Source organism: Natrix helvetica (genome assembly GCF_964273705.1).
Source record: "Natrix helvetica genome assembly, chromosome: 12".
Lineage (NCBI taxonomy): Eukaryota > Metazoa > Chordata > Lepidosauria > Squamata > Natricidae > Natrix > Natrix helvetica.
In genome coordinates, this window is record NC_138556.1 from 11,481,440 (window position 1) to 11,601,751 (window position 120,312).

The 120,312-nt window shown below is 44.2% G+C and overlaps 4 protein-coding genes across 4 annotated transcripts; 2 read left to right on the forward strand and 2 right to left on the reverse strand.

The window, feature by feature from the left end:
- Positions 1–2,622: 2,622 nt before the first annotated feature.
- RHCG (Rh family C glycoprotein) lies at positions 2,623–26,862 on the reverse strand (the record flags this gene model as incomplete). The annotated part of the gene is made up of 10 exons (XM_081965260.1): positions 2,623–2,694; positions 5,700–5,773; positions 8,756–8,880; positions 9,298–9,434; positions 9,605–9,742; positions 10,972–11,138; positions 13,336–13,483; positions 17,642–17,792; positions 19,112–19,298; positions 26,658–26,862. 10 exons carry the CDS (start codon positions 26,860–26,862, stop codon positions 2,623–2,625), a joined length of 1,404 nt encoding a protein of 467 aa, XP_081821386.1.
- A 19,768-nt stretch (positions 26,863–46,630) lies between these two features.
- On the forward strand, positions 46,631–73,935 carry TICRR (TOPBP1 interacting checkpoint and replication regulator). Its single transcript, XM_081964716.1, has 22 exons — positions 46,631–47,823; positions 49,678–49,966; positions 51,284–51,525; positions 52,478–52,727; positions 54,077–54,206; positions 54,987–55,129; positions 56,792–57,001; positions 57,977–58,110; positions 60,115–60,215; positions 60,947–61,040; positions 61,175–61,254; positions 61,913–62,152; positions 62,933–63,029; positions 63,296–63,359; positions 64,858–65,004; positions 65,677–65,767; positions 65,900–65,961; positions 67,188–67,316; positions 67,691–67,833; positions 68,579–70,733; positions 71,889–72,008; positions 73,798–73,935. The coding sequence occupies exons 1-22, from the start codon at positions 47,164–47,166 to the stop codon at positions 73,911–73,913; spliced, it is 5,697 nt and encodes a 1,898-aa protein (XP_081820842.1). The 5' UTR covers positions 46,631–47,163; the 3' UTR covers positions 73,914–73,935.
- A 37-nt stretch (positions 73,936–73,972) lies between these two features.
- On the reverse strand, positions 73,973–99,334 carry KIF7 (kinesin family member 7). The gene is made up of 20 exons (XM_081964720.1): positions 99,059–99,334; positions 97,795–98,181; positions 95,955–96,155; positions 94,125–94,545; positions 91,814–92,345; positions 90,464–90,601; positions 89,448–89,645; positions 87,939–88,123; positions 86,797–86,906; positions 86,313–86,462; positions 85,190–85,392; positions 83,525–83,722; positions 81,999–82,124; positions 80,880–81,056; positions 80,004–80,219; positions 78,927–79,133; positions 78,115–78,313; positions 77,081–77,221; positions 74,134–75,657; positions 73,973–74,098 (listed from the first exon to the last, which is right to left on the reverse strand). Exons 2-19 carry the CDS (start codon positions 98,120–98,122, stop codon positions 75,287–75,289), a joined length of 4,101 nt encoding a protein of 1,366 aa, XP_081820846.1. The 5' UTR covers positions 98,123–98,181; positions 99,059–99,334; the 3' UTR covers positions 73,973–74,098; positions 74,134–75,286.
- A 4,004-nt stretch (positions 99,335–103,338) lies between these two features.
- On the forward strand, positions 103,339–111,778 carry LOC309397978 (ras-related and estrogen-regulated growth inhibitor-like protein; the record flags this gene model as incomplete). The annotated part of the gene is made up of 4 exons (XM_081964437.1): positions 103,339–103,480; positions 104,836–104,889; positions 108,497–108,573; positions 110,493–111,778. The coding sequence occupies 4 exons, from the start codon at positions 103,339–103,341 to the stop codon at positions 110,913–110,915; spliced, it is 696 nt and encodes a 231-aa protein (XP_081820563.1). The 3' UTR covers positions 110,916–111,778.
- Positions 111,779–120,312: the final 8,534 nt, after the last annotated feature.

Consider the following 120,312-nt stretch of genomic DNA (forward strand, 5'->3'; position numbering starts at 1 on the left):
ATCCTTTTGGAACAACTTTATTCAAATACCCCTCATCTTGATGACCTTATTTTCTGGCATCCCTATTTTGGCAAAACTTGCATTACATGCATTCTCTCTTTCTCAGTCTTACAACATCTATGAAAGGAATGGTCTTCTCCCTTGATTGGCAGGTTGACTTTGGATTCCTTGATGAAGATGTTGGCTAAAGCATCCAGCTAAAAGATCCATCAGGTTGACTCCTTTTAAAAAAAACTCTGAAAAAATTGGGGAGGTGACACTTTGCCTGCCCAGAAAACCATATCCATTCTTCCATATGGCTTGCAGTTTTATCTTTCCTAATACTTTCGACAAATTTGCCTAGAATGGGAGCTGTAATTTTTAGCTTCCTTTGCCTTCTTTCCTTATCATTTTTTTTTTAAAAAGAAGAAAACTAATTTCCAGGCCTTAAAAAAAAAAACCAGCAGCCAATTTTAGGGAAAGTTATATGCTTTTGCTAAAACTTCAGCGACTTCATTTTAAGAGCTTTATGGGGAAGGCCTCGCTCATTTTTTATTTATCAATACGCGCTAAAATTTTATTGCTTATTACTTCAAAGGTTTTTTCCCCCTCATAACTTGTTTTGGTTTTAGCAATGTGCTTATGAATCCAGGAATCCACCCATCTCAAGTTCCTTATTATTTGTTTGGATATTTTTTTTTTTTTTTTTTGCCAGAAGTTCATGTTTAAAAAAAATCTTCATTTGAGTGATAATATTTTTCCCTTCTTCGGTTTCCTTGATTCTGCTGTTTTTTTTTAAAAAAGGAATGCAAAATACAGAGGTTGATCACCCTATAAGAGAAAGCAAGAAATCCCATTAGTTTATCTTATCTTAGCTTAGTTTAGTTTAGTTTAGTCATACAACGAAATTAAATGCTGCCTTCAGTGTACATTATAACTGTAAAAATAAAAACACAAACACACATCCTTCACATTCTATATAATTAAATTTGAAAACCTGATATTACATTAATATTGCACTATACTGTAAAATTCAATATAGTTACTGCCCTGGGATTGAAGCTGTTTTTCAACCTATTTGTCTTTGTTTTTAATTATCCTGTACCGTCTGCCAGATGGTAATAGTTCAAAAAAAAAGGGTGCCCAGGATGAGATGGATCTTCAAGAATGTTTCAAACTTTCTTAAGGCAGCGGGAGCTGTAAAGCTCTTCCAAAAAGGGGAGAGGGCAGCTCATGATCCTCTGGGCAATGACGTTGACCCTCTGGAGCGCTGTCCTATCTGCCACTGTGCAATTGGCAAACCATAGATAGTTGTAGTAAGTTAAAATGCTCTCTATGGTGCAGAGGTAGAAGGTCAACAGCAGTTTTTCATTCAGTTGTTGTTTCCTGAGAAGTCTCAGGCAGTATAACCTCTGCTGGGCCCTTTTGACCAGGGCTGCAATGTGAGTGCCCCAGATCAGGTCTTCTTTTATGATAACACCCAGAAACTTAAAACTGGCCACTTGCTCCACTCGGTCTCCATTGATAAGCAAGAGTTGGATGTCAGATCTATTCCTTCTATAGGCTCTTTGGTCTTATTGGTGTTAAGGACCAAGATATTGTCTCCCCACCACAAAAGCCACCAGTCCATCTCATTACTAACTGTGTCACTTGGAAATATTTCTTATTGTCTACTTATAGGTCCCTTCTCCAGCTTTGGACCTAACAAATATTTTGTATTCTATAACCCAGTGTTTCTCAACCTTAGCATCGTTAAGAGGCGTGGACTTCAACTCCCAGAATCCCACAGCAGCTGTTCTCGCGGCCAAAGGGTGTTGTTCCTGCATTGCTTTAGCAGTAAGGTCAACGAAGAGAGCACGCAAATATCTTTCTTGCTGCAAATTTTCGGACCTCGCAGGCTTCCACCAAATGTTGAAACCAGGCCTTATGAGCAGGTGTCTCTTCTATGGAGATTAACAAGATTGGGAAGTGGGAGCAGCCAGGAAAGTCGCAGAAGGATGGAAAACATTTGAACCCCTCTGAGCATAAGGCAGAAAAACAGAAGCCTTTTTCACAAGGGTGGGGAGAGGAAGGGAGGATAAGATTATGATAGTGCAGGCTGGATGTTGGCATTGGAGTGATGCGGTGGCCTAGAGGTGGAGCTCTCGCCTCACAGCCAGGAGGCTGTGAGTTCGATCCTAGGTAGAGGCAGATATTTCTCTCTCCGGGCACACTGAGAATATATCTGCTGAACAAAACTCTGCATTGGCGACAGGAAGGGCATCCGGCCAGTAAACACTCTGCTCGCTCCATTCAGTTGCCCAGACTCCATCCCGCAAGGAATTATGGGGTCGTTAAATGATGATGGATGTTGGCATTTTGAAAATCAGCTGGCCACTAAAGAATATCAGGAAGGATACTGGAAGCCTGCCTTATAAATTAAAAAAAAACTCCTTTCCATTGAAAGCATATAAAACTCACACTTTAGGCCCAATTTTTGACGAGTGGTGCAAGATATTTGTGCATTGGTTTCATTTGGGCTTTAATGCCCTGGGAGAACCTGATTGGGCCTGGGCCGTACTGTAATATTTAAAAAAAGGGAAAGAAATGAGGTGGCCTATAAAAGAGTTGGCTGTCTTACCCTCCGTCTGTTGATGTCCCAGGTTAAGGGTTAATCGCAGGCTTAGCATTGGAGTCATGCATGCAGTAAAGGTTGCTCTCTTCATCCCCCGGGACCTTTGGAAGGAGGAGAGAAGGCGGGGTGAGTCCCAATCACCTCTTCTTCTTTTTTTTTAATCCCCCTTCCTTTTGCATCAATTGCTTTTATGCACCTGAAGGCACAGCAGCGTCAAGATATCTGGACTATGGTGTCTGTGGCACACAGCTAGGTGGCTGAGAAGGATGGGAGGTAGAATCCAACACTCCTGGAGGGCATGTACTGTATGTTCAGCAAAGCAGGAGAGCCAGCAGACTGTTATTTGGCAGGCAAGATTGCCACCTAGTGGCAGAACATCTATCCTCATACAGTACATCAGATAGATTAGATAATAGATAGATGGATGGATGGATGGATGATAGGGGTGTGTGTGTGTGTGTGTGTGTGTGTGTGTGTGTGTGTGTGTGTGTATACAGACAGACAGACAGACAGACAGACAGACAAACAGACAGACAGACAGGATAGATGGATGGATGGATGGATGGATGGTAGGTGTGTGTGTGTGTGTGTGTGTGTGTGTGTGTATAGACAGACAGACAAGATAGATAGATAGATAGATAGATGATAGATAGATAGATAGATAGATAGATAGATAGATAGATAGATGATGGATGGATGATAGATGTGTGTGTGTGTGTGTGTATGTGTGTGTGTATGTATGTATAGACAGACAGGCAGACAGGCAGACAGACAGACAGATGGTGGATGGATAGATAGAGATAGATAAATAGATAGATAGATAGATAGATAGATAGATAGATAGATAGATAGATAGATAATAGATAGATAGATAGGTAGGTAGGTAGGTAGGTAGGTAGGTAGGTAGGTAGATAGATAGATAGCCTTACCTTTACCTTTATTTCGATTTTTATACCGCCCCCTCTCCCCAAAGGGACTCGGGGCGGTGTACAGTCAAATGAAATAGATAAAATGGACTACAAACATGCAAACATAAAAACTTAAAAACATAGAAGAGGAGGCAATACAACACTGTACAGGTAAAGCAGATAAAAACAGTATATAAACAATCCTAAAAAATACCCAATTAAAATTACCCAGTTAAAATATATCTGCCAAGAGGTATAATGAGGTTATGAATGGTCCAGGCCGGCTAAACGGAACAGGTGAGTCTTCAGTTTTCGTCGAAAGGAGAGAAAGTCGGTGGTGGTTCTGATATCGGGGGGGAGGTCATTCCAGAGGGTTGGGCCCATCACAGAGAAGGCTCTACTCCTAGGTGTCGCCCATTGGCACTGCCTAGTGGACGGCACCCGGAGGAGCCCCTCCCTGTGAGAGCGAATCGGTCGCAGGGAAGTGTGTGGTAGGATGCGATCCCGCAAGATAGATAGATAGATAGATAGATAGATAGATGGATAGATAGATAGATAGATAGATAGATAGATAGATAGATAGATAGATAGATAGATAGATAGATAGATAGATATAGAGAGACAGAGAGACAGACAGGTATGGCTCGATGACAGATAGCTAGAGATAGATAGGTAGAAAGTAGATACAGAAAGATAGATAGATGATAGATAGATAGATAGATAGATAGATAGATAGATAGATAGATAGATAGATAGATAGATAGATGATAGATAGATAGAGATATGAGAGAGAGAAAGAGAAAGATTTCTCTTTCTGTTTCTGATCCCATATATCTATCTGACATATATAATATATGCTGCGTTGTTTTATATCCAGAATAATAAAATTCAAGCACTTTGAAACACTTGAATGCGAGTTCTGTTCCAGAAAAATAATAAAATGCACAATTCGAGCGTTAGGTTTGGCCATATTGATCCCAAGACAGAGGCCATCAATAAACAAGACAAGAGAAATGAAATTCCAATATTTTGGCACTAATACAGAAGAGGGAGCATTCTTATGGTATGTTCCTGAGGGGCGGTGAGGATAAACCAGTTTTTAAGTTACCACATCAAAAATAGTCCTCAACCTGAGTTAAGGGTCATGGATGCTGATTGATTGATTGATTGAAATTTGGACTGGATTTTATCTTTCTTCCTGTTCTGAAAGAGAGCCAATGTGATTGCAGAGATCAAGCTCTTGGATTGGGAATGGAGAAACCCAAATTCTATTCCATCCATGGATGCAATCTGGGGGATTTGGGGCCAGTTGTGATCTCTCAACCTAACCTACCTCACAGGGTTGTTGCTTATGGGAAACTAGGTGGAAGGTGTCTGTGTATGCGACACTGAGGTTATGTGTACGTGGTATAACAATCCCGAAAATGTCACGTTCACCTTCTCCATCAGATAAGACCCATGTTTAAAAAACCTGGAAGCAGTTTGCACTTCAGAATTGCTTTATGCTTACTGAAATATGTGTTGTGGTTTGCCAGTGGCCAGTGGAGGTGGCAACAGATTCAGACAGTGAGGACATTGGGGAGGGACATGGGCCAGTTCTGGAGTCTGGGGAAGGCTCTGATGAGGCTCTGTGTCAGAGGCAGAGAGGGGGCCAGAGCCGTCTGACAGTTATCAGCTGCCTTCAGAGGCAGACATCAGTGAGGCAGACGAACAGCTGGATCCTGTTCCCAGTGTGCGCATGGGCAGAGTTGCCAGATAAAGGGAACAGATAAAGAACAGGGGTCGACTTGGGAGTAAGGCCAGAGGTAAAAGAGGAGCGGAAGGGGAGTGGAGTTTGCAGGAGACAATTATTTTGCTTAATTGGTTCGTGACTCTCCGAGACTCCTTGCCAAGTTTTGCAGATATCGGCCTGTCAGCTCTCCAAGCCAGATAAGGTCTGTGACTGTAAATCCTCCCTTGAAAGACTTTGCTGGATGTGAATGAGCGGAATTCACAGTCAATTAATAAAAGGGGTTTTTGTCGGGACAAGGAGTTTGCTTCATGCTCTTGGGAAGCCTCGGTCAGAACAATATATATTCCTTTGCTTTCAGCCAGACTTACTTCCAGGATCATGAAATAAATCATTGGTGCGGATTCCACAGAGGGAGCTTCTCCCACAATCTGGATTAATTTAATCAATCCAAGTCTAATCCACTTACTTCCCAGTAGACATTATCTTCAAAGCAGTTTTCATCCATAGGGTCCCCAAAGAAGGGCAGTTTCAAAATGCCACCTTGGGGAAAGAAAAATCAAATACTAAAATTCACTTACAGTGCATTTAAATTTTAAATTTTCTTTTTTCTTTTCCACTGAGAAAGCACTCTGTACTACGGCACAAATCACAAAAAGGAAAAAAAAATATGTTGGGGAAAACATCCACCAAGATACACGCAACAATTCACGAGAAGTGAAAAAAAGAATGACTCTTAGGTTTGATGAATGAAATTTGAAAGAGCTGCCCAATGGGGAACATGAAAGAAATACTTCCTATCATCCCAAGAAAACTGCAGGAATTTTCATGACAGTCTACAATAGTTGAGCTCAGAGGGAAGATGATTTTACTTTTCTATTTTATTTCTTAACTGAGGCTTAACAAGCCAGAAGATGGCAGCAGGGAGACCTAGACACTGGGTTGAGTCATAGAAAATTAGAGATTCGTGAGTAGGCAGAGATTTCATCTCTGGCACAAGAAAAACAGCTGTTCTGCATGAGGATTTTTCACTTAGAGCATAGAATAATAGGGTTGGGAGGGACCTTGGAGGTCTTCTAGCCCAACCCCTGCTCAAGCAGGAGACCCTACACCAGGAGTCGGCAATCTTAAACACTCAAAGAGCCACAAAGGTTCTAACTGGAAGCCCACCCACCCCACCCCCCTGTTAAGTCCTCCAGGCTACGACGCCATTGACTATCATTGTCGGCCCCTGATTGGTTGAGACGCGAGCAGCCAGCTGGCGGGAGAATGCAGCCATTCTATTAGTTCGGCGTCTGACAGCTTTAGTATATAAAGGGCTGTCAGCTGTCAAATGCTGCTGTTTGCCGGGTCAAGGTTTGCCTTACATTTCGCCGTGTTATACTTGTTAGGAATGTAAGCTAACGGTTGGGTCAGCAATATATAAACCAGGATGGTAGTACTGTAGCTTTAAGTACTGCTGTAATGTGATTGGTTGCTGTTACCTCAAGCAGCCATAAGAGGGAGCCAGAATGACTGTTAGCTCTCTGTTTGTTAAATGCTGATCGGTGGATACTGCTTGTTAGACTTATTGTGAGTTACTGTGAGTTTTGCTACTGTTAGCGACTTTGTGTGCTGAACTGATTATATGATACTGGACTGTGTTCGATGGATCACTCCTTAACTGAGAACATTGGTAACTGACTGACTAAACTGTGTGTAAATTGAACTCTGAATTCCTCTATTTTCCACATAAGTAAAATACTATTACTTTTAACTATTCGGTGTCCCTGTATGCTGGTTTGTGCGTGTACTTCCACACCACTCTCATTACGCTTCTCTGCACACTCGCTCTCCTAACGGGGAGCTTACCTAACAATACTGTTAATAAAGGTTGTGTTAGCTTCAACCTGCCTTGCCTGCCTGCCTCCTTCTCCCTACAGAACACCCGCACGTTCAATCCTGGAGGCAACCGGAACTCAGTTCCCCCACCATAGAGTCTCCTCCTAGCACAGCACCCTTTTTCTTCTGCCGACTGGAACTCCAGTTCCTCCACCATAGAGTCTCCTCCCAGCATGGTGTCCTTTTTCCTCTACCTGTCCTAACTGAAAGCCCTATCAATTGTGGAGCCAACGGGCAACAGGGAGCCACAGCAGAGGGATGAAAGAGCCACATGCGTCTCCAGTTGATGACTCTGTCCTACACCATTCTGGATAAATGACCATCCAATCTTTTCTTGAAGACCTCCAGGGATTGAATATCCACAGCTTCTGGAGGCAAGCCATTCCACTGATTAATTGTTCTCACGGTCAGGAAAATTCTCCTTAGTTCTAGGTTGGATCTCTCCTTGCTTAGTTCTCCTCTCATTTAAATCTTGGCTTTGCCTCAAATTACATGACCCAGAGAAAGACTCTCATCCATTTTTACCTTCAAGCAGGAGAGAAAATACAAAAAGGCTGGCATGGGAATACAGAATATGATTTGGAAGGGACCCTGGAGATCTTTTTGTCCAACCCCCTGCTTGAGCAGGAGATCCTAGACCAGGGGTGTCCAAACTTGGGAACTTTAAGACTTGTGGACTTCAACTCCCAGAATTCCCCAGCCAGCCATGCTGGGAGTTGAAGTCCACAAGTCTTAAAGTTCCCAAGTTTGGACACCCCTGTCCTAGACCATTCCAATCTCTTCTTGAAAACCTCCAGTGTGAGAACATCGCAAGCCGTTCCACTATCTAATTGTTCTCACTGTCAGGGAATTTCTCCTTAGTTCTACATTAGATCTCTCTTTAATGATTAGAATAGAATAAGAATAGAGTAGAACTGGAAGGGACCATGGAGGTCTTCTAGTCCATTCCCCTGCTCAGGCAGGAGAACCTATACCATCTCAGATAAGTGACTGTCCAGTCTCTTCAAGAACATGAAGAAGGACTCACAATTTCTGAAGGCAAGCTGTTCCATTGGTTAACTATCTTCACCGTTAGGAATTTTCTCCTTAATTCCAGGTTGCTTCTCTCTTTGATTAGTTTCCAACCATTATTCCGAGAACTGGATATGTCTAGTCTTATGAAAAGAAGGACTAGGAGTGACATGATAGCAGTGTTCCGATATCTCAGGGGTTGCCACAAAGAAGAGGGAGTCAAAGCTATTCTCCAAGGCACCTGAGGGCAGGACAAGAAGCAATGGGTGGAAACTAATCAAGGAGAGAAGCAACTTAGAACTAAGGAGAAACTTCCTGACAGTTAGAACAATGAATCAGTGGAACAACTTGCCTCCAGAAGTTGTGAATGCCCCAACACTGGAAATTTTTAAGAAGAGGTTGGATACCCATTTGTCTGGAGTGGTGTAGGGTTTCCTGCCTAAGCAGGGGGTTGGACTAGAAGACCTCCAAGGCCCCTTTCAACTCTGTTATTCTGTATAAAGTAGAATGCCAGATGTTTTGATTCTTGTCCTGTCCTCTGGTGCTTTGGGAAACAAGCTGACCCTCTCTTCTTTGTGAACAGCCCCTCCAATACCGAGATTCTGCTGTCGTGTCCCCATTCCTTCCACTTACCTACAATCGCTCCTCCTACGAAAGCCATAGCTAGTGATACTGCAATGCCGGCTGCTTGGAATCCCCCTTGGATGCTGGGAGTTCGATCCTTGTATTCTCCGGTGAAGTCAAACATGTTGATGAGCCTGTGAGAAGGAGGTGAAGTGGAAAAGAGAGGAAGGTGAGGATTTCCCTCAATATCAAGGACAATTTTTCCCCCCGAGTTCTTTTCGGTTGACCAGGGGGCATGGCCAGCTCGACGTCACTTGTCAAGGCTCCATTTTCAGCCGCAACAGCCTCCTGCAGCCCTCTGCCAGTCTCCCTGAGCTCCATTTTCACTGCAGGAGGCCGCCGTGGCTGTAAACGGAGCTCGGGAGGGCTGCACGTGGCCCTCCCAAGCTCCATTTTCACCCAGCAGAGGGACCGCAGGCTGATCCTTTGTTGTTTTCAGGGCGGCCCCATGGGTCAGATCTAAGCACCCTGAGGGCCCAGATCCCGCCCCCAGCCCCTGGGCCTTGAGTTTGACACTCCTGCCCTACATAGGCGGCCCCAAAGCCCCTCACCCTTTCTTTCCATAGACTCCTTCTGTAGCAGCGGCAGCAGTGACAGCTCCCACGATGCCTCCAATTAAACCTGGCATTCCGTGAAGGTTGTGGACGCCACAAGTGTCCTGGATATGTAGCTTAGCATCTAGGAAAGGCTAGAAGGAAAGGAAGGAAGGACAAAACATGAGCACCACAAAGAGGAAAGTGCCACAACGATGTGATGTGATGTAATGTAATGGAAAAATGTAACATTTCCACTTTTTTGGCTGCTTGGTCCTGCAATCAAGGCTCGGGAAAGCTTTGGTGCATTCAGAAATGTTCTTACTGTGAAGTAGACGTATCCAATGGTTGTCACAATGCCACAGATGAAGCCCACAATGAGGGCACCATACGGGGTCAGCATCATTTCAGCCGACGTCCCTACGGCCACACCGCCAGCCAGGGTGGCATTTTGAATATGGACCTGTGAAGACACGGCAGTTTAAATTCCTGATTTTCTAATTTGGTTATTCCTTTTTAGCTCAAGGGTCATTTTCAACTCCTCCTTTGACACAACGCAATAGTCTTTTAAAGTGCAGTCCTACTAATGATTAGCACAATGGCTTTTCTGACCTACAGTGGAGGAGGAAGGAGGAAGGAGAAGGAAGGAAGGAGGAAGGAGGGAGAAAGAAAGAAGCAAAGAAATAAAGGAAGGAAGGGAGGGAGGGAAAGAAAGAGAAAGAAAGAGAAAGAATGAAAGAAAGAGAGAGAGAATGGAAGGAAGGAGAAAAAGAAAAAGAAAGAAAGAAAGAAAGAAAGAAAGAAAGAAAGAAAGAAAGAAAGAAAGAAAAGAGGGAAGAAGGGACAGGAAGGAAGGGAGGGAGAAAGGAAGGGAGGGAGAAAGGAAGAGAGGGAGGGAGGGAAGAAGGAAAAGAAAGAGAGAGAGAGAAAGAAAGAAAAGAAGGAAGGAAGAAAGAAAGAAAGAAAGAAAGAAAGAAAGAAAGAAAGAGGGAAGAAGGGACAGGAAGGAAGGAGGGAGAAAGAAAGAAGTAAAGAAATAAAGGAAGGAAAGGAGGGAGGGAAAGAAAGAGAAAGAAAGAGAATGATAAAGAATGAGAGAGAGAGAATGGAAGGAAGGAGAAAAAGAAATAAATAAAGAAAGAAAGAAAGAAAGAAAGAAAGAAAGAAAGAAAGAAAGAAAGAAAAGAGGGAAGAAGGGACAGGAAGGAAGGGATGGAGAAAGGAAGGAAGGGAGGGAAGGAAGAAGGAAAAGAAAGAAAGAGAGAGAAAGAAAGAAAGAAAGAAAGAAAGAAAGAAAGAAATGAAGAAAGAAAGAAAAAGAAAGAGGGAAGAAGGGACAGGAAGGAAGGGAGGGAGAAAGGAAGAGAGGGAGGGATGGAGGAAGGAAAAGAAAGAAATAGAGAGAGAGAGAAAAAGAAAGAAAGAAAGAAAGAAAGAAAGAAAGAAAGAAAGAAAGAAAGAAAGAAAGAAAGAAAAGTTACACACACACCTGTGATGGGGGTTCCATGAAACTTTGTACAAGATAACAGAAAGCATATACACCATTTTTAATGATTGATGGATTGGCAGGCAAGCAGGGAGGCAGGTAGACACACAAGCATCCCCCCCCACACACACACCTGTAGTAAGAAATTCCATGAAACCTTGTGAAGGAGAAGAGAAAGGCGTGGCATCTTGCCTGACTTGACTCACCATGTTCAGCCTTCCCTTCTTTTGCAAGAGACTCGAGAAGGCCACGGAAGTGAGGACACACGCAGCAAGCGAACAGTAGGTGTTGATGGCCGCTCGATGCTGGGCATCCCCATGGTTGGAAATAGCTGAGTTAAAGCTGGGCCAATACATCCACAGAAACAAGGTTCCTGCAATGGTAGTTGCTTTTTATAAGGACAGACCAGGAATTGCAGGCAGCTCACTCTTCTGGGTAAAGCATGAGGGATGAACGTAAACCCCTGAGAAGCTCTCTAGCCCAGGGGTCACCAACCTTCTGGACCTCAGGGACCACTACATTCATAATTTAAAATCCTGCAGACCACTAATATGATCTGCCTAATGACTGGCTGGGTGGGCGTGGCTAGGTGGTCATGTGACTGGGTGGGCGTGGCCAACTCAACGTCATTCACATTGAGGGGCGCCTTGGCAGCCTCTACTTGCCCCTTCCAGATATTCCTTGCCTGCCGGCCAGGCTCCTTAGGGCCTCAACAGGAAGCAGTTGCTGGAGCTAAGCAGCCACCAAGAGAAAGAGTTGGCAAAACAGTTCAGTTCAAATTGGATCTGACCAAGCAGGAGGCTCAGCAGAAGCACCTCACAGAGGACTACGAGCATAGGCTTTCCAAGCAGAGGGAAGACCAGCAGGAGTGCAAGGCCAGATACTGGCACCTGGAGGCTCAGCAGGCTGAGATGGTCAGCCAGTTCCAGTCCATGATGAAGTCCCACTGGAAAAAGGCCCTCTGGCTCTTCACCACCAGCGGCTCTTCCCTCTAGCATTTGCCCAAAGCCCCCCAACAGGAGACTGAAGCAGACCCCAAGTTGGAATTTCTGCCCCCCCCCTCAGATCCACACAAAAAGACCCCAAAGTGGGAGATTCTCTGCAGCAAGACAAGAGTTCATTGCATGTATCCAGCCAAGGGAGTGTAGTTTGAGGACCCCTCATTTAGTGCAATATAAAAAAGTGCAAATAATTTTTGGTGGACCACCAAAATTTTCTCACCGGTTGGTCACCACTGCTCTAGCCCAGCTAGAGACCGGGCAGGAAAAATAACTTACTAATCAATTAGTAATATTGATCTGTATAACAGCATATTTACTGGTTTCTTGTACAGAAATACTTCTGGGTCTATCAGTATGCATTTGAAACAAACCAATCCAGAATAGGACCTGGAAGTTACAATAGCCAAACTAGAAAACCAAGCTCCCTAATTTAATGAGATGTTTGCAGATCAGTAAAGGGGTAATTTAGAAAGAGCTCATCAAGAAACTTCTACATTCCTGTCAATGTGAACATAAGGATCAAAACAGGTTTCAGGATTTCCAAAACAATGACATGCCAAGCATATCTTTTCCTGCTTTCCGAGATGTGATGGACACGCAGCTTTGTGCATGACGGATTAAAGGCTCAAAGTCCACAGAACCATCACAATATTTTCCGCTTTAAATACCTTCACTTGGGCTACCTTAAACAGAAATAAAGTTAGAGAAAAGGCCAGGGATGGGCTTCAAAAATTTCAGCAATGGGTTCTTTGCCCAGTTGCTGGGTGGGTGTGGCCATGGTGGGCGTGGCCTAATCGGCCTTTTGCACCACGGTGGAGGGGGAGGCATTTTCGCCTTCCCCAGGCAGCTCCGGAGGCTTTCCTTGAGTCTCTGGAAAGGCAGAAACTGCCTCCCCCAGGCTCCGGAGACCCTCCGGAGACTGGAAACGGGTCCATTTCCAGCCTTCTGGAACTTCCAGGAGGCCCATTTTCCCATCTCTGTGAGCCTGGGTGCAGGCTCTGAACTTACCTCTCACCCAAAATGAACCGCGTGGAAACTCCAGGGAGGGGGGGAGGAGTGAGGTGGGCAGGGCCAGCCAAGGGTGAGATTTGGAGGTTCTCAGAACCGGCCATAACATTAGCTACGGGTTCTCCTGAACCTGGGCAAACCCATAGCAGACCACCTCTGGAAAAGGCCTCTTCATCAATACCCTGAGCTCCTTTTTCACTATTCCTATTTGTCTCAGAAAGCGAAGGATCTCCTGTCTAACAGGGAGATGAACCCAGGGGTGGGTTGTGCCGGTTTTACTACCGGTTTGCAACCCACGCGCAACTTGTGCACTGTGCACGCATGAGCTGTCCAATGTAAATTGTTCTTCGCGCATGCGCAGAACAATTTACAGTGAATTGCACACGCACAGTCACTAAAAAACAAAATGGCGGCAGCCCAGCAGCAGCAATGGAACCAATTCGGGGGCGTGGCAGGCCTGGGTCGCTGCCGGTTCTGCAACGCAGGCCTGAATTCCACGACCGGTTCAGTCAAACCGGGCCAAACTGGGAGCAACCCACCCCTGGAGGAACCACAACTCACCAATCATGGCAAAAAGATCTGAATGGTAAACAGATTCCTGCTTGTCTTTGATCTGCTCGAGGTTGGGCCGGTACAAAATGGAGGTCACAGTTAGGCCAAAGTAAGCACCGAACGTATGGATGGTCATGGATCCTCCAGCATCTTTCACCTGCAATAGCCGATATAAAAGAGATTGAAGCCTACCCAGAAGTAATTGGCTTATTCTACAGAGAATCAGTATATAGCACAAATGAAACTCGAACCCAGTTGCTTGACAAGCTAAATAGAACACGTGTGCCTTTGGGCATCTGAAAATTCTACTTCTGGATGTCCCAAAAGTTGCTTTCCAAAGGGCAACTGGACTTTCTTGGGGTTTCCCCCACTCCCCTTGAAAAGGTTTTGCGTCTCATTCAAGAAGCTCCTTCAGTGATGTTCAGAACTGAAGAAGCTTCTTGGATGAGAAGCAAAATGTTTTCAAGGGGGGGGGAAAAAACCCAAGAAAGCCCAGTTATCTTTTGACAAGCACCTGTCGGGCAACCATGACTCACATGTTTGAGTCATGGCCTTCTGGATCTTCAGCCAGACGAAATCTCTATAGCATAGTCTTCATTGTCATTGTACAAAATAAATACAACGAAATTGGTTATATTATATAAATATCTCCAATTTAACTTTCTTCTATCTGTACTCAGGAGATATTCTGCCCTGCTTTCACTGCTACTCCTACGCAAGAAACTGGAGCCTTGACAAAGAACAAGCTGCAGACTTTTCATTTTGCTTAGTTACACAACCCACAGCACGGACTATGCTAGTATCATAGCTTCTGTTGGCCTTCCTCCCTTCCCCCTCCCTTTACTTTGCTAAGAGACCTTTTAAGTTGTAAACCAGCAGACCAAGACTATCTTATCTGAAAGATGTCCCGGGAGTCTTTCTGGCTGAACAATGAGATTAAAAACAAATTGCAAACAAAGACAAAAATGAAACACTGGGGGGGGAAAATACATGCAATTGCAACTCCCAAGAATGGGGTTGTAACTACTTTGCCCTTCAGAGGATACAACTCTTATCTCTGGTTTTACAATGGATGGAAGAATAATTTTGGATGTCGTATTTATTCAGTCTTCTTGTCCCTTCAGCCTGAAGGAGAGTAGAAGATGAACTGTATAAATTTAGCAAACGAGATGCTCCCTTGCTTGCAAAAAAGAGCATGTTGAGCTGAAGTCATGGAGCTCTCCCTGCATTCCACGAGGCTGGTAATATTATTTTAAGTCTGCTTTTCCATTCAGACCCTCAAGCCACAATCTCATTCAATCCCCTTATCTGATGGTTAATCTGTTCTTCTCAGGGGCTTTTATGTACGTTCAATCAAAGTGTGCACTACTTGTGCAGCCACATTCCAAAGCCACAAGAGTTGTGTCCTGCATCTTGTGGATAAGAAGCCAACAATGGGCTCTGCTCCCTCCCTAATTTGACTCTCATCTCACTTACATAGTGGGTATGAGGGGGGTGTGTGTCTATAATATAATGGCCTCCCATAAAGTGCTACCTTGACTAGTAACATGTTATTACCTCTGGGCATTATGCAAGATACAGTAACTTATTATCTGGTGATAATAACATACAAGAATAATACAGTCAAAACAATCCCAAGTCAAAGAACACAACAGCTCCATCTGTTCCCTCAAAAATAGAATGTACACAACATCAAAAAGAACTGGCAGAATGAAATGGGAAGTGTAGCGAATAAAACAACAGCTCTTGATCAGTGGTGGGATTCAAAAAAATTTCCTACCAATTCTTTGGGCGTGGCTTGGTGGGCGTGGCTTGGTGGACACAGCAGGGGAAGGATACTGCAAAATCTCTATTCCCTCCCCACTCCAGAGGAAGGTTACTGCAAAATCCACATTCCCTCCAGATCAGCTAGGACTTGGCAGGCACAGAATAGATGAGGGTGGGACCAGTCAGAGGTGGTATTTACGGGTTCTCCGAGCTACTCAAAATTTCCATTACCGTTTCTCGGGAACGGGCCAGAACCTGCTGAATACAACCTCTGCTCTTAATGTTTTAGAAGCCTTAAAGAGCAGTCTTCATCCAAGGCAATTGATAAAGTAACATGGTGGGAACCAAGCAAGCTTCTCTTAGCAGAGGAGCCATTACCAAGAAAGTCCTGTCTCTTTTTGTCACCCTTCTTAAAGCTGAAGAAAATCTTAGCAAATACTTTTCTGGTGCGTGTATAGTTGTGAGTTTTTCATTCGACACCAAGGAGGTTCAGCAGGAGGATTGAACAAATGTTCCTAAATTAATCTCCCCAATCTGGAGACCTCTGCATGCATTTGGATTGCAAAATTTCAACCTGCTTTCTAAATTGTGCTGGTGGGAGATTCTGGGAATTGTTAAGCAATGAATTCTAGAGAGCACTTATTTGGGGAAAGATGTGTTGCAGCAAGGATATAAAAATGTAGCTACCAATAGTAAGTCACATTGACACTTAGGTTCCATTTTTGCAGTCACTGGGGACCATGAGCAGACAGGCTAATATTTAAATTGGGGTTGGGGGTTATTTAGAAAACAGGGAGCAGTCCTGCAGGAATTGAAGGCACCTATTTCGCCCCTTAGATATTATTAATTTCTTTTTCCCATTAGACCATGTGTCATCTACTTTTGGAACGTATTTCATGGGTGGTGTTAGGATTGTCTTTCTCAATTGTAAGAATATACCTCAAAGGGCACAAAACCTCTGTCAAAGTTTTATCCTTTAGAAAAACTATGTCACGAATCCATTCCAAAAGATTTCAAGTGACTGCATGCATCAAATGCAAAGCATGCCAAAATTCAAATTTCTGAGCCTCTTCCTCCTGTCAGTGTGTTATGATGAGCTAGAAGATGATCTCTATGGGGCAGGATGATTGGCTTCACCCATGTCTTGTTCCAAGAATAGTCTGGTATCAGGATGTTTGCTTAAAGAAATATCTCTTACACCCAGCCTTGCAAAGCTTAGGGCTGAATTGTTCTTCATTATTCCACTAGACCTATAAGTGAGACTCACTAGGGAGGAGCTGTTGTTGTTTTTTTGGAAAAAGTTTTATACAAAGAGATTTTCCCCCTTTTTACACCACCACCCCGACATATAATGTAGATCACATATAAATACTGTACCCCCTCCCCTCCCCCCGTCTTAAAATAAATTTCCCATTCAAATATTGTACCCCCTCACCTCCCAACAATCATAATATAAGTTTCTCTTAAAGTAACGATATCCCATTAACTCCATCTTCTAGATTAATTAAACATGTATATTTCCCCACCCTCCTCCCTAACCCTCCCCCACCTCCCAATCAAACCCACCCCCCTGACTTCCACTATACACCACTCTAACAATTCCAAGCATCCCATATATTATTTACTGTAATCATCTGTCAATCTAAACATTCTTACCTAAAGGCTACATAGTACTTCCTAGTCTGGTATTGATTCTGTATGTAATCAATCCATTTTACCCATTCCTGTGTATAATTCTCCTGTTTCTGACCTTTTAAGAAAGCTGAAATTTTTGCCATTTCCGCAAACCCCGCCACTTTCTGAATCCATTGATCTATTGTCGGTAAAAAATCTTTTTTCCAGTGTTGAGCAATCAACAACCTAGCTGCTGTAACCATATACAAAACCAATTTTGTTTCCCCTTTAGTAAAATCCTTAGTTATACCCAGTAAAAACATTTGCGGAATAAATTGTATCCTTTTCTTAAATACATTTTGCATAACCCACCATATTTTTATCCAAAAGGGAGGAGCTGTTTTAAGCTTCTTCCTTCTGACTAAACCTTCCAAGCTTCATTGCCTCTTTGCTCTCTGGAATGTCGCCCCTCCCTCCTGGGGAATCCAGATTACATTCCACCACAGTAAGACATTACCCTTAAGTTTAAACCAGGGGTCAGCAACCCACAGCTCTGGAGCGGCATGTGGCTCTTTCATCCCTCTGCTGTGGCTCCCTGTCTCCAGTCGGCTCCACAATTGATAGGGCTTTCAGTTAGGACAGGTAGAGGAAAAAGGATGCCGTGCTACGAGGAGACTCTATGGTGGAAGAACCAGACTTCCGTTCAGCTCCAGAATTGAATGGGGAGCTTCCAGTTAGGACCTTTGTGGCTCTTTGAGTGTTTAAAGTTGACGACCCCTGGCTTAAACCATTGTCCTCTTTGTCTTGCGTCTGCACAGAGTTATTCAGGATTGGCAAGTGATGACCAAATACACAAGGCAACTTTGTCACAAAAAACAGAAATTAAGACAGGGAAGCATCTCTGAATGTTTGAAACCAAGGTGAAGAGCCTTACATGGAGCAGGTCAAGCAGGATATATTCATTGACGGAGAAGAGGGTCACTTGAAACAGTGTCATAATGAGCAGCTGGACGGGGCTGACTTTGCCCAAAATGGCACCAAAGGCGATACAAACAGAACCCACGCAGAAATCTGCATTAATCAGGCTGAGAGGAGAAGGAAGAGATGGGGAAGTCAGAAAGAAGGCTACTGAGGCAACACAACAACGAGTGTCTTGGAATTGCAGTTGATCACATGAGTCAGCAGTGAGACCTGGCTACAAAAATGACACCTGGATTTTCATGATGTGCCCTTGAAGTCATGGTTGACCCTTGGGGATGATATAGAGGATGACATTAAGAGCCATGGTGGCACAGTGGGTAGAGTGCAGCACTGCAGGCTGTGGCTACCGGCGCCCCGCTTTAGCCAATGTGTTCCATCTCTGGCCATTGGGGGGGTACAACTGCCCCCGGTGGATAGGGTACGCAATTTGGGCGTCCTCCTAGATTCCCGGCTGTCACTAGATGATCATGTGACGGCCGTGGCTAGGGGGGCGTTCCATCAAGTTCGCCTGATGCGCCAATTGCATCCCTTACTGGAGCGGGACGCCCTTTGCACAGTCACTCATGCCCTACTGACTTCTCGCCTTGATTACTGTAACGTTCTGTACATGGGGCTCCCCTTGAGATGCACCCGAAGGCTCCAGCTGGTCCAGAATGCAGCCGCGCGGGTTATTATGGGGAGTACTAAGTACTCCCATGTAACACCTCTCCTGCGCGAGCTGCACTGGCTACCTGTGGCCTTTCGGGTGCGTTTCAAGGTGTTGATTGTCATCTTCAAAGCGCTCCATGGCTCGGGACCTAGTTATTTGCGGGATCGCATTCTACCCCATACATCCCTGCGACCAATCCGCTCTCACAGAGAGGGCCTCCTCCGGGTACCATCCGCTAAACAGTGCGGGCGGGCGGTGCCTAGGAGTAGGGTCTTCTCTGTGATGGGCCCAACCCTCTGGAACAACCTCCCCCCCCCCCGATATTAGAACCACCTCTGATCTCCGCTCCTTCCGCAAGAAACTCAAGACCCACCTGTTTCGAGTAGCAGGTCTGGCTTAATTACAACCATAATCGTAACTGCATTTAACATCTATTCAAACCTTCCTGGATGGCTTTTTAAATTTTATATTGGGGTTTTAACGGGTTTTAAAATTGTTCTTAATATTTAATTGGTTTTGGGGTTTTATAACAGACCGTGTGTGTGAGTTGTTTATGTTTCATGTCTTATGTCTTATGTCATTTTTATTGTTTTGATTACGAATGGTCTGTACACTGCCCCGAGTCCCTACAGGGAGAGGGGGCGGTCTATAAATTAAATAAACTAAACTAAACTAAACTAACAAATTTAATCTATCTTCGTTATCGTTTCATGCTCGTCTTGTGTTCTGCCACCCAGAAATTCTTTCTTTCCCTGCCCATGCATGCCAACGTACCTTTCTACTCCAATGAGTATCTTTCCATGCTCAAAGGTATGGAGCCAGCCCTGCATCAGAAGAGCCCACTGGATCCCAAAGGCAGCGAGGAGAAAATTGAAGCCAACAGCTCCAAAGCCGTAGCGTTGAAGAAAAGTCATGAGAAAGCCAAACCCCACAAAAATCATCACATGGACATCTTGGAAAGCTGCAATAAAGAAAGAGGCTTCATTACATGGACTTTCACTCCCATTCCACACTTACCTGCAAGCTTAGCAAGCACCTCGCTCAATGCTGACTACCAGTTTACACATGAATGTTCCTCACTTATGCTCTACAACAGTATTTCTCCACCTGGGAATTTTAAGACGTCTGGATTTCAACTCCCAGAATTCTCCAGCCAGTGTGCTAACTGGAGAACTGTGAGAGTTGAAATCCACACACCTTAAAGATGTCGAGGTTGAGAAGCTCTGGTCTACAATGAGCAGCTTGTGCCAGAACATTACACACAATAAGCATCTTCCTTAGGATCCATTCACAGTGTTGTCTACAACGCAGATGTTCTATAAAGAAGACTTCAAGCCTATTGTGGGAGATAAAGTGGTATGGACAAAGTTCCTTAAAAACCTGAAAAACACTGCTTGAGTGCAAAGTGAAGTCTTTTCTCTTATCTCCAAAAACCACAATTCATTCTGAATTAATAGGCAATGCTGGTAGATACGATGACTAGAATAAGTTGCACAGCCAACTTTTGACAAGTGAGGATTCCAGTCAAAGGGTAACATTAGTTGCACGTAGGCGATCTGAGTCCAGTTACTGTTCATTTATTGGTTGATCTTCAAACCATCTTTCATTTTTCTTTCTTTCATTCAATGCACCACACAGGAGTGCTGTGAAGGGCACCTATTATCAGTTGCCCTTGGCAAATAGGTTGCCTTGAATTTAGGAAGATTGATTTATTTAGCATATGGCAAATACATGGGCTTATAGTGATTCAGATGTTAATGTCCACTCCATCCAGTCATTCAAGGACAGGGTGGTCTATACTGAAAAATATCTGACATTAGGCCAGTGTAAGCTTTTGATGGACATTCAGACCCAATGTGGTGGATATTTTATCAAGGAGCAGCACAGTTACAATGAGGGGTAGAGACAAGACCCCACTTAAACAATGAGACCTGGCAGTCACCATGTTGGGTACGGATCCTGTTCAGAGTTGACCAATGCTGGCAAGGATGATCAAAACCTGGCACCTTTTGTGTAGGGACATCTATGTAGCTGCCTGTATCTGGGCATTCAGCAGCCCATTTGGCTTTCCACTGTGTGTTGAGGTCAACGTTGTTAGACAGCTGTTGAGCAAGTGCCAGAGAGGGCTTCCTGGATTTAAGCCTGCCAATTGATAGATGAGGAAGATCAGCATGCACAGGAAGAAGTGGGTTTTTCATAATGTTGTGGTACTCCTTCACTAAGGACCTAGGAGTACTCATCTCAAACGATCTAAGCCCCAGAGCCCACTGTAACAGCATTGCAAAAAAAGGCATTAAGCGTTGCCAACCTACTCTTGCGAAGCTTCTTCTCTGGTAATATTGTACTAGAGTTTAGAAAAACCTTTGCCAGAGCAATTCTCAAATACAGCTCATCTGCCTGGAATCCACATTGTATATCAGACATTAACACAATTGAGAGGGTTCAGAGGTACTTTGTGAGAAGAGTCCTTCACTCCTCTGCTCACAATAGAATTCCGTATGCCACCAGACTTGAAATTTTGGGCTTGGTCAATCTGGAACTGTGCCGCCTATGGTATGATCTAAGAACAGTACACAAAATTGTCTGCTACAATGTCTTATCTGTCAACGACTTCTTCAGCTTCAACCTCAATAATACATAGGCAAACAATCGATACAAACTCAAAGTAAACCGCTCCAAACTTGATTGCAGAAAATACGACTTCAGCAACAGAGTGGTCAACACCTGGAATGCTCTACCTGACTCTGTTGTTACAGCCTCTAACCCCCACAGCTTCAACCTCAAACTGTCTGCTATGGACCTCACCCCATTCCTAAGAGGTCCGTAAAGGGTGCGTGCATAAGTATACCAGCGTGCCTAATGCAATGTGACACAAGAGGGGGAGCCAGCAAGTAGGAGTAGATTTTATGCAACCCCTTATGATCCTCATTGTATCATTTAGTCTAGTCTGTCATTTAGGAAGAAGGTAGGAGTTACGTTCTCACGATAGGTTTAACCAGGCCAAGTATAGTTCTCTAGCAGAATCATTCGCACAAGATAATAAAACCAAGTTAATGTTAAACTTACTTATTATTTTTGTGGCTTAGCAGGTTGTGTGAATTCAGCCCCTTTGGTTAGTTTATGGTTTAATGCATTGTGGCATCCCACAAAAAGTGAGATTTTGGTAACCGGGAGTAAATTTATTGTGTGAATCCAATCAATATTGGCCTAAACTCTAATGAGAAAAAAAAAATGCTGTTGCCAACATTTTTTTGGTCAAGAACTTCAACATTTAATAGTGATCGACTGGAATTTCCTCTATCTGTATGATAAATAGCAACATTCATCCTAGACCCCAGGCAGGGGGTGGAGAGATATTTTGTCTCCAGAACAAACAACTTCGTAGATCTTTCACCAACTTTGCTGCTCATCGTATCCTCAAGATAGGAATCTGCTCTGGTGCTGTAAAATGAAACTTGGCAATTATTGGTGGTCCAGGAGATGCTGAAGGCAAGGCAGTAAATTGAAGATGGGTGTTGTGTTTCTTCCATCACTGGCTTAGGAATCTACCTTTTCCCCCACCTATTCATGCAACCAGAAAAATACACGCATTGCCCCATTCCCCACTGGTAGTTTTGACAAGTGTTTTCACCGCAGGAGGTTAAAAAAAACCACCATTTGCAACAGGTTTCACAAAAATAACAGGATAGATTTAGCTTTGTGTCCTCAGTTTGTTCTGTTCTGGCTTTATTTACTTTTTTTAACTGTTCACAGATATATATTTTTTTCACAATCCGAAAGAACATTTGAGAGAAATTCATAGAAGAACAATGCATTTCTGCAGCTTACCGTACCTTAGTTATGAAATGGCCAAAGAATGAGTGCGGACATTTATTTATTTCATTGTACAATCATCCCCCAAGCACTCTGCAACTTTCCTGGCTCCACTTCCTTCCTTTCGATATTATCAGGAAGGACATTTTTCATTCCTCCCATTGTATTTCTTCAGATTGCGAAGTGTGGACAGCCAGGAAGGTTGCAGGATGAAGACACGTCCCCCCCCCCCCAAAAAAAAAATTAGAGGAGCAGCTGTAGCATGTTTCACCAAGTCAGGAAGTTTGTATCAGCAAGGGAAATTTGAATGAAATTTTCAAGCTTCCTTAGATTCACATAGAAAAATAGAGGAAACTTGAGATAGGTGGATGGGAAGCAATAGAATAGAATAGAATAGAATAGAATAGAATAGAATAGAATAGAATAGAATAGAATAGAATAGAATAGAATAGAATAGAATAGAATAGAATAAGAGAGTTGGAAGGGACCTTGGAGTTCTTCTAGTCCAACCCCTTGCCTAGGCACAAAACCTTACTCTACTTCAGAAAAATGGTTATCCAACATCTTCTTAAAATCTCACTCTCTTTTTCTCATTTGGGGATATCAAAGACATTTGCTTAGATTAAGGATACAGCAAATTTGAGTGAGTCATTGGGTATTTAATCTTCCTTCCTTCCTTCCTTCCTTCCTTCCTTCCTTCCTTCCTTCCTTCCTTCCTACCTACCTACCTACAATCTTACCTTTCTACTTACCACCTACCTACCATAGATAGAAGAGGAAGAATGATTTATTTGGATAAATAGTCCTTCCTTCCTACCTACCTTACCTTCCTACCTACCAGCTACCTATCTACCATAGGTAGAAGAAGAAGATTGAGCTATTTGGGTAGACAGTCCTCCCACCCTCCCTCCCTTCCTGACAGAGCATCCTACTGAACTCAAAAGCTTGCCCAGCGTTCTGTGTCCTCTGATTTGGCACAGTAAATACATCTTCTTAATTCATTTATTCATTTCAGTTGATTTTGATATGTAGATTCACGAAGAAAGAAAAAGATTCAGACTGAAGCCCCATTGCTGCTCTCTGAAAGAAGAGAGATTGGATAACCATTTGTCTGAAGTGGTGTGGGGTTTCCTGCCTAAGCAGGGGGTTGGACTAGAAGACCTCCAAGGTCCCTTCCAACTCTGTTATTCTATTCTATTCTATTCTATTCTATTCTATTCTATTCTATTCTATTCTATTCTATTCTATTCTATTCTATTCTATTCTATTCTATTCCTCCAGATTCTGGGCCTTTTCCCACATGCACAAAAGCCTAGCATAAGCATGACTTGGGAATCTGATTCCCCCCCCTGCCCTGTCCCCATGATGTTATCTTTCATCTTATCCACAGTCCATAAATGTGACACAGCGTAGGCCACGCTCAGCTGAATCGGGAGAATGTTAAGCTTTTTTCTGACACTATCAAGGACATTCTTAAGGTGTTTAAAATTGTTTAAACTTTGTCACCCATTCTTTGCAGGGAAGTCAGAGGTGTGGCACTGGCTCAAAAGAGAGGTGATAAAAGCAGAATAGGGACCTCAAAAAGTGCTTCTCCAAAAGGAAACTGGACTTCCTTGGGGTTTTCCCCCCTGGAAAACATTTTGCTTCTCATCCAAGAAGGTTCTTCAGTTCTTAGAACTGAGAATCTCAAAATAGAGCTGGAAGGGACCTTGGAGGTCTTCTAGTCCAGCCCCCTCTCAAAATAGAGCTGGAAGGGACCTTGGAGGTCTTCTAGTCCAGCCCCCTCTCAAAATAGAGCTGGAAGGGACCTTGGAGGTCTTCTAGTCCAGCCCCCTGCTCAAGCAGGAGAACCTATACCATTTCAGACAGGTGACTGCCCAGTCTCTTCTTAAAAATCTCCAGTGATGGAGCACCCACGATTTTTGGTGGCAAAGCTGTTCCACTGGCGAATTGTCCTCACTGTTAGGAAGTTTCTCCTCAATTCCAGGCTTCTTCTCTCTTTGATTAGTTTCCATCCATTTCCTTGTCCTGCCCTCTGGTGCTTGGGAGAATAATTTGCCCCCTCTTCTTTGTGGCAGCCCCTCAAATACTGGAACACCGCTATCATGTCACACCTATTTCTTCTTTTCTCTAGACTAGCCAAACTGAAATCCTGCAGCCGTTCTTCATATGGTTCAGTCTTGTGACTGATTTTCACACTTATGACCGTTGCGGCATCCCCACGATCACGTTAACAAAATTTGGGCACTTGGGATGCATTTATGATGGTCGCATTGTCCCGGGGTCATGGGATCTCCTTTTGCGACCTTCTGATAAGGAGATTAATGGGAGAGCCAGATTCGCTTAATGACTGGAGTGTTTAACAACTGTGGCAAAGAAAAGCTCATAAAACGGGCCAAAACTCAACTGAGAGACCAGAGTCTCAGTCTCCCAGTTTCCAGATTGGTGGCTTAACCACGACAGAATACTGGCTCTCTCTACCTATTTTGAGACCTCCAAGTTCAGTAGAAGCTTCTTGGGTGAGAAGTGAAATGTTTTCAAGGGGAGGGGAAAAAAAGCCCCCAAGGAATTCCAGTTGCGATTTGAAAAAGCACTTTTGGCACAATCAGGACCTGGATGATGGAGAATCTCCATTGATATGATAGGGAGGGACAATGGGGACAACCTATATAGCTTTGTGTTGGAAGTAGAAAGCAAAGACCACCCCAGCTTAGCAGCAGGAAAAGGGCCAAAGGACCAACTTAAAAAAAAAAATCAAATTGTAATGCTAGAACATGAGACACCCCGGACAAGGTTCATACAAGGGATTGCCTGGAATCTTAATAAAGGCATGTAATTTCCATGTAATTTTGAAGAGTACAGATAGATCAAAAGTTTATCTCTTTAAAAAAGAGGCTTTTTGTGAAGCCTTCCTTTCCCTATTTCAGTGTTTCTCAACCTCAGCAACTTTAACATATGTGGACTTCGTCCAAGAAATAGACAAATGCAGAGATATAAGAGAGGAATTTGGGAGGCAAGTAAAAAAAAGAAAAGCATAGCAATTAAAGTATTAAGTGGGCAAAAGATGATGGGTAGATGATTTTATTATACAATACAATACAATAGCAGAGTTGGAAGGGACCTTGGAGGTCTTCTAGTCCAATCCCCTGCCTAGGCAGGAAACCCTATTGTTTGTTGTTGTTTTGATTCGCATTTCCTTTTTCCTCTCTTTCTTTTAAAATATAGCAATTAAGGTACAAAGTGGTCAAGAGACGGTGTGGATGATTCCTTTTGAGTTTCTTTTTCCCTCTCTATCTCTCTCTATTCTCTCCCCCCCCCCTTTTTTTTTATTTGAGGCAGATGACATGGTTAGAAGTTAGACAGGAAAGAAAGAAAAAGTTTCTTAATAAAGAGTGACATAATTAAAAGCTAGAATAAGTGATAGAAATAAGGGGAATATTTATGTACACATTTTTATTTTATACAATGAAAGCAATAAGGGGGGAAATGGGGAATAAATTGAATAATGACCAACTGCAACCTAATATAAATGTGTACTGTTATTAGAAATACATCCGTTGATTGAATGTCATTGTTACATTTCATTTGAGCAGTTTCATTTGTATTTGAATGTATGGCACCCAGGGGCCACACTGTTCACGCATTGATTTTACATTTTTATTAAAAAACCAAAAAATAAAAAAAAAACTTAAATCATCAATTAAGACTCCCATGTGAAAATCCCTTTGAGAAAAGCTGGATTTCAGTTGTGATATGAATATCGTGATTCACTTTTCCATTATTCTCTCCAGACTTACCCTACCTAAGCACAGAAGGAATTTTTCAGATCAGGACTTTTAAGGGCTGGCAACCAGAATCATCTCACTCAGCAAATGAGGGAGAAACTCAGAGCAAAGGCTTATCTCGTACAGATCATGAAGAAATACATATTGCATGCTTACATAAAACAGGAGGAAGTGGCATTAGATATTTGAAGTAGATGAAACAATCCACATTTTCATTTCTAGTGGAAATGTGGTACTTCTAAGAGTGATAGATTTCTTCTCCCAAACTCTTGGAGGCATCCCCCAAACCTTCAAAACTGTCACTTTTAACAGGGCAGGAAAGAGAAAATTGTTTATTTTAAAGATGAATGGAAAGAAATGTTATTCGTTATATCTGATCTGGCTTCGATGCACAGGCATTCACCAAAGTGAAATCAGATTAAAGCCTTTCTTGTGGTTTGCAGCCACTGCGTTTTGGATCGTGATCCAGGATCCAGGAGAAGTTGTGCAGCCCAAATCAAACAAAGAAAGTCCCTGCAAAAGTCACGAAGTCCACGGCCGATTATATAAAAGCCAATAAGCCTAAACTCAGGCTGACTAGCCTACTACATATTACGGCATTAAATCAGGAGCTCTGGGCAGCCTTGTGGCTTTTCTGCCCTTCAGAACTCTGCAAAGTGCAACACAAAAAGTGTGCCAGAGAAACTCAAGGCTAGCTTGTTGCCTGGCATAATTATACTCACAGGGGTACCTGAAGTAGAATTCATTCTGAATATCAGAGATGTTCTTCTGCTCTTTTTCCTTCTCCCAGCCAGCCACGTTCGCCTCCGGGTTGAAGCGCACGAAAATCCCAAAAAGGACAATCATGGCCACCTCCCAGAAGAGGCAAACCAAAGGTAAGCGCCAGCGCATGTCGGTATTCCTCGCCATCGTGCTCAGGCACACCATGGGTTTGACTCCCTCGCTCCTTTGCCCGGTGAAGGTGGCAGGAAAGAGAAGTTTGGAAAGTAACTTCACCATCCAACCTGTTCATTCATTTTATGTAATCTGGGGAGAAGTGGGTGTGGCTCTGAGGCTGCCGGTCATCACAGCAACCCGGGGAGGGCATCTGTCTCTTCACTCTCTCCTTCTAGTTCAAGCGAGCATCCTGGCTTTTCTTAAGAATGGATTCCACACATCAGTTCGACATCACAGATGAATGGATTCTGTGTCCAGCATGACAAGCCCTCCCTGCCTTGTCACATTCCAAGTGAAGGTGGAGGGAGATAAGCCAAGGAAGTATCTAAGAACGACAAGGCCAAACCATTAGAAAGAATAGAAAGAAGGATTAGGGGAGACATGATAGTAGTGTTCCAATATCTCAGGGGCTGCCCCAAAGAAGAGGGAGTCAAGCTATTCTCCAAGGCACTTGAGGGTAGAACAAGAAGCAATGGGTGGAAGCTAATCAAGGAGAGAAACAACTTAGAACTGAGGATAAATTTCCTGACAGTTAGAACAATTAATCAGTGGAACAGAAATTGCCTCCAGAAGTTGTGAATGCCCCAACACCGGAAGTCTTTAAGAAGCTGTTGGATATCCATTTGTCTGAAACGGTATAGGGTTTCCTGCCTAGGCAGGGGGTTGGAGTAGAAGACCTCCAAGGTCCCTTCCAACTCTGCTATTGTATTGTATTGTATTTGGGGATGATCCTGGGGGGTGGGGTGGGGGCAGATGTATGTGAATCTATGGGGCTGACCTAAAATACCTTTGCAGAGAAAGGATGCCGGTCGAGATCCTGCTCCTTTGACCTCTCTATTTCACCCCTCCGTTCTTTGCACCTGTATAAGCAGGAGCCAAAGCAAGGAAAAGCTCTACCATTCTCTTTAATAGCTGGAATCCAGACAGGCTGCTGTCTGCTACAGCAAATCGCCTTATTTGTAAGATTTCTATGTTTGGGTGTGCATGATTTAGAGACGTGATGGCAAACCTATGGCACATGTGCCACAGGTGGAACGCAGAGCCCTCTCTTCGGGCATGCGAGTTGTCACCGCAACTCAGCTCTGCCGTGTATGCGTGCACCTTCCACCGCCCAGCTGATTTTGGGATCTCTGCCGTGCATACACAGGGGTTGGAACGCTTGTAGGAAATACATGTGCATGCAAGGGGGTAGGGCATGTGGTGTGGGTCATGTGCGCATGCGTGGAGGTTGCACACGCATGCGTGTGAGGAGGGGTGTGTGCGGGGGTCGTGCACTCATGCAGAGGGGGTGGGGTGGGAGGTCGTGCATGCGCTTTCAGCACTCGGTGTTGAAAACCCTAATTTAGAGAAAGGCCGTGTTAAACTTTACCTTCCTGAAACCATCCTGTTCAAAAGTTTCAGCTGCAATCTTGGGCCTGTTTTTTTCGGGGCCCAGTTTGGATTTAATTTGGCAGGACTTCTTTCTGCATCTGACTGCACCTCTTTTGAGGAAATGACACTTGACATTTCATCCAGTTTGTCTAAGATACAGAGTATGTCTTTGGGCCGGCGTGAAAGAGAGGAAAAAGGAGCACGTCTTCACGAGACTCTGCTTCAAAACATCTCAACATCTCAAGTATTTCTCCACATTAAAAGCATGCACCTTCTCTCTATCTTCCCCCTCCCTATTCCTGGTTCTTTTTTCTATTAACTCTTTCCAGGGTCACTCTATCCCCCTGATGGCGAATCTATGGCACAGGTGCCAGAGGTGGCACACAGCACCCTCTCTGTGGGCACGCGTGCTGTGACCAGCTGCTCTTCTAGTTTCTGGTGCGCGCATGAATGCCAGCCAGCTGTTTTTTGGGTTTCTGGTGCTCCGGCATGCACGAAAACCAGCTGTCCAGTGCACGTGCCAGAAACCCACAGACTAGGTGGCCAGCGCACGCATGCGCACCAGCCAGCTTGTCTTTGTGTTTCTGATGCTCCGGTGCGCTCACGGTCTGGTTTGGGCATTCAGTGCTGAAAAGGTTTGCCATCACTTGTCTATCCTATATAGCCATACGGTAACAAACTGTACTATATTTTGGATTCTGCTCTCAGCTGTGCCTGGCAAGTTGAACATTTGTGTCAGTACAAAGCGATTACCAATTTGCAAGTAGCTGTTGATCTTTGCATGCTGGGGACATTAAAAAAAAATGTTTAGTAATCTGCTTCTCTGGCAAGCAGAACCATTAATTAATTTGCCTGCAAGGGGAGGATGTAATTCCCCTGAATTACAACTTTGAACAGTTTTCAGCATTGTCTACAGTGGCAGAAGCTGCTGTCAGGCAAAGTTCAACCACATCTAAAGGTCATAGGTTCTCTATGCCTTTTCTGTATCATTCTTCTGCTGTTACTTATAATGCCAACGAGTCTTCTCCCTCCTTATTCTTCATTTTCTTAATAGTTTCTTCCCCCAGGCCAACATTCTGCTAAACACCTAAATCCCACAGAACTGTCTTATGCCTAAAGATATTTACCCACGTAGCAGGACTATATTGCTATTATCTTTGTCATCTTCTCGTCTTTCTCACCTCTCATCTCTCCTACTATCTTCTCCTATAAATATATTATGATGTATCAATTGTTTGTATCTTATGGTTTATGATCTATGACTTATCATTGCTGTTTGTATGTACACTAAAAGCTTCTGTACCACAGACAACTTCCTTATATTTCTAACCACACTTGACAAAATAAAGGATTCTGTTGTATTCCATTCCATTTTGTTCAGTTCTGGAATCGTGTCCTATTCCATTTTATTCCATTCCATTCATTTTCAAAGAACTCCTACTACTGATCCTGTTACCACAGTATTTATTTAGTCCAGAATCTCTTACATTAAAAAGACAGGATATAATATTTAAATTAATATAGTGGTCCAAATTTAAAAACAACTTTCAATAACTATGTAACAGATACAAAAATTAAAACACATTGTTTGAAACACACCCATGTGACTTTATATGGCATTCTAACACGAGAATGTAGCAGTCTGAATAGCATTAGCATTGGCCAGGAACATATCATCCATTCTACAGGAAATCCTCGACTTATGACCACAACTGAGCCCAACATTTTTGTTGCTAAGCGACACAATTGTTAAGGGAAATTTCCCCCATTTTACGACCTTTTTTTGCCAGTTGTTAAACGAATCATGGCTGGTTACCCCGTTGATTTTGCTCGACGGAAGGGGATCACATGACCTCAGGACACTGCAACCGTCCTAAATATGAGTCAGTTGCCAAGAGTGTGACTTTTGAGCATGTGACCATATGGGGTGCCGCAATAAGTGTGAAAAAAATGGTCATGTCACTTTTTCAGTGCCATTGAAACTTCAAACAGCCACTAAATGAACTGTTGTAAATCGAGACCTACCTGTAGATGGTCCGTCAATACTTTGGCATGCCAATAAATGTGCAATTCCCCACATTCTCAGTTCACATGTGCTTCACAAAATGGTCACTGCAGTGTATTTATAGATTACCAGCCGATAATCCAGCATTGCCTGGGTATTTATTTAGAGAATGTCCGGACCCAACGGACCTAATGTTGGATTTTCCCCCTTACCAGAGGGAGCCCCCTTGTGGAGTACTGTGAAGCCATTATCCTGGCAACTCTGCTGCGCTGTACAGTAGAAGCCATTTTAAGGCACAACATGCTGCATTTTAACAAAATACACACACCGAGGGTTTTAGGGTTGTCTTATCTCCACAATATTTTTGTACATAGAGTAAGTCATCAGTGTACCAAGTTTGGTTGAAATTGCTCAAGGCGTTCCAGAGTTATGTTGGAATATGCGCACACAGCCATATATATGAGAGAGAGAGAAGATGAAGTATTTGCATCTGTAGCTCCCTCTTTCCCTGTGAAACTTAGAGTCATTTTCTATGACTTTATCCTTGTTAAAAGCAACAACAAAATCCTGTTATGCAGCAGTTGAGAGAATGGGAAAAGAGATTGGGAAATGACCTTCTTCAAGGTCATAGCATATAAGCTCCAGGACTGAATGAAACACTGAAACTCTAATCATCCTTGGCTGAAGTCCATCGTTCTCATTAGAGCTATCCTATTCTCCCTCTGACATATCTATTTCCTGATTCACAAACACAACACAAATCGTGGAAAAATTGTAGCCCCGTCAGTGTGTAGTGGAGCAGTAAGGGTGCAGGGGAGGCAGAAGAGATGGATGGGGTGAGACAGCTGGAGCTTGGGAAGAAGATTATCCAGCCCATCAAGCTGTGGCAAGTATGACCCTGGGGTGAGGACTAAGACTCGGAGCATTGAGTGAAAGCAATTTACAAGTTCAGTTCTTAAGATCTTCCTGGCCCTTTACAATTCTATAGGTCAGCAATGAAACCTATTCATTTTTAGGTCACTTTTCCTGGGGGAAAAAACCATGACAGAAACATGGCAATTCTGCATCTTTGTTGTTGTTAGTTGCGAAGTCATGTCCGACCCATCGCAACCCCATGGACAATATTCCTCCAGGCCTTCCTGTCCTCTACCATACTCTGGAGTCCATTTAAGCTCACGTGTACTGCTTCGGTGACTCCATCCAGCCACCTCATTCTCTGTCGTCCCCTTCTTCTTTTGCCCTCAATCTTTCCAGCATGAGGCTCTTCTCCAGTGAGTCCTTCCTTCTCATTAGTTGGCCAAAGGATTTGAGTTTCATCTTCAAGATCTGGCCTTCTAAAGAGCAGTCAGGGTTGATCTCCTCTAGGACTGACCGGTTTGATTGCCTTGCAGTCCAAGGGACTCGCAGGAGTTTTCTCCAGCACCAGAGTTCAAAGGCCTGCATTTACATACAGAGAAAAGAAAGAATATGACCTACCATATTTGCTCATCTTTTTACAACTTTTCCGGCAAACCTCAGCCCTTCTGTTTAACGTCAGGGCATCCTGCTTATTATGTCATCCAGTTAAAATACAGGTTTGCCCACTGAAAATCCGTCAGTTGGCTTTCCGATCAGGAAAATGTTTATTTTGGGAAGTCCTGTAGAATGCTTCTTCCCCTCCAGGGACATTCTAACCTTCTTGCTTAAATGTTCAACATCCACTCTATCTTTTTTAGGGTGTACAATTGTATTTTGAAACCTGTGCTCATCCCCACTGCTGAAATTATGGTCCAATCCGAGAAATGATCTGATTTAGCAAATAATTCCCAGACATTTTTGAAAATATTCTAAAAAGTAATATTTAACGTAGCTAAATCACTCATTTGACTACCTGAATCTAACTGCCTGTTATGCGTCGAATGTTCTACCATCTGTTACGCCCTCAGGCTTTCTCGCCAGAAAAGACCTGGCTATTCTCCAGTTTCAAACACGTTCTAGCCCAAGTCAACATGTACAACAGAAGAGAGAGATGGAGGTGAAAAGCTCTGTTAGACCCGCAGACAGAGTCAATTACTTTACAACAAGAAGAAAGAAGACTGAGATCTGGTAAATTAGATTGCTCACGGTTTTATGGCAGGGGTGTAAAGATCAAGTCAAACCTGATTCCAATTGTCAGTTCAAATCCCTGAATCCATCCAATTCAGTTTTTCGAACTGTCTTTTCAGGTGGATATCATTCTGAGCAACACATGCTTTTGTTTGTAGTTTCGAAAGGTCATTGAATCGTTTGGTTTGACTCTGAGGTTTGATGCAAATTCAGAAAGTCAATTTGATTCAGAGATTCGGTCCAAGTGCCCTTTGTGCTGAATGTGCTAATCAAATCTCTGTGAGTTCATCCTAGGGATTTTGTTCGACGGTGACATATCTCTAGAATAGTTTTTTGTAACCTTTGCATCTCCTTTACCTGTAGACACGGACACAAATAGAATAAGAAACACAATTCAGCTCAACCTAGTAAGGAAAAGGTTGTGAGCAGATCATTCATGCTCCTGATCACCCAGCAGCCATGGTGTTAAATGCAGATGGACAACTTCGGGGTGGTGACTCTTCAGAAGTTGTGGGTGCTACATTATTACAGGTTTTTAAGAAGAGATTGGACAACCATTTATCTGAAATAATATAGGGCACCATACTTGAGCAGGGGTTTAGACTAAAAGACCTCCAAGATCCCTCTGTTATTTTGTCAAGCTTAGTGGCTGAGAAGGGATCTGAGCCCAGTGTCTTATTCCCAGTCAATCATGTTAACCATTATTCTGCTCTTTCAGTTCAAACTAGAATGTTATCATTTTTAAGAATCAAACATTATGGGCAGATCTCCAACTTAAGCACCTGCCTTCCTGGTCCAATGACTTCTCCAAAGCTCTCACCTTCCCCCCCCCCACCTTTGCTGGGTTGTGAGACCTGGGGCTCACTGCTGAAAAGCCTCCTGCTTCTTCTTCTTCTTGAGGTCACCATTTATGAACAGAAGACGCAGCATTGTTGGAAACCGATGAAAATTGAATGTCTGAGCCTTCGGAAGGGATGGAAAGAAACCATAGAATTTACATGTTGTCCTTGACTTGCCACTGTTCATTTAGTGGACATTTGAAGTTAAAGTTAAAAGTTCCCCTTGCACTTATGTGCTAGGCGTTCCTGACTCTAGGGGGTGGTGCTCATCTCCGTTTCAAAGCCGAAGAGCCAGCGCTGTCTGAAGATGTCTCTGTGGTCATGTGGCCGGCATGACTAAACACCGAAGGCACATGGAACACTGTTACCGTCCCACCAAAGCTGGTTCCTATTTTTCTACTTGCATTTTTTACGTGCTTTCGAACCGCAAGGTTGACAGAAGCTGGGACAAGTGAGGGGAGCTCACTCCGTTACACGGTGCTAGGGACTCAAACTGTCGAACTGCCAACCTTTCTCAGTCTTAGCCACTGAGCCACCATGTCCCTAGTTTGAAATTATGGCACTGAAAAAAATGACTTAGGACCGGTTGTTGCACTTATGACTGTTGCAGCTTTCCCATGGTCACATGATCAAAATTGGATGGTGGGCAACTGGCATGTATTTATGACAGTTGTAACGTCCGAGGGATATGTGAGCTCCATTTTAATCTTCCCAGACAGGACGTGAAATCGGGAAAAACTCACATAACAACGGTCTAGCTTAGCCACAATTGACTCAATTGGGGTCGTAAGTTGTGTAATCATAATGGAAGGCTGGACAATGATTTCTTGTGATAAGCCCAAAGTGTTGACATGCAGTTGGAGTTTCTGCTATTAGAATATCTCATTAAAGCCCTCCCCCACCGCCCCCAATAGCCAACAGGCAAACAGATGATGTACATTTTGATCAAGGAACTTTGGAATCAAAGCATATTGCTCCTTGTCAGAAACGATCACTAATAGCCTAAAGCATTCAGTGCTCTGCACACCAAGCACCTATGTTGCTCATCTCAAATGGGCCAATTTTAGGAAATCTATCATATTAGTCGCCTGCTCCTTGGCTTTGCATGGATAATCTGCATGCAGGATTCAACCCTGTAGAAATACGGTGATACCAAATTTGGTGATGCAACCTCAGCTGATAGACAAATTGCATTGGTTGAAAAGGCAGTTATGTTGGGAAAATGTCTTCCGTGTGTCTCTGTATGTAGTGAAAGCCAAGAATGTTCTTCAAATGTTCCTGCTATATTCATCCAAGGTCAGGGATGGCCGGTTTTGTAAGGATGGCAAACTCATTGCATAATTTGTTTCAGTGATGGAAAGGAAAGTCTCAACAGCCTAATGGACTTCTTGTGCTTCAAGTCTGACCTAGAAGATGATGGCCTCGAACAGCATAACAGAATTGGAAGGGATCTTAGAGGTCTTCTAGCCCAACCCCTGTTGAAGCAGAAAACCCTATACCATTTCGGACAAACTGTTATCCAATCTCTTCTTAAAAACCTCCAGTTTCAGAAAAAGATCCTCCTTGCTGTCTAAGGTCAGAGCTCCCTCCACCCATGAGCAGCTCAGGTGGGTTTCCAGCCCACGCCTCCCAAAGCCCAACTCTTCTTAAACTAAACCTTGGCAACAAAAAGTCAAGAGTGGATATTTAACTAAAATATCTCCATTATTAAAGATCTCTCTCAGAAAATAAAATTATTTCTCAGCCAGCAATACCAACTTTCTCTCTCTAAAGTGGCATCCATGCTGGCTGGGGACAATAAGAGTTTTAAGTTTATTTTATTTATTTATTTTATTTATTTATTTGGTTTGTCAAACATGTACAAGATAGCAGGTATAAGTGTAAACATGGACATGAACAAAGGAAATGAATAAAATTAATGGGGACAGTAGGACAGGGACGATAGGCACCAGTGGTGGGTTGCCAATTATTTTACTACTGGTTTGGGCGTGCTCCCACATGCGCAGAAGCATCCAGGTAGGTGGGCGGAGCTTCCCGCCGCTGCTACTACTGGTTCGCCTGAACTGGGCCGAACTGGGAGTAACTGACCTCTGGAAGGCACATTGGTGCGGTTATGCATGCTTCCTTTACAGACCTCTTAGGAATGGGGTGATGTCCAGAGTAGATGGTTTAAGATTGAAGCTGTGGGGTTTTGAGGATGTAACAACCGAGTCAGCTAGAGCATTCCAGGAGTTGGCCATATTAATACATCTGGAATGGATATGTTTAAGAGAAGCTGGTGTATTTATTTATTTAAATATGTAACATACACACATACCAGATATTTAATATTGTGTTAATTTATTTTATTTCCGTATACAGTATGTAGCTGCCCAACTAACAAGCGACCTCGAGAGGTTAACGTCCAATTTAAAAGCACAGAAACTAATCTGCCCCCCCCCCAACAATACAGAAATGTGAGGCTACTGACATATCAACGTAACTAAATTCCTCAGCTAATATCCTGGGCCTAAATAAACAAATAAGCACACACCCACATAATCCGAATTCTGAGTGAGTGCTTTGATGAACTTCCTATTCCTATGAAAGCTCAATTGATGGAGAGCTTATTAATAGAATTCATAGCTGCCACAGAGAGGAGGGGATCAAGTTATTTTCCAAAGCATCTGAAGGCCAGACAAGGAATAATGGATGGAAACTGAAAAAAGGAGAGATTCAACCTGGAAATAAGGGGAAATTTTCTGACAGTGAGAACAATCAACCAATGGAACAGAAGTTGCCTTTGGAAGTTGTGGGAGCTTCATCACTGGAGGCTTTCAAGAAGAGACTGGGCTGTCATCTGTCAGAAATGGTGTAGGGTCTCCTGTTTGGGCGAGGGGTTGGACTAGATGACCTACAGGATCCCTTCCATGTCTGTTAATCTGTATGACTATCTGTCTATCCCATCTCACAAAAAACTGGCAAAACTCTGCATCGGTTCCCTTTGGCTGTAATTCCAGAGGCACGTAACAAAATCGACTTTCCTGGCACGTTACTCCAAATATGTTTAAGATTACCATTCTTCTTCTTCCTGAATCATTCTAATTTTGGTTTTATTTACAGGGCCTATAAAGTGTTGCTTCTGGTGGTCCCTTCCTATGAGATGCTTGCAGTCTTTGCATTTTGTTTGAATGCGCTGCTTAGAAGAAGGCTTTGTATTCTTCCCACTGCATATTGTAATTCTTAGGAACAAAAGCGGGCTCTAATCAAACGGACAAGTCAAGGCCAATGTCACAGATAAGCCATGGAAAGGAGGATTCGGAATACAATGGGGTGTCAGTTCAGGCTGAGTAAATGTTGCCTTTTCCAACAGAGAGCTGGGGTTTCGGAATGGCTCGCTGTATCTTATTTTCAGACTGACGGCCTTTGGCAATGAGAGCCTGGGAGCTACTCTTTCTGCCAGACGTGTTGATATTGTTGCTTGCATTTGACCCAGCTTTTTAGACAATTCCTGTCTCTCAAAGAAGCCTAAGTTAATTCAAAAGGAAGAAGTAGAGGGAGCCCAAATTATAGCTCCATCTTTGGATAAGGCACCCGAGGGGAATCTAGAAGGGAACCAAGCTATCAACTCTTTCATGCCAGAAAAGGAAGGCTGAGAAACATGCTAACATTTATAGGCCATTTAAAATGGAATGGAATAGAATAGGACAATGAATGGAATGGACTAGACGACTAGACTAAACTAGACTAGACTAGACTAGACTAGACTAGAATAGAATAGAACAGAACAGAACAATGAATGAAATGGAATGGAATGGAATAGAATGGAATAGAATGGAATAGAATGGAATAGAATGGAATAGAATGGAATAGAATGGAATAGAATAGAATAGGACAATGAATGGAATGGACTAGACGACTAGACTAAACTAGACTAGACTAGACTAGACTAGACTAGACTAGAATAGACTAGAATAGAATAGAATAGAATAGAACAGAACAATGAATGAAATGGAATGGAATAGAATGGAATAGAATGGAATAGAATGGAATAGAATGGAATAGAATGGAATAGAATGGAATAGAATAGAATAGGACAATGAATGGACTGGACTAGACTAGACTAGATTAGACTAGACTAGGACAATGAATGGAATGGAATGGAATAGAATAGAATAGGACAATGACTGAAATGGAATGGAACAGAATGGAATAGAATAGGACAATGAATGGAATGGACTAGACGACTAGACTAAACTAGACTAGACTAGACTAGAATAGAACAGAACAGAACAGAACAGAACAATGAATGAAATGGAATGGAATGGAATAGAATGGAATAGAATAGAATAGGACAATGAATGGACTGGACTAGACTAGACTAGATTAGACTAGACTAGGACAATGAATGGAATGGAATGGAATAGAATAGAATAGGACAATGACTGAAATGGAATGGAACAGAATGGAATAGAATAGGACAATGAATGGAATGGACTAGACGACTAGACTAAACTAGACTAGACTAGAATAGAACAGAACAGAACAATGAATGAAATGGAATGGAATGGAATGGAATGGAATAGAATGGAATAGAATGGAATAGAATGGAATAGAATAGAATAGGACAATGAATGGAATGGACTAGATGACTAGACTAAACTAGACTAGACTAGACTAGAATAGAACAGAACAGAACAATGAATGAAATGGAATGGAATGGAATAGAATGGAATAGAATAGAATAGGACAATGAATGGACTGGACTAGACTAGACTAGATTAGACTAGACTAGGACAATGAATGGAATGGAATGGAATGGAATAGAATAGGACAATGACTGAAATGGAATGGAACAGAATGGAATAGAATAGGACAATGAATGGACTAGACTAGACTGGACTAGATTAGACTAGACTAGGACAATGAATGGAATGGAATAGAATAGAATAGAATAGAATAGAATAGAATAGAATAGAATAGAATAGAATAGGACAATGAATGGAATGGAATGGAATGGAATAGAATAGGACAATGACTGAAATGGAATGGAACAGAATGGAATAGAATAGGACAATGAATGGACTAGACTAGACTGGACTAGATTAGACTAGACTAGGACAATGAATGGAATGGAATGGAATAGAATAGAATAGGACAATGAATGGAATGGAATGGAATAGAATAGGACAATGACTGAAATGGAATGGAACAGAATGGAATAGAATAGGACAATGAATGGACTAGACTAGACTGGACTAGATTAGACTAGACTAGGACAATGAATGGAATGGAATGGAATGGAATGGAATGGAATGGAATGGAATGGAATAGAATAGAATAGACTAGGACAATGACTGAAATGGAATGGAACAGAATGGAATAGAATAGGACAATGAATGGACTAGACTAGACTGGACTAGATTAGACTAGACTAGGACAATGAATGGAATGGAATAGAATAGAATAGAATAGAATAGGACAATGAATGGAATGGAATACTTTATTGGTCAAGTGTGATTAGATAAGACAAGGAATTTGTGTCTGCTGTAGAAGCTCCAGAGTGACTTTCCCTTCTTGAAGCTTCACCCGGAGGATCAGTACTCAAGCAGTCCTCAGACCTTACAACCATTCATTTATCCACCCTTCAAGTTACAATGGCATTGAACAAAAAAGTAATTTACGACCAGTCCTTGCACTTATGACCGTTGCAGCCTCTCCACTGTCACGTGATCAAAACGTGATTGCTTGGCTTGTGGTTGAAACAGTTTCAGTGTCCCCAGATGTCAACCCTGAAGCCAAGTAATACGCCCATAGCAAACAGAACTCTTGTGCCAAAACGGTATCTCGAAATAGTCTTTGAGGAATCTACCCGCCTCAGAGTCCTGTTTGCTGTGGGTGTATTACTTGGAACACTGACCCCAGGGGTTGTGTGATTGCCATTTGTGACCTTCCGAGCTGGCTTCTGATTAGCAAAGTCATTGGGGGAAGGTATATTCTCTTAACGCCTACACCAGGGGTGTCCAAACTTGGGAACTTTAAGACTTGTGGACTTCAACTCCCAGAGTTGAAGTCCACAAGTCTTAAAGTTCCCAAGTTTGGACACCCCTGGCCTACACTAATCGGCTAAACAACTGTGGCATGACTCTCTGAACAACATTGCTTGGCAATAGTGCTTTGGTCACCGTTGTGCTTTTAAGTCAATGAGTGGCAGATGGGAGCACAGGACATCAATCACAGCATTTATCAGAGAAAGCTGAATGCCCTAAGACAATGGTCACCAACCGGTGGACCGTGGACCACTGGTGGTCCATGAGAAACGTTTGGTGGTCTTTGCATTTTTTCATATTGCACTACATCAAGGATCCTCAAACTACAGCCTCTGGGCCGGATACGGGCCGCTGAAGCAATTACTCCTGCTCGCTGACAGGATGGGGTCCTTCAGGCACTTAACTTGACTGCCTGTTTAGTAGCTCCAGCCCTCCCCTCCCTCCCTCCCTCGGAGTCCAGGCGCTTCAATGAGTGGCACGGGAATCTTTGGCCGGGCTCCTCAAAAGACGGAGTTTTGCAGGGGGCCAATCTAGCGCCCGTTGCTGGCTACAAGACTGGCCCTCGAGGTCACCGAACATTCACGAGCCAAACCTGATGCCCTGTACTAGGTGTGGTAGCCATAAGAGAACAAAGGATTATGTTGCAAGAATGTCAACAAGCTGGAAGTGCTAAAGGTCAGCCACAAAGCTTCATGTACACATTATTGTAAGTTTCACCCAAGAATTGGAAACTAACTGGCTAAAAGAATTTGGATTGTCCAGTGACAAAAAAAAAAAAGAGGAACATTTGGTCTGGTGCAATTTTATTCCGCTATAGCGAAAGAAAGTCTTTCCACCCAGTTTGGAAGAATCCAAGACTACAGACTCACCCAAAAATGACGAAAAGATCTAAATTTCGGCGCTCACAAAATCTTTGTTCTGGAAGAAAGATACTTTTGCAAAGAGGGGAGTGTGTGAGCACCCCACTCAATCATGGAGACCGTGAGTTATGGAGAGCCTGTGGGTTAGTCTCAATCCTCCATATTATTTAAACAGGATTGTTTTTTAGGTTAAAACAGGGATCCCCCAACCCCCACTCTGTGGACCAGCACTTGGCCGCAGCCAAGGGTGGGCTTCAAAAATTTCAGCAACGGCTTCTGCCCGGATGTTGGGTGGACTTGCCATGGTGGGTGTGAACTAGTCAGCTTCCTGAACCATGGAGGAGGGAGTTTATTTTTGCCTTCCCCAGGCTGTGGAGGCTTTCCTCAAGCCTCTAGGAGGGTGAAAACTGGACCCATTTCCAATCTTCCCAAAGTTCCGGGAGGCCCATTTTTCGTCCTCCCAGCGCCTCCACACGGGCCCTGCACTTACCTTGCATCCAAAACAGGCCACATGGAGACTCCTGGGTGGGGAGGGGTGGTTGGGGACAGTCAGGGGTGGGATTTGGAGGTTCTCTGAACCAGCCATAACGTTAGCTATGGGTTCTCCCGAACCCAGGTGAATTGGTAACAGCTAACCAGTGGTGGGATTCAGCCAGTTCGCACGACTTCGGGAAAACTGGTTGTTAACTTTCTGAGCAGTTTGGTGAACTAGTTGTTGGAAGAAATGATTAGGGCAGAGAACCAGTTGTTAAATTATTTGAATCCCACCACTTCCTTCCTTCCTTCCTTCCTTCCTTCCTCCCTCCCTCCCTCCCTCCCTCCCTCCTTCCTTCCTTCCAGTGGTGAGACTCAGGTGAATTTGGCTGCAACTGCAAACTGCAGGAATATTCTGGTAGCTGTAAGAAGCAGTGAAAAGAGAGTGCAAAAAAACAGGGCAGAATCATTTGCTCTTGCCTCTGGCAGGATAACCCGGTTGGATCAGCCTTCAGCCCCTAAAGTGTTTGACCTTAGCCATTCTTAGCGCAACAGTGTTAGCCAACACTTTTTATGCACCATATCTTTCATCAAAAGATAGTTAGTAAACTCCTGGGCTCTCTGGCTGTTTTCTGTTCTCATGCGGTTACCGATAGATAAGGCAGATTATGATTGCCTTTACCTCTGCATCGGTTTCAGGTCACGGGGACAAGAAAGATCTGGTGCGGGCCTTTGGTGTTCCTGGAATGACATCCCAATGACTCATACAGCTGTGTTTATCTAGCTGAGAACTTGTGAGAACTTGTCATTATAGGCAAAAGACCTAAACCTCTGATGGTGAATCTATGGCACACAGAGCCATCTCTCCGGGCATGCCAGCCGTCACCCGTTGCTCTTCCGGGTTCATTTGCACGCCGACCAGCTGGTCTTCGCACGCGCGGGAGTGTCAGAAACTGGAAAAGCAGTTCCCTGGTGTGCATGTATGTGCTGGGAAGCTGAGCTTCCAGTTTCCATTTCATGCTCGCATACTCGCCAGAAACCAGAAGACCAGATGACCGGGGCGCATGGTCACACCGAAAATCAGAAGCTAAACTTTCCAGCATATACATGTGCGCTGGGGAACTGGTCTTCCCATTTCCAGCGTTCCCCCACATGGAAGTGGGCTCTCATTTCAGCATTCGGTGCAGAAAAGGTTCGCCAACATGGACCTAAACCAAAATCTCAAAGTGTACTTTTGCTGCTTTGAATCAATTGGTGTTGCAAAGCCACTGAATTGGATGCTTTGATTTAATTGTTTTATTTAGATTTTTTGATATGAAGGCATAATTTTTTTGTCGTCTCCTCCTCCTCCTCCTCCTCCTCCTCCTCCTCCTCCTCCTCCTCCTCCTCCTCCTCCTCCTCCTCCTCCTCCTCCTCCTCCTCCTCCTCGCCATTGTCTATCCACTGCAGGATGAAGGCTCTTCTGCATGTTTCCAACCAATACAGTCTTCAGCTTTCTTTTGCCAATTGGGCCCATAATACTTGCTGATGCCGTCACTCCATCTTGTTTTAGGTCTCTTTCGTGGATGCTTTTTACAAAGTGGGATCTGTTCTATGGGCACCACGGTCCATCAGCCGTCAGTGCTTGCTATGTAACCAGACCATTTCCATTTCAATTCTTTTACTCTCTTGATGATATCGTAAACTTTCGTTTGTTCTCTAATCTGTGTGCAGGTCTTTTCTAGCTTGTCTTGGGATGCCGAGCTTGTAACTTTCCAGGATTTTTTAAAAATATAATTAGAACATGTATCTCAGGTTTTAAATTACAAGTAAATTAAAAAAAATGAAGTAAAGGCCTCAGCTCCATTCAATGACTCCAATATTATTCTTAATTTTATTCCAGGCTTTACTGTATTCACTGGAGTTTGCAAATGTACTCTTCCCCTGTGTGTTATGCAATGGTTATTCTATTCTTAGTAAAGCTTCTCATAGCTTTATAGTGAGCCAATGGTGACATCTAGTGGACATAAAACAGAAAATACATCAATCCCAGTGGTCCAAGCAGTTTTTGATTATGTACAAAAATTAGGCAAAAGAACCAGGAGTGCACTGGCTTGTGGGAGGAATATCTGTGCAATATTATAAATTCTATTGGTTTTATATGTATTATAAATGTCATTATGCTGGCATTTTGCCACAATCCCAAGGAGAAATTAGCCTTCAAAAATTGGATCTAAGACCCCCCCTCCCTAGAAAACAATAGAAAACTAGAAAACACTCTTTACTTCCACCAACTGGTGGCTGTGGATTTTTGTCTGAGATATAATAACTCAACTAAGCACAGTAGTAACAATCTACCTTCAAGTCCTGGACAAGGAAAGTAGGATGGATGTAAACTAACTGAGTGAAATGTAGTATACACAGAAATAAATACTATTTGACCAATTCCTATGAATGCCTTCTTCACACAGTTTTACTCTATGGTCGTGTTAGCACATTTGTTACGTGTGATATTGTCTTATTTAATAGATTAATTTAGGTATGATATTGTTTTATTTAACACATTAACACTTAAATCTTTCTTCTACTTAAGGGTTATGATTATTACTATATTTTATCCACCTTTTATATGTAGTCCCCGATTTACAATAGTTCATTTAGTGACCATTCAAAATTCTAACGGCATTGGAAAAAGTGACTTATGGCCATTTTTCACGTCCCTGAGGTCATTTGATCAAAATTTGGGACACTTGGCAACTGGTTCATATTTATAGCTGTTCCAATGCCCCAGGGTCATGCAATCACCTTTTGTGAACTTCTAACAAGCAAAGTCAATGGGGGATGCCAGACTCACTTTACAACCATGTTACTTCTTTAACAACGGCAGTGATTCACTTAACGGGGCCAGGAAAGGTTGTAAACTAGGGCAAAATTCACTTAACAGATGTCTCACAACCACAGAAATGTTGGTTGTGAATTGTGGTCATAAGTCAAAGATTACTTGTATATTGTAGGCAACTCAACGAATACTCCCAAAGGTGCTTTTTCAAGAGGACTTTGTAGCTTTTCTTTGAAGATGTTTCGCTTCTCCTCCAAGAAGCTTCTTCAACTTTACAGAGCTGAAGAAGCTTCTTGGATGAGAAGCGAAACATCTTCAAAGAAAAAACCAGAAAGTCCAGTTGCCTCTTGAGGGGAAAAAAAGTATCTTTGGGACAACCATGACTTGGATAATTGCACACTGGCAGATAGGACAGCGCTCCAGAGGGTTAATATCATTGCCCAGAGGATCAAGAGTTGCCCTCTCCCGTCCTTGGAAGAGCTTTATAGCTCTCACAGCCTTAAGAAAGCTCAAAACATTCTTAATGATCCATCTCATCCTGGCCACTTTTTTTTTTGAACTATTACCATCTGGCAGGTGGTACAGGACAATAAAAACAAGGACAAATAGGCTGAAAAACAGCTTCTATCCCAGAGCAGTAACCATATTGAATTCTACTGTACAGGGCAATATTAATGCAATATCAGGGGTTTTCAATTCAATTATATAGAATGTGAAGGATGTGTGTTTTATTTTTACAGTTATAATGTACACTGAAGATGGCATTTCATTTCGTTACATGAGGTGCAATGGCAATAAAGTAAACCAAAGTAAACCTGGATGATTGAGAATCTCTGTAGATATTCAGCTATCACTCCTGCATCACAACAACCCTGTGATGTAGACTGGGCTGAGGGAGGGAGGGAGGGAGGGAGGGAGGGGGAGGGAGGAGGGAGGGAGGGAGGGGGAGGGAGGAGGGAGGGAGGGAGGGAGGGAGAGAGGGAGAGAGAGAGAGAGGGAGGGAGGGAGGGAGGGAGGGAGGGAGGGAGGAGAGAGAGAGAGAGAGAGAGAGAGAGAGAGAGAGAGAGAGAGAGAGAGAGAGAGAGAGAGAGAGAGAGAGAGAGAGAGAGAAGTCCAAAGTCACCCACTGATCTCCCATAGCTGAGAATTGATTTAGATCTCTGTGGAGTCTTTGCCAAAACCCTTAACCTCTTTACCATGCTGGCTCTGTCTCTCTCTTTTAACCCATTTTTATTGTTTGCACAATAGATTGAAATCGGGCAGTTAACAAATGTGCTGGGTTGACACAACATACTAAACCACAAAGCAAAAGTGAGAATTAGTCAAGCATCGCTCGCAATCCTTTAAAGGCGACACACGACCTTTAAAGTTTTAAAAATCAAAGCGAGGCTGCCTGTCATCCAATCAGCGCCTCGCGTTCCAGAGCTCTCGGCCAATGACAGAGAAACGGGAAGTGAATTTAAAGAGAGGAAGAGAACGTAGAGCCAGGAAATGGGTAGAATGACCCCATCATCCCACTTTGCAGATGCACAACGCTCAAAAGGGCCGGCGGCGTTCACAGTGAACGTCAGTCCTTTTCACCCTTAAGATGGTGTGTGTTAGATTGGGTAATGGATAGGCACACACAGGCTTAACGGTAACAACAGCTCTTTATTAAGTACAACAAGTGAGAACAATCCAGCGAAGGTTGAGTCTGACAGCAGCCCTTTTATAGGAAGATGTCAGACCCTTCGACCAATAGGACTAAAACCTCTGTTCCCGCTGGAACAGAGGACCTTGGTGAAAACCACTGTAGTTAGAACAAGTGTCTAACAGTGTGGACGTCTTAGCCTGTGCTTTGCGTTTGTACAACACACTGAATCGGATATGAATGATACATGACATATAATGATATATGATGCATAAAGGCTAAGTCTGCATTACTATTACTATTAGTCTTCTCATCGTTCCTATCACTCCCACTTATGACTTCAGGACTGTAACTTTGTTGCTTGTACCCTTAAGATTTATATTGATATTGTTTCTTAATTGATTATTTGTACCCTATGACTATCATTAAGTGTTGCATCTTATGATTCATGACGAATGTATCTTGTCTTTTTATGTACACTGAGAGTCTATGCACCAAAGACAAATTCCTTGTGTGTCCAATCACACAAATTCTTTATTTCTATTCTATCCTGCATTTCTATTCCATCGTATGCCATTCGATATATAAAGAGGCTGGGTGGACACAACCACCATACTCAGCCATAAACCAACCTCGTCTAAATTTTTGCAAGGCTGGCTGAGCAGTTGAAGTGTCCACACGTCTTAAAATTCGCCAGGCTGAGAAACATCGAAGTCCGTAAAGCTGTGCTCTCAAATCTTTCATTTAAGGTTTTAAATCTTAAAGGAGCCGCGGCTCCTTTAAGAAATAAATAAATAAAACCCCTGATCCTCGAGTTCGTTCTTCCGCCTGCGAAGGCGCCTGCGCCAACGGCAGTAGCCAATCCGAAGAGCAAGAGGGAGGAGTCCACCTGCCGAGCGGAGAGGGGCGGAGTTTGGGCTCAGCCAATGAGGAGCGCGCCAGGCTTCCTCTCCCAAGCCAATGGGAAAGCAGAGCGCGAAAGGCGCCGTCGGTTGGATGGGCCGGGGCCACCGCTGGTGTAATGGCGGCGGTTGGAGCGGCTCCCTCGGCGTAGCTGGCTGCTTCTCTCCCAAGGGACGGCTGCCCGAGAAGGACTAGAGGCCGGGAGAACCCTCTTTTCTCTTGTTAAGCTCTCGAAGGTCTTGGGAAGGGAAACGGGCAAGCAGTGAGGTAACGGAGAGTAGTTAACAAGGCAACCGGACGGGCAGGAGGACAGTTACTAAGGCAATCGAGGGTAGTCCTCAACGTAAAGTGGGGGGGGGGTAGTTACCAGGGCAACGGGGGAACAGGAGAGTAAAGTGGGGGTGCAGGAGAGTGAAGATAAGGGGGGGTAGTTACCAGGGCAACCAAGGGGGTCAGGAGAGTAAAGTTGGGGGGGCAGGAGAGTAAAGTTAAGGGGGGGTTATTACCAGGGCAACGGGGGAGGGTAGAGGAGTAATCAAAGTAACGGTTGTTACCAGGGCAACGTGGGGGGGGGCAGGAGAGTGAAGATAAGGGGGTGTAGTTGCCAGGGCAAGAGAGGAGTCATCAAGGTAGCAGAAGGGGGGGGGGGTACTTACCAGGGCAACCAAGGGGAGCAGGAGAGAAATCATAGGTAAGGGCCAGAGTAGTTACTAGGGCAAGCAAGGGGAGCAGGAAGATAGGCATCAAGGTGGGAGGGAATATTTACCAGGGCAGAGGAGGGGGCAGAAGGGTAGTTATCAAGGTAAGAGAGGGGATAATTTTCAGGATAACTGGGGAGGGGAGGCAGAAGGATAGTCCCCCCCCCCCAGGGCAACTAGGAACAGAGCAGGGGGGGAAGCCACCATGATAGACTTTCCAGGTAGCGCCTCCATTTGCAAAAGAGCCCAGGGGATAGAGTAAAGGGGCTTGCTTGACTTTTTGCAAATGGGGAGAGGGCATTGCTGTTCTTTGAAAAGGGTGAGCTTTGGAGAGGGACGGCGCCGCCACGTGCCTGTGAATGCCAGCAGAAGCTTAAGTTCCTCAGTTCCCAAGCCCTGGTGTGAGCCTGCTTGTTTGGAAAGCCAACCCCAGTGACTGAAGAGCCCAGGGATCTATTAGCCTGCTTGGGATGGGATTAGGATGTTGAAATAAGTGGGGCTCCACCTTCGGATCTCGGTTCAGGCGGATGCCCTCTCCTGGCGCTTGGGATCCTCCAGGATAACCAGCGGCTGAAGCATCATGACCTGCTCCCACAATGTGGTTTTCCTCTTGGACACGGCGGATTCCGCGGAGAAAGATCACCTTCACCTGGGCACCTTGAGGATCTTGAACTTCTTGGGTTGCAAGTTTGGCCTAGCTAAGGTCCGATGGGATTTCAAATTCTTTGACTCCACGGGAATCCGCGGCCGGGCTTCGCGTGTAGGCAGTTTCCGGGAGCTTGGGTCCCGCAGCTGGGAAGACTTTGAGGAAGAGCTGGAGGCCAGGTTCGGGAAGCAGCTCTGCCCTCCGGGCTCACCTGCCCCGACGCCACGATCCGCCGTCACTCAGAACATTCTGAAAGAAACGCTGCTGGACTATCAGTGGGACCGCCCTGAAATAGTCTCTCCTGCCAAACCAGTGCTGAGGAGCCAGAAAAACAAATTAACAGTGATTGTGGACAACGCAACTCCAGCGCAATCCACTCACACTGGCTTTGCTAATGCCATTTTCGTCTTATCTCCCTGCCCTCATTCCCGGAGGGAACTATGGCAATTTATTTCTGGGAACTATGCTCCTTTGCCAGAGAAGCTGCCTGCTCCGCATGACCTGGCAGAAAAATTCCTCCCTAAGGGAATTCGAGACATGATGGTCAGTCATAAGGTCACTCTATACTGGATGGACACCACTGAATGGTCCAAGGTAAAAAAAAATCTCAGATTATTATCTTGTTTGCTATATCGCTGCATTCATTTTAGAACATAGAGTAGCAGAGTAGGAAGGGACCTTGGAGGTCTTCTAGTCCAACCCCCTGCTTAGGCAGGAAACCCTACACCACTTCAGACAAATGGTTATCCAACATCTTCTTAAAAACTTCCAGTGTTGGAGCATTCACAACTTCTGGAGGCAAGTTGTTCCACTGATTAATTGTTCTAACTGTCAGGAAATTTTTCCTTCCTTCAAAAATCATATTTTCCTTGGTTACTGTTTTTTTGTTTTTGTTTTGCACTACTTGAGACACAAAGCTGTAATAGAACAAATGATTCCCTGTTCATCTACTGGGTTTTATGACTGGTTGATCAAATTCAGTTGTAAGTCGAGGACTTCCTGTATAGGTGTTTCTGATCCTAAGGTTTTCAGACATGCCGATCACCACGAATTATGCAAACTGCTGTATGCCTAACAGCTCTTCTTTCTACCAAATGAACAGAAAAGACTAACTGCCTAATCCTTGTATAAATATTTGTGCCTTTCTCAACATTGTTTCCTTGGAGGAATCCTTGAAAGAATGTTTTAGTCTTGGGAAACCCTTGCATTAAAACCCTTGCAGGGCTACCCCGGAAACAGTGAAGGACTGGCCCACGGTGCCTCTGCCAGCAAAAACACGCTCGAGGGCCCCGTTTTCACTGGTAGAGGGTTGCAGGAGGCTGTCGCAGCCAAAAATGTAGCTCGCAAGGCCGTTTTCACTGGCAAAGCGCTCGGGCCACCACAGGCGCCCCTGATACAAGTGACGTTGAGCTGGCCAGGCCTATCCAGCCCCGCCTCACACACACACATCCCAATGTCGAACACAACCTTGCTGCGGCCCTCAGTGAAATCGAGTTGGACCCTAGAGGTGGAGCTCTCGCCTCACAATCCAGAGGTAGAGGCAGATGTAGGGTCTCCTACTTGGGCAGGGGATTGACTAGATGACCTGCAAGGTCCCTTCCAACTCTTGTTAAATCTGTTAACCCCCTGGCTTAGATGCTGTTGTCGAAGCAGCGTGGTACCTTTTGCAAAGCTTCAGCATCCCTGGGGAACACGGAGAAGATCCTCTGTTATTGGAAAGGAGCTTCCAGCAGGCTTAGGTGGGAGATGATCGTTATTGGGGTGCTGAATTCCTTTTTATTGATTGATTACATTTATTTGCTGCCCTTCTCCTATTGAAACGACTTGGCGGTTCATTGCAACATGCGGTGCTCAAGTGAAGAAACCGTATTGCAGCTCAGCATAACGGTGTGGTTCAAATGTCACAGTAAGCGAGTGGATAGGTTCCCACAACCTGCTAAGCCACCAATTGTGCAGCTCAATGTTAACCTACCGTATTTTTCAGAGTATAAGATGCACCAAGATTTTTAAAGAGCTAAATTTAAAAAAAAAAGTTTTTGCACTCTGCAGACCTTCCAAACCCTCTGCACGCCTCATTTTTTTTTATTTTTTGTGAAAAGTGGGGCATGCGGTGGGTTTGAGAGGCCTGCAGAGTGCTCCTGGGGCTTGGGAGGAGGGGAGGACAAAAACGAGCCAAAAATGGCCCATTTTTAGCTCGTTGTTGCCCTCTTCAGCCCCCTACAAGCCTCCTAAAGCCTCTGCACATCCATTTTTGTGAAGGGGGCAGGGTTTCAGGAGGCCAAAAACGCTGTCTTCCATGTATAAGACGCATCCAGATTTTCACCCTCTTTTTTGGGGGGAGGAAAGGTGCATCTTATACTCCGAAAAATACGGTAGTCTTGCATGTTGCGCTGTCCTACCCATTATGATTAGCCTTATTCCGGTCATCTTTGCTTTGTCTCATTTCAGCTTCTTGAACCCCCTGATCACCTTGGCTACCTCACGTTGCTTGAAGTGATGTGCATCCTGGGAGGCACCATTTTGCCCTCTGAGGTCTTAGCGCAGCATTTAGATCATCAGAGAAAAAGGACCATCCCGGATCCCCCGGATGCGGAGCGTTTGTCTTCCGAACCGCTGTTCCCACCTTGGACTAAAATGCTGCCTTTGGATTCCTCTTTGAACTGCTTGTTTTCCTCCCGTTCATCTTTACAAACATCCTTCCCAAATCTGGATGGCGTCCTGCTCCTGAAGGCGGATGGTAATGAAAAAATAACATCTATGGTTTGTGTGGGTTTACCGGTAGTCCTTGACTTACAAGAAGAGTTCGTTTAATAACTATTCAAAGTTGCAACAGGACTGAAAAAAGTGACAGGCCTTTTTATGACCATTTCAGCATCCCCCTCGTCACATGATTTGCATTCGAATGTTTTCAGCGTTCCCCCCATGATCATGTGATCAAAAACTCAGATGCCCGGCAACTGGTCCATGTTTATGACCGTTGTTGTGTCACAAGGTCGTGTGATCTCCTTGGGTGACATCCTCAAAAACAAAGTCTGGCAAAGCCAGATTCACTTATCGACCAGGTTACTAACTTACCAACTGCCTTGATTCATTTTAACCACCGAGGGAAGAAAGGTTGTAAAATGGGGCAAAACTCACTTAATGTCTCACTTAACGACAGAAATGCTGGGCTCAATTGTCATAAATCGAGGACGACCTGTATTCTATTATAGTTGCATTTTAAGCAGATCAAACCAAACCCTTGTTATAAGGCATAGATAGATAGATGATAGATAGATAGATAGATAGATAGATAGATAGATAGATAGATAGATAGATAGATAGATAGATAGATAGATAGATAGATAGATAGATAGATAGATTGATAGATAGATAGATAGATAGATAGATAGATGATAGATGATAGATAGATAGATAGATAGATAGATGATAGATAGATGATGATAGATAGATAGATAGAAGATAGATAGATATAGATAGATAGATAGATAGATGATAGATAGATAGATAGATAGATAGATAGATAGATAGATAAATGATAGATAGATAGATGATAGATAGATAGAGATAGATAGATAGATAGATAGATAGCTGATAGATAGATGATGATAGATAGATAGATAGATAGAAGATAGAGATAGATAGATAGATAGATAGATAGATAGATAGATAGATAGATAGATAGATAGATAAATGATAGATAGATAGATAGATAGATGATAGATAGATAGATAGATAGATAGATAGACAGAGATAGATGATAGATGGATAGATAGATAGATAGATAGATAGATAGATAGATAGATAAATAGATGATAGAGAGAGAGAGAGCGCGAAAAGACAGAAAAAGGGAAGCAGTATGCTCCCTCCCATATTGGCATACCAGGGGTTGTGACACAATATATGATATATACACACACACATACATGTATGTATGTATGTATGTACCCACACGTACACACACACATATAATTCATTACTGCATACAGAAATTAAAGAAACTTTGCTTGCTTGATAAACAAAGTATAACCTTTTTGATCTCTAAAATGGACAGGAAATGAAGAAGCCGGGAGTTGCGCTGTGGTGCTGGAGCCCTTAACTCTGAACCAGAGGCACTTCGAAGGGACAGTCACGATACATCTTAAAGGCACCATGACGGACTGGAAGTCAGCGCACGTTAGAAATCTTCACACAGAGAGCTGGGCACTCCGGAGTAAGCCGACGGGATCTTCAGCTCGAGAGATTTCTTGGTTCCAGCAGTTTGTAAAATATATTCTGTCTCAAGGACTTCATATGGTAAGTCTCTCTTTTCGTTCTGCAAAGTGAATCTCATGATAAGTAATTGATAAGCCTGGTGATGTTGATTAGGTTTCATTGATAAGCAAAAGGAAGGTTGTCCTCGGCTTACAACCATGATTGAGCCCAACATTGATGTTGTTAAGTTTGTTATGTGAGTTTTGCCCCATTTTTACGACTTCTCTTGCCAATTTGTTACGTGAATCGCTGCAGTTCTTAAGTTAATAACTCAGTTGTTAAGTTTATCTGACTTCCCCATTCGACTTTGCTTGTAAGACGGTTGCAAAAGGGGATCACATAACCCCAGGACACTGAAACTGTCATAAATATGAACCAATTGCCAAGCATCCAAATTTTGACCATGGGGATACTGCAGTGGTCGCAAGTGTAAAAAACGGTCATAAGTCACTTTTAATACTCTAAGTAAACTTGCACTGTGCTTTATTTTAACATGGTTCTTCAGAGGTATCCAAAGTGGTTTCGAATCCCTAGTGCCACATAACGGAGTGAGCTCCCCTTACTTGTCCCAGCTTCTGCCAACCTAGCAGTTCGAAAGCACATAAAAATGCAAGTAGGAAAATAGGAACCACCTTTGGTGGGAAGGCAGCAGCGTTCCATGCACCTTCAGTGTTTGTTCCATGCGCCTTCAGTGTTTGGTCATGCCGACCACATGACCACGGAGACGTCCTCGGACAGCGCTAGTGCTTCAGCTTTGAAACGGAGATGAGCACCGCCCCCTAGAGTCAGGAAGGACTAGCACATATGTGCGAGGGGAACCTTTACCTTTATCTTAGACATTAACTGAAGCCATAGAGCAGCTTGTCAATTTCAAAGGATGCTTTGCTGACAGGATAGTCAAAACAAAATCCCTCCTTCAAAGCATCTTTTTGTGTTTCTCAGGAAGGGTTTGTACATCCCCTCATTGTTCTCATGTTTCTCCTCTGTTGGAAAGGTGGCTGAAGTGACATTTTCATCCGGAGCTCATTCTCCTTGTACGGGAGTTTTCTCCCCCATCTCTGGCACCACTGCACTTCTTTTTCTGCTCTTTGCTGAACAAGTGGCAGAAGCTGAAGTGTCCCTCCTTCAGACCCCTGCGGCAGAGAACATTTCCAAGGAGGAGGATTTCTGTCTGCCTGACGTTGTGAGCAGCGTGCTACGTCAAGTTATGGAGGACTCTGACGAAGACCATCAAGCAAGTCCTGGTAAGCGTGATCTTTTTTTACCACTCTTGTTTTTCAAATGTTCCAAAACATTGTCCTGTATTTTGCCTGGAAAAGAGCCTTTTGCAGTGTCTCAGTACAGCCAGATTTTCTTGGCCAATGACCTGTTTGGAATTGTTGTGGCCTGTCGACCACCAGCCCCTCCAGCCGAATCAGATGAGGCGGCATGGGAGTTAGGGTCAGCATCAAGGCAACCTGGGAGCTCTGAGGGGAGAGAGGGAATGGCGCTGGCAGAGGCAGAGCCTGGACCCTCCATCAGCCCCAGGTCTGGAGGTGACGGATAAGGAAGAGGAGGAACAGCTGGGTCCAGTGCCTGATGCACAGAAGGCAGAGGAGAGGAGAGCAGTGGAAATCTATGGGCCGATCCTTGCAATGGAAGAGCCACCGCTGCTAGGAAAGCCCCGCCGTAGCTCCGGGTATAAAAGGCAGGGGGCGAAGATGAATAGATGTGGCAGGCAGCTATTCATCTCCCTGCCAGACAGACTTGTTGGCCTGCTATGAAAGAGAGACATTTTGCCGGGGCTGCTGGCGCTCCTAATAAAGGAATCATTGATTTAACTACAGATCAATTCCTAATAAAGGAATCATTGATTTAACTACAGATCAATTCCTAATAAAGGAATCATTGATTTAACTACAGATCAATTCCTAATAAAGGAATCATTGATTTAACTACAGATCAATTCCTAATAAAGGAATCATTGATTTAACTACAGATCAATTCCTAATAATGGAATCATTGATTTAACTACAGATCAATTCCTAATAAAGGAATCATTGATTTAACTACAGATCAATTCCTAATAAAGGAATCATTGATTTAACTACAGAGGGTTTGTCATATTTGGGATCCGGATCAAAACAGGAATTTTGACCCCATGTGGTGGTTGGCTGCATGGTGTGCGTGGCCAGTGATAAAATACCCCCAATTTAGTAGAAGGCAAACTAGCCCCTAATAGGTCCTTTCAAGCGTTTAAAGTCATAGTCTCGTAAATGCTGATTGTAAATGTCACTGTGCAGAGTAAAGCATAAAAAGCCTCTGTAGTCCAAACAACTCAGAGTTGCTAGGATTTAGCTAGAGCGAGTTCCCCCCCCCCCCAGGACCCTGATTTCCTAACCCATTCAAGGAAGTCTGGATAAAATTAGGTTGGAGAAGGAGATAATCAATTTTATTACAAGCTCATCTATAATATCTAAGTGTTTCTTGCTCAGGTTGCCTAAAATAGGTTCTATCTAGATGTGTGTAAGAGTCAGTGCAATTTCTTTCTAATAAAGTGGTGCTTATTTTTTATTTTTTTAAAAAAAATGTTTCATCTATACATGTTAAACAGAGAGTTTATGTCCAGGATGGGTCCAGCAGGAGCTCACCTGTTCTCAAAACTGGTGTCCTGCAGTCCTTGAAGATTGGTACAGTGTGTCAAACCTTTGCGGGCCAAGCTCATGCTTGATGGAATCATTCAGGTAATTCCTCTTTTTTTCTTTTTTTGGCTTTTATTTTAAGTGCTTTAGTTTAGAGATGTGGTGGCTTAGTGGCTAAGACGCTGAGTTTGTCGATCAGAAAGTTTGGCGGTTCAAATCCCTAGGGCCACGTAATGGAGTGAGTTCCCGTTACTTGTCCCAGCTTCTGCCAACCTAGCAGTTCGAAAGCATATAATGCAAGTAGAAAAATAGGGACCACCTTTGGTGGGAAGGTAACAGCATTCCGTGCGCCTTCGGCATTTAGTCATGCCGGCCACATGACCACGGAGATGTCTTCAGACAGCACTGGCTCTTCAGCTTTGAAACGGAAATGAGCACCGCCCCCTAGAGTCAGGAACGATTAGCACATATGTAAGAGGGGAAACTTTGCCTTTACCTTAGAAAAGAGCAAACCTAGACACCAAATACTTCACAATAACTAGTGCTGCTATAACACAATTAAATTGGAATAAATTTCCTTCCCATACTCTTCCAAAGGGTTAGCATTTGTGCTCAGTAAAGTCATATTGTACGTCTAAATAAAAAGAAATGCATCTGGATAAAACCTCATCTGGGCTTGTTTTGTATGTGCAACCTTTACAGATGTTTTTTGGGGTTTTCAGATTCAATTCTGAGTGAAATAATTCTGGGAAAAAGGAATGTTTAACTGTTAGTCCCACATGCAGAATTTTGCTAATTGTTAAACCTGGTGGAGAATGGCCATTACTTTTTGGCTTTTATCCATTTTCCTTGTCTTTTTTTTCTTTCTTTCTCTCTGTATAGGATGCTGCAAGCAAGTTCTGCTAAAAACGAAGAGGAAACCCCAACATCAGAAGCGGAGCTGAGACAGTCCCTAGCAGAGTTTTACCAGAAAAAAAATTCTGAGCGGACAGTTTCATCTCACCCCCGAGATCAGAAAAAGAGAGGTATGCAGTTTGTGTATATTTTTTACAATCAAGCAGATGAAAGCGCAAGGGAACACATAACCCTTACTTAAATATGGGCAGTTCTTGATTTATTACCACAATTAAGAACAGAATTTCTATTACTAAGCAACACGGTTGTTAAATGAACTTTACACCCAATTTTACGACCTTTTTTTTTTTGCCATGGTTGTTACGTGAACCACTGCAGTTGTTAAGTGACTCGTGGTTATTAAGCAAATCTGCCTTTCCCCGTTGATTTTGTTTGACGGACGCCAGCTGCGAAGGCCATCACATGACCCTGGGAATTTGCAACCCTTGTAAATACTTGCCGGTTGCACATTTTGATCATGTGACTAGGGATGCTGCAACCATCATAAGTGTGAGAACCGGTAGTACGTCACTATTTTTATTGCTGCTATAACCTTGAATAGTCACTAAACAAATACAGATAGTTCTCAACTTATGACCACAATTGAGCCCACAATACATGTTGCTCAGGGGTGGGATCCTCCCAGTTTAACAACCGGTCCGGTGATTGTGCGATTTGCCATCTGATCGTCGGGGCGAACCGGTTCGCCCGGACCGGTCTGAACCTGTAGAATCCCATCCCTAAGGTTGCTAAGTGAGACGTTGAAGTGCGTTTTGCCCCATTTTGCAACTTTTCTTGCCACAGTTGTTAAGTGAATCACTGCAGTCGTTAAATTAGTAACAGTGAATCTGCTTTCCCCACTGACTTTGCTTGTCAGGAGGTCACAAAGGGGGATCACGTGACCCTGGAACGCTACAACCATCAATAAATGTGAGCCAGTTGCCAAGCAGCCAAATGTAAATCACATGACCATGGGGATGCTGCGATGGTTCATAAGTCACTTTTTTCAGTGCTGTTGTAGCTTTGAACTGTCGCTAAGCAAGGGCTGCCTGTAGGTGTAAGACAAGGATTGCCTGTTATTGTGGTCTACCGGCGGCGGCCAGCAGAGTTGGACAGTGAGGAGGTTGGGGAGGAACATGGGCCAGTCCTGGAGTCTGGGGAAGGCTCTGATGGGGGCTCTGCGTCGGAGGCTGAGAGGAGGCCGTATGCCAGTTATCAGCTGTCTTAGACAGCAGTGAGGCAGAGGAACAGCTGGAGCCTGTCCCAGTATGCGCAGAGCTGCCAGAAAACAAGAACAACTAAGAAAGTAGGGTCGACTTAGGAGTAAAGCCACACCTTGGAGGTGATTGGCCCCTCCCATAAGAAACAAAAGAGGAGCGAACGGGGAGTGGGCTTTTGCAGGAAACAATTCGTTCCTTTGGTCGTTTCAAGAGTGGAAATTTTCTGTTTGTGACTATAAGAGACTCTTTGCCAAGTGTTGCCTTGCCCTGCGTTTGGAAACTGGTTATCTGGCAGCTCTCCAATTGAGATAAGGTTCGTGTGGATAAATATTCCTCAGAAAGATTTTCCTAAGCCTGGCTGACTGAATGAAAGGAATTCACAGTTGTGTAAATGGGGTTTTGGCAGGGCCAAGACTCTGCTTCTTGCTTTTTAAGGAAGCCTGGGTCAGAACATGTGTAAAGATCACATTATTCCTGATAAGCAGTTGTGTGTTGTAGGATCTGTGATGCTACTGATCTGTTGGACTCTAATGAATCACGCTCACATTCCGCTTTTGTTTTCCGCTTGAACAGGCGGGGTTCCCCGGACACCCATTAGGCAGAAGATGAAAACCATGCCCCGTTCTCTTCAGATGCTCAACGCTGCCATGTTCAACGTGAAAGCTCAGAAACACCAGCCGGACGGAGAGCTGCCAGCGCATAAAAAGCCACGCCAAGGGCTGCTCTCCAGAAGATTGGACGGCAAAGGGGAACGAAACGGAAGGAAACGGAAAAGCAAGATAGGTGCGTGGAGATCAGCACTCTGTCATGTGTAGTAGCTAAACCAAAAGTCCTGTGTTTCAGAACAAAGAGTAGGATTCAAAACTGGGTGTCTTAGTGCAGATTTAAAGGAGAATTGCAAACATTCTAGAACAGGGGTCTCCAACTCTGTTGGGAACCAGACCACACAAGTTGCAGGTGAGCGTGTGAAGCTTCATTAGTGCAAGCAGTAGGCACATGCATGAAACCATCCCCTCTCCCACTGCTCCCCAACCACCCATCTACAGAGGGAGCAATCTTGTGGACTGCTGTTCTAGAACAGGGGTTGGCCACCTTAAACACTCAAAGCGCTATTTGGACCCGTTTCCCACAGAAAAGAAAACCCTGGGTTTTCCCACAAAACCCTTCCCGTGCCTGACTATTCCCTGAGCAGCCACAAAATTAGCACTCGTAGTTGAATTAAACGTTCTGTTTTCTTCTGAAGCTTTCCTTTTCTTGGATTTATCCATGGTTGGCCTACCGGGAGTCGAAAAGCTCAATAAATCACATGCCAGCAGGTGTCACTCATTGGCGGTTGTGATGCATATTTTGAGCGACGGGGAGCCACAGCAGAGGGATGAAAGAGCCATGTGAGGCTCCAGAGCCGCAGGTGGCTGACCCCTGCTCTAGAAGATTGAAATTCCTCTTCTCAATGAGATAGCTGAATATGGATGCTTGTATTACAAGAGGCTTCTTAGTCAGTGTACTAAGTCAAGGCCGCCTGGAGAGATCTGGCTTGTCAAGGGTGGAATTGTGAAGTTTGTGAGCGAAATTTGTTAATACTGGGGAGGAAAAACTCAACAAATGAGAGAGAGGATCATTTGACCCTGGTCTTCATGCCTCAAAGTTTTCCTGATCCACTTGCTGAAAATTCACCGTTATCACGGAAGCAATTATGTTATATTCAATTGCACTGCCATTATATTCCAGCAAGGTATTTCATTCTGTGTGTTTTTACAGACTTCAGTAACGAAGATGAAATGCTTTCTTACCTCAATGCAAACTACCAGAACGCTATGATGGATGGAGAAAATCTGTTTGCACGTTCCCAAGATATGGTGACAGCTGTTAATGCGTTTCAGAACTCCAGCGAGGTAGAGTCATTGCTTACATACACCTGCCTTTGCTTTCCCAGAGGTTTTTCAAAGGTCTTTCAGAGTTAAAGGCACTGAAAGGGAACCTAAAGAGAACGAGCTTATATTTCTATTATTACAGAAACCTAAATCCCCTGTCTAGGTGGTGAAATGACATTAGCAATCAAGAAAAAAATTATAGTGTATTTTACCAGTCTTTTTAAGTCCAGCTAATTGACTGTCTCAAAGGTGCATTCTCAGGAGGCAATTTGGACTTTGTGGTTTTCTTTGATGACTGAGAATCTCCATAGACATCCAGCTAATTGGATTTCAGGAATTATTTTTGCCTGCCTACACACAAACAATAAGGAACATCCTGCAAGGCACCTGTTGGTCATGGTCCTTTGTAAGATGGACAATTGAGTTGGTTTCTTTCTCTCCCAGATCTTTTCCACATTATATCCCTTTGGTTTAGAGACCACAAGAAAACCGTAGATGCTAGGATAAGAGATTAAATTCTTCAGTTCCAAAAGAGAATCTCCCCCCCCCCAATTTTTTTAATGAAGAAACAATAAACCTGATTGGATTAGAACAAGCCACCCCCGGTGAGACTTGACTTCAAAATAGTCATATCATGTTTTCAGCACAGCACAAATGACATTCAAATATATTGAAATAGAGCAATGCAATTTTGTTCTTGCTTGAGAAGGACATTTTGCTGAGAACATCCTGTGGGTATTTCCTTTTTTCTATTCAAGTATCATCTGCTCCCATTTAAAGGAAGAAAAAATGATTTCATTCTGTCTTAATGTGTTTGCTCCTTAATATAAGACACTAAGATTTAGCAGTGGCGTATAAATCTATTAAATAAGTGTCTCTCTGATACTTTCCCCACTGCTTTGTTGTTTGCATTTAATTACCATATTTTTCGGAGTATAAGACGCTCCGAAGTATAAGACGCACCTAGCTTTTGGCGAGGAAAACAAGAAAAAAAAATCTGCCTCTACCTCCCAGAAATTTGCTTTCTTACAGCGAACAGCCAATTTCAGTTTCAACACAACCCAATTAGCACAAGCAGCTGATTGTCGGGACTCCCAACAATCAGCTGTTTCGGGCTGCAGGGATTGCCATAGCCCATTGCAGCCTGCACGCGCCCCGTTTTTGGCCTCAGCGCGCTGCATTTTTCACCAGTTCCAGGTGGCGGGGATCGGAATGGGCAGAAAATGGGGCACACAGGCCAGAAATGGGGTGCACAGAGGCTGAAAAGGATGTGGAGGTCGAAAATGTGGTGCGTGGAGGCGGCAATGGCAATCCCTGAAGCCTGAAACAGCTGATCATCTGTTTGTGTTAATCAGGCTGTGCTGAAACTTAAATAGGCTGTTTGCTGCAAGGAGGCAAATTGCTGCGAGGCAGAGACCCAAAAGTGGAGGCCAGCGGGTGAGTGGGGCTTCATTTAGTGTATAAGATGCACCCAAATTTTCACCCTCTTTTGGAGGGGGGAAGGTGTCTTATACTCTGAAAAATGCAATAGGTAGCCTCTCTGTTTTTGTGCTGTTATTCCAAAGGGCTATTTTTGTGATTGCCACTTGTTGTCAGGCCTGTAGTTATGTTTCTTTTAGGATCTTTGGCCTGCCACACTTTCTATTAATTTCTTATGCTGTTTCATTAGTGTAGTAGTTGGGAGGGGGGAATAGAAAGGAGTAGAATGGTGGAATGTGTTGTTGTCATTCTTTCTAGAAGCTCAAGGGGTGGAGATGCCAGCGTGGAAGAAGAAGATTGGACCATGTGATGGATTGATGGGTGTGGGGATAAGATCATGTACTTTCAACTGGGTGGAATCCCAGGAAGCAAATCAGATTTGGGATTTCATAGCACACTGCCAACATGTCTATCTTATTAAATTGGAGTTTTAAGGATAAATCTGCCTTGGACTTTGATTTAATTCTGCATGATATTTGGAATGCTGACACTTGTATTTGGTGCATATCTGCAGTAACACCTTTATCTCTGATGTTGTGTTCATAGGCAACTTGTCTAGACACGATCCAAAGACGTCTCCTGAAGCCTCCTAACACGCTTCGTCAACAACTTGCCGCTGATCCTGATAAAGAAACTAGAATCAAAGAGTACGAAGCCTGATGTTTGCTTCTAAAATAATTGATTCAGTTAATTTTAGATGATGGGATTCCTCTGCATATAAGTGGAGGGGTTCAGTTGAATGCTTGATGTGATATTGTCCTTGATTTAAATTCACTCCCATTCTGTTGTTCCGAATATATTTGCATGCCCATTATATAATTAGCCTTGGCAAAATTTATTATCTTGTTTGTATGGTGTAAGGATAAAACTATTATTGGGGCCTCATTACGCAGTGGTTAGAATGTAGTATTGCAGGCTAATTCTGCGATTGCCATCAGTTTGATCTTAACCTGCTCAAGATCGACTCAGCCACCCATCCTTCCGAGGTGGGTAAAATGAGGACCCAGACTGTTGGGGGCAAATATGCTGACTCCATAAACCGCTTAGAGTGGTCTGTAAATCACTATGGAGCGATATATGTCTAAATGATCTTGCTACAATATATATGCATTAGTAGACTGTTTTTTTTCACTAGAATACTTGATAGTAATTGATTGATGAACAATTAAAATACCCTTAGTCCAAACTGGTAATTGGTATTAATTGAGAATGTTTGCAGTTTTGGGTGCTGTGTGGAAAATGCTTTTCAGAGTAACTTCTCTCCCACTCCCTCCCCCACAGTCCATTTTTATTGCTACTTTGAACAGTTGAAGGGGAAAGAGAAACAACGAATATTCCCCCTCAATCTGTCTTTTCCTTTTCCTTTTTTTTTTTAAAGGTGCCGACTTCAAGTGTATTTACGCCTGGAGATGTGCCTGCTACATCCTTCTTTGCAAAATAACACAGACAGAATGGAGCAGCTTGTTCAAGAGGTAAATAAAGTGTGTGTGTGTGTGTGTGTGTGTGTGTGTGTGTTTGTGTTTTAATCATCTCTTAAGTTCTGGAAAGTAAGACTTCGTTCTTTACTTTGAGCGTCATGGATCTGGGGACTTTTACTCTCTTGCAGATGACGGAGTTACTTAGGATGTTGTGTTTGACTAAAGATCCAGGATACCTCAGCAGTTTTTTGGAAGAAGTTGTAGATATGTAAGTGATTGAAAGTCAGAGGCAATTGATTCGTGTTTGTTTGTTAAACATGTACAAGATAACAAGTATAGGTATGAATATAAACATGAACAAAGGAAGTAAATGCAGATAAATGGGGACAGTAGGACAGGGAAGGTAGGCATTCTGGTGTGCTTATGCACGCCCTCTTTACCAGACCTCTTAAGAATGGGGTGAGGTCCATGGGGTGAGACAGTTTAAGGTTGAAGCTGTGAAGGTTTAAGGCTGTAACAACAGAGTCAGGTAGAACATTCCAGGTGTTGACCACTCTGTTGCTGAAGTCGTATTTTCTGCAATTGAGTTTGGAGCGTTTTGCCATGTATTTGTATTGATTGTTTGCCCGTGCATTGTCGCATTATTTGTGACTTGCGGTGTCCCAAGGCCTGGTGATCAACTTTTGCGACCTTCTGAAAAGCAAAGTCAACAGGGAAACCAGATTCACTTAACAACAGGGCTACTAACTTTATCAACCAAGAAAGCAACAAGAAAGGTCGTAAAAGGGGGCAAAACTCACTTAACAAACATCTCACTTAACAACAGAAATGTTGGGCTCACAAGTAGAGGACTACCTGTACATAGATAGCTTGGTATCTAAATTTTGCCAAGATTTAAATCCTGTGGTTTTGCGCTCTCCCTACAGATATCTGGAATCTATGCCCAAGACTCTTGGTGATTTGTACTACAGTCTGGGAACGGAGATTCCCGCTAAGTTAGCTTCCGTCCTCCCAACGGATTTCTTTAGCGATGATTCCATCGCTGAGGAGACACAGATTCCGTCTCTTCCTGCTTCTGCCGCCTCTCTTCCACTTTCTAGAGCAGCTTCTTTAAGCGCCGAAGCCGATGAGCTGGAAGCACTGCGCACCCGATCTGCCAAGAAACGGTAGGTGTATGCCAGAAAAGGGAATTGACAGTGTTGAGTTTACTTCAGGCTAAAACGTAGGAGCAAGTTTGCACGATCCCCGCAAAATGTACCATATTTTTCGGAGTATAAGATGTACCTTTTTCCCTGAAAAAAGAGGGTGAAAATCTGGGTGCATCTTATACACTGAATACAGCATTTTTGGCCTCCTGAAACCTTGCCCCCTTTGCAAAAATGGCCGTGCATAGCCTTTAGGAGGCTTGTAGAGTGCTCCTGGGGGCTGGGGAGGGCAAAAATGATTGAAAAACGGGATGGTTTTTGCTCATCTTTGCCTCCCCAGCCCCCAGGAGCACTCTACAAGCCTCCTAAAGGCTATTTATGCCCTTTTTTTTGACGAAAATGGGCCATTTTGGGGAGGTCTGCAGAGTGCAAAAACTTTTTTTAAAAAAATTTGCCTCTTCAAAATCTTGGTGCGTCTTATACTCTGAAAAATATGATAAATTCTGTCTACTCCCCCCCAGCCCCAGTGTTTCTTCTGCTTCTGTAATTGATTTCTATAGAGCCACAGTATTGGTTGGGTTGTTGAGTGGAAAACAGTGGTTGTCACCCTTATCTGTTGGGCTTACAGTGTGGGAATATTCTGAAGTCACCCGTGTTTGAGAAAATCAGGTCTTCTGCACCTTAAAAACAGGCTTGATTCATGATGGGGAAGGGAAGGAAACATCCTACATCTTATAAAACAATAGCTGGAATCTAAATGTTTTTGCCTCACTTGCTGAAAACATTGTCTTCTGCTTTCAGAAAGCATCCATTAGCCAGACATAGAAGTATCACAGAAATGTCACAGAACTTACGGCAAATAGAAATTCCTCAAGCGTCCTGGAACCGCAGGAGAAAGGTGAAACTTCCATTCGGGAACAAATGGCTTGCAAGTTTAAAGAGAGGGAATCGTACGCAAGGGTTAGAAAGGGCAACTCTGCTTCATAAAGAACTTAGTCCTTTGGAAAGTGTGATCGTTTTTGAGCATAGAAGAAAGAGGCGTACTTTACTTCCTGTAGAACTTGGAATGAAGACGTTTTTATTCACTGCTATTAGTTTTCCACTGACAGCTTGTAAGTGATGTGAATTTTGCAGCCTTTCTAACGCTGTGTTCTAAATTTTCAGGACGCCTCTCATGTGCCCCTGGATGCCAAACAGGCACCCATTCCCAAGAAAATGGGAGTACAAGGTATGTCTTCTATCCTAAGATTGGTTGCAAGGTTGGTTTCTCTCACCATGTACGGATGGCATACATCTAAACTAGAGTGTTGTTTCTCCGTGTCATATAACACACGTGGGTACATGCATAATTTTGTATTTATTTATTTATCTTGTCCTGTTTATGTTTACATTGGAGGGGGAGACCCTTTGGGAGCTGCATGCAATGTAATTTCATTTTAACGTAATGCCGATGAGTGTATATTCAAAGTGACAATAAAGTGCTATATTTTTTTTGATTTTTTTTATTGTTTTAATTAAACAAAAACAAAAAAAAATCATTCTTCATTACATCTTGTAAAAAGCATGTCGATTGGTTACAAATAGATTTTGTGCATTACTACCACAATCATTATACTTCCTTCATATTGAATTGTACATTTTAAATCAAAAATCTTTATGTATTTTACCATCAATGTACCATCATTCTCCTTTGACTAGAATTATTTAAACGTGCTTTTATCTAGAATCATTTGTATTTAAAGACACAGCCACCTACTGGCATTCATTAGCTATTTCAATAAACCTCCAATAATTACCCTTTTATAATATATTTCTTTTTTTTTATTTTCCCCAACTCACTATTTAAGGCTTATATCTGATTGCTTTTACCCATGCCATAAAATGTTCTATTTTAAGCAGGAAGTGAGGTGATATTTCTCTCACATTACAGGTAGCTAAGATATTAGACATTCTCTCAATGAATATGTTTTTTTATCACAGTCACCAACCACCAAACAAGAGAACATTGAAAATAAAACAAAGCAAGATAAAAGATTGCCATTGGTGGGAGTTTCATCAGTGTCATAATTGAAATCTGCCTAATTTTGCAAGCAGCATAACAAAATTTGGCTACATGCAAGGGACTGAATCATACTGATCTGGGAACTGTACATAAAAAAAGATAATTACAAAAGCATCCTCTCCACTCAGTCCAGTTGCTATTTTCACTGCTTCTTTGGCATAACTGAAAGGTTAAAGGAAAGGCTTTAACTTAAAGGCTTAAAGGAAATTCAAGCTAATTGGTAAAGTTAGTCATTGCATAGCTAAAGAGATGATTCCTTCACAGATATTCATTAAAAAAAAGCTAGCATGTCTATGTTACAACTTTCTTTAATATTTATCTTGGGCACCCTTAATTCTGCCTTTACCTCCACGTACTACATCCACATTGTAGCAGTTACCTCAAAACTGACTTGACGAACTGGAGCAGTGAGATGTTTGTCTTAAAGATGTTTTACTGATTTTTTTCCCTTAAATATCTTACTGATGATTGTACATTTTAAATCAAAAATCTTTATATATTTTACCTTCAATGTACCATCATTCTCCTTTGACTAGAATTATTTAAGCGTGCTTTTACCTAGAATCATTTGTATTTAAAGACACAGCCACCTACTGGCATTCATACTGGTTTTGTCCAGGATATGCTTGCCTACCAGAAAACCTCTTGTTTTTGTTGCTTTCAGAAGTGACAAAGGTGAGAAGAAATCTTTTCAATGAAGAAACTCTACCTCTGGGGAAAAGTTCCCTACCAAAGATGGCTCGGAGCCAGTCAGTTTCCATTTTAGAAGATCTAAAACATAAACGCAGCAGATCTAAGGAAGATATTAGAGGTAAGGGAATAATGGATAGAATACTTAAGAGGCTTGAATCAAGGTCAATGGGCATAAATCGCTCCTATTCCATGAATGGCTTTTTATTTACAACTAGATGATAACCCAGTGTTGTCTGGTATTTATTTATAAGGGGAAGATGTCCGGACCAAACGTAATTTCTAATGTTGGATTTTCCCCCTTATCAGAGGGTGTCCCCTTGTGGAGTACTGTGAAGCTGTTACCATGGCAATTCCACTGCGCTGTACAGTTAAAGCCATTTTAAGGCACAACAGGCTGTATCTAAAAGATGATGACTTGCTGTTTATATGTACACTGTGAGCTTATGCACTGGAGATAAATTCCTTGTGTGCCCAATCACCCTTGGCCAATAAAGAATTCCTGTTATTCTATTCTATTCCTATTCTATTCTGATATGGAATTTCTTTTCACAGCAATATATTCCCTGCTTGTGATAAAGTGGAATTGATCCACTATAGCTTATATGGGAACATGTGATTGTGTTCAAGATGCTACAAGTATTTGTCCTGATAGCATGGAGTAGCAGCTGCTTTCAATACAAATTCAGTCCTGAAAAAGGACTTCTGTCCTTGCTTGCTTCCCAAGCAGGAAGCAAACAGATTGCTTGCTTAAGTGTCATCTTATTTCTTTACACAACTTACTCTGTTTCAGCTCATCACAAGCTTTTGACCAAAAGGGTGGCAGAAACCCCTTTGCACAAGCAGATGTCCAAGAGGCTGCTGCAGAGGCAGATTACAGGCCGGTGAGTGAAAGCTTTGGATTCATTTAGTAGCAATTTGCCAATCATACTTTGGAATAAAGTCAAAAATCTTCCTTTTTTTACTTCCACGTGTCTTACTGCTCCTCTAAGTCTCAAACATTCTTTTCTTCAAAGGTGTTCCGATCCTGGGTCTGATGTTGGCATTGTAGAAGAATCTCCTGAAAAAACCATAACCCGTAAGTACCGCTTGGCAGGCTATTTCTTTGCAAATCAAAGTGACTCGAGGATTGAGAGAGGCTGGTTACGTGAGTGCAATTAAAAGTATCTTCGTAGCAGAGCAAGAAGGGGAAGCGTTCCTTATGAATCTCTAACCTCAAGTTCCTCAACAGAAACTTGAGAAATAGCCATAGCGCTTAGACTTATATACCGCTTCACAGTGCTTTACATTCCTCTCTAAGCAGTTTACAGAGTCAGCCCCTGGCTCCCCAACAATTTGGGTCCTCATTTTGCCGACTACAGAAGGATGGAAGAATGAGTCAACCTTGAGCCAGTCAGGATCGAACTGCTGGCAGTTGGCAGAATTAGCCTGCAGTACTACATTTTAACTGCTGCGCCACCACAGCGCTTATGACTCAATTCTGGCTTTGGCCAAGAGCCATGCACCAGATACAGCATTGTTATCTCAGCCATGTCACAGGATGGAAAAGAGACTCAGCCTTTCGACAGTAGTGCGAAGTGGCTCCAATTTCATCTAGATTATTATTGGGTGGCGGTAAGAGAGAGAAAGAGGCAGTTTGAAGGACACGGAACGACGCTAACTGTAGCCCTTTGTCCAGGTTTAGTGTTGTTTCTGTCTCTTAGTGGAGGTGTCTCGAACCCTTAGTTGCTAGAGGCAGAGATCAGCAGTCTTCCCTCTGGCCAATGTAGGCTTCTGAAAATGACAGTATCCAAAGAATTCTTCATGAGCTTTGAAGTGTTCTTTCTTTTGGTAAGCATATTCCCCAGTATTTCCTTCCAAGGGTGACATGGTCTATATCAGTGAAGGTGAACATTTTCGGCACCAAGTGCTCAAACTGGAATGCCTGTGCATGCGCTGGAGTGTCAGAAACCCAAACACCAGCTGGCCGCTGCACATGCCAGCCAGCTGATCTTTGGGGTCTCCATACTGTATGTGCCAGAGCACCAGGAACCCGAAGACTAGCTGGCCAGCACATGCATGCCTGTTTTGGGCCATTTTTCAGGGCGTTTTCTGGTGTGTTTTGGGGGGTCATTTTCCGGCACTCTGGCACTTGCGATCACCAGTGCGGCAGAAAGCAGAAGAGCAGCTGGAGACGGTATGCGTGCCCACGGAGAGGGCTCTGCGTGCCACCTCTGGCATGCGTGCCATAGGTTCTCCATCACGGGTCTGTATCGAGCATGGATGGTCCTTGATTCTCTCCTTTTCGTTCTCTCTTCCTAAAAGATGGTTTAAGAAGAAGTCCGCGGATCAAGCAACTGATGCAGGATAAATGTCTCTCCAGCAACATCCACTCCGTAGAGCCAAACAAGAGGAACACAGCACAAGTGCATTCTGTACAGCTAGAAGAACCAGGTGAGGAGAGAGATCTAATAGGGATGTAAGCAAGGGAGAGGTTGAGTTTCCTGACTTGTATCATTATTTATGTGTCTACTATTTAGAACGGGTTTCTTTTCTTACCACTAATTTAAATCGAAACCAAAGACTTTCCTATTTGCTAATACAGAGCAGACAACCTCCAACCTTCCAGATATTATTTCACTGAAGTTCTCAGCATCCCTCACCAGTGACTAGACTGGGTAAATGATGCCAGGAGGTGTAGTTCAGTAGTATTTAGAAGGACATTTTGATTTATCACCATAAATGGTAATCTTAGATAGAGTTTCCCCTGTAAACTTACAGATACATTTAGCTTAAGCTTGTCTAAACTGTTGAATTTTTATCCACAGGTCTGGCTTCACCGCCCGCAAAAGCCCCCCAATCTCCAAAGAGTATACTTTTTGGAGAGGTTTGGGGTGGATTTAGTTTGGGGAGAACAAGTTCTCCCCAAACGAGAAGAAAACAACTCACTTTTGATGAGCCTGTTCCTCGGGTAGACTTGCCATCTTTCTATTTTTTTTTATTGTTTATCTGTTTATTTTTTAAAAAATATTAATGAAATGTATGCCCATTTCACTAAAAGCAATTCTGGGTGATCATCAACGCTGTTTTTCCCCAGTTTCTTTGCTCTTTTTAAAAGTTCTTGGATCTAAACTGTAATTTAACCATTTACGAGGCATCTGCTTGGCAATTGTACACTTAAAAATGACCTCAGCCTACTGATAGGTAATATATTCTTCATTAGGCGTTTATCTAAAATGTATTAGGATTCAACAATATGACGTTGCTGTTCATAGAAGAAGATGCATGCCCCTTTTTAAAGCGGGTTGTTATATGAGCTCCAGCTATTGTACAAAGCAATTATTACACACCGCAGTTCTGCTAAGATCTTTGTTTTCAACATTTCTTGAAAACACTGAGCCGCGGTGGCGCAGTGGTTAGAGTGCAGTACTGCAGGCTACTTCTGCTGTCCGCCGGCTGCCTACAATTGGGCAGTTCAAATCTCACCAGGCTCAAGGTTGACTCATCCTTCCGTCCTTCCGAGGTGGGTAAAAAGAGGACCCAGATTGTTGGGGGCAATAGGGCTGACTCTGTAAACCTCTTAGAGAAGGCTGTAAAAGCACTGTGAAGTGGTATATAAGTCTAAGTGCTATTGCTATCTTCATGCTTTAAAAAGTGCACAGCTCATCCTGTTCTTCTCTCTGTATCTCTGATCTTTTCCCATGCTTCTTTCACAGGCACCGGGGAAGAGTTCTTTTCAGTCTTCCCAGGAGCTCTTAAATCCCAAGGATTTAAGCACGCTGAGAAGATCTCCTCGGATTCAAGAAAAGGCACAGCGGACTCCCCAGAAAACTGCAGGCCTTAAAAATTCGGTGGCCAAATGTTTGGGAAATCTTTTCTCCCCTACGAGACAGAAGAGCAAGTCCTTGCCTGCATCCACTGGAAATCAGGAACCCTGCCTGCCTTGGATTGCCGAGAAGAAAAACGGGCGTCCTTCCTCGCCCAAGGCAGCAGGACTCCAAACCCCAGAGAAGGCACCGCTCTCTGACATGCTGGATGATGTGTTTGCTTTGCCTGCGGAGGGTCCCGATTCACCCATCGTCCTGTCGCCTCCTTCATCCCCATTTGCCCTTCGGCGGAAATCGTGCTCAGAACCGCAGTCCTCCAGGCGTTCCTTGAGAATCACCCCCCACAGAATGCCTACGGTTTGGTCTGAGAACCGGACTTTTGGGACGCGAAGGAATACCTGTCCTGAGCCAGTGTCATCTGTGGACTTCCCCCCTCTGTTGCCAGAAGCATCATCTGCAGCTTTCAAAGACACACATCCAGAACTGGGTTTGACACACATCCAGAAGAGTCCAAACATTAGGACTGTTTCTCAATCCGCTTCAGAGAGTCTTTCGGCTTTCCAGTTTGATGGCATCTCTCCGTCCTGTAATGGGTCTGCAAAAGCTGCAAGCCCTTGCACACTCTCTCCAACTGGGGAAAAGCTGGGAAAAAACTCTTGTAGTCCCCAAGAAACACAGAGTGTCAGAAAGACCTCCCACATAAAAGCCCTCGGCTCCCCTCCTTCTTTGCCCAGAGAGGAGCATCCCTCTATGGGCAGCAGAAGTCTTGTTGCTGAAACCAGCCCATTCATTAAACCAGAAGAGGACGCTTCACTGGATCAGAGGCCTGAGCCCATAACTAAAATAATAAGTCCGAGTAAGAGGAAAGGTTTAGAGAGATGCCTGTCACCTACGTTCCCTTCCAATAACCCCATGCGCTTTACGCATGCCGTAGTATTGTGCGAAAAACTGGATCTCAACAAGTCTCTTTCAGATGGTTCTCTTGTCGATCCGGGCTCTAGCAGTAGCATTTCTTCAGAAGAGGACGCTGCGGGTGGGCCGCCTCCGCTCTTCTCAAGTCCTCCCAGACAAGAGCGGGACTCCCCGCTTGCAATCTCAAAGCCCGGGTCTGGCGCTTACGCGTTGCGCTGCACTGCCGACAGAAGGCAACGGGAAGCTGCCGCACGGCTCGAGAAGGAGGAGAAGACGGCCACCTCTAAAGCTCTCGGGGCCGCAGCTACGCCGCTGACCTATGAGGTCGAGCTTGAAATGCAAGCTTCCGGCCTGCCGAAGCTCCGTATCAGGAAAGTCGCTTCCGAGGCCATGCAGCGGCCTCTCGATTTGTGCGACAAACTCAAGGGGGAGGAAAATGATCCCGCTGTGGGGGATGTTTCAGTGGCCTGGTGCAGTAAGCACCCGGAGAAATTGGAACCCGTCTCCATCTCACCGTCCTGCGTTCGCTCCGCCCACAACACCCCTGGGAAGTTTGGGATGGGCGGGCAGACTTACATATGCCATTCCTATTCCCCCACTCTCTGTACCTCCTCTACAACTTCCCCCTCCCAGGGCAGCGCTGGCGTCTCTTGGACCCCGTCTCCCAAACGTAAAGGGAAAGTTACCCCCGAGGCCATCAAAGATTGGCCGCGAAGGAAAAGGGCCGCGGTGGGCTACAGCAGAAGCGAAAGGCCGGCCGAAGCTGTTGGGGAAGAGGCAGCCCCACCTCCTGGGAGCAAGGAAGCCTTCGAACTCTTGAGTAGCCAAAAGGTTCGGCTCCTGGGAGACCCGGAACTTGAAGGAATTGCCAAGCTTCAAGATCCATCCCTTGGCAGCGATACAGAAGGCCATAAGGATGAGAACATCTACAGAGACACTCTGGTGCTAGAGTCTAGAAAAAGGGCTCAGGAGCAGAGAGCATGGGGTGAGGAGGCCAGCCAGGAAACGAAAAGGCCATGCCTAATAAAAGAGAACCCTGGAGCAGCTGCCTACCCAACCGAACTGCTGAGCACAGGAGAACAGCCCGTATCCTCAAAGTCGATGATCTTGGAGGACATCTTCAACTTCTCAGGTACTTTGAGGACTGATCGTCCCTACTGTTGTTTTGTCAAGGCAGCTATTAGATAAGTCCCATCTGCCAGACCAGCGGTCACCAACTGGTGGTCTGTGGACCATTGGTAGCCCGTGAGAAAATTTTGGTGGTCCGCAGAAAAATTATTTGCATTTTTTTATATTGCACTAAATGAGGGGTCCTTAAACCACGGCCCCTGGGCCGGATACATGCAATGAATGTGTGTGTTGCTGCAGAGAGTTTCCCCGTTCGGGGTCTTCTTGTGTGAGTCAGAGGGGGACAGAAATTCCAACTTTGGGTCTCCTTCGGCCTCCCGGTGGGGGGCTTTGGGCGAAGGCTGGAGGGAAGCGCCGCTGGTGGCAAAGAGCCAGAGGGCCTTGTTCCAGTGGGATACATCATGGTCTGGAACTGGCTGACCATCTCAGCCCACTGAGTCTCCAGCTGCTGGTACCTGGCCTTGCACTCCTGCAGGTCTTCCCTCTGCGTGGAAAGCCTATGCTTGTAGTCCTCAGTGAGCTGCTTCTGCTGAGCTTCCTTCTCGATCAGATCCAATTTGAACTGAGCTGTTTTGCCCACTCTTTCTCGTGGTGGCTGCTTAGCTCCAACAACTGCTTCCTGTTGAGGCCCTAAGGAGCCCGGGTGGGCAGGCGAGGAGTGGCTGGCAGGGGAGGGGCGAGTAGTCACATGACCACCTAGCCACGCCCATCCAGCCGGTCATTAGGCAGATCATATTAGTGGTCCGCGGGATTTAAAATTATGAATTTAGTGGTGGTCCCTGAGGTCCGAAAGGTGGGTGACCCCTGTGCCAGACCTCTTCATAGAAGTCTAGTTAAGAGTACAAACCTTAGTTGCAGGAACCCAAATGAAAGCATTTCCAAGCAGGTGGCTGTTCAGACTCTCTCGGACCTCGGTTCATTTCTTCTGTGGTTTGTTGATGTCATAAGAAAGGACTTGAACCTGGATCTTGATCTTTAATTTTAGTGAGCTTACTAGGATAAACCTATACAGAGCTATTGATACCTTGCTTTATTTCCTACTTACGGCCAGTAGACTCCCTGAAAGCTGTCATATCTCCTGTAAAGAGCTCAGATTTTTTCCTCCAGTGTGAGATGCCATTTTCTTCAACTAAGTTTAAACCTGTTTTCCCAACTCCAGATACGACTCCACCTAAATCTTCAGGAAACGGCGTGATCTCTGCTAGTGGCCTTTGGGCCCTGGAACAGTCCCCGCTCCTCTACAAAGGCCCTCCTGCAACCCAGAAGAAGTGCCCAAAAGGTATGCCAATTTGCATTTCAAACCCTTGGTATAACGAGTAACAACATTCCAAGGGAACTAAATTTCCACAATATTGTGAGGGTGCAAATTCCCAGTGCCCTTCCAAAATCAACCAGAGGCTTGCTTATTTGAAAACGTCTCTGCTTTCTTTTGAGCCGAGAGAGGGTTTTTCAAGACCAGTAAAGGCCCCTGCCTTTACGAGATGTGAAAATGATAGGAGAGAGGGGAGGTGTGGAAAGAGAGGAGGGGAGAGGAAGAGAGCAAGGGGAAGTAGAGAAGAGAGAGAGGGCAGAGGGAAGAAAGGAGGTAGGCAGGAGGTGAGAGGGAGACGAGAAGAGTGGAAGATGAAATAGACTATAATATGGTGTATGGAAAGCAGAAGAGCAAATAAAAATCGAAGAGGCTTAATGGCAAGAGGAATTGATATATTATTGAATGTTCAAAAATATTTGTTAAGATGCAATGGTATACTTTGGATTATATTTGGAACATATGAAGAACGGTTGCAGGAACTGGGTATGTCTAGTTTAATGAAGACTAGGGGTGAAATGATAGCATTGTTCCAATATCTCAGGGGTTGCCACAAAGAAGAGGGAGTCAAACTATTCTCCAAGGCACCTGAGGGTAGAACAAGAAGCGATGGGTGGAAACTAATCAAGGGGAGAAGCAACCTAGAACTGAGGAGAAATTTCCTGACAGTTAGAACAATTAATCAGTGGAACAGCTTGCCTCCAGAAGTTGTGAATGCTCCAACACTGGAAGTCTTTAAGAAGATGTTGGATAGCTATTTGTCTGAAACGGTATAGGGTTTCCTGCCTAGGCAGGGGGTTGGACTAGAAGACCTCCAAGGTCCCTTCCAACTCTGCTATTGTATTAAAATATTATGTGTATGTTAAAAAAAACTTTTGGCAAAAAAAGAAAAGAAAATGATGGGATGTGAGAAAGGCAAATTCAAGTGTTGGCTTTTGGTTGCAATGGCTTTGGAGAAGATATTCATACAGCATAAAGCCAAGTTGTAGCTTGGCTTGATTTCCTGAACGGCGATTGTAGATGAAACGATGATCTGTTTGAGGTTAGCTTTCCTCAATCCTGCCTTTGAATAGTAACCAGTTTTAAACAAAACTTTGCAAATCACGGCCACATAACTAGGGAATGCTTCAAACAGCCATAAATGCAGGCCGTTGCCGAGTGCCCAAAAGCAGCCACATGACTGTGGGAGGGAAAGCTGTGTGAGAACTTCAAAACCAGATCGTAAGTACTTTTCTAGGAGGTCCATCATAACTTCGGAAGCTCGCTAAGCAACTGGTCACTACCTGTATAGCCAAATTAGAATCGATAAAGGGGAAGGATGCTGATTCCTTTCCCCCTCCTTCTCTATACTAACCTAGATGACAGCATCTAGGTTATCATCTTTCATTTGAAAAGACATTCCCTTGAGTGGGGCGGTGGCCTAGAGGTAGAGCTCTCGCCTCACAATCTGGAGGCTGTGAGTTCGATCCTACGTAGAGGCTGATATTTCTCTCTGCACATAATGGGAATATATCTGCTGAAAAAAACTCTGCATTGGCAACAGGAAGGGCATCTGGCCATTAAACACTCAGCTCCATTCAGTTGCCCAGGCTCCACCCCACAAGGGATTATGGGGTCATTAAAAAGATGATGATTGGAAAAGACATTCCCTTAAGAAAGCTAGAAAGTCGTACACGCCCTTTAAATAAATTGTGAGTGCCCCCATTTCTGTTCTTAACAGTGTTCCGTAGGGATCTTTCACATCTATTTTCTCCTATAGGGGAAGACCCGGATACATTTGGAGCTGCATACGAGGACTTCTCTCTTTTCCGCAGCACGCCGGCCAGAAAGAGGTCCATTACCAGGACCTACTCACGGAAAAGGCCACTCTGCTGAAACGAGATGACCGGCGGGAATATTTTGGAACCAGACCTTCAACCTCTTTGGGACAAACTTTGCAATCCAAATCAGGATTCAGTCACCAAAAGTGATTGCTTGTGTGTGGCTGACAGTGATTCATTGCTGAGTTCCAAGAAGAGCAGGAATCAATTCTGTGTTTCAGGAGTCTCCAAGCTTGGGCCCTTTAAAACAAGTCAAAGGGCCCAAGCTTGGAGACCCCTGCTGTATTTTTTATAGGTTTTTTTAAAATAAGGGCTGTGCCACTGTATGGCCTTTGCAAGGTTTTGAGAGGAATGTCCAGAACCGAGAGCAGTGAAAGCAACCACTTTTAAATTGTTCTTTTGTAAAATAAATTAAGTTCTTTTGACAAGCCGGTTTTTCAAATGGCCGCTAAAGGTTTAGCGTATCTTAGGTTTCATGCTTAATTATTCCAAGGCTCTAACTTTGACTCAACCACACTTTTTGAAGTCCTAATCCTGAACCTGTTAGCTGTTATCTGGAGGGAAAGAAAAGTCAAACACCGCTTTAGTCAAGTTTATGATCAAACTTTCTCAAGGGCAAACTGTAGACAGATTTACAAAGAGCTAGGGTAGTTTATTGAAAGTACAGCCCAAGAAGCAACTTCATATATGTGCACATATTTGCAAAGAGATCAAATTTACTGTCCCTTTATTTGAACGGCTTTCGTTATGGGAAATCCAGATTTAATGGAAACAACCAGTTTCGTTGTAAAAGGCAACTATACAAAAGTAACAAAGCCAGCGAAGCCCAGGTAAAAGATCTGCGACATTCAACTGGGTTCATTCATTGCACTAAAGCAGAATGTGATTTATACAATCTGGAGATTGTACATGCTGGAAGGGATCTTCTCATCATCTCTCTGATTCACCAGTAGAGTGGTTTCCGATAAGACTGCTATCTAGCCTCCGTTTGAAGATCTCCATCGAAGGAGACCACCAACTTCTGAGGCAGTCTTTTCCATGATTGGACATTTTCTATCATTAGGAAAGCAACAATGAAAAATCTAAGGCAGAGGTATTCAACATTGACAACTTTAAGACTTGTGAACTTCCATGGCTGGCTGGGGAATTCTGGGAGTTGAAGTCTACAAGTCTTAAAAGTTGCCACGGTTGAACACTCCTGATCTATGATTTCTTGTCCTGTCTTCTGGAGCAATTCTGCCACACCTATGGGATAGTCCTTCAGGTTCAAGGTGGCTATTATGCATCCTTTAGTTAATCCAAGCTATCGTTTCTTCAGATTTTGCATAATGGATGCACCCACCTACTATCTTTTTGGTAATTTATGCGCAGTTATCTTCAGAAGGCGCTTATTCGCTTATTTTAGATGGAAGAGTCAACATCTCAGAACTAGAGTGGATTTTTTCTAACGTCAATGATTTCTGGATAAGACAACCCAGGGATGGAGTTCTGGCTGGCCCGGTGCAATTCTTTGCGGGATCTGGGATGCAAAGGAATATCCTTGGCTTGGTTAGATCTTAGGAGAAAATCTGTCTCCATTTGACGACAATCTTCCACTATCAAGTTATTGGCACTAGACAGGGAGCAGCGCCTCCAAGTGGACGGTAACGGCGTATGCACTAAGTCCTCTCTCTTTCTTTGATTCCTTTCTGAGGGCTCCAACTGCAAGGATGGTTCCAGCTGGCTATTTTTGGTAAAATCTTCATGTGTGCTGAGCGAACTAGGTCTGTCCCCAACTGCAAAGATGCTCCTCTCCGTACCTGTCGCGAGAAAATAATCTTTTAGTGAGAGGGATGGAACAACACGGTTGGAGTTAGTGCGGTGGCCTAGAGGTGGAGCTCTCACCCCAGAATCAGGAGGCTGTGAGTTCGATCTTAGGTAGAGGCAGATATTTCTTTCTCTGGGCACAGTGAGGCTACATCTGTGAACTCCGCATTGGTGACAAGAATGGCATCCAGCCAGTAAATATTCTAGCACCATTCAGTTGGCCCAACTCCACCCCGCAAGGGATTATGGGGTCGTTAAAAGACCAAAAAAAAATAGAACATGGTTGATCTATTCAGGAGGTACATTATATCAATTAGGCAAGTGGCAGGTAATGTTCAAAGCTGTGGTTTGGGTTTCACAAAGCCAGCTGCTTCGCATGCAGTAGAGCCGTTTTGAATATGCTGTACTTTTCGGAGTATAGGATGCACTTTTTCCCCTCTAAAAGAAGGGGTGCGTCTTATACACTGAATATGGCCATTTTTGGCCTCCCAAAACCCTGCCCCATAGGTCGCAGTTTTGGTAAAAACCGGCCCATTTTTCGCAAAAATGGGCCGTGTAGAGGGTTTGGGAGGCCTGCAGAGTGTTCCTGGGGAGGGCAAAAATGGGATATGTGGGGGGTTTGGGAGGCCAAAAACAGGCCTGTTTTTAGCAACAATGGGATGCACAGAGGGTTTGGGAGTCCTGCAGAGTGCTCCTGGGTGCCAGGGAGGGCAAAAACCATTTTTTTTCTTGTTTTCCTCTTCGAAATCTTGACGCGTCTTATACTCCACAGTGCATCTTATAGTCTGAAAAATATGGTACTTGAGAGATGTACCTAGGAGGCACATGGTATCAACTAGGCAAGTGGCAAGCAATGCTCAAACAAGCCAAGCTAATAAGGACAAAGACCAACAGGATCCATGTACTCAGACGTGATACCCCCATAGTGCTGTGAACTCTACGCAGGGCAACCTGCGTGTTTTGCTCCTAGTGCTTCTGGGACAGCATTGCCAGACACAGTTGGTGCCATGGCTCCTTTGCCAAGGTGCCTCTTGTTAGAGATCCTGAGTCCAAATGCATCCCATTCCCATTTGGGAGCATGACTAGATGAACTAATTCTACTTTACTGCAAGTCTACACTAACAGAACCTTGCGAGTCTGAAAGGACATTTCCCATCTCCTTTTAATGACTTGATCTTTCCGAAGTTTCTTTCTCTGACCATTAAACAACTGCAGATTCCTGTATCTTGTCTGATAGTTTCCTAGGCAGTATCTCTTCCTCTCTTTTCCCCCTAAGCCATTTATTCCATTTTATCAGGTTGCCTTCCTGCCCTCTTAGCTGAGCATTTCCTCCTGTCCTCAAGGCCATTTCCTCAGTCCTCTACCACCAGCAGAAAAGCAAAGGCAAAATTCACCACACCAGAAACCTGTCCTCACCTCCGCCGTGTCCCTCTGGCCGCTTTAACTTTTGGCTTAATTCCTCGTTTAGCCATTTGTAACGAGCCAATTCCTTTTCCAGCGTCTGGATCTTTTGTTCATACTGAAGCCTGCTGTTTGCCTGTCCTTCTTCTATATGTTCTGCAAAACGAGGGAGAAAATAAAATCTTGTTAAAAACACAAAAGATGGGGACAAACCATGGTGATAATTACTTGCACAGTAACAGAGACAACAACCCTTTTTTAAAAAAAAATCACAAAATTAAAAAGCAATAGCTGAAGGAACACAAAAGGAAACTTCCAAGTGTGTGCATATGAATACAGTTTATCTTAAGGATAAACATACATTTCTATATGCAATAGAATGTAAGAACAGGTAATAAATAATGAGTTTATTATGTCACAGTAGAGAATAGCACTTTAGTTGACCTGACTGATCTTTTAAAGGCTTCAGCAGGGTTGGGGGAGCACGAGAAATCCAGAGCTAAAGATTTATTTGCAAAGTTGGAAAAAAATCACTCCAGAAGAGAGAAATGACAACCTCTCCCTCACTGTTATCTGAGATGTCTGCATGGTTGGGTCCATATAGTCCCCTAAAGTCCAATTTTGATTAGAGGCTTAACTTTACCATTCCTTGTAAGGTTATTCAAAGATCTCTGCTGTTGTGTCAGTTTTTCAGCTAAATACGATTCTACAGATTCAATGGAAGAGGCCTTTCAGGTTTCCAAATCGGCAGGAGACAAGAATGGAATCCGTTTCTTATGTGGTATCAGTTTATATGCCTTAAGAAATACAGATGAGAAGCCATTGGCAGGGTTCATTTCAGATGGGAAGAAGGCGATTTTTTTCCCAATTCAAGAAGTCTCCAACAAAGCAGAATGGTTAATTAGGGCATGGCCACCACATATGTCTCCATCTCCCTTACAGCTCCAACTACAACAATTATTATATAGTATGTTTTTAGGAGAGGCAGTGCCACCAGTGATCAAATATGGATTTAACAGATCAGGATTGCTCCTGAGTCCTATTATTACCCCGACTCTGCTGGAGCAGGAGCTGAACGTCCTGCTCGTGTTCTTTCTGTTGCAAGGTCAGCTGACGGTCCATCTCCAGGCGCTGACGTTCCAGGGCCACCTCCAACCAAAACACCAGCTTTAGCTGCTCTTCCAGCTGCATTTCCAGTTCGGAAAATGCCACACTCTGTTTGTGCTGGTCTTCTCGCAAGGTCACCACCTGATCATTACAGGAATGTTTGGAAGATTTCAACTCATGGTGGTTATGACAAAGGCAACAGGCAGTTTCACGAAGCCAAACTCTACAACAGTTAACGCAGAACTGAACAGGTTGTCAATTTGCAAAGCATCCCTGGACTGCTCTTGAGTTGCCATAGGCAAGGGAGATGGGAAACTGACGAAGCAGCACGGCAGCCATAAACAGAAGCACATTCCAGGCATATCTTTCTCAAGGCTGTCTCCCAGGTTACCCACAGCAGTCGGAGGGGAAGTGATCTCTACAGCCCTGGAAAGTGCTCCGGTTGGAGAATGTGATTTATGACACACCCGGGGGGAGGGGGGAAAGGGTCATAATTGGGCTGTAAATTACAGGGGGTCAGAGCTGGCTTCACTTGGGTATGTGCCGACATATTGCTCCTAATAAATAACTGGATTTCTTTTGAAGCTTGGCTTGAGGCGCATGATTTAATTAGGGCATCTGTTGGAACTCTGACACAGATACACAGTGGTTTAATTAGCTAAAAGTTCTACAAAGCCAATTAAAGTGACATGTAAAGAGAGAAGTCTACAGTATCTCTGACATGCTTCTGAGCCACACATTATTGGACGCCTACCTTATCAAAGTATTTGCAAAGCAGTGCCCGGGTCTCGGAGGAAGAGAGGTAGCTGAGCTTTGCCATAAGGTTCATCTCACATTGGGAAAGAAGGCTGGCTGAGGATCTCAGAACTCGCTGTCTGCAAGTAATGGACTCGTTCTTATATTCTATGGCAGCATCCAGAGCTTCAATGGCTTCGTCCAACTGGAAAAGAATCCGCTCCTCCTAAAAACAGACCAACATCCCCCCCCCGAAATTATTTGATCCTCATGAGTGGTAAATTGATACTTCAGTCAATTGATTAGAATTCCAATCCTCATTTTATACACCCACCTATCCATGCACCTACCCACTCAGCCAGCCATCCATCCATCCATCCATCCATCCATCCATCCATCCATCCATCTATCCGTTCATCTATCATCTATCTCACCTATCCATCAGCTATGATATATCTCTTTCTTATCTGTCTGTCTTGTCTATCTTCTATCATCTATTAGCTATCTATCATGTATCAATCACTCATCTACCTACCTACCTACCTATATCTATGCCTTCCTTCCACCCTCCCTCCTTCCTTCCTATAATACAGTTACTGTTATGGCCACTGATAGAACAAAGGGAGATCATGTTCTAAAGTAAGGATTTCCAAACTTGGCAACTGTAAGATTTGGGGATTTCAACTTCCAGAATTCCCTAGCCAGCATGGATGGCTGAGGAATTCTGGAAGTTGAAGCCCACAAGTCTTACCATTGCCAAGTTTGGAGACTCCTGTTCCAAAGTATCACCAAGTCCCCAAATGATTGATATTCATGATTCAGTACAAACTCCAAGATATCTGATCCTCCTAATGATTACAATTTAAGTGTACTTGGTCATCTCAACCCAATCTTTTTCAAGGAATTGCTGTTGTGAGGATAAAACAAAGGGAAACCACCATACAGAATTATCTATATGGAGTGGCACGGCAAGTAGCACAGCATTTACCAACTTTCATGATGCTTCAACCAAACATGGATTTTACATCTGGGGTTTCTGTGTGTGTGCAATGGGATTGTTACCTGTTTTCAAAATAGAGCAACCAGATCTGCTTACCTCAGGTGACAGCAAGGTGCCCTGACGTAATTTCTCATCAATCTCCAACCTCTGCTTGAGCAACTGGTCCTTCTCCTGGCGCAAATTATTAATTTCTTGTCTTATGAGCTGCTGGTCCTGTGTGCTGCTGTGACAAAGCTGCCCACTCCTCTGGGTTAGCTCTTTCTCCAAGTACTCCAGACGGCTGGAGACACGAAGAATGTCATCATTCAGAGCCTGAGGCAGAGAGAGAAGAAAAAGATCTTAAGGCACATTCAGTGCCCAACAGTCAGAATTGGAGTCTGCAAATTTGCCAGACTTCAATAACTCATGGCAAGTAAATGTTTACTGAAAACAGATCAGGAAAGCAGAAGTAGAGAATGTCAACAGATCCCAGGAAGATACAACTGCTTCAAAGAGCTGCAGAGAGATGTTGTACTTACACCTCTCAATGTTCCGAAACTTCTTTCTGAAGTCAGGTCCAAACCATTGCACTGTGGTACCATTGGAATTGCCTAACCTTAAACATTCAGAGGTAGTTACCCCACATTTATATATCACTTCACATTGCTTTACAGCCCTCTCTAAGCAGTTTACAGAGTCAGCCTCTTGACCCCAACAATCCGGGTCCTCATTTTACCCACCTCGGAAGGATGGAAGGCTGAGCCAACCTTGAGCCCGGTGAGATTTGAACTGCCAAATTGCAGGCAGCCGGCGGTCAGCAGAAGTAGCTTGCAGTACTGCACTCTATCCACTGCGCTACTGCGGCTCTTCATTCTTCATTCGCTCAGCATCTTATCAAGTTATCCGTGTGACCATCTTTCGTTTAATCTTTCGTTTAATCTACTTTCTTAACCAAGGTTGATCGCTATGATGTAACTGAACAATTTTGCCCACCTGGCTAGACCGGAGTCTCTTGTTTTCCAGGTCATTCTTCTCCTGAAGGAGAGCTTCTTTTTTGGCGACGATGGCTTCTCTCTTGGTCAATTCATCTTCCAGCTCACCCAGGGCACGCCTCTGCTTGAGGATTTTTTCCATCTCTACATCCAACCACTTCTTCTGCTCTTCAATTTTCTGACAGACAAGCAGGAGGAAAAAAGAAACGAAGTTGTCCCAGTGACCAGGCATGCTAAACAATGTGTACGTTTTTACTGTCAACTGCCAAACAGAATTCCTACTCCAGAAATCCCCCCTATGGCAAGAAGAACCTCCAATGTTCTGCCTTTGGGGTTCATGGCTCATGATTTCCAATTAATTTCAGAAACCAGAGTAACTTTGGGACACTGTCTTTATTTATTTAATTTGAAATCAAATTCAAAATTCATTAAAATGAAATTTTACAAAAAAATGACAAATCTGAAAAACCATCCCCTAAATCCGTGAGGGTGAACCTATGGCACGCGTGTCGAAAGTGACACACAGAGCCATCTCTCCGGGCACACTAGCTGTCGCCCGTTGCTCTTTCGAGTTTCAGCACACACATGGGCACCGGCCAGGTGGTCTTCGCGCACACAGGAGTGCCGGAAACCGGAAGAGCAGCTTCCCGGTGTGCCCATGTGCACCTGGGAACTGCTCTTCCAGTTTCTGGCATTCCTTCCCCCAGTGTGTGCATACGCTCCCATTTCGGCACTCAGTGCCAAAAAGGTTCGCCAACACTGCCCTAAATACAGCCTCCCCTTTGCTTTCCATGGTGGCAGTCCCCTAGGGAAGAAATAAGTACAAGCCACCATTTTAAAGGCAGCATGTCTTTGGTAATGCAGACAGATCTATCTATGAGGTCTTCAGGAGTTGAGGATGACTTGATGGCATCCTGTAATTAATCAAACCATCCCTTCGGGGAAACATTGGAAGAATTCAAGATCAAAGTCACAACTATGTGCAGATGAGGATGTGTGCATCCCAATATCATTGTGCAAATAACACGATTGTCCCACTTGTGTCACGATGTTCGTTTTGTCCTGGGCTTTACTCGTGGCCCAGTTTCCTGCCAAGAAGCTCCTTGGCATCCGCCTTTACCTGCTGCTGTTCTAGGCTGATCATAGAGTCATTGCTGCCGCTCCTGTGCTTCCGCTGGTAGGCAGCCACCTCCTCCGTTTTGATCCTCAGAATTTTCTGATGCTGCTCGTGTTTCAGCTCCAACTCCTAAAGATGGAAGGAAGGAAATGCACAATTTAGCTACTGTTTGTGAATCTATTTAAAACAAGGGAGAACCACCTGGATCTTCTAGATAGCATATATTTATTTTATATATCTATTTATTGATATATTTATTTATTGTTCACCCATTTAATGGGCCCCATCCCAGTCTGGGTTCCTCAGGCCGGCTGGCAGAACCAAGTCTTCAGCGCCTTCTGGAAGTGTGTCAAAGTGGGGGCCATTCTAATCTCCACCGGAATGAGGTTCCAGAGAGAGGGAGCCACCATGGAGAAGGCCCCTCTTCTGGGTGCCCGCCAGGTGTATCTCCCTCGGGGACGGGACCCACAACATTCCCTCCCTCCCGCTCTAATGGGTTGGGTAGATGTGACGGGCAAGAAACGGTCCCTCAGATAACCTGGTCCCAAGCCATTTAAGGACTTTAAAGGTGACAAGCAGCACCTTGAATAGCACCTGGAAACAAATCGCCAACCAATGCAACTCCTGCAGGAGAGGTGATACTTGTGCACACGGGGGTCTGCAGAAAACTGTGCATGCTCCTGCATTTTGCACCAACTGGAGCTTCCAGATACTCTTCAAGGGCAGCCCCATGTAGACCATGTTGCAATAGTCAAGAAGTGACAAAGGCATGAGCGACTGTGAGTTAGGATATAGCTTCTGAACTATTTTTAATAATTCCTCAGGTCAAACTCCAACCATGACTACTGAAAACTGATCAGCATTTCAAAGTGGGAATCCTACATGTGAAGCCTCCATAGATGGGGAAAGCAGCAGATTCGGACAGTGAGGAGGTTGGGGAGGAACCTGGGCCAGTCCTGGAGTCTGGGGAAGGCTCTGATGAGGGCTCTGTGTCAGAGGCAGAGAGGGGGCCAGGGCCGTCTGACAGTTATCAGCTGCCTTCAGAGTCAGAGAACAGTGAGGCAGACGGTGTGCACATGTGCAGAGTTGCCAGATAAAGGGAACAACTAAGGAACAAGGGTTGCCTTGAGAGTAAGGCCACAAGTGGACGGTGAATGCCCCCTCCCATAGGGAATAAAAGAGGAGCGAAAGGGGAGTGGAGTTTGCAGGAGACAATTAGTTCATTCCTGCATTCTTGCCAAGTATTGCGACGTCTGAAAGATATCAGCCTGGCCACTCTCCAAGCCTGATAAAGGTCAGCGATTGTGAATTATTTTGAGAAACCATGGGCCAGGACCTTGCGGGAAAGGAATTCCACTGTAAATTAAATAAAAGGGGTTTATTGGGCCGAGGACTCGGCTTTGTGCTGCTGGGGAAGCCTAAGTCAGAACTGTCTGAGTGCTATTGCTAATAAAAGAAATACAATTCAAATACGATAGACAAGCACTGCTTTTCTCGCTTGAGTGCTTCTGGAGCCCAGCCATCTCTACCTTGACCCGATGCTGCCTCTTCTGCATCTCGGTTTCCAAACGTCGCTTCTGCTCCACTTCTTCCCGCAAACGCTTCTGGAGCTGGCCTTGCTGTTGCCGCATCAGCTGCACGCTCCTCTCCAGCTCCAGCAGGCGCTTCTCGTTTTGAGCAGAGAAGGAGGCCAGTCTCTCCGTCGCCCGCTTTTTCTCCTGCAGGATCTATCCCAAGCAAGAGAGACGACAGCAGGGAAAGTAGCAGAGGGTGGGACCAGACCAGTGGTGAGTCCCGGGAGCAGCAAGCGCCGTTCCGGTACGGTACTTCGGATGGCCCACCCGCCCGCCTGCCTTCCTTAGCTATATTGGATCCAACTGGGCCATTTGCGCATGTGCATGCAGCGTATGGCGCCTGCGTGAAGCTCCACAAAGGAGCAGCGGGAGCCTTCCGGGGGGTGGTTGCGCATGCATGCACATGGTGGACACCCGGCCCCGTCGCAGCGTACCGGTTGCGACGGGATCCTGAACCCACCACTGGACCAGACATGCAGCTCTGACAATGAATAGGAACAAGGGAACCATGTCCTCATGACAGGCAGTCCTTGACTTACAACAGTGACCGCTCAAAGTTCCTGAAAAAAGTGACTTGGGACCGTTTGTCACGTGACCGTCACAGCATCCCTGCGGTCACTTGATCAAAATTGGCAACAGACTCATTTATGTGACGGTTGCCGTGTCCCGGGGTCGTGTGATCCGCTTTTGTGACCTTCTGGCAAACAAAGTCAAGAGGGGGAGACGGATTCACTCAACCGCCATTCCATTGAGTTGACAACTGCAATGGTTCATTTAACGACAGTGGCGAGAAAGATCGTAACATGGGATAAAGCTCACTGAGCCAATGTTTCGCTTAGCAGCATAATTGCTGGGTTCGATTGTGGTCGTAAGTCGAAGATCGCCTGTACTTGTCTGCTCTTCCTTCTAAGCCTGAGGTGCCAGATGTTTCCAGCATCAGGCAGGGAAATGCATAATCTAGAATTTGCATGTGACATTTACATTTAAAAATTCAAACGACTCAGCCTTGGCTAAAAAAACAAGTCAGATTTGCGCTGGCACATATGACTACAAGCCACAACAGCTGGATGCCTTTAACATGCTAAACTAGAATAATTTAAACAATTTTACATTTATAAATAGTATAAATAGCATCACACAAATGAAAGCTAAATGTAAAGGTTCCCCTTGCACATATGTGCTACTCATTCCCGACTCTAGGGGGCGGTGCTTATCTCCATTTCAAAGCCTAAGAGCCAGCGTTGTCTGAAGATGTCTTCATGGTCATGTGGCCGGCATGACTAAATGAGGGAGGCGCATGGAGTGCTGTTACCTTCCTACCAAAAGTGGTTCCTATTTTTCTACTTGCATTTTTACGTGCTTTCGAACTTGCTAGGTTGGCAGAAGCTGGGACAAGTAACGGGAGCTCACTCCCTTATGCGGTGCTAGGGATTCGAACCGCTGAACTGCCGACCTTTCGACTGACAAGCTCAGTGTGTTAGCCACTGAGCCACCACGTCCCTTGTCACACAGATTATGCCATAACACCCAGTTGACAGTGGAGGTAGGTCTTTGCTCAACAATCTAAGCCATTTTGGCTTCAGAACCTATGATATATAATCTCCTTCTTTTCTAGGTTACCTTTGCTTTGCTCTGTGCGGCTTCCACTTTGCTGCGATATTCCTGGAGTTTCCATTTTTCGGCAGGGTCACGAGATTCTTTGCCTTCCAGCTCTCGCAACTGCCTCTGGCCATCATTTAGTTCCGTCCGTACCTGCTCGGCTTCCTGCTCCAAATGTTGGATTTTGTGCTGGTACTGTTTGTTCATGGCTTGAGCATGCTTGCCTGAAACAAATGGACTTATGTGACTGTTGTGGCCCGCCAGCAAAGCTGCTGGCAGATTCAGACAGTGAGGAGGTTGAGGAGGAACATGGGCCAGTCCAGGAGTCTGGGGAAGGCTCTGATGAGGCCTCTGTGTCGGAGGCAGAGATGAGACCAGGGCCATCTGACAGTTATCAGCTGCCTTTGGGATCTGATATCAGTGGGGCAGAAGAATAGCTGGAGCCTGTTCCATGTGCGCATGTGCAGAGCTGCGAGGAGAAGGGAACAGCTAAGGAACAAGGGTTGACTCGGGAGTAAAGCCACAGGTGGACAGTAAATGGCCCCACCCATTGGGAATAAAGAGGAGCAAAAGGGGAGTGGAGTTTGCAGGAGACCATTAGTTCAATTCATTAGGGTGAAAATCTCTTCCTGACTTCTTGCCAAGTAATTGCTGCTACAGCATGGTGTTTGGAAGATATCGGCCTGGCAGCTCTCCAAGCCTGATCAAGGTCTGTAGTTGTGAAATCTCATGGAAGACTGTTTGCCGGGACTTTGCTGGAGAGGAATTCACTTTAAACTAAATAAAAGAGGTTTTATCGGGACAAGGAGTCTGCTTCGTGCTCTTGGGAAACCTAAGTCAGAACAGTGACATAGAGAGAAGATCAGCCCACAAAGCTACCTCCTGAACAGAAAAGTTGGATATCAAATGAATTAGAAAGAAGGGGAAGAATTATGCTGAAAGATACAGCAAGCAAAGAAGAAAAAGGCAAAGTCTGATATTCCAAGTGAAAGTTCTGCTAGCTTTTTCCACAAGCAGTGAAGAAGAGAAACAGATGACCAGGGGAGGTAGGATTGTTGTAGAGGCCATGAAGAATGGCCTTGAAAAACAGGAGGAAAAGGATCAAGCATGAGTTGAATTCAACAACAGCTCAACAGCTCTGTACCTGTTTTAATGAGCTCTCCTATCAGGTCCTCTTTCATACGGATGTTGATGGCCAGCTCACGGATCTTCTGGTGGGCCTGGAGCAGCTGCCATTCTGAATCCTTGCCTGGAAAGCTCCCTCCTGGACTGCTCAGCTCTTGTTGCCTACCATCTGGGAAAGAAAATGTAAACGAGAATGGTTTGGTACAAAGTTATCACAATTAGGGTTGGAACCAGGGGTGAAATCCTCCCAGTTTGGCCAAACTGGCAGGGACGATTCGCATCGGTTCTCTGAACCAGCGACAAAAATCTTTGATGCCCCCCCCCCCATGCCCGCCTGCTTACTTTTTCCAACTCTTATCATTTTCTCCACATTTCTCTTGGGTGAGGATTCAGGACTTGGAGAAGGAGAGGAGTGTCTGAAATAACACGTTTATTCCAAGCATTGGGAATAAGCAGAATAAGCATTCCTGGGTGTTCTTGGCTTGGCTGAAAGTATGCCGTACCTTTAGATAGTTCCAAAGATTTCTCTTGTACTCCCTCTGGGGATTTTGAGTTGTATTTTTTATTCTTCTTGGTGGAAGCCTCCTCTTTGCTCCAGCTGTGGGTTCTGTTCCTACAAGAACACCCAGTTGTTGGGTTGAATGAAAACAAAGATCAATAAAGCAGAGGAGATAAGGAACACAATTGCAAATCCTAAATTGAGTCAACTTATACTTGCATGTTTCCATGCGATAACTGAAGGTGTTCTACAACAAACCTGAGAGATAAAAGACCGTAGTAAATTTCTGTGACTGGATTATATGTGGGGCTAAGGCAAAAAAAAAATCCAGTCGCAATGTATGGTTGTGAAGGTTGGACCATAAGAAAGGCTGAGCGCCAAAGAATGGAGGCCTTTGAACTCTGGTGCTGGAGAAGACTCCTGCGAGTCCCTTGGACTGCAAGGTGATCCAACCGGTCAGTCCTAGAGGAGATCCACCCTGACTGCTCTTCAGAAGGCCAGATCCTGAAGATGAATCTCAAATACTTTGGCCACCCAATGAGAAAGAGGGACTCCCTGGAGAAGAGCCTAATGCTGGGAAAGATTGAGGGCAAAAGGGGACCACAGAGAATGAGGTAGCTGGATGGAGTCACCAAAGCAGTCGGTATGAGCTTAAATGGACTCCAGAGGATGGGAGAGGACAGGTAGGCCTGGAAGAACGTTGTCCATGGCGTCTCGATGGGTCAGACACAACTTCGCAACTAACAACTAACACAACTAACAACAAAAAATCAAGGTCTCTTAATCCAAGAGACACAAGCATCATCCTTTGTAGATGCAATTTATAGCTTTGATTTGGACTTTCAATAAGAAGGCAATTTTATTGAAAGTCCCATCAGATCAGACTGGCTGATCAGGCTGAAGATGGGGATGAAACAGATGCTTGCAGAAAGTTTTCTCCTTTAAAAAAATAATTCAGAAAATGAAATCAGTATCTAGAATCAAGTAGGGGATTTCAATGGAATCAATGTTTCAAACTTGAAGCGACCATTTTGAATTCAATGCAGATGCTTCCAATTTTTTTAAAAAAGCCATATTTGAAACATTATGGATGCCACCAGACCCAAACAATCTACAGGAAGATTTAACGTATCACTCATGACTCACCTGTATTGCTGAAGGGACCAGCTTGGCCAACATCTATTCTCGTCTTCCAAAGATGAATCAAAAACATTGTCCAGTGTTTTCACTTGTGGCAGATCCTTTGTCCCCAGACTGTACATATTATCTCCAGAGAGACTCTGACTTCGAACCAACGAGTCTTCTCCATTGTGAGCTGTGACACTGTGGAGCTATTTAAAGGAAAATGTGCAATGAGGAAAAGGCTGCATGATGAGTCTAAGAATTTGCTTACAGCTCTAAGCTATTTCCCCACAAGAAGGTTTGCAGTTACTTATAGCTACTTAGATTGAATTTTAATTATCTTTTCTTTGCTTCTCTTTATCTATTTCCAAGGGTTTTCCCAGTTGCAATGTGTGGCTGTGAAAGTTGGACCATAAGAAAGGCTGAGTGCCAAAGAATTGAGGCCTTTGAACTATGGTGCTGGAGAAGACTCCTGTGAGTCCCTTGGACTGCAAGGGGATCCAACTGGTCAGTCCTAGAGGAGATCAACCCTGACTGCTCTTTAGAAGGCTAGATCCTAAGGAGGAAACTCAAGTACTTTGACCACCTAATGAGAAGGAAGGGCTCACTGGAGAAGAGCCTCATGCTGGGAATGATGGAGGGCAAAAGAAGAAGGGGACGACAGAGAAGGAGGTGGCTGGATGGAGTCACCGAAGCAGTCGGCGTGAGCTTAAATGGACTCCAGAGGATGGTAGAGGACAGGAAGGCATGGAGGAATGCTGCCCATGGGGTTGCAATGGATCAGACACAGCTTGGCAACTAACAACAATAACAACTTCCAGGGGAGGAAAATAACTGATTATACCACTAGTCAATCTCATTTTTGACCAGTAAATTGCACAAGACAAGGTGATGTAATTAGGTTAGGGTTTGGTGTGTTACGTGAACCTCCAAAATTGGGTGAATTGAGAAAACTATTACTAAGTTAAACATATAATGGGAATATAGTCAATGTGCCTCACTGACACCTCATTCTATTTTTGTTTTATTTTTGTGAGTAAAATGAGGACCCGGATTGTTGGGGGGCAATATGCTTACTCTGTAAACCACTTACAGGGGCCTGTAAAGCACTGTGAAGCAGTATAGAAGTCTAAGCGCTATGGCTATTAATTGTTTTATGATTTTAGAGTTGTAAGCCACCCAAGGTCAGTTGGTTAAGTTGGATGGCTACAGAAATCAAATCAATAAATACAAACTTTCAAGAAGGAGCTATCATCCTTTCCCCCCCCCCCCCAAGATTATTAGGTGATCGTGCACAGTACCTTCCAAATTCCTGAAGCATCACAAGAGTTTGGCATCCTTTCAAGAGATTTCACAAGTGTATGCAAAAACGTTCATTTGGACGTGTATGGCACCCTCTTCTAAAAGTGAGTTAGTTTAACTGGATGACGGTTGTGGGGTAGGAAGGGAGACACAGCCTCCGAGCTGTCTCCAATCCTAAGACCTAAGAAAAACGTAACTCCTGTTTGTAGGACAATGAAACAACTCACAAACCTTACTGTGGTTATTACAGGCGAGCTTGAGCCAGCGATGGGACTGATATGCGTCCACAGGAGCTGTGTGTGGCCTTTGGTCCAGCTGCACCAGGGAGACGCTCCCTAGCATTTCAGGGATGCCCAAATGGGGCATCTCCATCTTTAGGTGCTTCTGAAGTTCAGAGATGATGTCTTCCTGTTCTCGCAATTTGGCACCCTGAAAAAACATAACGTGAGACCAAATGTGACTCTTGATTGTTCCTATTGTCTGGTGTGTTCTGACCGAGGCTTCCCGAGAGCACGAAGCAAACTCCTGATTCCGACAAAAAAAAACCTTTTATTAATTGACTGTGAATTCTGCTCATTCACATCCAGCAAAGTCTTTCAAGGGAGGATTTACAACCACAGACCTTATCTGGCTTGGAGAGCTGCCAGGCCGATATCTGCAAAACCTGGCAAGGAGTCTCGGAAAGACACAATCCAATTAAGTGAAGTAATTGTCTCCTGCAAACTCCCCTCCCTTCTCGCTCCTCTTTTATTTCCAGGGGGGGCATTCATCATCTGGCCTTACTCCCAAGTCGACCCATGTTCTTTAGCTGTTTCCTTCATCTGGCAACTCTGGGAACAGGCTCCATCTGCCTCAGTGATGTCTGACTCTGGACACAGCTGATAACTGGCATACAGCTCTGGCCCCCTCTCTGCCTCTGACACAGAGCCCTCATCAGAGCCTTCCCCAGACTCCAGGACTGGCCCATGTTCCTCCCCAACCTCCTCACTGTCTGAATCTGCCGCCAGCTCTGCTGGTGGACCACAACATGAACTTTAGGATTCGAATGAAGCAAGGCAAGTACCACAAAAAGAAAGGCCTGGAACAGAATGGAGCTGTTGACCCAAACTCCAAAGATGGGTGACTTCCTTCTCCCAAATTGAGCTGAAAGAAGATGAATTCTAAGGGAGACCAAAGTGGAGAAAGAGAATCTGGCTGCAAAGATGAATGACAGGGATGAGAAGCTTTCCAACTTAACAAGGAGATACCTGTGCTTTGTATTGCTCCATAGCATCCTCAAGGGCTGTCAAGAAATCCTGGTTCTCTCTCTCTAAGTGTTCTACTTGCTCCTCCAGCCTCACCACCTCCTCCTTTCTCACCATTTCAGCTCCTCGTTGATGCCCCTCCTGAAGGAAAGAAGAGAAAAAGGAGGGAAAGGTGGGATCTTCTTCATGGGATCTTCAGAAGGTTCTTGGGTCAGCTCCCCAGCCAGACCAAAGAAGGAGCAGAGCATCCTTATAACCGACTCTCAGTATCCACCCATGAGATGCTATTGGCAGGAACAGCTCCATGACTTGTAACCTAAGGAAGGCTATTTAATTACACCTCCACCTTGAATGGTCCCCAAGAGCAAACAACAACAACAACACACACATCCAAAATCACCTATCATGTCACTTCTAAAGACTTCACAAGCATAATAGTCTCTGGCAGCTCTTTCAAAACCAGCCACAATTGGTTGGTTGCTGGCTGCTTATCTTTAAGACACTCAGGTAGGTAAGTAGGTACGTAGGTAGGTAAGTAGGTAGGCAGATGGAAGATAGATGATGATAGATATATACGATAGATAGATAGATAGATAGATAGATAGATAGATAGATAGATAGATAGATAGATAGATAGATAGATGATAGATGATAGATAGATAGATAGATGATAGATAGATGATAGTTGATAGATGATAGATAGATAGATGATAGATAGATAGATAGATAGATAGATAGATAGATAGATAGATAGATAGATAGATAGATAGATATGGATGGGATGGCAGGTGGATATAAATATACAGTAGACATAGATAAATATATAGGTTGATATAGACAGATATATAAAAATAAATAAATATAAACCAGAGTGTCTTAAAGATAAGCAGCAACCAACCAATTGTGGCTGGTTTTTAAAGATATAGAGATATATAGATATACACCAGTGGTGGGATTCAATTTTTTTTACTACCGGTTCTGTGGGGCATGGCATGGTGGGCGTGACTTGGCTTGGTGGGCATGGCAGGAGAAGGATACTGTAAAATCTCCATTCCCTCCCCACTCCAGGGAAAGGTTACTACAAAATCCCCATTTCCTCCCAACCAGCTGGGACTCGGGAGGCAGAGAATAGATGGGGGCAAGGCCAGCCAGAGGTGGTATTTACCAGTTCTCCGAACTACTCAAAACGTCAGCCACCGGTTCTCCAGAACTGGTCAGAACCTGCTGAATACCACCTCTGATCTAGACCTAACAGTTTGACCTCAGATGTTTCCTCCCTTGAACCAACTCCACTGCCTCTTTCCTCCCGCAAATGGGCCCCCTGCCCTTCGGTTGGGGGTTCCACCACAGTACCTGAGTCTTGGAATCGGAGGTTTTAGAGTGCGGCTCCTCAGCCGAAGTGCTTCCAATCCCGCTGTCTATGCCGGAGGTCAAGCTCGGCTCACCTGCCCCATTTTCCACCGCACAGAGCCATCCTTTCACCTGGAGGCCCTGCTCCTCTGTCAAGTTGCCCTCTCCTTGCAGTTCCATCAAGAGCTGATAGGCGGCATCTGTGCAAGTCCGGTAGTGGTTGCACTCTGCCCGTAAGCGGGCCCCGCTTCCCTCCAAGTGTCCCTTGATGGGCGCCACCTCCGATCGGCGGATGATGCGAGTTTCGGACCGGTGTCTCTGTTCCAAGGCCCTCTGGAGCTTCTTGAGACGCAGCTGTAGGGCTTCTACAGGCTCCACCTCCTTGCTGCAATTGACCACAGCCCAATTTTTGATATTCTGAGCCCACCTGGCGTAATTCAGGGTCGTCAGGCTCTCCTCAAAGTCGGAGGAGGAAGGGCTGACGCAGGCAATCATCACGGTTTTGGCGTTCCCACCTAAGGAGCCTTTCAGGATCCTAAAAACCAGAGCGGGGTCTCGTATTAGCAAGACTGAAGAAGAGCGGGAGGAATCGTGCTTAAAGAAGGAACAACGCGGCAGAGTTTTTTGTTTTGTTCTGGGTCATAAATAGCTTCTCAGGAAGGAAAAACCTATCGGAGGCTGCAAGTGAAAATAACGGTGGCATTGAAGTTCGTTATTTATGCAGTTCTTAGTTTCGAATCAATTTTATTTCAGGAAGCCGGCAGCCCAAATTGATGTAGTATCCTCATTTTAAAATCCAACCTTAAAGCTTTTTTTAAAAAAAGGAACACAGCCAACCACCCAGCTTTCAAAAGGAACGTGAAAACTACCGTATTTTTCAGAGTATAAGACGCACCAAGATTTTGAAGAAGCAAATTTTAAAAAAAGGGTTTGCACTCTGCAGAACTCCCCAAAACAGCCTTTTTTTTCAAAAAAAGGGGGGGCATGAATTGCCTTTAGGAGGCTTGCAGAGGGCTCCTGGGGGCTGGGGGGGGCAAAATTGATCAAAAAAGGCCCATTTTTGCTCATTTCTGCCTTCTCCAGCCCCTAGAGCACTCTATAAGCTCCCTAAAGGCTATGCACAGCCTTTTTGGTGAATCCTCGACTTACAAGAGTTAATTTACTGACTGTTCAAAGTTACAACGGCACTGAAAAAAAAGTGATTTATGACGGTTTTTCACTTAGAACTGTTGTGGCATCCCCATGATCACGTGATCAAAATTCAGACACTGGCCACTGACTCATAGTTACGGCAGTTGCAGTGTCCCGGGCTCCTGTGATCCTCTTTTGCGTCAATTCTGTCAATGGGGAAGCCAGATTCACTTAACAACCAGGTTACTAACTTAACAACTGCAGGAATTCATTAAACTGTGGCAGGAAGGTCGCAAAACGGGGGCAAAACTCGCTTAACAACAGAAACTTAGGGCTCAGTTGTGGTCAGGTTTATTACTACAGTCAAAGACCAGAACAAATAAAAACAATCAGGGATTTATCCAGTTAAAAATTCTAGAATAAAATAATAAATAGCGAGAGCACTTGGACTTATATACTGCTTTACATCCCTCTCTAAGGTTTACAGAGTCAGCATATTTGCCCCCAACAATCTGGGTCCTCATTCTACCCACCTCAGAAGGATGGAAGGCTGAGTCAACCTTGAGCCTGGTGAGATTTGAACTGCCAAATTGCAGGCAGCAGGCAGTCAGCAGAAATAGCCTGCAGTACTGCACTTTAACCACTGCGCCACCAGAGCTCATTTTAATAACAGATATTAAAATCCAGTCTGTCAGTTACACCTGGTCTAACTATACTATAATAACAATCCATAAACTGTGAGGCCCGGTGTCATTAAATACTAAAAAAAAATTGTTCTGGTCTCTTGTCTATAATAAATGTGATTTGATCTGATTTTGATTTGATTTGAATACAACCATTGCTTCAGCAAAGCCGAATAGAATAGAATAGAATAACAGAATTGGAAGGGACCTTGGAGGTCTTCTAGTCCAACCCCCTGCCTAGGCTTGAAACCCTACACCACTTCAGACAAATGGATATCCAACATCTTCTTAAAAATGTCCAGTGTTGGAGCATTCACAACTTCTGGAGGCAAGTTGTTCCACTGATTAATTGTTCTAACTGCTGGGAAATTTCTCCTTGGTTCTAAGTTGTTTCTCTCCTTGATTAGTTTCCACCCATGGCTTCGTGTTCTACTCTCAGGTGCTTTGGAGAATAGTTTTTAAGAGTACATCCTAACAGTGAGGAATCAGAAGGAAACTACCTGGTGATTTTGGAATCCCGATACGGGATGTGGCTGCTTTTCCGGCGGGGGTCTCCCAGGGCACTGATGACGTTGCCCAAGGCCAACAGGCTGGCATTGATCTGGATGCTCTCCTTCAGCCTCTCCCCAGTACATCCAGACTTCACCACCCGCTCAGAACCGGCCAGATCCACAAAGTGAAACTTGGACTTCAGAAGCTGCCCAGAGGTTGGTGCCACCAAAGTTTTCTCTGGGCAGGCGAAGCGAGCGAGGCAGTTGCTGCCCTGCCTTCGCGCCATGGTCACAGTGAAGATGGTGTGGGAACGGCTGGACTTCCGGTTGAGGTGGGTGCTTCCTGTGTGCTTGGCTGCGTTGCCCATTTCCAGAAGGCTCAGAACCTCATCCAGACCTTCAACTTCCGTTTCCTTCACCCCGTGCAGCACTGCAACAAGAGAAGGAAGGACAGAGACTGGGCTCTCTTGTTGTAATAGCAATAGCAATAGCACTCAGACTTATATACCACTTTATAGTACTTTACAGCCCTCTCTAAGCAGTTTTACAGAGTCAGCCTATTGTCCCCAACTATCTGGGTCCTCATTTTACCCACCTCAGAAAGATGGAAGGCTGAGTCAACCTTGAGCCTGGTGAGATTCAAACTGCCAAATTGCAGGCAGCCGGCAGTCAGCAGAAGTAGCCTGCAGTACAGGACTCTAACCACTGCGCCACCGAGGCTCTAATAAACCACGCTTTGTCTAATCGTGGTTTCAAAGATGCACCTGGTTAAAATTCGACTCAGAACATAGCAATCTTCATCCTAGATCAACATGAGAAAAGAAGCTGGTAAAAACCCAGCCAAGATGGTCGAGCCACAGCTAACAACAACCACGGTTGATATGAGGAGAGGATGCAGCTCTTGAACAAAGCAGGTGTGGATTCAAAACTTCTCTGCCCTTACTCTGTGGCTTCTTTGGCCTCATCAGTTCTATATTAGGGTAAATCACTGTGCAAAAATAGTGCTGCAACGTCTAGTTTCACAACACATCTTTGTGCTAAGGAAACAATAAAATTAGGAAAGAGAAGCCAAGTTGCTAATGTACTAAAACAAAACAGGCAATGTTTCCCAGAATTTTATATACTATTCTGGCCGCCATGATTTTTTTTTTTAAAAAGGGAGACAATAATGAAAGAAGTGGATAATACAGTACCGATAGTAACAGCTACCTTAGGTGCAACCCCGAAACAACTGCAGAACCACTTAAACCACCATCGGCATTGACAGAATCACCTTCAATCAATTGCAAAAGGCAGCTTTACTTAGAACAGCTTACATCCTGTGTTAATACCCTTAATATCAGCAAGTAGCAATATCTGCTATCTCTGGTCTTGGGGAAGGACTCCAAAGATGGATTCTAGTGCCAAATCCAATCTAAACATCTGGCTGACTGTGCAACCAACCATAGCAGCAAAACAACACATAGAGGAAAATAACAAAAAAAGAGAGGGGAATAGCTACAACAGTTTCCAAAAATCTTACTGGACGATCGAACACTTAGCAAGAGACAGATGTTGAAACCTACTTCTCTGGCCCCAAACTTTGAGCAGCAAACTGTGCTATCAAACTCTTACTACAAAGGAGGAAGAACACATGTCCTAAGGCAGGGGTGTCCAAACTTGGGAACTTTAAGACTTGTGGACTTCAACTCCCAGAATTCTCCAGCCAGCTGGTTGGGGAATTCTGGGAGTTGAAGTCCACAAGTCTTAAAGTTCCCAAGTTTGGACACCCCTGTCCTAAGGGATTCCTTATGGAGGAAAGGTGGGGGGAGAGGGAGAAAAGAGTCCTTTGGCTTATACCCATATTCCCCCTGTCATCTTCCCATATCTGGATGTCCTTGCTGGCTGTGTCCACCTGCAACAAGTCTCGGAACTCCTCCTTGTACACTTCCAGGTAAGAGACACGGACAGTGTAGTTGAGCAGATCGTTCTCATCCATCAGCTTGAAGGCCTCAGCCATGGCACGAGGGATGATGCCCTGCTCATCCTCATTGATGGAAGCTGGATGGGAGAAATGGAGTTATCAGAGGCACTGGCTGCAAGGCGGATGCATCCCCTTCGTAAGGGAAATGGACTGATGCCACTGACACACACACACACATCTACACACACACTCGCATTTCCACCAAAGGTAGACCTCCTAACAAAGGCACGTAGGTTTGGCAATGCTTTGAAGAAAGCATATTACACAGGTTGGATATCTCTATCTCTATCTATCTATCTATCTATCCATCTATCCATCTATCTATCTATATATCTAAGCAGTGCATACATTAATAATAAAATGAGTGTTTTCAGGGTTCTTTTCAACAAACTAATGGAGGGAGGGAAGAAGAGAGGAAGGAAGGAAGGAAGGAAGAAAGAAAGGAGAGAGGGAAGGAAGGGAAGGGAGGGGTGGTGAAGGAGGGAAGAAGGAAGGAGGGAGAGAGGGAAGGAAGGAAGGGAGGGGATGGATGGTGGAGGAGGGAGGGTTGGTGAAGGAAGGGAAGGGAGGGATGGTGAAGGAAGGGAAGTGAGGGATGGTGAAGGAGGGAAGAAGGAAGGAGGGAGGAAAGGAAGGAAGGGGAGGGAGGGTTGGCGAAGGAGGGAAGGAGGAAGGAAGGAAGGAAGGAAGGAAGGAAGGAAGGAAGGAAGGAAGGAAGGAAGGAAGGAAGGAAGGAAGGAAGGAAGGAAGGAAGGAAGGTAGGTAGGTAGGTAGGTAGGTAGGTAGGTAGGTAGGTAGGTAGGTAGGAAGGTCATGGTTGTCCCAAAGGTGCTTTTTCAAGAGACAACTGGACTTTCTGGCTTTTCAGCTGTTCCGAGCTGTAGAAGCTTTTTGGATGAGAAGCAAAACGTTTTCAAAGAAAAACTAGAAAGTCCAGTTGCCTCATGAAAAAGCACCTTTGGGGTAAGCCCTCGACTTACAGCAGTTCATTTAGTGACCATTCAAAGTTACAACGGCACTGAAAAAAGTAACTTATGACTGTTTTTCTACAGTTACGACCCTTGCAGCGTTCCCATGGTCACAGGATCAAAAATCAAAATCCAAATGCTTGGCAACTGACTCATATTTATAGTTATGACAGTTGCAGGGTCCCAGGCTCACGTGTCACCTTTTTCAGTCTTCTGACAAGCAAAGGCCAGATTCAGTTAACAACGGTGTTACTAACTTAACAAGTGCAGTGATTCACTTAAAGACTGTGCCAATAAAAATCGTTAAAATGTGGCAAAATTCAACTTTACAACTTGGCAACAGACGTTTTGGGCTCGCTTGTACTCGTAGGCACAGGACGACCTGTATTCATGCCTTCTAAAATAAGAGAGACATTAAAGGACCTAATTCATGCAAAAAAAAAAAAAACCCTGGGAACCAGAGGTGGTATTCAGCAGGTTCTGACCAATTCTGGAGAACCGGTAGCGGAAATTTTGAGTAGTTTGGAGAACCGGTAAATCCCACCTCTGGCTGGCCTCGCCCCCATCTATTCTCTGCCTCCCGAGTCCCAGCTGATCGGGAGGAAATGGGGATTTTGCAGTAATCTTTCCCTGGAGTGGGGAGGGAATGGAGATTTTACAGTATCCTTCCCCTGCCCTGCCCACCAAGCCACACCCACAGAACCGGTAGTAAAAAAAAAAGTGAATTCCACCACTGCAGGGAACTTACAGAGACGTGATTCTCCAATGGTGTAGGTCTTCCCCGAGCCCGTCTGGCCGTAAGCGAAGACAGTGACATTAAATCCTTCCAGGAATGCTTCCACCAGCGGTTGGATACAGGTGGCATACACAGACACCTGGTCTGATATTTCGGTGAAGATTGTGTCGAACTGGAAATGCCGGGTGTGGCCCAAAGTCACTTCTTTCTTCTCAGGGTCTCCCCGGAGGCAGATCTGGTGCCCGTGTAACTGTTCCTTGGGCAACAATGGCCGAATGCGCACGGCTACCCTGACTGGGGTCTCTTCCATCAAGGGCTGGGTCTTGGCTTTCAGACCCATGACTGGCAAGGGCAGGAAGTCAGGAGAGACACAAGCCAAAAGAAGGTAGCATCTTTCTGCTAGGAGAAGAAAGGTAATAATAACAGAATAACAGAGTTGGAAGGGACCTTGTATGTCATCTAGTCCAAACCCTCCCACCCACTCAAGCAGGAGACCCTAAACCATTTCTGACAGATGGCAGTCCAGTCTCTTCTTGAAAGCTTCCAGTGATGAAGCTCCCACAACTTCCGAAGGCAACTTCTGTTCCATGGGTTGATTGCTCTCACTGTCAGAAAATTTCTCCTTATTTCCAGGTTGAATCTCTCCTTGGTCAGTTTCCATCCATTATTCTTTGTCTAGCCTTATCTGGGGGGCTTTGGAAAATAGCTTGACCCTCCTTCCTCTCTGTGGCAGCCCCTCAAATACTGGAAGACTGCTATTATGTCTCCCCTGGTCCTTCTCTTCACTAGACTAGCCATGCCCGGTTCCTGCAACCGTTCATCATATATTTTAGTCTCCCGTCCCCTAATCATCCTGGCTGCTCTTCTCTGCACTTTTTCTAGAGTCTCAACATCTTTTTTATAGTGTGGTGACCAAAACTGGATGCAATACTCTAGGTGTGGTCTTACCAAGGCTTTACAGAGTGGTATTAGTACCTCACATAGGTCTAGAAGAGGGAGCTGTGTAGGCAGCTCCTTGGCTCTTCTGGACTAGTCCCATGACATTCCCATGACTTAAGAGGGAGATGGAGCCAGAAGAGAAGGTGGGACCTGCAGCATCCCCTGTCCCAAGGATGGGAACTGTGACCAAGGCTGCTCCTAAAGTAGAAGCTGGTCTTTTAGATCCACCTCTTGGTTCCTTCCACTCCCTTTCCAGGGGCAAACAACGAGTCCTCTCCATCCGTTCAGAGGCATCCTGTATCCAAAAAGGGGGAGCCGCCTCTCTATTCCGACTCACCTTACGCTGTCTCCTCCTTGCGAACCAAGACCTCCCCAAATCCTGGGATAGCCGGCGCCGAGCGATGGCGTCAAGGGGCGGCTCCTTCACCCCCTCCCCCGTCCGAGGAAGACTGGGGGGAGGAAGGGGGGAGAAGAAAGAAGAGGGGAGATTCTGGATCCGCGGCTCCAGGACGCGCCGCTCTTTCTGGGAAGAAGATCAAGCGGCGGCTGCTCTCTGCAGAGCCGGACCGCAAGGCGCATCTTTGGAAGCAAACAAGAACCGTTTGAGTTTTTCCAGATGTTGGCGAACTACAGTTCCCAGCAGCTCCGATGGAAAAGCATGCCGGGAACGGTCCTGTATCCACATCTGGGAGGGGGAATGGGAAGGCGGTGAGGAAGCCGCCTCCTTGGAAAGGAGGCGCATCCTCTTTGAGGGCGAACGCGGGGTGGACGCAGCCTGGCTTTGCTGTTAACTCCGGGAGAAAAATTCTCTCGGGCGATCTGGGTTTCCCACCCACCCACCCATCCCACTTCGGTGTAAACTTGTCCTTCCCGCAGCCTGGGACGCATCAGCAGCAGCCTCTTTTGAGTGGAAGAGTTTTAGGAGGCGGTCTCTTACCATTGTAGGCGAACGGCAGCTTTAATTGTGAATACTTTGTTCGGACTTCTGGAAAGTCTTGCCGCGTGGTCCTTCTAGGGACCCCGAAATCCGCAGGGAAGAGGATCGGGCGCGGGGAAGGGAATTGGACTGAACGGAAGAAAAAGAAACTTTTGATTTTATTGTGAAATGCGCGCCAGAAAGACGGAGGGAATTCTCCAGGCGCCTCTGCTTTTTAGGAGCTAAATCCTGGTGGGTTGTTTTTTTCAATGGCTGGAGACTGCTCCAACACTGGACGTTTTTAAGAAGAGATTGGGTCACTATTTGTCTGAAGTGGTGCAGGGTTTCCTGCCTAAGCAGGGGGTTGGACTAGAAGACCTCCAAGGTCCCTTTCAACTCTGTTATTCTATTCCATTCTAAGTGCACTCCTTTTTCAAACCCACGAGGAAGGGGGATCTGTTGCTCCACACTTAGAAAGCAGTGGCAGAGGAGGTACACGCTGGGCCCTTTTTGATTCAGTTTTAAAAATTAGCAAAATTCCTTCAATAAGTCACGATCAGACAGGCTTAGCCAATAGACCATGGATGGTGTGGGAACCTGGCCTTGCTCCTTAAAAAGGAGGAGGAGAAAACAGACATACCAACGCATGTTTAAGGAGTTGTGGCTTTCTTAGTAAACCTTTTACAAGTTTATTTTGGAAATAATGTGATTTCAAAACCAGAAAGATAGCGCAGTGAAGCTGTGTTCTTATCCTGCTTAACTCAAACTGTGATGGAAACAGCATTGTACAAAGGAGATGGGCTAATGCAATAACTAGGTTAATCGTAACACCACCAGTGTCTAGAAAAAGAAAACAGAAAACTAGCTGTCCAGTGGAGCGTTCATCAACCCCTCTCCCCTTACAAAAATTTCTATTTTCTATTTCTTCTAGGGAAAAAAAATGTTTTGATTTCAGTCACCATGGATTAGGAATCAACAATCACTTGAAAGCACCAAAATAATAATAATTAAAAATCCATCAATATCCAACCATGGCACAAACATCCTGAGAGTCTCTTTTCCTCTGTTATGTCTCCCTGATGTTATGTTTATCTCATTCTCAACCCATACATAAGGCAGTTTCAGCCACCCACAACTATATTGCTAAGATGTCTCTTGACACTATTTAAAGGCAACTTCAAGGTATGCAAAATCCATCTATGGAGATTCTCAGATATCCAGGTCATGGTTGTCCCAAAAGTGCTCCCCCACCCACAGGCAAATGAACTTTCTTGTTTTTCTTTGAAGATGTTTCACTTCTCATCCAAGAAGCTTCTTCAGCTCTGACTGGATGGTGGGGGAATGGAAAGATTTATATTCCTTGCAGACAGCTGGTCATTTGCATCCTTTTTAGAGAATCATTGAGGCCGCTTGGAGGTTTCTCTGCATCTTCAGGGTCAGCCGAGTAGTGGAAATGGGTGTGGAGCCTTCTTAGAACTGCTGAAAAGATTGTGTTGTTAGGCTTAGTCACTAATCATCCTGGAAGGAAGTCAGAGGATGGCATCAGCTGCCCCTCGCAGAGCAAGATAAGGGGAGTCGATTTGACACTGGCATAGTTTTGTGCCAACTCAAGAGTGGGCAAATAGCTCTTCAGCTCAGCAGTCTACTGGTCTAGTGGTTAAGGCATCAGGCTAGAAAGCAGGAAACTATAAGTTCTAGCCCTGCCTTAGCCATGAAAACTAACTGGGTGACTTTGGGGCAATCATCAGGAGCCTGTGAATTCTAGACGTATCTTAGCTATGGAAGCTATCTGGGTGACTTTGGGCCAATCACCAGGAGCCTGTGAGTTCTAGTCCTGCCTTAGCCATGAAAGCTATCTGGGTGACTTTGGGTCAATCACCAGGAGCCTGTGAGTTCTAGACCTGCCTTAGCCATGAAAGCTATCTGGGTGACTTTGGGTAAATCACTAGGCGCTGGTGAGTTCTAGGTCTGCCTTATCCATGAAAGCTAATTGGGTGACTTGGGGCCAATCACCAGGAGCCTGTGAGTTCTAGACCTACCTTAGCTATGAAAGCTATCTGGGTGACTTGGGGCCAATCACCAGCTGCCTGTGAGTTCTAGTCCTGCCTTATGCATGAAAGCTGGCTGGGTGCCTTGGGGCCAATCACCAGGAGCCTGTGAGTTCTAGTCCTGCCTTATGCATGAAAGCCGGCTGGGGACCCTGATTTAGATAGCAGAAAGGTTGCTCATCTCAAAAGTCAGGAATAATAAGGCAGACTTGGTTCAAGATACTGTAGTAGCAATAGCAATAGCACATAGACTTATATACTGCTTTACAGTGCTTTGCAGCCCTCTCTAAGAAGTTTACAGAGTCAGCCTCTTGCCCCCAAACAATTTGGGTCCCCATTTTACCCATCTCGGAAGGACGGAAGGCTGAGTCAACCTTGAGCCTGTGAGAATTGAACTGCTGGTAATTGGTACAGTTAGCCTGCAATACTGCATTCTAACCACGACACCACCATGGCCCTTCCTTCCTTTCTTCCTTCCTTCCTTCCTTCCTTCCTTCCTTCCTTCCTTCCTTCCCACTTATCAATAGCACTTACACTTATATACCACTTTATAGTGCTTTCCAGCCCTCTCTAATCGGTTTACAGAGTCAGCCTCTTGCCCCCAACAATTTGGGTCCCCATTCTAACCACCTTGGAAGGACGGAAGGCTGAGTCAACCTTGAGCTGATCAGGATCGAATTCCTGGCAGTGGGCAGAGTTAGCTTGCAATAGCATTTAGCACTTAGACTTATATATCACTTTACAGTGCTTTACAGCCCTCTCTAAGCGGTTTACAGAGTCAGCCTCTTGCCCCCAACAATTTGGGTCCCCATTCTAACCACCTTGGAAGGACGGAAGGCTGAGTCAACCTTGAGCCTGGTGAGATTCAAACTGCCAAATTGCAGGCAGCCGGCAGGCAGCAGAAGCAGCCTGTAGTACTGCATTCTGCACCACCGTGGTTCACAGTAGAATAATGGGACTGCTTTACAAGGTGGCAAATATGACCAAGTAGAACCAGAGGCACTGAATCTAGGTAATTTGTCCTCCTGAAGCCTGGCAGATAGATAGAAAATTAAATTTTAAAAAAAGATTAAAAGTAATACCCTGGCCTGAAATTACCTCTTGCAAAACCTAGAGCCAGCCCAACCTGCTTACAGATTCCTACCTTACATGAATGTGTTCTATGTGATTCTCGTGGTGTGGCTTTCCTGCATAGACACATTGCTCTGCCTATGCGCTTTGAACATCGGTAACTGGCTCATCAGAGCCCCACCCTATATGGGAAGTGTGTGCAACACACCAAAAAGACTTGAGTTCCTCCAGATACAGGAGACTGAGTCCCCCCCCTCCCCGAATCCTTTAGTTACTCCAAGGTGGGTCCTGCCTATCGTTAATTTTCATTTCATCCATGGATGTGAGGTGGAGTAGAATTAGCCTGCTACATTTGTTAACTGATTGATGGCCGCTGACATTCTGGTTTTATTGCTCTTAAGAATTTGTCAGTAGCTTCCAAGAAGGGAACCCCTTCCGTTCTTCTGGCTTGGTATGATCCATGCAAATAACTCCCACTGGTGGCAAGTGAGAAAGACTAATTCTTGTTTTGACTGAACGAGGGAAAACAGCTGAAGCACTCTCCCCAGCTGATAGCCTGGACGAAACAAGAGATCTTTATCCATGGTCCTCCGAATCCCCCTTCGCAGGAGTGCCAGTTTCACTCCTGACCACCACCACCCTGGGGCAGAGGTCTCTACTTCTACCCCCGTGAAAATGGAAGCCAACGTGGTGGTCCTGGGAGCAGACAGCGTGGGAAAGTCAGGTAAGTTTTGGCGACAACACTATTCCGGGGCGTTTGCAATTCTAGGCTGCGAAATAATCTCTCTCCGCTTTAAAAAAAAAAATCCACAGAAATAAACTTGCAAACGTGCAATGCAGGGCAGGGTATCAATGAAAAATGAAAGTTGCCCTGCCCAGAAACGGTAGACAGGTAAAATGCAATGCTGCAACGTTTAATGAGTGATACTATTTAGATGTGGCTAAACTGTTTTCTCTGCTCCATTAACCAAACAAATTACTAACTGGCTTGTCAGATTCCGTAAGCGCCACAGAAGAGTGAAAGGGAATTCAGGTAGTTGTTCACACCGCTGGTCACAATTCTGATCTTCCACGTGCTTCTATTGCAATTATCGGCATGTTTAACACTGAGTGAGTCTTGCTGAATTCAGAGATCTTATGCCCAGCCGCAACCTGGATCTCTTAACCTTCTGAGCTCAGATGCTATGATCGCAGTTGCACATTAGGTGCTTTTTATAAGTTGCCGACCTTAAGATGTGTTTGGGAAACATATTTTTGAGCTTCCTTCCCCACCCCCAAAAATTAATACATGGGTTTATCACTGAGTAAGCAAAGTCTCTAGAATAATGGCTAAATGTGTGTTAGGATGATAAGCAAAAAGTTGATGGTTGCAAACAAGCTGATCACTTTTTAGGGGAATTGATTTGCAGCTCTGCAAAAATGGAATAAAGGCTCAAAGCATGGATTCTACAAAAGTGTTAGCGTTATTTTCTATTGAAATTTACAGGGTCTACATGAAATATATAAGGTGGCTCAGTGGCTAAGACGCTGAGCTTGTCGATCAGAAAGGTCGGCAGTTCGGAGGTTCGAATCCTTAGCGCCGCGTAACGGGTGAGCTCCCATGACTTCTCACAGCTTCTGCCAACCTACCGGTTCGAAAGCATGTAAAAATGCAAGTAGAAAAATAGGGACCACCTTTGGTGGGATGGTAACAGCGTTCCGTGCACTTTCAGCATTTAATCATGCCGGCCACGTGACCATGGAGACGTCTTTGGACAGTGCTGGCTCTTCGGCTTCGAAACGGAGATGAGCACCGCCCCCTAGAGTCAGAAACAACTAGCACATATGTGCGAGGGGAACCTTTACCTTTACCCTTATATGAAATATTAAAAATAGGGTAATGTGTTAAGGTACAACAGTAAATTTTGAGGACACGGGTCTTTAAATATTTAAATTTGATTCGAAAGCTGGGCTTTATTTTTAATGGGAGGGGGGAACAGCTTTTTTTTTTTTTGCTGGTGAATGATAAAGTCCTTTTCTATTCCTCCTCCTGCCCCATCTGTTCTATATAACAGTTTCAACTCCCACTCTTTTTCACAGCTCTGACGGTGCGTTTCCTTACCAAAAGGTTCATTGGGGAATATGGAGACATGGGTGAGTGTTTGGATCTTTATACAGTTTGGGACTGGTGAATAAACTCTTTCATCCCGGAAATGGTGGGTGATGGGTGGACCATCGAATTGGACACCTGCAAGAAACCTATCAGAATATGTTTTGGGTAGGGCAGTGTTTCTTAACCTTGGCTGCTTTATCATATCTGGAGTTTAACGCCCAGAATTCCCCAGCCAGCAAAGCTGCCTGGAGAAATCTGAGCGTTAAAGTCCACGCATCTTAAAATAGCCAAGGTTGAGAAGCAGTGGGCTAGAGTGCCCGCCAGAGAAAGGCAAAGCCCCAAGAGATGTGGGGCAGTTGGTTGTGCCGGATGCACAGAACCGAGGCAGGGAAGAAGATTGAGAGACATGGAGCCACAGACTCCCCCCTTGTCTCTTGCCCCCCAGCTCCCTTCCTTGGGTGGGACCAGGGCGCGGGTGGAATGAGTGGAGTTTGTGGGCTAGAAAGAAAAATTGAGATTCCTAGGAACATGAAAAGCACATTAAAATGCTACCCTAAGTTCTGTTTATCCTTGATTAAATCATTCATCTCTTTTGATTAGCATCTTTCAGAATAGAATAGAGAATAGAATAGAATAGAATAGAATAGAATAGAATAGAGAATAGAATAGAATAGAATAGAATAGAATAGAATAGAATAGAATAGAATAGAATAGAATAGAATAGAATAGGCAATGGGAATGGGAATGGGAATGGGAATGGGAACTGAACTGAACTGAACTGAATTCTTTATTGGCCAAGTGTGACACACAATGAATTTGGAAGGGACATTGGAGATCTTCTAGTCCAACCCTCCCCTCAAGCAGGAGACCCTGTACAATCCAGACAAATGGCTGTCCATTCTCTTCTTCAAAGGCTCCAGTGATGGAGCCGTTCCACTGATTAATTGTTCTCACCGTTAGGAAGTTTCTCCCTAGTTCCCGATTGCTTCTCTCCTTGATTATTTCCCATCCATTGTTTCTTGTCTTGCCTTCTGGTACTTTGGAGAACAAGGAAACCTCCTCTTCTTTGTGGCAGCCCCTCAAATACTGTAATACTGTTTTCACATCACGTATGACATATATATATATATATGTCATACGTGATGTGAAAACATTATATATATATAATGTCATATATGCTATATGGCCACATGTCAGTGGTGGGATACGACCAGTATGCCCCAGTACAGGCATATCGGTGCCTGCTGGGAGCGCCAGGTACCATTCCGGTACGCTGCCCCGGAGGGCCCATCCACCCGCCCGCCCTCCTTACCTGTATTTGAATCTATTGCGGCTTATGTGCACGCATCGTATGGCACCTGCGTGATGCTCCGCCAAGCAGCTAGAGCATCAAGTACGCATGTGCGTGCTGCGCACGTCCTGCGTGCATGCTGTGTGCATTGCATGTGGTGGACGCCTGGCCCCGTCGCACCGTACCGGTTGCAACGGGATCCGGGACCCACCACTGCCACAAGTGTAAGATGGCTAACAACTTGAAAAAGGAAATGGGTTGTCGTTTTAAAATGCAATTTCAAATCAACAGTTCCCTAGGCTTCAAAATCATGTAGCATTTAAAATCCTAGCAAAAGAGATGTTTTTTCACACACACACACACACACACCCAAATGCTAGGAGTGAGGGAACTGAGCAGCACCAAATTAAGCGGCACAGTACTTGACCAAGATCACAAGATACTCTGAAGTGATAAATGATTATTTTAAGGTCACAGTGGGCATTTTCAGAACACTTGACGTAGAATCTAAACAAATCCAGGCCAATTTAGCCAGGCCATTAGCAAGCTTTACACATCTTGCCCGAAAGGAAAATAACTCTTATTTTAAAGCAATATCCCAAAAGAAGAAATTAGGCTGAAAAAAGCCAGGGCTGCTCACCATACGTCATCTTCAGACCCTTTCATTTTAAAGGAAAATTATTGATGTAAAACTTGTTCAGATAAGTGCACAATGATAATAGTAAGCTATACGCCATCGTTTATATTCTCCAGTGGAAGGGCTCACCTATCACGCTAAAGGGGATTTGTTTCATTTGACTGAGTGGAATGTGAGAACATCGTCACTTGCGGTTTATTTAAAAAACATTCTCAAGCGAACCTTGGCTGGGTCACCAGCTTGTTTGAGGACCAAATGCTCTTTCTTTTCTTCCGCCATGAAATTAGCCAATCTAATATCATGCTTAGATGGTGAAAACATTTTTTTTAAAGACCAATGAAAAGCCAGCACAGGACATGTGTTAGGGTTGAACTGGGACTGGAAAAAACCAAGTTCACATCTCCTCTCAACCATGAGGTTCACTAGTTTGTCTCTTTTATTTCTACTTCTCTTTCGTAAGGTTGTTGTTAAGGATAAAATGAAACAAAACTTTCTGGCACTTGGATCAGATGCTCCAGATCTGTGATAGATAGATGACAGACAGACAGACAGATAGATAGATAGATAGATGGATGGATGGATGGATGGATGGATGGATGGATGGATGGATGGATGGATGGATGATAGGTGTGTGTGTGTGTACAGACAGACAGACAGGATAGATAGATAGATAGATAGATAGATAGATAGATAGATAGATAGATAGATGATAGATAGAGATAGATAGATAGATAGATAGATAGATAGATAGATAGATAGATAGATGGATGGATGGATGGATGGATGGATGGATGGATGGATGGATGGATGGATGGATAATGGATGGATAGATGATAGATGGATGATAGATGGATGGATGATAGATAGATGGATGGATGGATAGATGACAGATAAAAGAAAACTAGATAGATAGATTAGATAGATAGATAGATAGATAGATAGATAGATAGATAGATAGATAGATGGATGATAGATGTGTGTGTGTGTGTGTGTGTGTACAGACAGACAGACAGGATAGATACATAGATAGATAGATAGATAGATAGATAGATAGATAGATAGATAGATAGATAGATAGATGGATAATGGATGGATAGATGATAGATGGATGATAGATGGATGGATGATAGATGGATGGATGGATAGATGATAGATAAAAGAAAACTAGATAGATGGATTAGATAGATGATAGATAGATAGATAGATAGATAGATGATAGATAGATGATAGATAGATAGATAGATAGATAGATAGATAGATAGATAGATAGATAGATAAAAGATAGATAGATAGAAAGAAAGATAGATAGGCAGGCAGGCAGACAGACAGACAGACAGAGTTAGGCAGTTAGACAGACAGACACTGTAGATAGATTGATGATAGATACCATAGAGATAATGCACACATAACACATACAGTACATACACATATATGGAGTGGCAAATATGGCAGAGTGTGTGCTGTTCTGTGTGTGGTATTTAGAGTGCCGTTGTATCTTTTTTGCATCCGAACAACTCCAATCAGGGTGAACCAGGCAGGGGTTGCGCAAATGCATGCTATGTGTAAAACACTCAGGCTTTTCTCTGTGGAGCTGCCCTTTCGTTACACCCAGAGCCGCTCAAAGGGAGAGGCCAAGGAGGAAATACATGGAAGGGAGGGAAAGGATGGAGTTCTTGAGAATGGCTTGTGGCAACCTGAGCTTTCTGCTTTTCCCCACCAGAGTCTATCTACACTCACAGTTTGGCAGTAGAAGGCAAAGAGATTCTTTTCCACATCTGGGACTTTCCTTGCTCGCAGGTAAGGAAGCAAAGATCGCTATAAATACGAATCCGTATCTGTATTTGTGCGCACGTTTAACTCCAATGGAGTTCTACAGCTACCTTTCAATAACAAAACACATGCCTAATAAAATCATTCTTCCCCTCCGCCTGCATTGTTGTTTTTGAGCTAATGACCATTCAAAGGCTAATGAAGTAAATATATATCCAGTAGGATTGTGCACTGCTTCGTTTTAGAAGAGGGTTTTTAGAATACATGGCTGCGCAAACGCAAGACCTTTTTTTGTAACTCATTAAAGCACCCATGCCTGCATCAGCCTGGAAAATGACATTGTTTCCTTAATGAGTTCCAGACAACTAGGGTGTTTGTGCTTCCACTCATTCCAAAGCAACTTATCTTACACCTAAGGCTCTTGAGTTGACATATATAGTTTTTCACTATCAAAGTATGGAAGACTATAGAACATGATAAAATCTCCATGCTGGTTGGTTTTGTTAAAAAAATCCTTCCCTTTGCATCCTTTAAGGGGTGAATTTATTGTTTTCTATATGCCTCCTGGCTATTACCCATAGGTGGCTTAATTTTGAGGTTAGCTTTCTTTTCAGTTCAAGCAACCACATAGTAGTATGTCAAGGCGTAACACCAAAAAAGGCTTGGGGAAGAAAAAGTGAGAATAAAAACTGGGCTTGACTTTTAATTTAAATTTAATGAACATGAAATTGCATTAATTAAGTACAATTATGTGGATGTTTCCAATGCAATCGGGAATTTTCACTTCCTGACATGTTGTGATTTGGCAGATCCTTCTGGAAGGACCCTGGGGGGTCATATCCCAAAATTTAGAGAAAACTGCATTCAGCCTGGGAACACCGGCTGAATGTGGTTCTCTACGCTTTAGTAACATAGATGTTTCTCGCTCATCAGACTTCATTTTTGAAGAAGTTGTGCTTTCACATTGCACCAAGCCATAATATGGTTTGCTTGCTTGTAATTGTGAACATTGTGGTTTATAAACCATGCTGTACCTATTTTTATTCCATTATTGTTTTTGTTGTCAATATTTTCACGCAGTCTACCAGATAGTTCTGATAGGATTGGATAGTTTTGACTATTGTATCCTTCCCAAAGGGTAATATTGTATCCTTCCTTTCAATCAGAAAGATTGGCAGTTTGGCGGTTCAAATCCCTAGCGCCGCATAATGGAGCGAGCTTCCGTTTCTTGTCCCAGCTTTTGCCAACCTAGCAGTTTGAAAGCGTGTAAAAATGCAAATAGAAAAAAATAGGAACCACCTCTGGTGGGAAGGTAACAACATTCCGTGCGCCTTTAGTGTTTAGTCATACTGGCCACATGACCACGGAGACGTCTTCAGATGTCTGTAGGCTCTTTGGCTTTGAAATGGAGATGCCCACCACTCTCTAGAGTCAGGAACGACTAGCACAAATGTGTGAGGGGAACCTTTACCTTTACCCTTCCTAAGGATGTAGGAGAGCCAAAGACATTGTGATAATATTGGTGCAGAAAGGCGCAACTTTTGTTAATACGTGAGTTGAGGTTCTGTCCATTTTGTCCGGGTGCTTTTCCAGCCAAGCGCACCAAACATTTTTGGCATGACTGATTTTGTTTTCCACATTTCCTCAAATCATTATGATTTTCAGTCCAACAAATCTATTAGCCAAATGTTTATGTGTGGTGGTGGCGCAGTGGTTAGAGTGCAGTACTACGGGCTACTTCTGCTGATCACTGGCTGCCAGCTGTTTGGCAGTTTGAATCTCACCAGGCTGAAGGTTGACCAAACCTCCCATCCTTCCAAAGCGGGTGAAATGAGGACCCAGATTGTTAGGAGCAATAGGCTGACTCTGTGAACCGCTTAGAGAAGGCTGTAAAGGATTGTAAAGTGGTCTATATGTCTAAGTGCTATTGCTATTTTCTTATTCAGGAGAAGTCAGAGAACTCGTCCAAAGATAAACGCATCCAGTGGGCTGACGGCTTTGTCTTGGTCTACAGCATCTGTGACCGTGCCAGCTTCAACAGCGTCCAACCCAAAGTCCAGTTCATCAAAGCCACCAAGGAAAGTCCAAGCCAGGAGAAAGTGCCCATCGTTATTGTGGGCAACAAGCGAGATCTACACCATCACCGGGAGGTATCCAGCGAAGAGGGACGTCTCCTGGCCCTCTCCATGGACTGTGAGTTCTATGAGGTGTCGGCAGCCGAAGCCTACCACGGAGCACTCATGGTGTTCCATGGCTTAGCAGAACGCATCTGTGAGGCCAAGTTGGCCCTGAAAAAAGGCACAGGCATCCGGAATATTGTCAAGAGTGTATCTGCTGTTTTTGCTCGGAAAAGAACAGACTCAATGTGAAAAAAAAGAGCTAATGTTCTGTAAACACTGTGGGAGAACATCCTGTTTCCCCCCCCCTCTTATTTGGGCAGAGTGGAGCATGGATTTTGCCATTGTGGAGTCAGCCTCCTCATTCCGCTAATATCCTGAAGGAGAATCAATCCAACAGGTGGTCTGTATGGCTGTCCTGGGTGCAAATTCAAGAAGAATGGGGCTCTCCAAGGAAGGAAATGGCCATGCCTGTCTCTCCATGCCGAAATGCCAGAAGAAAAGGATTTGCCCAAGGGAAAATTAACATCTTGCCCAAATCCACCTAATAAGGTGGAATTGGAATTCGGGAGTCCTGAAATATTGTGTTACTAGTACTGTAGTCTCGTTGATATTTACAAAGAGCTATATGGATAGAACATCCTCACTCTGTCCCCTTTATAAACAGGGCTGAACCAGAGCTCATCTAACCATAGTTTACTAGATTAACAATAGCTCAATCTTTAACAGTGGGACACGGTGGCTCAGTGGCTAAGATGCTGAGCTTGTCGATCAGAAAGGTTGGCAGTTCGGTGGCTCGAATCCCTAGCGCCGTGTAATGGAGTGAGCTTCCGTTACTTGTTCCAGCTTCTTCCAACCTAGCAGTTCGAAAGCATGTAAAAATGCAAGTAGAAAAAATAAGAACCACCTTTGGTGGGAAGGTAACAGCGTTCCGTGCGCCTTCGGTGTTTAGTCATGACCACGGAGATGTCTTCGGACAGCGCTGGCTCTTTGGCTTTGAAATGGAGATGAGCATCGCGCCCTAGAGTTGTGAACAACTAGCACATATGTAATAGGGGAAGGAAAGAAAAGGAAGAGATAAATAAGGAAAGGAAAGAAAAGGAAGAGAGAAACACGGAAAGGAAAGGATGTGAGAAACAAGGAAAGGAAAAGGAAAGGAAAAGGAAAGGAAAGGAAAGGAAAAGAGAAACAAAAAAGGAAAGGAAAGGAAGAGAGAAACAAAAAAGGAAAGGAAAGGAAAGGAAAGAAAGGAAGAGAGAAGCAAGAAAAGGAAAGGGAAGGAAAGAAAGGGAAAGGAGAGAAACAAGAAAAGGAAAGAAAAGGAAAGAAAAGAAAAGGAAGTGAGAAACGGGAAGGAAGAGGGAAACAAGGAAAGGAAAGAAAGAAAAAGATGTGAAACAAGGAAAGGAAAGGAAGAGAGAAACAAGGAAATGAAAGAAAAGGAAAGGAAGAGAGAAACAAGAAAAGGGAAGGGAAGAAAAGAAAAGAAAAGAAAAGAAAAGGAAGAGAGAAACAAGGAAAGGAAAGAAAGAAAAAGACGTGAGAAACAAGGAAAGGAAAGGAAAGGAAAGGAAAGGAAAGGAAAGGAAAGGAAAGATGAATGTCAGGTCAGAGAGAGAAACTGGGTGGCCTCATCATTTCTGCGTTTGTCCAGCTCCCCTCTCTCCTATCAACAACTTGGAAGAACCATATCAGCTGCATCTCTCTGCTGAGATATGAGGACCTCTGCCAAAGTCTCCTTCAACCTCCAGTTCTGTCTTGCTCGCTTTTGTTGACTCAGGTTTTATTTTTGCCAACCAGCAGCACGGCAAGTTAGATGCTTAGAACTGGATGTCCTCATGCATCTTTCCCTCCCCCCCTCTCCTTCCTGCCTGACAGCATACAAGGGCTCCTGCTAAGTGAGACACAGCACACACGCCTGTACAATTAAAGATGTGGCTTCCTTCCAGGCCCTTGTGTGGGTGTGTCAGGCCTTAAATAAGAATAGATAGGAGAAGAGCTGCAGTTCTTGTCTCCTGCTAGGAAACAACCCCCAGGCCTCTACAACTAATGAAAAGTGGTGGTGGTGAATTTTTTCCAAGAGAGAGGAAATTCATTGGCAAGTATCTATGGAGATTCTCCGTCCTCCAAGTCATGGTTGTCCCAAAGGTGCTTTTTCAAGAGGCTACTGGACTTTCTTGTTTTTTCTTTGAAGGTGTTTCGTTCTCATCCAAGAAGTTTCTTTAGCTTGGACTGGATGGTGGGGAATGGAAGGATTTATACTCCTTGCAGACAGCTGGTCATTTGCATTCTTTTTGCAGAGTCGTTGAGGCCACTTGGAGTTTTATCTGTGTCTTCAAGGTCACCTGAGTAGTGCAAGTGGGTGTGGAGCCTTCTTGGAACTGCTGAAAGGACTGGAGATAGATAATATCTTATCGTTCCCTATTCTTTCATTGAGAAGGATGTTTTCTGTCCTGTGTCCCTTCACTGTTGAACACAGGTGCAAACTATTGGGCATGAGTCTGTGTTGTCTACATCTCAAACTAAAGAGCACATGGTTCCTGCAGTCTGCAATTTTTCTGGAAATCCGCTCATGTTCCCGCACCATTCGAAGGGCATTCATCCCAAAGTGCATGCGCTTTGGGACACGGGACAGAAATCATCCTGCAGAAAGCACAGCCCTGCAATACCGTCCTTTCAGCAGTTTCAAGAAGGCTCTGCACCCATTTGCACTACTCCGGTGACCTTGAAGACACCGATAAAACTCCAAGTGGCCTCAACAGCTCTTTCAAAAGAATGCAAATGACCAACTCTTTGCAAGGAGCATAAATCCTTCCATTCCCCACCATCCAGCCAGAGCTAAAGAAGCTTCTTTGGATGAGAAGCGAAATGTCTTCAAAGAAAAACCAGAAAGTCCAGTTGCCCCTTTGGCACTGTTGCAGCCAATCCTTTCCTTCAAGATTATTATGGGTATTTTTATGGAAAGCGGGACCGATGATTGCTGCACTGAATTTCAAAGAAGCAGTGTAATATATACGTATAATGAGATAATGATATGGAGAAATGGATCAATAGACATTTCCACCACTATCATCATTCAGGCCAATTTATTTCCAATATTCAAAGGCAAGTATCATTGCGGGGAAGAACTCTCCCAAAAAATAAATCAATGCTAGGCACAAAATTCATCAATTGCATTACATCAATGTTTAAGAATACCATAACATGATTAGAAGTACCAAATATTTTTATAACAACACATGGATACACACACACATAATTTGGGTGTGTGATGGTGGTGGTGGGTAGAGAATGGATTTTAAAACAGTCCGGTGAAACCCAGATATACTCTCTGGATAAACGTTCTGGCTGGATTCACAATTTATAGAATCCTAGAATTGGATGCTCCTTAGTACTCATCTCCATTCCCCTGTTTGGTGCAGCATCTACAATAGATGTGGCCATTCAGCCTCTACTTGAAGACCTCTAGCAAAGGAGAACATATGCAGCAACCTATATCACTGGCCCACAGATCATACAGTCAAGAAGCTTCTGATGTCCATCTTGAATCTTCTTGTTATTTTAACCAAGGTTCTGGTCCTGCTGCTTGGGGGCAACAGGTAATACGTTCACTCCTTGAAAATTTCTGTTATTTCTCCTCATAGTCCTCTCTTCTGTAGCCTAACCATGCTGAGATCTGTGCAGCGTTCCTTGGTTTCCAAGTCCTTCAACATCTTAATTACTTTTGCGATAAAGCCATCGTTTGTTGGATAAACCCACAAGCTGTGGCAAGCTGTATGGACCCAATCATGATTCATTGGTGGGATTCAAAAATGTTTACTACCTAGTTCTGTGGGCGTGGTGTGGCTTGGTGGGTGTGGCTTGGTGAGTGTGACTTGGTGGGTGTGACATGGGAAAAATACTGCAAAATCCCCATACCCTCCCCACTCCAGGGCAAGGATACTGTAAAATCCTCATTCCTCCATTCAGTTGGGACTCCGATCAGCTGGGACTCAGGAGGCAGCAAATAGATGGGGGCGAAGTCAGTCAGAGGTGGTATTTGCCGGTTCTCTTAACTACTCAAAGTTTCCGCTACCAGTTCGCCAGAACCAGTAGCGGAACTGGCTGAATATCAATTCTGGCTTGATTTAAGTCCCTACTAACAGCACTTAACAAAACAATACAATTTTTGGGTGCCCTTCTTACTTTCAACGTTTGAAGTTAAGTCCTAAAATTTAAAAAGGAGTCCCTGAGCAGGAGTCCTTTACCTCAACTGTTCCTCAAAGCAAAGCCAACTTCCTGATTTTTGCACACAGAATACTCCGCTTGAATCTTTTGAGGTTCGATATTTCTTAGTCCCCACTTTGTGATGCTTTTATAGCATCCTGATCAATGTAATTCTCAAGCGTGTAAATAAATGTGTAGGTGATGTATTTTGGTTTTTAAAACGAAATAAAAACAACAACAACACCGAGATGTCCTACTTCATTTGTCTGGCATTTTATTTTATCTGTAGAAGGCGGTGGAGGAGAAAAAAGGAACACTTGCGGAACATATAGAGTACATGGTAAACTAGAAAAACATCTTGATTTGACTGTGGTGTTAAAAGCTTGTTGTTGACTGTGACAAGTACAGTATATGTTTGAATAATGTCAGTGGATAACTATTTAGTAAACGATACAACCCTAAACAAATGTAAAGGGTGTGTGATGTCCCTTGGTTGGTAATGTTTTAATGAACAAATGCCTAAAGAATGTTCATGTTGTTACAAGTGTGTTACTTGGGGATATGAATGTATGCCTATTGTGTGAAGAACTGCTGCCATGTGGGGGACTGAAATCTGTACTTTTTTTCAGTCAATGATAGATAGAATGGATGATGCAATCAGGATGATGGGTATTAAGAATAAGAATTACTCCATGTAATTCCAAGGTATTTGTGACCTACAGAGAGTAAATGATTGCAAGTTACTCATAAGAGGAGAAGAACTACATCAAGTCCATGAATGTGTCTATTTGGCTAGAATGCCTTTTGCAGCTGAAAAATGGAGAATTGTGCAAATACTGGTAGATCTGGAAGGTCTTCTTTTGACAAAATGTTGCACATGGACTGTCACAACATTTTGTCAAAAGAAGTGAAAATAGCTGTGTATATGAGCTCGCTTTTGGCATATGGGAGTTGGTGTGTATGGCAGGAAAAACAGCAGTGGGGATGGGTGCTTAAGGAACCCCATGTCTGGGAAAACAAGAAGATAATCGAGAATGAATATGGACTGATTGTTGTTAGTTGCAAAGTCGTGTCCGACCCATCATGACCCCATGGACAATGTTCCCCCAGGCCTTGCTGTCCTCTACCCATCCCCTGGAGTCCATTTAAGCTCACGCCTACTACTTCAGTGACTCCATCTAGCCACCTCATTCTCTGTCATCCCCTTCTTCTTTTGTCCTCAATAATTCCCAGCATGAGGCTCTTCTCCAGTGAGAACTTCCTTCTCATTAGGTGGCCAAAGTATTTGAGTTTCCTCTTCAGGATCTGGCCTTCTAAAGAGCAGTCAGGGTTGATCTCCTCTAGGACTGACCGGTTGGATCGCCTTGCAGTCCAAGGGACTCGCAGGAGTCTTCTCCAGCACCAGAGTTCAAAGGCCTCCATTCTTTGGCGCTCAGCCTTCCTTATGGTCCAACTTTCACAGCCATCCATTGCAACTGGGAAAACCATCGCCTTGACTATATGCACTTTTGTTGGCAGGGTGGACTGAAGTGAGCAACTAATAGCTAATAAGTACAGGGAGCTTCTTTGAACGACGATTGAATTGCAAATCAAATATACAAAGAGTGGGTGGGCAGAGAGGAAGAAGTCTGGATGGATGAAGTTGATAAGATTCTCAGAAAGAGAAAAGGCTCAAGAATAAAAGGCATTGCAGGTAGTCCTGGACTTACGACCACAATAGAGCCTAAAATTTCTGTTGCTAAATAAGAGAGTTGTTAAAGGAGTGTTCCCCATTTTACGACCTTTGTTGCCACAGTTGTTAAGGGAATCACTGCAATTGTTAAGGTAGTAACGCAGTTGTTAAATGAATCTGGCCTCCCCATGGACTTTGTTTGTCCGAAGATCGCAAAAAAGGGATCACGTAATCTCAGTACACTGCAACCGTGTTTTGCTCGCATGTGCGGTGTGTACGCATGTGTGTGGTGTCGAAAACGATGCCAAATAGGACATTTTGGAGCTGGGGCAGGTGGGTGGGAGAACCGGTACAAACTAGTTGAATACCACCTCTGATGCACATCTTTTCCTACATAGAATTCCAGCCCCTCGTTGGTTTCTGGGGAGGGGAGAAGACATACCTGGAGATAGGTAGCCAAGTATACCTTCTGAGGTAGGAACATTCCCTCTTTCACATGCTCCTTTTTCTCAGCAGCTGCTGAGCCGTGGCTGTTTCCCTAACTTTCTCATTCTTGCCGGATAAACTGTTCTTTCCAGCTATTGACTACACGGTCCTGGTTTAAATCAAATGGCACATGGTGTATACAACACAATGATTTGCTGCATTACAGTACTGTAAACATGCCTGAAGAGACCTTTGCCCAGAGATTTTAAATCATTTTTTGTAAGCGCAGGAACATTTAGAGATGGAGTGTGATTCAGATCCCCCACGAGACGAAGATGATTTCATGCAGTTAATCTTTCAGCCCCAAAGAGTTTAAATCTAATGCCCACATTATTTAAGTCCCCCCCCCCTTTGCTATTGGCTCTAGAAAAAATGAGCAGGGAAATTAGTTGTCTTCCTAGCTTTATTCAATTCCTCCCCTTAAGAAGAGTTTCCTCTACTCACAATAGAATCCCTTATGCCACTAGACTTGAAATGTTGGGCTTGGACAATCTGGAACTGCGCCGCCCGTGATCCAACCTAAGCATAGTGCACAAAATTGTCTGCTACAATGTCCTACCTGCCACAATTTACTCCAATTGCGCAGCCATCATTTTGTTCAGTCCTTGAGAATTATGGGATGCATGTGCCTTTAAGGACTGATTGAGAAATGCCTAGGCTAAGATGGAGACAGCAGGGGACAAGGAGTGCAAAATTCATTTAGCTCTGCTTCCTCTCCTCTTGCCTGAGCAGAGCCATCAAGGCATAGAGAGAAATGATTAATATAGAATTGAGGCTGGGATAGGGAGCCCAGGAGCTCAAACGGAAACACTTGCAGCCCAAATTTTGTTCCGTTCAAACGGACAACGTGCTTCTGTACCTCTTTTAGCTCAAGAGCTCCAGATTTTAGCTACGTTCCCCCAGGGGTGGGGTTGCTGCTGGCATTACTGCCAGTTCAGTGCACCAAATTTTTTCCCGTGCACTTCCTTCACTCACGCACACACCAGACACATGCTCCACAGACGTGCACATTTGCACCTAAAATGGTCTGCGCGTGCACACAACATTAGAAAAGGGGGGGAAATTCATTTTTGCAATGAAGATTGTTCTGCCCATGCGCAGAACCGAAAATCAAGAGGTCGCCACCCAGCATAGAACCGGTTCAGGCATATGTTGGCTGAGTTACTACTGACTTGGCTAAACCTGGCCGAACCAGTATGAATCTACCTCTGCATTCCCCAGATTTCATCCTCATCTATGGTGAAGGACCATGGAAAAAAGCCACTTATGTTTCCAACCTATGTTCAGTTAAGGAAATCCAGCTGGCTTTGGTTCCTGATTTCACTGACCAGTTTTTTCGCACCCCTAACATTTAAACAGGAATGGCTTTTCCATAACTTGATTATTCTTTGCTATATATATTGGGACATTAGATATCATGCATTTCTTTTATGTAACAATTATTATTAGCCATGGAGCCTCGGTGGCGCAGTGGTTAGAGTGCAGTACTGCAGGCTACTTCTGCAGACTGCCGGCTGCCTGCAATTTGACAGTTCGAATCTCACCAGGCTCAAGGTTGACTCAGCCTTCCATCCTTCTGAGGTGGGTAGAATGAGGACCCAGATTGCTGGGGGCAAATATGCTGACTCTGTAAACCGCTTAGAGAGGGCTGTAAAGCACTATGAAGCACTATATAAGTCTAAGTCCTATTGCTAAGTGGAAACGGAGGGAAGGAGGGAGGGAGGGAGGGAGGGAGGGAGGGAGGGAGGGAGGGAGGAAGGAAGCCATAGTGGTGCAGTGGTTACAATGTAGTGTTGCAGGCTCATTCTGCCGACTGCTAGCAGTTCGATCCTGACTGGCTCAAGGTTGATTCAGTCTTCCATCTTTCTGAAGTCAATTGTTGGGGGCAATAGGCTGACCCTGTAAACCGCTTAGAGAGGGCTGTAAAAGCACCGTGAAGCGGTATACAAGTCTAAATGCTCTTGTTATTATTCAGGTCTTGGAAAATAGCACTTAGCACTTAGATTTAAATGCCTCTTTACAATGCTTTACAGCCCTCTCTAAGCGGTTTACAGAGTCAGCATAATGCTATTTTATCTCTTTGGAAAGCCATCTCTCCATCTGATGCCCGTTTCTTCAATCCATCATTGAATTTTTATTCTCTTGTTCCTCATTTATTGTCTTTCTGCTTGTTCATCTTTGTCTGATTTCTACAGTGGTACTAAAGTAACAAATATTAGAAGCAAATCACACCTACAGGAGTTGCAGGTGGTGATGGGGAAGCATAGCTTGTCTAATTTCTGTCCGTCGTGCAACTACTGTCACAAAATGGACACATCAAAGTCAAATTTGTTATTTCTTTCAACTCATGAGATTTGGGAGAAACCGGTAACAAGATTAAGCAGAAATCTGCCATAACAGTAGACATGAAGGAAAGTAAAATGTTCTTTTTTTCACTGCTGCTGTTAAATGTCATACTCCTTCCAAAGACCAAGATGTTAATTTCTCTGCCAAGACTACACCACACACAGACAAGTCCTATTTATAGACACTAAAGGTGGAAAAAAATTAACAAGATAAGTATTGGGAAGTTATACAATACAGGTAGTCCTCAGCGTACAGCCGCAATTGAGTCCAAAATTGATGTTGTTAAGGGAGAAATCTGTTAAGGGAGTTTTGATCCATTTTGCAAACTTCTATTTGCCAGATTTGTTAAGTGAGTCACTGCAGTTATTAAATTAGTCACACGGGTGTTAAGTGACTCTGGCTTCAGAATTGACTTTGCTGTCAGGAGGTCGCCAAAGGGAACCAGATGACTCTGGGACACAGGAAAGCGTCATAAATGTGAGTCAGTTGTCAAGCATCTGACTGTAGATTGCGTCAGCAAAATGAAACAAACCAAATATTTAAAAAATTATGATATTGATGTAGTTCCTTACCAAGCACCTCTACATTATATTATAGCAACCAAAATATCTTGGCAACCCCCAAGGCACGTCACGACGTTTGGGCACCCCTTAACGTTTGGAAATTGAAAGTTGAAACATTTGACACGCCCTAAACCGTGGGGATGCTACTACCGTCATAAGTGTGGAAAATGGCCACAAGTCACTTTTTTCAGCGCTGTTGTAAACTTCAAACGGTCAATAAATGAACTGTTGTAAGTAGAGGACTATCTTTAGGTGCAAAGACCTCTTTAGGTGCAAAGGTGCAGGCGCATGCTCGCTTTGCTCATCTATGCACACAATTTTTTTTCACGCCAAACTGGCAATAATGCCGACAGTAACCTACTCTTGGGAGGGGGAA

Bases quoted from the DNA above. Each gene is read 5' to 3' on its own strand.
- TICRR (XM_081964716.1), top strand. From the start codon at position 47,164: ATGACCTGCTCCCACAATGTGGTTTTCCTCTTGGACACGGCGGATTCC. The intron at 61,041-61,174 runs GTAAATAAAGTG...ACTCTCTTGCAG, and splicing joins TGGAGCAGCTTGTTCAAGAG to ATGACGGAGTTACTTAGGAT. The intron at 62,153-62,932 runs GTAGGTGTATGC...TTCTGCTTTCAG, and splicing joins ACCCGATCTGCCAAGAAACG to AAAGCATCCATTAGCCAGAC.
- KIF7 (XM_081964720.1), bottom strand. From the start codon at position 98,122: ATGGGTCTGAAAGCCAAGACCCAGCCCTTGATGGAAGAGACCCCAGTC. The intron at 88,124-89,447 runs GTTTGTGAGTTG...TCCTTTAAATAG, and splicing joins CCTGTAATAACCACAGTAAG to CTCCACAGTGTCACAGCTCA. The intron at 81,057-81,998 runs GTAAAGGCGGAT...CTTGTCTGTCAG, and splicing joins TCAGCCTAGAACAGCAGCAG to AAAATTGAAGAGCAGAAGAA.